The 107,326-nt window shown below is 34.3% G+C and overlaps 7 protein-coding genes across 12 annotated transcripts in view; 5 read left to right on the top strand and 2 right to left on the bottom strand.

Moving 5' to 3' along the window:
* The window catches only part of LOC101245225 (thioredoxin domain-containing protein PLP3B), a 4,976-nt gene extending 3,941 nt beyond the window's left edge, over positions 1–1,035 (top strand). For both annotated transcript variants that reach the window (XM_004233486.5, XM_069293360.1), the window contains exons 8-9: positions 258–355; positions 559–1,035. In XM_004233486.5, coding sequence (XP_004233534.1) covers positions 258–355; positions 559–662 — 202 coding nt within the window. In that variant the 3' untranslated portion in view covers positions 663–1,035. The remainder of the gene's footprint in view (positions 1–257; positions 356–558) is intronic.
* Positions 1,036–2,149: 1,114 nt separating this feature from the next.
* Positions 2,150–8,519, top strand: LOC138342152 (uncharacterized). The gene is made up of 4 exons (XM_069294347.1): positions 2,150–2,344; positions 5,282–5,510; positions 5,568–6,563; positions 6,914–8,519. Exons 1-4 carry the CDS (start codon positions 2,150–2,152, stop codon positions 6,946–6,948), a joined length of 1,455 nt encoding a protein of 484 aa, XP_069150448.1. The 3' UTR covers positions 6,949–8,519.
* Positions 8,520–14,038: 5,519 nt separating this feature from the next.
* On the top strand, positions 14,039–16,225 carry LOC101245723 (uncharacterized). Its single transcript, XM_004233488.5, has 2 exons — positions 14,039–14,281; positions 15,790–16,225. The coding sequence occupies exons 1-2, from the start codon at positions 14,114–14,116 to the stop codon at positions 16,027–16,029; spliced, it is 408 nt and encodes a 135-aa protein (XP_004233536.2). The 5' UTR covers positions 14,039–14,113; the 3' UTR covers positions 16,030–16,225.
* Positions 16,226–19,970: 3,745 nt separating this feature from the next.
* LOC101246017 (RNA pseudouridine synthase 5) lies at positions 19,971–31,469 on the top strand. Of its 5 annotated transcripts, XM_069293358.1 has the most exons (16): positions 20,078–20,164; positions 22,116–22,273; positions 22,349–22,406; positions 22,488–22,515; positions 22,611–22,657; positions 22,752–22,842; positions 23,346–23,520; positions 24,742–24,910; positions 25,372–25,456; positions 28,564–28,648; positions 28,758–28,833; positions 28,967–29,034; positions 29,145–29,214; positions 30,141–30,219; positions 30,572–30,665; positions 31,171–31,469. In XM_069293358.1, the coding sequence occupies exons 7-16, from the start codon at positions 23,368–23,370 to the stop codon at positions 31,249–31,251; spliced, it is 960 nt and encodes a 319-aa protein (XP_069149459.1). In that variant the 5' UTR covers positions 20,078–20,164; positions 22,116–22,273; positions 22,349–22,406; positions 22,488–22,515; positions 22,611–22,657; positions 22,752–22,842; positions 23,346–23,367; the 3' UTR covers positions 31,252–31,469. The 5 variants fall into 5 exon arrangements, 4 of the variants coding, with proteins under 4 accessions (XP_010317225.2, XP_010317227.2, XP_010317226.2 ...); XM_010318923.4 differs by lacking the exon at positions 23,346–23,520 and having other exon boundaries at positions 19,971–20,164; XR_011214601.1 differs by lacking the exon at positions 23,346–23,520 and having other exon boundaries at positions 20,024–20,164; positions 29,145–29,529.
* Positions 31,470–32,521: 1,052 nt separating this feature from the next.
* On the top strand, positions 32,522–34,843 carry LOC101246312 (peroxidase 72-like). Its single transcript, XM_004233490.5, has 4 exons — positions 32,522–32,824; positions 33,113–33,304; positions 33,976–34,141; positions 34,276–34,843. Exons 1-4 carry the CDS (start codon positions 32,600–32,602, stop codon positions 34,686–34,688), a joined length of 996 nt encoding a protein of 331 aa, XP_004233538.2. The 5' UTR covers positions 32,522–32,599; the 3' UTR covers positions 34,689–34,843.
* A 37,203-nt stretch (positions 34,844–72,046) lies between these two features.
* LOC104644281 (probable 2-oxoglutarate-dependent dioxygenase AOP1.2) lies at positions 72,047–75,711 on the bottom strand. Its single transcript, XM_004233491.5, is given in 4 exon segments — positions 72,047–72,352; positions 72,878–73,211; positions 75,346–75,618; positions 75,692–75,711. Coding segments are annotated over 4 exon segments (882 nt in total). The 3' UTR covers positions 72,047–72,097.
* Positions 75,712–86,602: 10,891 nt separating this feature from the next.
* LOC101246594 (probable 2-oxoglutarate-dependent dioxygenase AOP1) lies at positions 86,603–89,060 on the bottom strand. The gene is made up of 3 exons (XM_004233493.4): positions 88,391–89,060; positions 87,616–87,949; positions 86,603–87,107 (listed from the first exon to the last, which is right to left on the bottom strand). The coding sequence occupies exons 1-3, from the start codon at positions 88,765–88,767 to the stop codon at positions 86,853–86,855; spliced, it is 966 nt and encodes a 321-aa protein (XP_004233541.2). The 5' UTR covers positions 88,768–89,060; the 3' UTR covers positions 86,603–86,852.
* Positions 89,061–107,326: the final 18,266 nt, after the last annotated feature.

The following is a 107,326-nucleotide window of genomic DNA, read 5'->3' as shown; positions in this document are numbered from 1 at the left end:
GGAAGCTACCATGATCTTCACAAACATATACTCCATATAGTTACATGAGGACCTAATGATAACTGCCTGAACAAAACTGTGGTAAAGGGAAGGGAGTAGTCTTATTTATTATTCCAGACCTATCCTTCTAAAATTCGTACACATGCATGTGAATATTAGAATTAATGCATTCGTAGGGGTTTGGTTAGTTATACTAGCTCTTTCCCAAACGATGTCATTTTCTTTTAATCTACACTTAACAGAATTTTGCTCTTCAGGAATGGAATAGCTTCAGATAGGCTGGTTGGTTTTCAAGATTTGGGAGGAAAAGATGACTTCAGCACAAAGGCTTTGGAGGGTTTTCTGTTAAAGAAAGGTAATGCTTTTTAATTGGATGCATGATCGCTGATAGGCCAATGTATTATCTGTCATTTGATCCATATTAAATATTGGCGGTTTGGATTTTGTTATCCATTATTATCCAACCTATTTTTTATACCGACATCCTGCCTGCCCATGTGCCGGCACTGAATTTCTTATACATAGCTTATGGCAATCACTGAACCATCTCTGGTGCAGGAATAATCAAAGAGAACAAGAAAGAAGAAGAGGATGATGATTCATATGATGATAGAAATAGATCAGTGAGATCGTCAATCAATCCTGATTCTGATTCAGACTGATTGTTTCTTCTAATCAAACGAGTATTTATCAACATCTTCCATTTGCTGAATCTCACAGATCTTGGGATACCTCATATTATCTAATACAATGTATTTGCATTGTTGAGATGATAACTGCAAAAGATTGAATAGTCTGCTTGAGATAGTATGTTGTAGTAGTTTAACATTTCTATCAGTTGCTTCTTAGTCCAGTTATACGGAGAGAAGAAAACGAACTGTATTATTGCAAAGTGGTCTGAGTTCTTCCCATTTCTCCCAACGGGTTCTTGAAAATATGTAGTTGTATCTGAATTCTCTTACTCTATTATTGTTATGTTTTCGAGAAAATGAACGAAGAGACGGGATAGCTTTGCAGTTTTCACCTTTCTGAAAAGGTCTGATATTGTTACAAGTTAAGTGCAAGGAGCTGTCTATCATACAAATAAGTGCTGCATTAAGCACATTATCTAGTTTTTTGAATGAAATTTTCATCTACAATACATTAAATAGTGTTTGTTCAAAAATTGAGTGTCTATAAAATGAATATCCAGAATTATACACAATACCTCTCCCTTCTTCTCTTTTTCATCTTTTATATACTGTGAAACTCTGCTCTGATATGTATTCCTTTAAATTTTTTTGATATAAACCAAAGTTTTAAGGGCCCGTTTGGATGGGCTTAATAAAAGCAACTTTAAAAAAGTACTTTTAAAAGTGCTGAAACTTATTTTTAAAATAAGCAGTTATGCGTTTGGATAAAAGTGCTGAAGTTGTTATGTCAAACGTGAAAAGGGAAAAATGGAAGAAAGAAATGTTAGGGTTATATGGGTAATTTGGAGATTGTATAAAAATATCAAGAGCAAAAAGATAAAAATATGGTCAAGTTAAAACAGCTTATAAGCTAAAAAAAAAAAAACACCCCTACCCCAGCTTTAAACTTTTGGCTTAAAATAAGTTTTTTTTAACTTAAAATAAGTTATTTTGAGTATTGCCAAACAGCTAAATAAGTCAGTTTGACTAGCTTTTAAGCTGAGCCAAACAGGTTTTAAGTCTCTTTCTCTGTGTGAATGCATAGCTGTAGCCTGTATGTGGTTGTTGATGCATTATGTATTCAGTAATCAGTGAAGTTCTTCTGCCTGGTTTTATCGTAAACTCAACTCTTCATCGACGTACACACTTGGTTCAATCCTTCTCTGTTGCTTTCCTTTACTGGTTCTATGTGTTTTCATGAACATAAATTAAACTTCCTTATATAGTTCTTCAGTTGTAATTAGTTTTATTAGTATCTTTTTTCCTATATGTACTGGTTCTTCAAATGAGTTTCGAATACTGAATGATATATTGAAAGTTATGGCTTCTTCAAATGTACTGAAGATGAAAGAAAACGTAAAAGAATGATATCAAACAGCAGGAAGATGAAAAATGAAGAAACACAAGTATTTGGATGAGTTATTGGCTCAAATGAATCTACTCAAGGAGGAAAATAATCAAATGTGATTAACATAAATATGGTTAATCAGCTTTACTTAAACATGGAAGCAGAGAACTCTGTTGTCAAAGCTCAGATAGTTGAGTTGAGTCACAGGCTGCAGTGTGCTGAAGAAATCATTAACTGCAATAATGTTAATGGTGGAGATGATTTCTTGAAAACTTGGGATTTTGCTCCACGGGAATCAGAGCCGATAACAACAACAACATATCTAGTATAATTCATAAGCGATGTCCGGGGAGAATGACGTGTATATATCATGCTTGAATTATTTGCAAAAATAATTTTAAATATGATCGAGATATTAATATGAAACAATCTAGGCCTAATCTATGACTAAAGAAACACTAGATAATAATTTCAAACGTCACTGATCATTCATGTTATCTTCTACGGATGAACCTCTGTATTTTTCTCCATCTATTTTTACTTGTTCATTATATTTTTTAAAAAAAAATTATTTTATATGTTCAAATTAAAAAAACAAAAAGGCAATTTTATATTTTATATATTTATCAAGTACAAAGAAAGGGCAATTTTCAAATGTTGTGATACTATATAGTATATGTATACGCACGAAAATAATTTGCGATACCTCATCCATTAGATAGTGCCACGTAGAGTTTAGATCACCGAAATGTTAAAAAGTCGATACTTTAGATCTAAAAAGATAAAAAGGAAATTTAAATAACAAAAAGAAGAGTAGAGGTTTTGGTTTATTAAAACTTAAAAAGTATGACTTAGAAATCTTGCACGTCTTTAATATTTACTACTTTAATTTACTCGAAGGGTTTGTGACACGATAATCTTTTTAAAGATTCATAAAGTAAGTGGAACAATTTTATTTATATTTTGTTTAAAGTATTTGTAAACAAAATATGAATTGTTTCGCAATTGATTTTGTGAACAAACATGAAGTCAACCTAAACCCAACATATTGGAAAGTAACTTTTAAAAAATCATGAAGAAACTTTTGATTTTGTGCTTTGATAATATATTATGGAGGAGATATGAGCAAGAGTAGGTCCATGTCCTTTGAATTATTTTTTATGATTTATAACGACATTATAGTATACATCAATGAAAATTAATTCGGTGTGATTTATTTACGATTAGACTTGAATTTATGATTCTCTACTCAAACAACACAAGCAAATACTTGATTGAAAAGGTTCTTGGGAGTGTAGGTGTTGCAATCGATATTGATCTAATTAATGATAATTTTTTTATAACAATTAAATCGCTATATTTTGGGGGCACTTATAAACCTAAATATTATTTTAAAACAAAACACATTAACATTGATTAAGTATAATTTTATGAAAGAGACATGATTGCTGGCTAACAAGTGAACGTAAAATGCATAGTATAAAAGGTTGCAAATTCATTAACTCACCAAGTTCCTACAAATGCATTTGTTGTGAATACAAGATCTTTTAATTAGTGCATTTATTTGATGTTATTAAGACGTATATTTGATAGAGTGAGAGACCAAACTTCTCCATATAAGAACTACATAAATTAATTTAATGCAAGATGAGACGAGGTTTTGGGTTCGAGGCCTAAATATGGAGAAAATTCTATTGAAAACGCTACTCAAAACAATACACTTTTGTAGCTTTTTTTTTTTATAAAATATCTTAGTTGTGAAAATAAGGAATTCATTTATCTTGTGGTAATTCCTCATATATCAATCTCCTAAACAAATATTTTTGCTTAAACACACACTTATACTTTAAAGTCCCTAATTGTAACCAACAAGGAATGTGGTGGAGTGGTAAGTATTTCTTTATCCTTAATCAAGAGTTTTCATATTTGAATCTTTTAGGTACAAAATCGCCTTTATTATGATGCGCTTTACGATCCTAAACTTCGAATGCAAATTTGAATTTAATTAAACTCTAATATACATATCAAATAGTGAGTGTAAAACAAATTAAAGATTCCTATTCGTAGCCTACGTCTCTACTTTTTCAAGTAGGTAAAATATCCAAGTCACATTTAATCAATTAAATGATTAAATAAAACAACAATATCTTGTCAAAATGGCCCCAAATTAAAACTTATCCTCATTTTCCATTATGACTCATACCATTTTTCATCCATATATTTGTATATCTAATAATAATAATAATAATAATAATAATAATAATGTTATGAGATCTAAGTCATTTTGTCCTTGATCTCTTGCCTATAATACCAATACCACGCTACGTTAAAGACCAAAAAATGCTAGCTTTATCAATTGGGCGTCATAAATTAATTATACGCCGTTCTAAAATGAATCTTTGTTCATTTAGTTAGGTATATTATATAAAACAAAAAAGTTAAAAATATCAACAGTATTATTTGATCTATAATCATACTAGGTAGATCATTATTTTTATCAAGTTACTATTCATTATTTTTTCCCTTTCAATTTTTAATATGGCATAATTAAAACTTTGAGAGACAATTAATTTTTTTACTAAAACTCAATTAAATTACGTTTAAGTTATTAATTATTATGATTTGTAATATTTTTTACGTAATTTTTAAACATATGCATTTTATTATGAAAAACGTAAAGCTTTTATGATTGAGCTCGTGGACAAGTTTGAAATTTTAAATTTTGATATTTCAGTTGTGTCAAACAAATCGATTGAGAATAGAATAAGTAATTTTTACGAATTTACATATAATTACCTACCTTATACCATTAATGACTTTGATTCAATAATTATCTTTTACATCGATAATATATATTTTCTCCGTTGATTATTTTATTTTTGAATAGAATTAAAAAGAAACCATGAGAGTAAGTATGTTAAGATTAGTTATACTTAATTCAACTAATTATACCATTGTAAAGGAGTTAGTTAGTTAGTTAGATTTTGTTAGTTAGTTATATGAAGTTAGTTAGGAGTCCATTACATGTATAAATACTAGTCACATGGGTGAAGAACAAACAATTTGTATTTTCTCACAAACTCAACAGATTGCTCTCTAAATGCCTGCACTGTTCATCTCTCGTATGCATATTCTGCTCCATTAATGGAGTTCATGCACATCTTCATCTTCATATACAATTTCAACATGGTATCAGAGCCATAGGCATTGATCTCTTCTTCATCTTCTGCAGCATTCATCGATTTTTCACTTTCTTTCACAGAGCAATCTGTTCTTCATCTTCTTCATCTTCTCGTTTTTTTTCTCGATTTCTGCACTTGTATCACGAAAGTTCAGCTCAATTTTCCATCAGCCTTACAATCCCATGGATCAAAATGCAGTTGTTCCTCCAATTCCAAATCAGCAAGTCATCGATGCTAGTCAGCCATTGTATATGCATCCATCAGAAAGTGTTGGATCTGCTATAATTCCAGTGATTTTTGACGGAACTGGTTACAGATCATGGTGACGTGGAGTTCTTCGTGCATTATCTGTGAAAAACAAAGTAGGCTTTGTTAATGGCAAGGTGCAGAAACCAACTGAAACTTCACCTACATTTTCCCAATGGGAACGTTGTGATGATATGGTTACATCATGGATCCTCAATTCTCTATCAAAGGATTTAGCTGATAGTCTGCAATATGTTAATAATGCAAGGGAATTGTGGGAGGAACTACAGGATAGGTATGATCAGACGAATGGTGCGAAACTTTACCAACTTCAACAGGAAATTAATGATCTCGCCCAAGGAAATCTGGACATCACAGGGTACTATTCCATGCTTCGAAGACTCTGGGAAGAGCTTAATACTCTGGATCCTAATACTCAATGTACTTGTTTGTGCAATTGTGGTGGTAAGACCAAAATGCACAAGGCAGAGCAAGATCGAAAGCTTATCCAGTTTCTAATGGGGCTTAACGAGGTCTATACGATCGTCAGAGGGAGTATTCTTATGATGAACCCATTGCCAACTATGGCACAAGCCTTCTCCATTCTAGTCCAAGAAGAGAAGCAACGAGAAGTCAGGCCATCCACTCGCATGAACTTGGATGCTAGCTCTGGAGCTTCTACTTCACTAAGTGCTGTTTTTGGAAGAGGAAGTTTTAGAACAAATTACTCTCAAGATAAAAGCACAAATAGAAGCACACACAGAGACCATTCTCAGCATCAGCAGGACAATAGGACTTATCCCTTTCCTGATATTAACAAAGCAAATCTATTTTGCAATTACTGTAAGAAGACAGGACACATAGAAGAGAAATGCTACAGGTTGCATGGTTTTCCCAAAAACTTCAAATTCACTAAGGGAAGGAATTCTGGATCAGCAGCAATTGCTCACAACAATAGTGAAACACCACTGGAACATGCTCATGGAACTCAAAATTTAACCAAAGACCAATATGATCATCTGGTGAGATTGCTTGAAAATGTCCAGGTGCAAGGATCATCTCACAGCAGCAAAGACACTTTGGATAACATCATGGGTGGAGCTGCAAACTTTGCAGGTATCTTGGCATGTCATTCTTCCATCACTGATATTGGTAATCTTTCATGTAATTGTTTAAAACTAACTGCTGAATCTTGGATCATTGATTCTGGAGCCTCAAACCACATGACTTTCAATAAAAATTTACTTACCAACATCAGACCATTGCCTTACCCTTTCCTAATAACACTACCAAATGGCTATAGAGTTAAAGTGACAGAGATTGGGAATGCATGTTTAAACTCAATAGTGACTTTATACAATGTGTTGTTTATTCCTACTTTCAAATTTAACTTGATCTCAGTACATTGTTTGACCTCTGACCTTAGAAGTGCAATTATCTTCATTGATAAATCATGTTCTTTGCAGGGCCCTTCACTGAAGAGCCCTCTGGTGATTGGTAGATCAAGGAGTGGCCTTTACTTCTTCTGCTCAAGGTGTCCCAATTCTGTCTACTCTTTTTCACCATTATCTCATTGTTCTTCTTCACATGCTCAAAATGAACAAGGTTTACATCATGTTTCCTCATCTGTCATTCCAAGAAATAAAACAGCCTGTTGTAACATGAATTCATATGTTACTCCTATTAATTGCCCTGGCTCCACTAAATCTCCTTCATTATGTACATCTCATGAAAATACTGTAGACTACTTGTGGCACACTAGATTAGGACATGTTCCTTTTGTTAAGATGAAGGGTATCCACACTATACCTGTTAAATTCTCATCCAAACAACCTTTTACATGTACTGTCTGCCCCATGGCAAGACAAGCAAGAATGCCTTTCCCATCAGAATCAACACCTTCTTCTACAAAAATAATTGAACTTCTCCACATAGACTTATGGGGACCTTACCATACACCAACATATGACAATTACAAATATTTCATCACAATAGTTGATGATTATAGCAGGACAACATGGACTCAACTTATCAGTTGTAAAAGTAACACCCTCCAAGCCATAAAAGCCTTCACATCCTTGGTAGAAAATCAGTTCAATATCACCATAAAAACAATAAGGACTGATAATGGTATGGAATTTGTCAATAAAGAAACAACTGACTTTCTGCAAAACAAAGGTATCATACATCAAAGAACCTGTCCATACACACCACAGCAAAATGGTGTTGTAGAAAGAAAACATAAATACCTACTTGAGATTGCTAGAAGCTTATTGTATCAGTCCAAACTTCCCATGAATTATTGGGGAGAGTGCATTTTGGTTGCAACTTATCTGGTGAACAGATTACCATCCAAAGCTATTGAAAACAAAACTCCTTTTGAGGTACTATACCAAAAAGCACCTACATATTCACACCTAAGATCTTTTGGCTGTCTTTGTTATCCTACTACTCTTAAAACTCACAAAGATAAGTTCGAACCTAGATCAGTTCCTCACATTTTCATTGGATATCCATTCAACACAAAGGGTTACAAGGTCTTAAATGTGAGCTCCAAGAAAGTACATATTTTTAGAGATGTCTTGTTTCATGAAAGTATCTTTCCTTTTGCTCTTTCTTTTCCTGATTCAAGTTTTAATTCTGTATTGAAGTGTCTTGATGCTAACTCTGAATTGTGAAAGTGTACAAACAATCCTTTGCATAATGTTCATGATTTGAATGAAAACACCCTAATTACTGTCACTGATAACTCTGTTAAAGCCAACTTACCACACACTGAGACTTCATTTGATAATACTACTACTACTCCATCAACTAATCCAGAAATATCTCCACATATCACCATTTCTAATACCTCAGTCTCCAGTTCACAACAACCTATTACTACCACTTCCAATTCACAAAGATCAACCAATACACCTAGGAGAACCAGTAGGACACATTCTGTACCAAAATACCTAAATGAATACACATATAATCTTCCCAACTTACAACCTCAATCATCAATTTACCATCCTTCAAATGGCATCAACAACACCAATGATCAACAATTCTCTCTTACCAGTTTTAATACTGAAAGTCAGCAATTAGTTAAAAACATATTTCATGATAGTGAACCAAGTACATATGGAGAGGCTGCCATGATTCCTGCTTGGCAATCAACAATGACACTTGAATTTGAAGCTTTGCATGCTAACAATACCTGGAGTTTAGTTCATTTACCTGCAGGGAAGAAACCAATTGGATGCAAATGGGTCTACAAGATCAAACACAAGGCTGATGGAACTGTGGAAAGATTCAAAGCTAGGCTTGTAGTCAAGGGATACACTCAACAAGCTGGTATTGATTATAATGAGACATTCTCTCCAGTAGTAAAGATGACCACTGTGCGACTATTAATCAGTCTAGCTGTTAAGAAAGGTTGGGATCTATATCAGCTGGATGTGAATAATGCATTTCTGCATGGAGATTTGAATGAGGAAGTCTATATGGAACTTCCACAGGGGCTGCAGGTGAATAGAACAGGACTTGTCTGTAAACTTAACAAGTCTTTGTATGGGTTGAAACAAGCTAGTAGGCAATGGTATGAAAAACTAGCAAAGGGATTGTATTCAAGGGGATATTCACATTCTACCAGTGATTACTCATTGTTCTACAAGAAAGATAAATCAACTAAGGTGTTTGTAGCAGTGTATGTTGATGATATAATATTGACAGGAACTGATCTAGATGAGATTACATCTTTAAAGTCATTTTTACATGACCAGTTCAAAATTAAGGATCTAGGAAAACTTCACTATTTTCTGGGGTTGGAGATCCTCTACAGACAAGATGGAGTACTCATCACACAGAAGAAGTTCACCACAGACCTACTCAAAGAGTTTGATTGCTCACATTATAGTCCATCTACTTCTCCTCTCGATAGTGTGATCAAGTTGAAGTCTCATGAAGGAACTCTGTTAACTGATCCAACATACTACAGGAAGTTAGTGGGAAAGTTGAATTTTCTCACAAATACCAGATTGGACATTGCATTCAGTGTACAACACCTCAGTCAGTTCTTACAAACACCTAGAGAGCCTCACTTAAAGGCTGCTTTCCATGTATTGAGGTATCTGAAGAATAGCTATACTCTGGGAATCTATCTATCCAAAGATCCTAACTACACCATCACTGCATATTGCGATTCAGATTGGGCTGCATGCCCTGATTCCAGGAGATCAGTAAGTGGATACATAGTACTCATGGGGAATTGTCCTATAAGTTGGAAATCTAAGAAACAGACTACTGTTTCACTTTCTTCTGCAGAAGCAGAGTACAGGGCAATAAGAAAAGTGGTTGGAGAGTTGGTTTGGCTGGAACGTTTGTTTTGTGAATTAGGTGAAAAACCTTCTCGACCTATATCTGTTTTCTGTGACAGTCAAGCAGCCATTCATATTGCAAACAATCCTGTGTTTCATGAGAGAACGAAGCACATAGAGGTGGACTGTCATTTTGTTCGAGACAAACTACATGAAGGACTTGTGACTTTGCATCACATTCCTACTGATGAACAACTATCTGATATCTTAACCAAAAGCCTCACTGGACCAAAGCATTCAACTATTTTACGCAAGTTGTCTGGCAGCATATCCATTCCAACTTGAGGGGGGGTGTTAAGATTAGTTATACTTAATTCAACTAATTATACCATTGTAAAGGAGTTAGTTAGTTAGTTAGATTTTGTTAGTTAGTTATATGAAGTTAGTTAGGAGTCCATTACATGTATAAATACTAGTCACATGGGTGAAGAACACACAATTTGTATTTTCTCACAAACTCAACAGATTGCTCTCTAAATGCCTGCACTGTTCATCTCTCGTATGCATATTCTGCTCCATTAATGGAGTTCATGCACATCTTCATCTTCATATACAATTTCAACAAAGTAATTTGTCTTTGTAAAGTTGGTTAATTGTGATGCAGCCAAGTATTGCAGTTTGAGGAAAATGTCCCAAACTGTCGACAGAATCGTACTTTCCTCTGTCGGTATTATTTGTTATAATTTCTATTTTTAGAGTTAAACTATAAAAATTTTGATTAACATTTTTAAGATGTATCTTTTATCATATTAATATGCAAAAAGGTTGCAATATATAGTACTTTTCATATAATTTTATAATATCTAAAAAATTTTAAAAAAAAAAATTAAATTAATGTGATCTAATTTAACTTTGAAAATTAATCAAATTAACTTTTGAAAAGCGTAACATGACAAACGTTACCGGACGGAGGGAGTAACACCTGCTATATTTCTCGAACATGCTTCCACCTTCACTTTTTTTTCTCTACATAAATGGCTTAGTAATCTCTTTTTTTATCTCATCAATCCGTCGTTAAATATCGAAATCCTTCAAATCAGTTATATACATATTGTTTTAAAGTTAAGGGATAGAAATGGCACAACATGTTACTAACAAAGACCAAATGCAACAGCTAAGTGGTGAACATGGTACTCATGATAATGCTATGAAGAAAGAGCATGAGGGACAACAACAACTTCATCGTTCTGGTAGCTCCGTAAGTTTTTCTTTATCTACTCTCTCAATATATTTTAATCAGAAATAATTCGATTATGCATCGAGTTTAAAAAAGAAAGAGAGAACAAATTTTATAGTATTAGCATGAGCCTACGCATGGATGGTATTCATGTCGCGCGCCTCTATGTTTATGTATGATTGTGAGTGTATAATGTTATCTTGAAAATAAATAAATATATGTACTCTATGAATTACTATTCGTATTTTTAGTTTTTATATTTTATATGTGATACTTTCTTGATCTCTTCGAGAGCGTTCGAAAATACAAATTCTCTGTCTTATTTTATACGATACTTTTAGTTTTTTGAGAGTCAAACAATTTAACTTTGACTAGATATTTACGTATGGAATTTTCAAACTTTTTGAAATGAAATTTATATATTTTTAAATTACGTAAAGAGTACTATAAAATTATCATAATTGATAATTCAAAATGTTAAAAGAATCTATTAAAAAATTACTGTTAAAGATAAACTTGTTTGAATTTCGAAACGCGAAAAGTGCCATATGAAATGAAAATGAAGGAAGTTCTTATTTAATCAAAATTATTTAGATACAACGTAAATGCTCCTCGCTAGAGATTGTGAATTAGCAACTTTTCTTAATCTCAAGGAACATAAATTAGGTTGCTACATAAGTCCAATATAGTACAAACATTTGGCAATATATATGTACCAAAAATAAGCCGGTCAAACTAATATAATTATATTATACTACTTATTAATAGTAGGCCAAATACATAAACCACCCCTCAAATTTGTCCTAAAATAAATCACTCCACATTTTATCGTAATTTTGTTTTATTTTAATCCATCGATCCATTGTTTGTGTACCATTATTCAATATAAAGTGTTTAATGTGTTGATAAACATATTAAATGTATGAAATATTTAATTAAATAACATCATATGTTTTATTTTAAGTACTCATTTTTCTATACTTTTAATTCAGCTCTCATACTAGTAAAAATCGATCTTCAATTAAGAAAAAAACTCCTTTTGATTGCTGATAATAAATACAAAAAACGTCATACTTTTGCCAGGTATATTTCACGCAGAATTGCGTTAGAAACTATTAAAAAGAAATTCTTCTTATTTTAAAAAATTGGGCATTCATCTGTCAATTTTAATTTTTTGTACATGACTACGACCAAACATGGTCTAAAAGGATAGTTTGTTAATATATAGTTATATAATATCATATATTAGATCTACACATCAACTACTATATATTATTTAAAAAAAAAAATTGAAATCGAACCATTTGATTTTACATTTTTATAAATACATATTTAATTATTTGAGTGTATTTTACCAAAAATAAATATGGTTTAAACTCTTAAACATGATATATAATCAAAATTGGTTCATTTTTATAAAAATAAAAATTTTAAGGTAAAAGTTAAAACAAAAAATATACTAAAAGCAAAAAAGAAGAAGAAGAGAAAATAGAGTTATTTAAGATTTTCACGATTAAACACTTCAAAGTGAATACAAGTTGTGCATCAGTTGGTTCGGTTTTGAAGTTTATCGGTTTCACTAACTGATTATCGGTTTGAAGAGATGTAAAACCGTTATAAAACCATTAAGATATTGACTTATCAGTTATTGATCATTATCGGTTCGATTATCGATTTAACCGTTAAGATTTGACACAAAAATATTGAAAATCACTTAATAACAAGGTGACAAACCAAATGAACCATACACATGAGTTCACAAGTTACATCTTTCTTTAAAGCAAACACTTTTACATTGTAGAATAACTAAGAGTTCGGGACAACCAGAAATAAAAATTAGAAAACAAAACTCTAAGTCAAATACTTTATATATAAAATTGTATAAATATAATTATTTAATTTAATATCGATTTATCGATTAATCCATTAAAAAAAATCTAAAACCATTAAGAATCAATAACCCGATAGCAAAAAAAAAATAAAAAAATCAACCATTAGGACTAACAAATAACTTTTTTCGATTTGAATTATCGATTTTGATTTGATTCTGAACTCGCGGCAGAATTCGTCCTTTATACTCTCAACTGAAATTTGGGAAATGTGGTCACACATAAATGAGGGTAAAATTGTCATTAAACGTCATCATTTTAGGGCTTATGAACTGGGATTAAAACTCGCACGATGAATACATGCATTTCACGTGTTTTGCCAGGTTGTACTCGCGTGTTTATTTATTGAAAGGTAGGATAGTTAAAGTGCATATTTGTGCATTATGAAAGTTGGAGGTCAAATTTAAAATTTGAAGCCAAGTTATGGTCCAATATATGTATTATGCCTAATTTTTTACGTGAACACCAAAATATTGATGAAATATTCAGTGAATATTAAATGATGATATGGTTGTTGATGAAAATGATGAACAATCGGCTCAGGGTAAACAAAGTCATGTTCTTTGTCAACTTTACGATGTATAGAATTATGCTTGTTGCACTCACTCCAAACTATGACATTGCTCTAGTATCATGGACATTATTTGTTATTGTTGCAACAAAGATCCAATTGACTTGTAGTACAAACTTATGGTTAGTTTTGATAGTTTTTAAAACTTATGGAGATAAATCTCTAAAAAAAATGAAATATATTTCCTATATACTATGACCAAACACATGGTGAAATTTCACCCAAATATATTTGCCAAAAATATTTGAAAATCTATGACCAAACGCTAGCTAAGTCAAGTACTTTATATACGAAATGATATAAATATAATTATTTAATTTACTATCAGATTATCGATTAACTCATTAAAAAAGAAAACCTAAAATCATTAAGAACCGATAACTCGATAACCAAAAACAAATCAAGACCATTATTAGGACCCCTAAATCAATAACTTATTAGGACTAAGCAAATAACTTTTTTTCGATTCAAATTATTGATTTCGATTCGATTCGATTCTAAACTCGTCCTTAATACTCTCAACTAAGATTTGGGGAATGTGGTAACACATAAATGAGGGTAAAACTGTCATTAAACGTCATCATTTTTAGGGCTTATGAACTGGGATTAAAACTCGGTTCTGTAACAGCAAAAGGGTTTACGCCATAGCCAAAGAGATTGAAGGAAGGATGTTTGCAACAGCGATAAGGTTGGTAGGGAGGAAACCAAAACCAAAGATGAAACCAATTAAGCTTAAAACTCCACCCGAGCAGACACAAACCATCACCAGAACCATTTTCGATATCGTCAAGGAGCATGGACCTCTCAATATTGCCGAAACCTGGGATCGTGTAAAGGTTATTATTCCCTTCTCTAATTCCAATTCACTTTTCTACAAAAAAAATTGAATCGTAGAGTGAATACATTTGAATTATTCATATACTTAGCTTGAGATTTTGTTGATTTGTTGCCGAACTGGTAATCCTAGATTCTGGAACTGCTGGTTGCTGAATAAGAAATGGACTTCGGTACAGTGGTGAATGAATTGAAATAAATGATCTATTTTTCCTTTTTTACCCTTTTCTCTAATACATCTAAGTTGGTGTTTGGGAGATTTGTTGAGATATTAACAAATTTACAGATTTTGCAAAAACTTGATTGCCTCTGGTTAGATTTGAAATGAATGGTCAATTGTTAATCAGTATAATAGTTCAAATAGTATCCTTCCAATGCCTCTTTTCAAAGGGTTGATGCTAGGATTTTTGTTAGAGGATTGTATTGAAAACTATAGTGATATGGCATCAATAAGTTGATTGTGTGATCCAGTTCTTAGTTTGTAACAGTTGATTTATGTTTAAGCAACCTAAACAGGTTCATGTATCAGCTCGAACTTTTTCATCTGAAATCGACGCACACAAAGTTGTGCTTGAAAGAACCGTCAATATTCTTCTTTTTTTGTTCGAGTTTGTAAAGTTGGGAAAAACAAACTACCTCCGTTTAAAAAAGAATGACCTTATTTCCTTTTTAGTGTGATTAAAAAAGAATGAACCCTTTCCTTTATTTGGCAACAATTTAACTTTAACTTTCCACGTGACATGTTTAAGACCACAAAATTAAAGGGCATTTTGATACATTTGATATAACTTTAATTTAAAACCATAAGATTAGAAAGTCTTCTTTCTTTTGTTAAACTCCGTTCCAAGTCAAACTAGGTCATCCTTTTTGAAACGGAAGGAGTATAAATTAAGTTTTCTTCCATGGTGCTTCTATGCGCTGATGTTTGACTTTAGTTCAACATCATTCTCTTATCTTTGATACTTTGAGCGGTGACTTTGTAGCTAATAGGTATAGACTGCACAAACTTTCATGCTCTTGATCTCTTAAGCAACACCATATCTTAGCAGCTTCACAGGTTCCCTAGGAGGCTTCATGAGCAGCTCATCTTGTCATCTGTTACCCTTATTTTCTTTAAGATCCATTCTTCTCTAAGCATCTCCAGCCTTGTATTTTATCATCCTTTGTGTTTGTGAAATGAACTTGACAAATTGCCGGCTGTTGCAAACTCTTCTAGGTGTTGGAAATATATGATGCACGCAAAGAAAACTTGACCGTTAATTTTAAGTAATATCTCTAGCATCTAATTCACCATATCAAGAACAATTAGTTGCTATATAACAAATAACAGGTGTTTTTTTCTCCATTCTGTTTGTGGTGGAAGTTTAGGGGTTTTGAGTCTTCCTTTTTCAGCTACTGTACGTCTTCCGAGCACAGAGTATGCCATTTTTTCTATTTCTGAACCCTTGGTACTTAACTCTGAGAACTCTAGGCTGTTCTTTGCTAACTGTTTTTCCCTGTAAAACTCCAGGATGTTGGCTTGAGAGGCTTGACAAGCAAAGGGCACATGAAGATTGTTTTAAGATGGATGAGGGAAAGACAAAAGCTTAAGCTTATATGCAATCACGTAGGACCCCAGAAGAAATTTCTGTATACGACATGGTTCACAAATCCAAATACAATGCATACAAAGCCGGGATCTGATACTTCCTCACCAAATACAAAGCAGATATTTTCAGGAAGTAATATTACCCGGCCAAAGTCATCATAAACCCTATAACGCGGTGTCTGATTATGAACCAAGGACTTAACGGAGCTTTCTATCATTGAGTAGTTTATTGTATTTCAAGTATTGCACTATTTTGCTGCGGTTATTGTTCTTTCTTGTAGACTTTTACATTGCTTTTCTTATTAACTGCTATGCTTTACTTTGGCTTGATACACTTCAGCCAAGAGTCTTCCAGAAACAGCCTCTCTACAAAACAAATAGTGATTTGAGTAGAGCTGAAACAAAGCAACATTGATCTTGAAATAAGCTCTCAAAACTAGAATATCATTGACAATTTTGAGGCTTCTGGTGATTTGTTACTTCTTTTTAATTTCCTATGCAAGTTGAGAACATACTTCTGGTATGTTGTTGATATCAAATAGACAATTAATGTTTATCACATCCCTTCTTGTCAATGTTCAGCCAATTTGAAAAGCAATTTCTTGGGTTCCAAATGGCATGTTATCCCTGTTGGGTTATGGGCCTTTTTCCCTTCCTATGTGGATAATTAAAAACCCAATTTGAACCAACCCATTTTTGCCCATAGGCCCATTGTTAAGAGGCAAATATAAGTCTATTTAGGTCTTATTTTCATATACACAGAGAGTTTTTTCAGCAGCCAAAAAGAGAAAGAGAGCAGTTTTCGCAGTCAAAATTCAGCCCTAACAGCCAACTTCAAATTGCGATTTCCGTTTCGTTTCTTGTCCGATTGAGCTGATTTATGGACAACATATTATCTTCATCTCAATCTTTGATTAGGAACTGACAGAGTTGGATTTGGTGGCCTGCAGCTTCAGTTTTGCTGTTGTGAACAGTAGCAGCGAAACTGGTGATTTTGCTCCTTTAATTTTCTAGATTTGGTGCAATCTTATTTTGTTGTTGCTCGTTGTTTGGCACTTGTTTTGTGGCCAATTTTGGAGAACAATATTGTAACTCTTGGTGATTATAGTGGAGCTTTTGGTCCCGTGATTTTTTACTCTTCACATCGAAGGGTTTTCCACGTAAATCGTGGTGTCTTGTGTGATTGGTTTATTATTGCCTTGTTATATTTGTTTGGTTGAATTACTTGTTGCCTTACTATTATATTGCTTGTGGTTGTTTGTCTTCTCTTGGTTCAAATCGAGAAGGGAAAGTATAGACTTGGATATTCTTCCGCTGTTATCCTATTAGACATTCTTTGTTAGTGCCTTGTCTTTCCCAACAAAGCTCATTCATTCCAGAGCTTAGAATTCATAAATTTGCTTGAACAACTCGTTCCACATTGCCAGCTTTGCTGCAATATGTTGCAAAATGACAGTTGGTTAATAATGAGAAAATAGAGAAACAATTTTCTTCAACCACATTGTCATTGTTCTAGTAAAGAATATATTGGGCATAAACATGATTCTATTGATCTTTGACATGAATGGAGTAGAAAAGCTTGTTTGTGGAGAATATATTCAATATAAACAGAGAGCAGGTGCTTTGCTCCAACATTGACATTTTGACTACTTTTTATATTTCATAAATCTACATCATTTCATCCCAAGGCAAATGGATGTGTTGTTAACCAAATCATGCATGCCATTCTATCACAAATTAGTGTTATAACATTATATTATTCACGTTATTTTTACTTCAATTATACAAAGAATTACTTAATTTGTCTTTATTTTTTTTTAATGAAGAAATAATTTTATTATGAAGAGCTTGTTTCGAGCAGCTAAAAACTGTTTATTTTAAGAAATATTTTTATTAAGATAAACTTTTAATCATTTTATTTCCCGATATCCTTGATCAACTTCACAAAGGTTTAAAACTTACAACTAATTAAGCTATTAGTAAAGGCAAGAAGTTATAATCAATCATTTGTAATGCATTGAGCATGATTTAAAATCTTATAAAGTTGAATGTCAATTCTCAATTTCCAACCAAATCAATCATCATATTGTACTTGTAACGAACATATCTCTGCTTCACTTGGTTAAAAAAACTAGTACTAACTTCATAACTAATAAGCTACCAACTCCATTTGTTAACAAACACTCCATTCATTGAACACTATATATAGTCCTCCTTATTTACATTGCTTTTATAATCACATTCTCAAATAATCACTATCAACAAAATAGGCATTTCTGATAGACAACTTCTATCACTAATAATCCACAACAACTCATTGCTAATACTATTTAAATACAGATTAAAATCATATTAGATATGAGCTATTTGATGACAAATCAATAGAACAAATTTCATAGTTGATTTATTTTTTTTAATAGTGGAAACAAGGATGCCATACATGTGATTTATATAATTTTTTAGCCACCTTTGCCACGACTTCCCCTCTAGTGTGAGGATCCAACATTATATACATTGATATTGAAAAAAGTTGAGTGTTTATTTAATTACACGCTATATTTTCGACCAAGAGAATTCAACTGAACCTTTCAAAATCAGGTATACTAAAAAGAAGAAGCTGAATTTGCATATTATTTGAAGGATAGAGGCGAGCGAGACTGGGAGAGAGAGGGGGAAAAGAGTGGAGAAAGGTGAATTGTATATGTATATTGATTAGATAATTGTATATTATACATATGTAATTGTATATATGGCAAGGGAGATTGGGAGAGAGAGGAGAGAGGCGAGCGAGAGAGGTCAGAGAGTGGGAGAGAGATGAATTGTATATGTATATAATAGTATATAACAGCATATTGTACATATACATTTGTATAAATGACAAGCGAGATTGGGAGAGGGAGAAGAGAGGCAAGCGAGATTGAGAGAGGAGGAGAGAGGCGAGCGAGAAAGGGCAGAGAGTCGGAGAGAGGTGAATTCTATATGTATATAGGCTAAATTTTTTTATATTATACATATTTATTTATATATCCTGGCGAATTATACATATACAAACATGATTAATTATACAAACTCGAAGTCAGTCCACGTAATTAATATATAATGTTAGTCGCGAGTTGTAATTATGACAAACTATATAATGAGTAAGTTCGCTTATCCGTGTAATTTTCCCTTCTATAATCCACAAAATTATACTATTAAATATGGGGTTACATTAGGCTCCGATCCGTTAATGTTTATAAAATTTGCTGGCTCCTAACCTCTATTATTATTATTATTATTATTATTATTATTATTATTATTATTATTATTATTATTATTATTATTATTATTATTTTTAAATAACGCAGGAAATAGATAACTTTTTTTCTTTTTTTGCCCTTTTAAATCGTTTTCACTATCTTTTTGGAAAAAAAGATAAAAATTGCCCTTATACTATAATAAAAATATCTTCCATTTATAGTGTGACTCAAAAATAACCTTGTCGTCAATACTTTGGTTCAAAGATACTTTTACAGTCAATACTTTGATTCAGAAATGCCCTTATAGTTAATAAATGAGTCAAAAATGCCCATTTCCGAATAAATATTTTATTTCTTCTCTTTTTCAACACAATCTTCTTCTTTTTAATTAAAATATTATTAATTTCTTTTGTCTTTTTTTAAAATCACTTTATTTTTTTTCTTCTTAATCTCATTTTATCAATTAAAATAGAATAACTTCATGTACCATTTCGATGAATAATATTTGTTTTATATATAGGAGATCATTGTATATCCATTATTAATTTTTATTTATATGACGATAAAAAATAATTATAATAAAATAAGATTTTTTTTTTAATTGAAGTAGGATACATATTTGCAAATTTGAAAAAAAACACGAAAATAAATAATAGATTTATTTGGAAAATGATCATTTTTGACACATTAAATTTAAATAACAATAAGAACATTTTTGAATCAAATTATTAGCAACAAGGACAATTTTGGACGAAATCATAGACGAGAACATTTTTGTTCATCTAACAAAGTTTAAGAGTATTTTTGGACTAAAACATTAACGACAAGAGCATTTTTAGATCAAATCGTTAATGTAAGATATTCTAGTTTATTTCACCCACTATTCTAAGACATTTTTGACATTTTACCAAAATGCCCTTTTTACTAGTAGTCCACTATACTCGGTTGCTCTGATTTCTTCTCAAGGTTGTGTTGAAATTTGTAGAATTTGAATTTGAGTTTAATATTTTGGCCAGAAATTTGTTGATTTCTTCAAGTTTTGGATTTAATCTGCTGATGTAAGGTCTTTTTCTTTATGAATCGTTAATTTTGCTCTTCAAATTGTAATTTATATTTTCTTTCGATTTGTATGTGGGTTTTGAATTTATTTTCTCCGCTCATTTGTGTTTTTTTTTTCTCTAGCGATCCTGATTTCTTTTGTATGTATGTGGCTAAGATTAGTTTTTTTTTGGTATATTGATGGATTTTGAGAATAGTTTTGAATTGTGTTCTATAATCTCAATTTTCTCAGCTATCTGAATTGTAATTTTGAACTGTGGTTATTCTGGTTCCCGAATTTCTTGTTCGACTCTGATAAGCCGTCGTCTTGGGCTAGGGAGTTGTGATGATAGAAAATGGAGGATAAAAAGAGTGAGTGAAAATTTTGAATGTTGAAAATGGAGTAGGGAAAACAAATTGTTGAGTCTTATTTTCTAGATATTTTTCAGATTTTCAGCTCTATTGGTTGTTAAATGCTATTGAACCAGTTGTTACTTGATTCTCTTTTCTGTTTCCCATTTATGAACTTAACATTTTGTCTCTTATTCAGTTGTATGGTGGTTCATATACTCGAGAAGAGATAAATGCAATCACGATTAAAATCATGCCTAAAACATTACACAAATAAACCTAGTTGTTGAGGAGAAAGATGATCAAGAAATTCAACATAACACAATTCTCTATTTATGCCTAAATCACTTACTGTTATTGATAACAAATAAATGTCTTTGAATAGAGATAATGGTTAGGCCTTGTTCAATCATTTAATCATGTATGGTTATTGCTAATCTACCATTCCAATCTTATCTTAGATACTCTGAAATAGGCATATTTCAGAAAGTTGTTTCATTTATTGCTCTAAATAAATGAATGACATAGTGCCATATACCTGGAGAGCATCAATAAAGTCAGAGTCAACATCTGTGACAGTCCACTGATCAGAAGGTGGTGTTGTTGTCTTTGCCATGGGTGCTGGTCCTTTAGGATTAGGCTCCGAGATTTCACTGATCACCAAACCAATGCCACCTCTGGAAGGAGGAAGGGTGTAAATAACATCCTCAAAGCCATCGTCTTTCCAATAAACTTTAGGCTTATAAGAAGTGACGTGTGCATTAGGTATTGTAGCTTCACTGAACTTCCATTTCAAACAGTCAGCTCAACTATCCCTGCATCTGAAAATTTGATACCTTTAAGATCAAATTTCTCTTCAAGAATATCAGGAACAAAAGTTATACTGCTGCCTGAAGCTTTCATTACATAAAGCTTAGGAAGAACAAGAGATAAAAGAGCTGCAGCAGCCAACTAAAAGTAACTTCTGTAGATTTGATAAAACTAATTTAGAAGTCAATAAACAAAATCCTCATGCATTCAGCCAACCCTATGTTGCTCAGACTCTCCAAAAATGATGCCACACTCGTGCCAAATACTCCAAATATAGACTACTTTTTGAGGATCCAACACCCACAATTTTGAAGAGTCCAAGCAACATAGGCCAAAACCCAGAACAAATACAAGGAAAAAGGAAATTTCAAGTATCACAAAGGGACTGTTACACCACAGATTCATAACAACCACTGCTGTCACTTTCCCTCATTCCCTTTGATTAGGAGCTAGAACATACAGAAGGAGCCTGAAGAACAAAGAAACATAAGTAACTGTGTTATAGTTTGGCCATCTAAGTCCCTTTGGTTGGAAATGTTAACCTATTAACTGTCATTTTCTACTACTCTCCCTTTTGAAGTTGATTTTAAAATGAAGAAAGTCGTGTGCGGAAGGTGATGTGGGGACACTTAGATAAATTTAAATCAAACAAGAAAATTTGAAACAATATTATTTACTTTTATTATATAGACAATGTTTTCCTTTTAGGACGTATTTCTATAACAATATTCATCAATTAGTTTTTAACCTTTGGTTTGTATATAAGTTCGAGGATACGGTATTAGAATATGATAATTTTGTTGACAATAGTGTTTCAGGAAGTTGCTTCTGGCGATATTTTCCCTACTCCGAGTTACAAATGTCAGAAAAAGCAGAGCTTGCAGCGGTGAGGGCGTACTTTGGAGTGCCGTGGCCGCAACTTAATGAGGGATTATCCTACCATGACATCGTCCGACCCACCGATGCTGGTATGTGTTTACATAAATAAACTCATTTTTCGGATAAACTTTTTTTTAATTGTAGACTTCTTGCAAAATTAATAGGTCTTACATTGATCGAGTTCTACTTTAGAAAGTACAAAAATTCAGCTCCTTTACAAGGGTAAGCTTCAAATCCTTTGTGCAAAACTTTTTATTTTTTTGCTTGTGTTATTGAAGATTCAGATATTAAACTGTTGAACAGTTGGTTGCAGAGAATTCAAAATAAACAGGTTAGTTTGTCAAGGAAATGGTCAAACATGGTGTTCAATGCACATGGAGTATCTTGGGATTATGAATGAAGCTTGGTCATGTTTAATTATTGCAGATAACAATTGATGGTAAAGTTGTTATCTTACCAGATACTGAACTCAGGTCACATCTGTATAATGATTTTTTTTTTTGGGCAAGATTTAGCCTGCATATGTTGGGTGAAGTAATATCTGAAGTGTAGTTTTTGGATGTGCAGAGCAGGTGCTGAATTAGTATATCATCGCCTTCCTTGGAGAGAACCTGATGCACCTTACTTGCTAGAAGTACTATTTGAAGATGACTACTTGGTAATTAAATTTGAGGTTATTTTTGTTATCAATGTTTATACTTTATTTATGCGATAGAGGAAAACTGGGAATTTCATGAGGAAAGATCAATGACCACATCTTAGTGATGTCCTGACACTTAAGAGAGATGAAACTAGACTTGAGTACTCAGGTGATCAATTAAAAAGTTAAAGACATCTAGATGCATATAGGGCTTGAGCAATTCAAATGCCTACATGAAGGAGAAATCATGACATTTCCTTCCAGTCATAAACAACCTTAAAGTAAAAGACTGAAATCTTGTACTAGCTCCACCCTTCCCAAAATAAATAATAACAAAAATATATGAATAAGATAAGATAAAACCAGTTTCCTTGTATTTGTGATAAAACACCTGTTGGCTACCCATCTTGTCAAGAGGTTTTCTAAGAGAACTTGGCTTGATAAGCAAAACTTAAAGAAACCACATTGGTAGATTCTGTGGTTCTCAAACTTTGTTGCTTTTCTTTTTATCTTTTTGCAAGATCTTGTCTTCGTCAGTGTTGTATGAAAACCAACACCAGGGGGTCCACAGCCTCTCGGCGTCTCGCGACCATAAGTTACAAAACTATACCGGCAGAAAGCCTTCCTCCTGACTTGTGCTGCCACGCTTGTCTAAAGCAGCCTTCTCCAGCGAGATCTACACCACACATCGCACTCGTGAGTCTCTTTTCAACCATTTTTTCGAAAAGTATCGCTATGCATCATTCCATCAAAATCAGCACTCACTGTGCAAATTCGGTTACTACTCACAACTATCTCTATTTCTGTTGGTAATGTGCAAAATCCAACACTACCACAAGGTCTAGTAACTCCGGTGACCAAAGCCCAACCAGTGTCAGCGGTCGCGGATCCCTCATGCGCCCATATGCGCTGGTGCATGAGCCTGTTTCGACCAGTTTTCGGCAACTTTCATACTCAATGTCGAGTAATCTCTTTATTCTGAGGAGATCCATATATTTAATACCAGATTTCAAGCACTTTTCGGCCACTGCACTGCATTTTATCCGGTAGATATGAGATTTTCAATAGTGTTTTTTCTCTATTTCAGATTCAGTTTTGCCAAAAAAGGTATACTCAAATATTTGGGCTGGTTTACAGGGATACTTTCTCACCCATGGCTAAATAGCATCTATCCGCCTTTTTCTACTATGGTTGTCTTTCACCATAGGCCTTTTAATCAGTTGGACATTAAGAATGTTTTACTTCACGGTGATCTTGAAAAAGAAGTCTATATGGAGCAACCATTTCATTTTGGAATAAAGGTTTAATTGTTGTTGTTATACTTGCATTATAACTGGTGTTTGCCAGAAGTCATTTTGGTTTGGTTAGAGATTTGCATGTCCTGTAGGGATAAATGCGATTATCTGTATGCAAATTCCAGTATAAGAATAAACCCAAATGAATGGATTGGATATAAAGAATCTATATAGTAACCCAACTTGTTTGAAATTGAGGCATAGTCGTTCTGAACTCAGAGATCTTTTTCTACAGGCCCAATTCTGATCTTGAATGAAAATTTTAAATTGGGACTGGTTAAAGTAAAGAAGCCTTGTGGTTGGAAGTCTTATGAGTGGATGTGTAAAGAAAATGGAGTGTTTATATGTAGGCATGTAATAATGTATGTGTGTATATATATATAAGAAAGAGCACAATGTAGCATAGCTGGTAGAGAAGTACAGAGCTACTGGCTTTCTAATACCTATACCAGGAATCCGAGCCTAGCTCTTCTGGTTGAAGGTCTGATGAACCGGGTATTCCCCTCCTATATATATATATATATATATATAAAGAGCATAATGTAGCATTGCTGGTAGAGAATTTTCACAGTATCCCTTATGGGCCAAACGTATATTCATGGTATGTATTCTCAATTTTCAGATTGTTGTAAATAAACCTTCTGGTTTGCAAGTTCTTCCTGGAGGTTTATACCAGCAGCGGACCGTCTTGACACAACTCCAGTGGCATGCATGTAAGCCGACAACCACTTCGTCAGGTTGTCAAAAAACACATCCAGTCCCAGTTCATCGCTTAGGAAGAGGTACATCAGGTGAGTTATCTAAGTACATCTGTACATGAATTTCTGCTCCAAGTACACTGATAGAACAAAGAATGAATTTGTGCTCCGAGTATAATTTGTAAGACGGGTAATCTTTCATTTAATGTCATGTCCCTTTATTTAAAAAGAACAGAATTACATTAACCTGTCGTAAATGGTAGTAGAGAATTTTTAATTTGAATTATTAAACAAAATTACTAGATACAAATATAATAAGATATTTAAATTGTAGCCATCTTTTACCTCCTTTCTGCAAAGGAAACCGAAACATAACCAATTCTGGAAAAAATAGAATACGAAATCGAGTCATCATGCAGAATAGGGTTTTACTAGAACTATTGGCACTATCTAATATTATAAACATTTCATGTAACAGTTTATAATTCCTTTTTTTTGTTCTTCTGAAGTCAAGTAAGAAAGAACATTGTTGATTCTTTTATGGAATGTTCCAGGAATACTGCTCTGTGCAAAAACAAAGCTTTGTAAATCTCGCCTTGCAGCATATTTTGCTGAGGGGACGTCAGTTGTTGAAGACAAGTATGTTGAATTTGCTTCACCACTTAGACATGCCATATTTTTCCGTACATACTTATGCTGCTGTTGTTAATATTAGTAAGATGCTAAGAGCATCAATATGATAATACAATATTGACAGCTTACTGTCTATGCTCGAGTGTCAGACACTGATTCTCAAGTTGTCTTATTAATGTTATTATTGCTCTTGAAAACATTTGTTAATTTGGCATGCAAACTTCTCTCTTGATTAAAGTCGGATATGCCACCACATTGCTAAACATCAGATTGTCCAAATTCTTCGGTTTTTCATCATGCTTGTTTAAAGGCCTATAGCAGCTCGGAAATTGTCCCCCCCTAATTGGAGTTCTAGAGAGAAAACTCAGCTTACTTTATACTTGTACAAGGTTCAATTGTTTAGTGATTTCAAGTGTTCAAGTATTTTGGTGTTTTAGTTCTAGCATTCACTTTTTTCTAGAAGTACCATTCACTTATTAACCTCATACTTCCATTAATTGTTTCCAACATACTCAGGTTAATTAGTTTCTTTATTTTCTTTTATTTGGACAGTATTCTGTAGGCAAAGATGTTTTTTGCTTTAAATTTTAGTTTGACCATTCTAACAATGTGTACAGAAAACTTTTATAACTTTTGCATTGAAAGTTTGTGTTATGAAGGTAAAGAACACAATGAGAACTACAAAAACATACCCAGTGTGATCCCACAAATGGGTTCTGAGGAGGGTAGAGTGTACGCAGATGTTACTCCTACCTTCCTTACCTTGTGATGTAGAGAAACTATTTCCAATAGACCCTTGGCTCAACAAAAACATTTCAAAATACGGCTAACAAATACAAGGTGAAAGAAGCTCGGATGGAAATACTAAGAAAATATTTATAGTAAAAATTGAAAGATAACCAAAGCAAATAAACGAAATAGTGATAAAGTTGACGAATAAGAAATAATAAAATAATAATGATAATATCGAAAAGGAGAAGAGGGAGCAAATAAGATACTCAAAGCCTAAACCATGCTCCTCCACAACTATCTGCTTAACTTCTACCATTATCCTCAACCTCCATGTCTTCTATCTTGGGTCATGTCCTTGGTGAGTTGAAGATGTGTCATGCCTTGTCTAATCACCTTGCCCGATTCTTGTTTAGTCTACCTCTACTCTCCTTATGCTGTTCCATTTCTCTTTTTTTTTTTTTTTTCTTTTGGGGATGTTTAGCTCGATATTTCCTAGTTAAGAAGGTAACTCAGGTTTTTGAGAGCTGTTATAATGCTGAAGTAAGAAAAGACAGATACCAATTGCTACTATTAATTAGAAAGTTGCCTCGTTGAAGCGAGATTACTCTATTCCTTCCCGATGCAGATTACAAAGTGCTCTTTATTTATTTGGCACCCTTATTTTGAGATAAGGGTAACTTTGTATTCACAAAAGATTCATCATCCAAGAGATGCTGAATTGGAAACTTACATCCCATAGTGTGATGCACATCTCCATGATGGTAATCAGATTACAAGTTCCCTAAGAAATTCAACTAATTCTACCCCATTCCCCACCAAGTCTTGTGTACACCAAAAAAATAGAAGACTAGTACAGTTTGTTTTAGTCCTCTGAAAATTGATTTTCTGTCCTTCAAAGCACCTAGCATTCCTTTCCTTCCATATAGACCACCAGATACATGCTGGGATGAGCTTCCACCATTCTTCCTTCTTGCCTCTACTTCCAACTCCTGGAACCCCTATTAGCTTCATTCATCCATAGTTCCATACATCCTTCCATATGTAAAATTTAAATAAGAAGCTGGTAATTCAACATCCAAACTTTTACATTAATATACTCCAGACTTGGTTCTCACAAGCAGCACATATGCTACCCACTCAATCAGTTCCAGTCACACCAATGATTGGAGAACACTCATCTCAAAGTCAGTTAAGCTCTTCAGTTTGTTCTGTTTTCAACAATATATCCGTTCTCTGAAACTTTAACTTCTTTAGTAGACTTGATTTGTTGTCAGGTGAGAACAAGTGTCTTTCAACCTTCAGCAGACTTTGTAGAGGTGATAAAAACAAATTTGGGTTTAATCGAATCTTCAACTCTTACCTTTTGACTAAGTATTCTCTAAATTATCTTAGTAACTCTCTTGCCCATCAACACCACTTCATAGAACTCACTGTTGAGGTCATCAGAGAAGTCTCTGATAAGTATGAATCAGTTGGTCAATGCATAGGATATTGTATGTCATTTGGTCCCCTTAAATATCTAACTCTCTATTTTGGTTTTCTAGGAACTTCCTAGAATACAATCAAGTTGGGCACAAAATTAGCAAATATCACGACGAAAGTTGGGTGCAAATTTAGTTTGATTTATGTCCTTTTACAAGCTACATGGTATCCACTTATAGAAGCTTGAATTACTGAAGTCGAATCCAGTACATCTAAAAATTAAGTTCTATGATTACAGAGTTTTCTGTAGGGGTAAGGTCTGCATATACCCCATCCTCCCCGTTCCCAGACCCCACTTGTGGGAACACACTGGGTATGTTAATGTTGATTACACACTTTTCCATCTTCACAAAATCATGCCCACTCCATTTATAAACCCCCCAAAGGAGAGAAAACCAAGTTCTTACAGATTAAAGAGCAGCGAGACCAGTATGAAGGACTTTATTTATTTTACCAACGTAGAAAGACTTCATTTTCCCTATATCTCACTTGTAGTTCACCTTTACTTCTGCATGCTTATTGACTTGTCGTGTTATATAATGAAGATAGCTGTTGGTTAGTAAGTAAGGAACTAAAAGTTTGGTGTTAGGTCCAATTGTTTCTGTTGCATTCTTCCTTGAGATTAGCTTTGTAACTTTTGATGTTTTGATCTTCTGAAGAAATGCGGTTATTAAAGAAAAACGAAATCCTAATCTGAAGAGGGTGACTTTATTTAACTCTTTTTTGGAATGGCACTTGTGGACCACCTACTAAAGCGCAAAGAAAATTTAGAAACATCATTTACTTCATGAAAGTTGTGCCCCTTGCTGTACTTTTCTGCCATAATTAGCGCATATTTTGTCTTGTAAAAAAGTTATGTGGATCATTTTGACACGGATGGTTAAACTTTACTTGTATAGATGCACCAACTCAGAGTGCAATACAATGAGGAAGATTTGCAAGATATATCGGGCGCTAGTAAGTGGTGTGATGGATATGGATGAGGTAATAGCATAATATTATTCTCCCGGTTTCAATTTTTCTGTTTGAGTGTCTATTCTACGGCAGTTAATCCATCAGGTTACTTAAATTTAAAATTAATTTGGACTGATAGGTTGTCATCAAGCAACCAATTGGTACAATTAAATATCCTGGAGTTGCTAAAGGGTTGTATGTTGCTTCTCCTTCAGGTTTTCAAATTTATTTATTTTAGGCAAACATTTCCTTGATTAACTTTTTATAAAAGATTCATTCAGTTATCATTCATGTGGTGCTTCAGAGGACACTAGTGTTGGCTTAATCTGTTCTGATCTTTTTTTCTAGGGAAGCCAGCTTTGAGCAGTGTTCGCGTTCTTGAAAGAGATTCAGAGAGTAACTGCACATTGGTTCAGGTATTAGAAGTCAAGACATAAGAAATTTAATATTATTGCCACCTTCCTTACCCTTGAGCAGGAGAAGGAACCTTATATTTTCTTTCCTTAACGTTGAACATTATTAACAGGTTGAAATTCAATCTGGAAGGCCACACCAAATCCGCATCCACCTCTCTTTCATAGGATATCCACTAATTGGTAAATCTGAAATTTTTTACGCTATCCTCCCCTATCATAAAAGAATTAAATATAAGCATAGAGGTGGAAGTATCAGTTTGTCTTCTAAAAGAAACATGCACAAAAGAAAAGAGAAACATGAAGTTCACCAACTTCAGCCATGTATTGACTAGTACTCGACATTGGATGGTGCATTGCAAACATTTGTTGTTCTTAGTTGTATGAAAGCATATCAGTAAGTATCTACTTAATTGCACGAGCAAGGAAAAAAGGTGATGGAAGAACTTAAGTCTATACATTGGGTTACAAGAAGAGAATGAGTCCTGAACTATGCCTGTGAGTATGCATCTACTTCGTTACAGAAATGTCAATGACCTCTCTGATGATGTCGACATGAGGCCCTCTACAACGTTAATAATAAATATGTTATTGGAACTATGTTTCATTGGAGTGTGTTTCTTCCTCTAGATTATAGCCAAGCAAAAATGATTTGCTTATCTAAATGCAGGTTTAGATACTTGTTCCGTTGACAAACACTTGCTAACTTAAAAAAGAGCAGTTAGTAATTCCTACTGTATCATTCATTATGTAATTTCTCATCAAACATCTCGTGTTCAGATTTTATTATCAACTATGTTCTCTTGTTTACCAAGGCTAAGAATTGTTATCCCTGAGTTAATTTTAACTGTGTGCAAGCTGAACTTCTAGGCAACAGTACTGAGTTCATAGACCCTAGGGTGTCTGTTTAAAGAGATTGGTTATGGAAAATATAATTTGTATACCTCATCAAACTAACCAATGTCAATTGATTAATCTGTGTATAATTAGGAGTGCTTTTGTAACATAACTGTAGCATGCTACGACAGCTTTTCTTTTCATGTAAGTACTATTACAAAAAAACTTGTTTTGCTCCTTCTATGATTTATTAATAATTGTTATCTTACCAGGTGATCCTCTTTATGTATCTGGTGGGCAACCAAAGTGCTTTCATCCTGAATTATTGGATGAAAGTTTTGAGAAAGATGGGTATGAAATTGGACTTTATTTGTCGGTATTCATTTTAATTAGATAGTCCTAGTAGTAAACTCTAACTGAATTTGCTATCTGGATTACCCTTCTTCCACATCCTTGGTTATCCTGTTGTTCTTATCAACAATGACCTTTATCATGGCAGTTACAATAGTTTATACATAATGCCTATTTTGGACCAAACACAGCTTTATGGTTCATGTTAATTGCGAAGATAGTCAAATTACTTGAAATTGAAACAGAAAGTAGCTAAATGTTTATTCTATCTAATCACCTTAGAACAAAAACAATCGCTTTGTCTACTGCTAATATCATGATCAGATTTTAATTGGCTTTACTTTCTTATTAGTGGCTATCAAAGACCTGAGAATCCTGTTCCTGGAGACTGTGGATATAACCTGCATGCCCATCAAATAGGTCTTATTCACCCAATAACAAATGAGGTTAGTTGTTTTTCTTAGTATTGTTTTAGAAACAGTAATTTAGATGTTACCGATCTAACAAAGTTCAATAGTTTCAATGTGACATTTGCATATTTACATCCCTAGCAATTCTATTATTAGCCATTTGCAGTTTGACATAAATGAATCAGAGGAGTATTCATCTGAAATGCTTGTTTCGATGAAACAGTGTTGCTGACAGTTTAAACTGTTAGATTACTTTATCGCTGTTATCACTCTATACCTTTATCAGGTAGCAGCACTGACTATCAAATGCGACCTTAAGCATGTACTCATCAATTTTTTAGTCTAACTATGAAACTATATTGATTCAATGTTCCCAAGCTTTCATGCTTTAGATTTGGGCTGGAACAAGTTCTGTTTTGGTTAATACACAAAGAGGATCATGTTTGACAATTGAATTTGTTTTTATGAAACATTTAAACAAGGCTACCTTGCTAGATATCTCAATTCAAAGTAAACTTTTTGACAGTACTTCATCTTGCAGCTTATCAAAATTACAGCACCTCTTCCAGCTATCCTTCAAACACGAGAAGAACGCGAGGCAAGCCAGCCAAACTCCAGCTAGTATGAGATGATTTATAGACACAGAAAGATAGACAAAGTTGCCAGTATTGAGCATTACCTGTTGTTTCGCTCATTAGTTTCACTTTACTGTTTTTAAACATCTCCATTTCTGTTTTTCCCATGAATATTTTCTGTTGTTCCTTTTTCCCCTTTTATCGATACGTACATTTCTCATTTGATGCATTTTTAATGATAAACTGAATCTTCATTATATTATTATATTAGATCTCTTTGGAGTAATCATTAGGGGTGTGCAAAAATCAAATCAATTGATAAATCGAATCGAAAAATGTTATTGGGTTATTGGGTTTTTAGTGGGTTTATAAAAATTTATTTGGTTATTGGTTCGGTAACGATTTTTAATATTGGGTTATCGGGTACATTGATAACCTAATAAGACGGTAATAATTTATTATTTTACCCTTCCTAATTATTAAATATTAATAATATTAATATATAATTAGACACTATAACTACATCAATTTATTAGTACTCTATCAATTTCACGCTAAGCCCCTTAACTAGTTTATACTATTTACTCAAAGCCTAAAGATTTTAGTAAGGGTTCACAATTCTAGCTATTTAATTTGTAATTGTAGGTTGTAACATTTGCAAGTTTGTAACGGTTCGTAATTTGATTGTAATTATAGCCTTCGTACTATATTTTTTTCTTATTGATGCAATTTCTCATTATTTTTCTTGTTTTAGTATATCAAAGCATTTAGAGAAGTAAGAAGGCATATAATATTTTACGGACACTTTCTTATTGGGTAAACTGAAAGCTGAACCGATAATGATAAAAAATCGATAAATCGAAAACCGATAATGAATATCTTATTGATTTGTTATTAAGTTAGCACATTTAAAAAATGAAAATCGATAAATCGAACCGATAATACATAAAATCAAACTGAACCGACCGATGCATAATCGTTGCATTTTCAAAGAAAAAGAAATCAACTTGGACAAAGGTTTAAAAATATAGCTAACTAAGCTTTCTTAAGTGAAGAATTTATAATCAATAATTTATAGTGCATTGACATTGAGAATGATTTATAATCTTGAAAATTCTTAAAAAGTTGAATTTCAATTCTTAATTGCCAACCAAATCAATCATGATAGTGTACTTGGTAAAGAACATGTCTCTACTTCACTTTGTGAAAAAACTAATACTATTTTCATAACTACTAAGCTACCAACTCCATTTGTTAACAAACACTCCATTCATTGAACACTATATATATATATGGATCAATTTCATCAACACAAGCCATAACTTTTATAATCACATTCTCAAATTAATCCCTAGTATACTAATTAATTAAGCCCTCAACTAAATACTTTTCATTATGGCTCAATCAATGAGCTTCTTCATGGTTATTGTTCTCCTTGCTTTTGCACCAATTTGTTTGTCTTCTAAGACTTATGGTGGTTATCTATTCCCACAATTTTACGACAGGTCATGTCCCCAAGCTAAAGAAATAGTCAAGTCTATTGTTGCCAAGGCCATAGCCAAAGAGACTCGAATGGCTGCTTCTTTGCTGAGGCTGCATTTCCACGATTGCTTTGTCAAGGTAACGTTCTAATGTTATTATATGCAATGTCACACCCTACTTTACGTACTCCCTCCAATACCAATTGCCGTGACACAACTATCTAAGGTTAGTTTTAGACGAGAAATTTCTAAAGTATGTCTTTCTTTCTTAAATTTTGTATCAAATCAAACAGTATCACATAAATTAAGATAGATGAAATAATATTTATATAACAAATGTAAGAATGTCACAATTCTACCAAGGGGGATTCAAAAAAAGAAAAGGAAAGTGATGACTAATTATTATTTTTTCAATCTTTCAATGTAGGGGTGTGATGCATCTCTGCTTCTTGACAACAGTGGAACCATAATTAGTGAGAAAAGATCAAATCCCAACAGGAATTCAGTTCGTGGATTTGAAGTCATCGATGAAATTAAAAAGACATTGGAGAAGGAGTGCCCTCAAACTGTATCATGTGCAGACATATTGGCACTAGCTGCAAGAGATTCAACAGTTCTAGTAAGTTGAATAGCTATCATGTAAAAGTACTTTTTTTTTTTTTTAACTCCTCTCCTATTAGCTCCCACCTTTGCTCCCTTGCTGATTCGAATTCATGTTGGAAGTATTGCATGGTGCTAAACAATGTTTTAAAAGATGGGGGTGTGACTCGTGAGGCGAGGCGTTTTATATAGTACATGGCGAGATGTAAATATCCAGACACAGGGCGTAAAATCTTATGGATCTACGAGGCGTAGTTTTACGTATATCCAATTTATAGTTTTATTACTAGTACAATAAGCAAAAGTAAATCTTTCAATGATTTGTGATTTTTATTTGAAATAAGTATTAATAATCAATAATGAAGAAAAAAAAGTATGATAATTACTATTTGTGAAATATCATTACACCAATAATAAAAATATGATATAAAGCAAAAAAAGTTTAAAAATAAAAACAACCGGGTGTACGTTTTTATGTCCAGGACTTGCGTTTTTATGCTAGGGGCTTACGCCTTATGGATCTACTTCTTTAATTTAAGCCCCAAAGCGTTTTTGGTACGCCCCACCCCTAGACTCGCCTCAAAAATGTTTTGAAGAACACCGATGCTAACCATCTGAGCAACTTTCTCTTGTCGTAAAAGTACATTTTACGATTAACAAAATCGACATTTTTCATTTTTGTATATACAGGTTGGTGGACCAAACTGGGAGGTACCATTAGGAAGAAGAGACTCCAGAGGTGCTAGTTTAAGTGGCTCCAACTATAATATCCCTGCTCCAAACAACACATTCAATACCATTCTAACTAAATTCAAGTTGAAGGGACTTGATATTGTTGATCTTGTAGCTTTATCTGGTAATAAAACTCTCTCTCTCTTTCGCTTTCCTAGAGGACATAGATGTTAACGAATTCAACTTATATGCACTGACAATACAATACGTAAGGTGATGTTATCACGCAAACTAATGTCTTAACTTTTTGTTGTATAGGGAGCCACACAATTGGAAATGCAAGATGCACCAGCTTTAGGCAGAGACTTTACAATCAGTCAGGAAACAGTTTACCAGACTATACATTGGAACAATCATATGCTGCGCAATTGCGCACTACGTGTCCAAGATCTGGTGGTGATCAAAACTTATTTTTCTTGGATTTCGTGTCCCCGATGAAATTTGACAATAGCTACTTTAAGAACTTGCTGGCTTCAAAGGGACTGTTGAACTCAGATCAAGTTCTTGTGACTAAGAATCAACAGTCGCTAGCACTTGTGAAACAGTATGCAGAGAACAATGAGCTTTTCTTCGAGCATTTCGCAAAGTCTATGGTTAAGATGGGAAATATTTCACCTTTAACGGGTTTCAAGGGAGAAATCAGGAAGAATTGCAGGAAGATCAATAATTAAAGGGGCATGGAAGAAATGAAAAATCGCGGCTCTATATGTTTTCTTGGCTCACTTTCCTTTTTAATCTATTGTAAAAAGTTCATTTTTCTAAATTTAAAGTAATTCATGTTTAACGAGATAATTTATAGTCACAGCAATGCTAAACTTACTATCAATCATGTTGTGGGTTCTCTGTTTATGATATTCAAAAGAAAAAAGGATCTGATATATCCCTCAATTTTGTTATTTGGAACTGATATACCCCTCGTTATGAAAGTGGTTCATATATGTCATTACCGTTATACAAACGGCTCACATACACCTCTGCCCCGTTACAAAGTGAGCTCACATATAATCTTCATTTAACGGAAGTTAAAAAATTAGTTTTAAATTTATATTTTTTACTTTTAATTTTTTTAAAAAAAATTATTTAGGGGTATATATGATTCTTCTATCAAAGTTTAAGGTATATTTTAATTTTTTTCATACATAAATTATTTTTTTGACTTTTTTTATTATAATTATTTGAGTTTCTTATTCTTATTTTATTTTATCTTTCATTCCTTAGTTTAAAGAAAAAAATTTAAACTATTTTTTTTGTCTATATTGTAACTTGATTTTTGTATTCGAAGAAAAAAATTTGGTCATCTACAATAAGTTTTACAAGAATATAAATGAAACATAAATAAATTTAATTATCTAAATAATGATTCTAAATTAGTCATTGAAATAAAAAAAAGTCAAAAAAAATATGCTTGACGAGGATTAAATTTATTCATATGAGATTATATTTTTAAAAAAAATAATAAAAAATTAGATTTTTTTTTTCATTTCGGTTTGAGGAAAAGGGTATATGTGAGTCATTTGTTTATAAATAGAGTATATATGAACCACTTTCATAACAAGAAGTATATCAACTCTAAATAACAAAGTAGAGGGGTATATCAACTTTCCCTATTCAAAATTGAATCACTTCAATTTTTCTTGCAAAATACTGGTTCTTGATTATAAAAGTTTTGGATCAGAACCAGGATTGTATAATGGGGTTCTTGAGTTCCCTATAAGTCCTCTGCCCATGTAACCCATGGGAGTCACATGGATACTACCTAGTGTATCGGGGGCAGGAGGTAGGTGTATATACTTGGTACATATAACTCATATTTATATGCATTGTCTATCATTATTAGAAGAATTAATTGTTGTATGCACCTGTCTGTATATAAGGGTCGATTGGGTTATGTTTGTTGTTGTGTCTTATTAAGGCTCAGTTAGGTCATTGTTTGATTATGTGTGTGTTGTTTGTGATAGTATCACTGGTCTGGCATGTACTCTCGGGACCTCCGAGTACGACAAAGTGAAAGGAGACAAGACTCACCTCCCCCTACTTTGGTAAACAAGGATCGGTTTTTTAGCAAGGTACAGAATGTATCAGTCAAATATTCAATATGATTCCACAAGATCTTGTTTTCTTATATTTGATACTTTTAGATCGAATTGAATTGGACAAACCTATTGACTTTTATGATGTTCTGTGGTGGATATGGTTAGTATATCTCCGATTAGTTGACTTCTGTAGTAGAATATATTGTTGTAATTAGACTTTTGGGCTGGTGCCTCCAGGTACGTTTCTTTGTCAGTGGTGTAAAAGAAACGATTTATTCGAAGGAAAAAGAAAGACAATGATTCATTAAAAAGAATTTATGTTATAATTCTTGTACTAAGCTCCAATCACGTGCAACTAAAAGTCTAAACCCGCTCTCTGTGTTGATCAACTTATTTTATAAACAATTAGTTAATTCAATGTCTCTATATAATTATGAAAACGATGGCCCTTTCGCTAACTTTTTTGTTTTGATCTCTTTTTTTTTAATGAAAACATAAATATAATTATAAAATTATGTATATAATTTATTGATTTAATTTGGATATATTTTAACCAAATCAAATAAAAATTGATTTTTTTTAATCAATTTGATTTAGTTTTACGATTAAGATTGATTTTTATCAAATCATGGACATCCCTAGTGATAATGAGTTATCTTTGAAGTGTTTCAAACATTTTGAAACGTGAAAAAAAGGATATGTTAGTGTCATGAAATAGATTTGTGATGATTTATACCCTTGCATTATTGATCCAAGTTATTAATGATTTAATAATTCGTTAATTCATATCACAAATGTTTACAAAGTCTCAAAAGAAAACTAATTAACACTAAATAATTTTTTGGCGCTGTTTAATAAAATGTCTTATAGTCTGTTCAACATATGCACTATGCAGGTTGAAAATTATTTCTCTTAACTACTAAATGGACTAGATTATGAAAAATAAAGTTGGCTTTTTTAAGGTACAACAAAAACATAAGATATTTAGTGAAACTTTCTAAATTTTTGTAAGGTGATATGTTTAAATTTTTGTACTTGGAAAAAGTTAAATCTTTTTTTAAAGTATTAGATATTTGAGGGCTACATTTGTAGAAAAAAATAAAATATTTTAAGTTTGTGAACAAACCAATAAAACCTATTAATCCAGTTCAAGAAATTTTTTTCTCACAACTAAGTGATCCTTTGCATAAAATTAGAATTATTAATTCTTTCTGTAATTTTGTGAAAAATTTGCCATTTGGATGATCATTGAGAAGTAGGATAATCTACGCACATAAAAAAAGTACACAGTGACAAACTAGAACATAAAGGTGATGTATATTATTTATATCTTCAAATTAAAAACATTTTATCACTTCGTCCTACACCTTTTTGAGGACTGTTATTTGGGCAAAAGATGATTTAATCCAAGGAGCAAACTAGAATGTCCTTTAAATAATTCTTTCACTCTCACCAACAAAATTAATTCTGCGAGAAATATCAAATGTCTATAAATAAAAATAGAAATTAAAAAGAATCATGACAATATGCAAGTTGTAGTAGCAAACTTTTTTCTAAAGTTATTCATAACAAGGAACATGATTTTTCTTTTTTCTTTTTTTTTTTAAAAAAACTAAAAATAAAAATAAAAATCCCAAGTATAAGGATGAACTCAAGAGAGAAGGTTAAAATGCAATTAGGGTGTGTTTGGTATCAGTTTTCTCATATTTGGTTGTCTTGAAAAATGTTTTTCAAATTAACTAATTTTTCTCAAAATTAAGGAAAATAATTTCCCGAAAACATTTTCCAAAACTATCCTCCAACTTCAAATTACATTTTATTTTGGCCAAAACAACATTAAAATATTGTCATTTTCAAAATTTTATTTTCACCCAATCCCTAACCCCCCCACCACTCACCCCACCCACCCCCACCAGCCAGTCCCCCCCCCCCCCCCCCAAAAAAAAAAATTTAAGTTGTTTTTAAGAATATTTTTATTTTAAAACTCCTACCTCTCTCCCCCAGCCCCCCCCCCCCCCCCCCTTACCCATCCCCTACCAGCCCCCAACTCCAAAAAAATTTAAGTTTATTTTCAAAAAATATTTTCAACTTAAAAAAAAATTATTTTTTCACCTACCCCTGCCCCCGTAGCCCCCCCCCCCCCCCCCAACCCCCAAGAAATAATTTTATTTTTAAAAAATATTTTCAACTTCAAATTTTTATTTTTTCACCTACCCCTGCACTCCCTACAAACACTCTTCCACCTCCCACCCCAACCAGCAAAAAAATATAAAAATAAAATTTATTTCTAAAAGATATTTTCAATTTCATAAATTATTTTCTACTCTATTAAAATAAAAGATGTTTCTCAAAAAACATTTTTCATTCATAAATCAAACACAAAATCATTTTCAAAAAATATTTTCCACTCGCTAACCAAACATAAAAAAATAAATCCAAATCTACCTATTTTTCGGGAAAACATTTTTCATGGAAAACATTTTCCTTCATACCAAACACACCCTTAAGGAATAATTTTTTCGAGAGAACGAAAATACGCTAATCAATAGTTTTTCATGTAGTACTATAGAAATCTTCTATTGTGGTTAAAATCGGTCTTGCGGATGATAGTCTTTGTTATGGATGGTCTTTGGCTTAAGTGGATTTGAACCCTAGTCTAGAGGGTAATATCTATAGCTTCTACCAATAGCACCAGGACATTTCTATATTTTTTACGGGTGCACTGTTAACTATATTTTAATTTCTATTAATTCTTTTTTTTTGAAATATATAGATCTATATATATATATGATTTTTTTCAAAAGTTAGCAAGTGCACATACACCCCTTCCATATAGGGTGAGTCCGCCCTTGTCCACAAGCTAAACAAATAATCAACATGTTGTAAAAAAGATACACCTTGGTTATATTTCATCTCTATGGTCAACAGAATACATAACGAAAATGAAAAGTACTTTATGTTTTATACGAAAACATTTCAAGACTATGTGGGATATTTAGATTTTGAAATTATACTCTAATTTTTGGGAAGAGGAATTAGATTACATTATATTACATTTAAATTAAATATTTATTACTTTTCGCTTTTGTCTTTTAGTTATTCTCAAATTGTTTCGATAAGACAAAATTATATTGACCCCTCAAGGTTGTTGTGGCTGGCGTTTAGTTCAGAGCCATTGGCACCGGACCTACATCCTCTGATTAATTATTATGGTTAGTGTTCCATGTAATGTTGGAAAAGATATTTTTATCAAAAGGCTTAGAGAAGTTGGGGAGAATAGTCTTTTTTTTTTTTTTTGTTAGATGGAAAATAATACTTCTTTGTGAGTATGTCTTGGTGTATGGGGATTAAAAGCATACATGCACCAATACAACAAAGATTGTAATGACCCTCCAAGTTATTTTTTTTGTTTTTCAATATTTTCGGTGTTTAAAGTTTTCCCTATACCACCACCAAGTTATTTATGATTTACTAGGACCGACACTTTATCACTTAGATTGTTCATTTGAGTTTTATGCAAGTTTTTCTATTTTGGATTTTTTAAAGTTTAGATATTTAACTTCAGTCAAAACTTCAGGCAAATGGCCTCATAATGCAATTTTGATCGTTTAATTCGCTTGCTCCGGAACACAAAGTTTGGTGTAGAATGGTTTGGATCCCGAGTCTTCCGGGTTCATATCGAGCAGGGGCGGACCCACACTATACCGTGGGGTGCACATGCACCCGATAACTTTCGAAAAAATCATATGTATATATGTATATTTATTTTGAAAAACTGGTAGAAATCAAGATATAGTTAATAGTGCACCCATAAAAATATAGAAGTGCTCTTGTGCAATTGGTAGAAGGTAGAGATACCACCTTCTAGGCCAAGGTTTGAATCTCACTCAAGCTTATTTTTAATTTAAGTTCAGCTTAGACCTTATATTTAAGCTATGTATATATTGGTGCAACCAAAACTTTCAAATACTGAGTTCGCCTCTGAGTCAAGCCACCTTACGGCTTATGGGCAAAATAGATCCTTGGGTAGTGTTTGGACCTCCTTTTTATGGAGACAACATCCGTTGAAAGTTTTGACATCTCTTTAAATATTAATAGATGTTTTTCCAATTATGAATATTAGGATTTGTCGAAGAATACGATTAAAGAGAAAGTATACAACTATATATGTGGGATAAATAGAGAAATAATTTTTTCTTACCCAAAAGAATGAGAGCAAGTAGAGGAACTGAGACTTCATTGAGAAATTTTAAAATTGTTAAAAGGCTTTGGATATGTGGATAGAAAGAAAATAGAAAATATTATTTATTTATAGGCACAATACCAGTATAAATAAAATTACTCTATCCGTTCAGTATTTTTTGTCATAGTTTTTATTTTTAGAGTCAAACTATAAATTGTAATTTATAGTATTTTTCATATAATTTTAGAATATCTATTTTTTAAAATTTAAAATATCAAATTAATATGATTTAATTTACCTTTAAAGATTAATTAAATTAATTTTTGATAAGCGTAATATGATAAACATTTTCGGACGGAGAGAGTAAATTTTGGTGATGTTCACATGAATGTTGCATCTGACATAGTAGTTATGAAATATATGCTTGGTCATGAATTTTAATCACCCTTTTTTTGTATTTTTCTGTAAGGATTAGATTTTATTAAACTAGTGTAAAATATTTACTTTCTCTATTTCAATTTTTATATGAGTTAGTTTGACTTTGTAATGAATTTAAGAAAGAAAGAAAGATTGATTTTTGAAACTTATGATAAAAGATAAGTGAAAAAAAGTCAAAAGCTTGTGCGGCTATAAATCATTTTCTCATAAAATAAAAATATCTTTTCCTTAAAACAAAATAGATATTTTAAAATTAAATTATTAATTAATATAGAGAAATGTTATTTTTTTTAAAAATTATTAAAAAGGAAAGTACATCATATAAACTAAAATTTAGAGAGTATATTATCCTATATAAAAAGTAGGAAAGGTGATGAAGTAGATACCACTTTATTGAATACCTAGGGGTTCACGAATCAATTTGAATTAATTATTGATTAAAATTAACATCAAATTAATAATATATTGCAAATATATGATGATAAACACATGTATATGATTTGTTGATTCGGTTCAATTATTTCTTTGATTTTCTTAACAATATTAAAATAACTATTATCGATTTAAAATATAAAATCATATAAAATTGATATATTTAATAAAAATATAATTCAATTTTTCTAGTAAATTTAATTTTTTCCAAATAATAAACACGCGTGGACATGCGTGCTAGCATCAAGGTTATGTCACACGTGCACCACAAGCTTGAAAGTAATGGAGAATTGAAGATTTAACTTTATGCTTTGAAATTTAGCAAAGATGATTCTTGACATATAAATTTATCAAGATTAGGAGCTTCATTTGAGATGTGAGTGAGTTTTTGGGTCGAAGATAAACATAATATAGTATGAGTGTCTACAAACTCGCGTGCTTACAGATATTGCAAAATTGGTAGATTAGGAACGTTCTAATGCTTTGCGGAAAGGGAAGGAAAAATCTTGAAGATTTCGTGGCACGTGTCCGGCATTCGAGGTATGTTAAGACTTTTAGACTTCGTTGAGAAATGTTTTCTAATAAAAGATTAAAATGGAATAGACAATGGGTAAAAACGAAAGATAGGGTCTTATACCAATGGTGTGACGGGCATGGTACGAGTACCAATGTTATAAAAGGGAAAATCTATTACAATAATATGGTATATTATATTTTGAGAATGCCAAAACATATGAGCATTAGCTGAAGTATTTAGTGACATGATTTCTTGTGTGTGGCTGTCTTTTACTGAACTAGTATAATTGTAATGATTGAAGTGATTATATGAAATAGCGACATTTGATTTGTTGAGATCTTGTATCATCCCCTTTGATTGAGATCATATTGTGCACATGCATTGACATGAGATTGAGCATGAGCAAAGGTCTAACACGTGGAGATCGTTCGTGTTGAGATCGAATTATGATTATAATTTTGGCACGTGGATATCGTCCGTGCGAGTGATTGGTTATGATTATAAGTTGAGCGCGTGGAGATCGTCTGTGCTGGGGATTGTTTGATTTTATGATTGTGCTTTGAGATCGTCCGCACAGACACGTGGAGATCGTCCGTGTCAGTATATAGACCTCGCGAGTCCCCCATGGGTCATGAACTCTCGATGTATTTCCGAGGAGTATCATGTATATACGGTTAAGAGAGTACTGGATTTCTGAGGCATATCAGTTCATGGTGTCACATTGCATTGCATCTCATTGCATCCTTCATTCTGGTTGATTATGGGCTTTTATATGGTGGTTTGACATTACGTGACATTTGATTATCCCTATTGATGAAAAGTTGGTTGATAAGTATAGTTTGGACTTATAAAATTAAAGGAATATTTTTCTTATATAAACTCTTGTCACTACTTCTTCGTTGTCGGTCAATGAAATAAACTGGGTACACGTGGTTTCATACTCATACTATACTTGTTGCATTTTTTTGTGGTGCAGATTTAATTTCATATTTGAGCATGTTCTTGGAGCTTGAATATGAGTTTGGATTATCTTGGAGTTGTGGTGCGTTGCTTGGAATATTCTGCGGCTCACACCTTCAATCTACCTCTATTATTAGGTTATTTTGGTATTCTAATAGGATATTTCTTATGTTTAGATTTTCATATTAGTTTGGACTTGTATTCTATTGTAGAAGCTCTAGTACTTATGACAGTAAATTTTGTGGTGGTATTTTTATTTTTTCGCATTATTTTTTAAGACTAGTATGTTAGATATTAGTTTGCTACTTACCTTTTCACGTTAAGTTGAATTGGTAAACTTATTGGATTGGCTTACCTATCGGTTGGAAACATAGGTGCCATCACGACTTGTGATTTTGGATCGTGACATGTGGATTCACTTAAATTATTATTCCACATCATTAATTTTAGGAGAAATTAGGTGGATAAATAAATTTTGCTAGTTAATTAGTTAATATAGCAATAATTTTAATGAAATTATCATTCACCATTTACTTACAGACATAATTACGTGGACCATCATAATTACGTGGATCACATTTATAATTTATATAATTCAACTCCTAATGATATAAATTCATGAATATAGAGGTATAGACAACAACACAATTACAACAGTCAGTCTCCACAATGTCACCATCTCTACCTACTCAAAAGTCCAACTACTGTTATTGTGGAAGGAGATGGTGGTGGCACCACCTAAACTCTATAGATCTCAATTTTCAATCTACCATTAAAATCCCTAATTATCAGTTCATTAGGTTTTGTTAAAGTAGAAAATATAATCAACTTATTTTTTGCTTGGGAAAATTGAGCAGACACATAAAATTAGCACATAAATGTTACTATAAAATTTTTTTAACTTGGTTGTGGAGGTTAATAACCCTGCAAATTATACCAAAATTGTAGGGGTTAATCAAACCTTCGTATTTTGATACAATTCTTGGGGTTTTAAGTTGATGCTATCATAAAACCTCCATAATTTATGTATTCTTTTGTAGTGTCAGAATTTTCCAATTGCATAAATCTAGAATATATTTATGCTTACTTGTCACAATTCAAGCCGTTGTGATTGACACCCATACTAATCCTCGGTGGAAAAATCACTAATATTAATCAACTAACAAAAAAATAGATATTTAAAGATACAGAAGCAAGTTTAAATGCGGAGTCATATAGAGTCCATATAAACTCCATAAGTTTAACTAAAATTAATCAAACTAAAGCGAAAGAAAACGTAACCCCAAGAACATGAAAGTTAATGTCACGATTCAAAAATAGACGTGATGACACTCGTCTTACCCTACCAAGACAAGTTAGTCTATAACTCATTTATTACAATAAAATGCGGAAAATTTACCATCAACTTAAGTTATACCCCTAAAACTTGGCTGTCACGTGTACAAACCTCTAAAATATTACAATTAAATCAAAAGGAAATATAAGTCTCATATGACATTGTTTCTAGAGTAAAACAAGATCATAAATAGGAGTAAGAAGATTTGCAAAGATGACAAATAACAACCTCACAAATCTCCAAAAAGCCTCAGAAAATAAGAGAATATATCACAAAAGTCCAGGCTAGTGACCTACAAAAAATTGTGGAAGCAAGGGGTGAGTATCAAACCACACGGTACTCAGCAAGTAAACCTCTAAACACAAGCTAAGTGGATGAAATACGAGTACTCCTACCACCCCAACCGAACCTCCATAGCTACAACCTGCATAAAACTCAGTCCAACCTAACAACTCACAATTTACAACACACGTAGTTCAACAACACTTAGACAAATTACATATCCTTAACAACAACACTTTTACGATTACATATCTTCCACCAAGTTTAACAGAAAGACATTCACAAGATCAGCAGCACACAAAATCAAGTTCGCCAATAACAAAGAAGTGCAATGCATGAAATGCAATGTCAAGTATAGTGATGCATGTCTGACCTAATGATACACACTCGTTGTCTCTCAGTTCGGGACCCATGAGGGACATATCTGTCCATGCATCCATCGCGGCATACAATACGATCCTCGATAATAGTAACCATTGTGACGTGTGATACGTCCCTCGATATATAGTATTTATCGTGACATGCGATATGTCCTTGAAAATATAGTATTCATCGCAGCGCGCGATATGATCCTTGAAATGGTACATCCTCTTTAATTTCTCATTCTTTCTCAATGCACATAATACTTGTCAAAACTATGTCTCATAATGCAAATGACACATTCACAAAAATATCGAGGCGATTACCATTTTCATAACATTGCACAATTCAAAACAACATTATCAATGATTCAACAAAACTTTCAAATCATTCTCCATTGTCAACACATCACATACACAATCAATTATTCAGATTGCCTTTTATTACCTTTTATTTTCATCATTATATTTAATCAATGTGGATAAGTCAACCCATCACCAAGTCCCATTAATCTCAAACATATACCACAAGGAAATAATACATTCGAGTCAAGGTTGAGGTCCTTGAGTATCTCTTTCAATTATTTGATCTTTCATAATTTCCTTCATTTCGTGAGTAGTGACGATCTTATTATGATGCTAATATTAAGTATGTTGGTATATTATTGTGCTTGAGGCCTTCGTTGAAGATCAACTGAATTTCAGGTTGGTATTCTATACTTTAGAAGTAAGGCGTTATCTGGTTTTGTATATTAGGTTGTTTACATTGGGACTAGGCATGTATATATAGGTTTCTCGAGTGATCCTCTATTATTCCCTCTATCCGGGTGACCTACTGAACATAAGGTGGGAGTCATATGGATCCTACCTGGCGTGTTGAGTGCAAGAGGTAGGTGTATATACTTGGTACGTGGATCTTGACACTTGGCACTACTATTTTTTTTAAACATAACTCACAATTATATGCATCATCTATCACTAGTATAATTGGTTGTTGTTTGTACCTACCAATCATATTTGGGGTGATTAAGTTATGCTTGTTGTTGTGTACAATCTGAAATTGTGAGGGCTCAGTTAGGTTATTATTTGATTATGATTGTGTTGTTTATGACAACATAATGGATAATTTATATGATAAGGTTAGATTCTCTCTTGATTCCTTATATATGATACTTTTAGACTGAGTTGGAGTGGATTGACCTATATGATTTTATTATATTTTTTGGTGGTTATAATAGGTTACTACACTTCCAAATACACACTTATAATTATGTGCACTTTTACTACTACTGACTTATAATATCACATACCACACTATCTTTCGGGCGTCATTGCCATCTAAGCACTCTAAATCATACTTTTTTCATAAAAGGTATCACCTGAACAAGTTTTAGAGAAAGGATCGGTGAGGACATCTTTCTTTTAGCTTGAACACAATCCATATGAATAAAGGTGTATTCTTTCAATTCAATACACTTAAAGCACACTAATGAGTTTCTCTCAATCCCTTTCAAAAGAATCCGTGAGGACATCTTTCTTTTAGCTTGAACAAACGATCCATGTGAATAAGGGTGCATCTTTCAATTCAATACCAATTAAAGCACACTAATGAGTTTCTCTCAATACCTTTTATAGTCTCTTGACTTTCTAAAGACTTTATTTAAGAGGGCTTATTTATAGGAATAAGAACTTTACTATTTCTAGTACTTAGAAGATGAGGCATAGTCGGAGGAATTAGTGAAACACATGAATCTGCATTAGTTTCTTATGGAACAACTCTATTGCATGATCTAGATTATGAAAAAAAAAAACTTTTCTTTAATGTCTATAGTCCCTTATTTGTAGAAGTGGGTCCCTCACAATCATGATCAAGATCCTACTTGAAGGAATATTAATTGTATTATTGTGTTAAGGGAATACATGGGAGATATATATAGGAGATATAGGAAGGAGTACTAATCCTAATAGGACTAGGATTAAGGAGTACTAATCCTAATAGGACTAGGATTAGTACACAGTAAATACTAATATTATTTTATACTATTTATTTAATACTATCTGTTATTATCCCCCCTCAAGCTGAGCTGAGCGGAAGCGAACGGAAGCTTGGAACTGAGGTAATCGTGTTGTCGGCTCGGGAGAGGCTTGGTGAGAATATCAGCCGGTTGTTCTTCAGTGGGTACATACTGCACAGTCATGGTGCCGGCCTGAACTTCATCGCGAACAAAGAGATAATCGGTATCAACATGCTTCATTCTTGTGTGTAGGACGGAATTCTTGGCCACACAGATGGTTGATTTATCGTCACAATAGAGAGCAGGAACAGTGTGAGTGGCGTGGAGTTCGCGAAGAATATATGTGACCCACGTGGTCTCAGCAGCAAGAAAAGCAAGGGCACGGTATTCAGCTTCAGTCGAGGACCGAGAGACCTTGGGTTGTTTTTTTGTACACCAGGAGATCAGGTTCGGCCCCAAAAAAATGAGAAACTCCGATGTAGATTTTCTGTCATTTTTATCATTCGCCCAATCTGAATCTGAGAAACCTCGAAGCTCCAAGTCCCCGGGTCGAATGAGTAAACCACGATCAAGAGTGCCAAAAATGTACCTGAGAATGCGTTTTAGACAATGGTAATCATGTTCACTTGGTTGATGCATGCGCTGAGCAACTCGGTTGACAGCAAACTGGATGTTAGGACGGGTAATGGCCAGATACTGTAGAGTCCCAATGAGGCTGCGGAAGTGGGTGATATTGGCAAAGGGGGTGTCGGCTCCATTCGTAGACGAAGAGACTGCCATCGGTGTTGGTTGACTGGTGCATTTTTCCAGTCCAGCTTTCTGCAACGGATCTCGAGCATATTTTGACTGATGAAGAAACAAGCCGCTGCGTGTCCGAGAAACCTCCATTCCCAGAAAATAATGTAACGGGCCAAGGTCCTTCATTTTGAAGGTAGTATGCATAGCTCGAGTGACATCCTGAATGAGAGTTGCAGTAGAGCCTGTAATAATGATATCATCTACATAGACAAGAAGAATGACTGTGCCATGTGCTGAATGTCGAGTAAACAGACTCGTGTCGTGTACGCAACACGTGAAGCCGAGTCCCTGGAGGAACATTTTCAGACATGTGTACCAAGCACGGGGGGCTTGCTTGAGCCCATACAGAGACTTCTGGAATTTGCAAACATGTTGAGGGAAGCGGGGATCAACATAGCCTGGTGGTTGTGTCATGTAGATAGTTTCATCAAGCATGCCATGAAGAAAATCATTGGAAACATCCAACTGATTGATGAGCCAATTGTTGCGCACGGCGAGTGACAGTACCAAGCGAATGGTTTCCTGCCAAATAACAGGATTGAGTGTCTCGAAGTAATCAAGCCCATACTCCTGATTGTAGCCTTTAGCAACCAAACGATCCTTGTACCTGGAAATACTGCCATCTGCATTATGTTTAATTTTGTACACTCATTTACAGCCCACTGGGTGCCACCCATGGGGCTTAGGTACAAGAACCCAAGTTTTCTGATCAGTCAAAGCCTTAAAATCGTCATCCATAGCATGACGCCAATAAGCATTTTTTGAGGCAACAGAGTAGGTTGTTGGTTCACTATCGAGAAGGGGTGTATTTGGTAGTATGGTAGCCTGAAAGGTTTTAGGTTTAATGATACTGACTTTGCCACGGGTTAACATGGGATGAGTATTGGGGGGTGGCACGGGCGGTGGTGATTCGAGGGTGGCCGGGAAGGACCCAAAATGGATCGGGCTGGAGATGTTGTGGGTATGGGGTGGTTGGGGTTGGTTGTGAGTGTGGGTGGTGGTTGCGGATGTATTGTAGGTGACGGTCGAAGGGGTGATGAGAGGTGGTTGGGTAGTGGGTGGAGGTGTGGGGGAAGGTGGTGAGGGACCCTGTGAGTATGTTGGAAAAAGGGGAAGGATGTCAATGAATGATGTATTTGTGGAGGAGGAAATAGACTCGTAGGGAAACTCATTTTCGACAAATTTGATATGACGAGATATGTAGACTTTATGAGTTTGTGGGTCAAGACAGCGATAACCCTTGGAGGTAGGATGATAGCCCAAAAAAATACAAGGACGGGATCGGGGTTGTAATTTGTGAGTAATATGAGGGCGTAGCCAAGGGTAGGCAAGACACCCAAAGATGCGGAGGTTGGTATAATTGGAAAGTTCTTAGTAAAGGAGTTGATAGGGTGATTTGTTGGAGATGGTGTGACTGGGCATTCTGTTAATGAGGTAGTTTGCGGTGGCTAGAGCTTCTACCCAAAAGGAGACTGGGAGATGAGATTGATGTTGAAGAGTAACCACCGTTTCAATGAGATGGCGATGCTTACGCTCAGCCACCCCATTTATGTTCGGGAGTGTATGAACAGGAGGTTTGATGTATAATTCCCAGGGATTGCAGAAACTGGCCAAAGATGTTATTTACATATTCCTTTCCATTGTCACTTCGAAAAAGTTTAACATGAGAATTGAATTGTGTTTTGACCATTTTTTCAAAAGTAATAAAGGTGGTGTAGGCCTGTGATTTGTGTTTTAGTGGGTACAACCAAGTGTATTTTGTAAAATCGTCCACAAAACAAATATAATAGCGAAAACCAGCAAATGAAGGAACAGCAGTAGGACCCCATAAGTCAGAATGAATAAGTTGAAAAGGTGCAGTTGTACGCAATTGAATAGAAGTCACAATTGTTTATATGAATGGAAGAAAAACCTAATTGAGACATTAAAGAATTTATTATTTTAGTAGACGGGTGACCCAGACGACTGTGCCACCAACAGACTGTGGCTATCAGCCGAAAGAGCCACAGGAACGCTTTCTGAAACTGGGTGGGCAGACGAACTTGTGCCAGGAAGAACGTATAGACCATACCACAGGGGCCCTGAAAAATCACCCTCTTGGTAGTATTTTCTAGGATCTGAAAATCATTAGAGGTGAACAAGAGTGAGCAATTATTGTCTTTTGTGAATTGGTGAACTGAAAGGAGATTGATTTTAATAGAAGGGACGTGGGTAAGGTTACCTAGGTGAAAGATAACGGTGGGGGTTTTAATGGTACCCGTGCCAGTGTGAAAAATATAAAGGGACTCACCGTTGCCAACAGTAATACCATTGGAGCCATGATATGGATTTGGAGCGTTAAGCTTGGATAGATCATATGTAATGTGCATGTTGGCCCTAGTATCCAACAGCCATTCAGAGGAAGGGCCGGCTTGAGATGCATAACTGGCACGGTTATCACTATTTTGGCTCTCCTCATACCGAAACCAGCAACGAACAGCGGTGTGTCCTATTTTCTGATAGATTTGACAAGTTGGACGATCCCGCTCGTAAGTGCGCTGCCCGCCGCTGGAAGATGACTGCCTGCCGCTGCCGAAGGAGTGCACGCTGTTGTTGCTGACGTGTTGCTGACCGTCGTACAGCGGACGACTGCCCTGCTGACCGCCGCGCCCGCGGCCTTCGCTGTTTCTGCCGTAGCTGCCACGGATCCCCTGCCGGCCGCCACCACGCCCCCCGCGATAGTTCTGGCTTGCGGTGAGGGCGGTGGCCGGCTCCATAACAGCGGCTTCTTGGAGAAGAAGTTTGCTCTCTAGATCCACATTGATTTCTTCACTTTTTAGCCACGAGGAGAGAGTAGTCAGGTCAACGGGCGTTGGACTGATGCAAACCACCTGTTTAATGGAGGAGTAAGCTGGTGGGAGCCCCTTAACGACACACATGACGAGATCTTTTTCGGGAATGATTTCGTTCACGGTGTCGAGGGCTGTGATGATGGTGGAGACCTCGTCTAAATACTCCGCCATAGTTTTCGTGCCTTTGGTAATTGTGTGGAGACGATCACGCAATTGAAAAATATGAGAGTGGAAAATTGATGCATAGCGTGTTGCGAGGGCCGTCCATAGGGCTGAAGCAGTTGTGTAGGATCGGACGTGTTTCTGAACCGTGGGAGAGATGACCGCAATCAAACATGATCGGATCTGGCCATCCACGACTTTCCAGGCGGCATAGGCCGGATTGGTTTTTCTGATTTGTCCGTGGCGGTGATGACTGCCGACGGCGGTTCTGTGCTTCCATCGACGTATTTGAGAAGGTAATTGGCCTCAAGGGCTGTAAGAACGGTGATTTTCCATGTAGGGTAATTTATGTCTGATAATTTTTCGAGAATCAGGGCATGAAGATGCCTGAGAAGGAGTTTAACGCCAGAAGGAAGTGAATCGAGAAGATCCACTTCCGTTGTCATGGCTGCCGCCGCCCAAAAGAAGAGAGGGAACGATCGGTTCCCTAAAGAGAGAAAAAAAACCTAGAGAAAAGAAGATCTAGGTTTTTTGGCTCTTGATACGATGAAGGAATATTGATTGTATTATTGTGTTAAGGGAATATATAGGAGATATATATAGGAGATATAGGAAGGAGTACTAATCCTAATAGGACTAGGATTAATGAGTACTAATCCTAATAGGACTAGGATTAGTACACAGTAAATACTAATATTATTTTATACTATTTATTTTATACTATCTGTTATTACTACTGACCCGGCTTCATGGACTTCTTAGGACACTTGAACTTTGTGCTTTGATAGAAAGTTTTGTCACGACTCAAGCATACACCCTAGACATGACAGGTGCTGGGGAATCGTTGTTAGTCCCTAAACGAACCCTTGTCCTGACTGGCTACTAAGTGAAAGACTAATTCAAGCATACACAGGTATCAAAGTTGAAGAATTATTTAAAACAATTTACAGAATCTCAAAACTATATGAAAATAGTGAGCATGAAACATAAAGTCTTCAATAAAACATTTGAAACGGAATATTGAAAGACAGACCAAGACAGTGTATCTACTACTACTACTAAATCATAAAATTTAAGTCTTTTGAAAGTAAGGAGGCCCCACTAAAAGCTGACGAGGAAATTGTGTGGTCTCAAAGGAACTCATATAGATTATCCTAACTACCTAGATGCACATCATAAGATAATGCAGGCCGAATGACATCGATACATTGAATTTACAAATAAAATAAATAACTGAACTAACAGACTTGAACCAACTCAACAAAATCAACACATGAATATGAAGTTAAAACCATTTAATCTTTACAATAAGATATGCAATAAAAATCAATATGAAAGTAATTTACTTTACTTTGTTGGAGAATTTCTCTAGACGACAATCATCATTATGAATCTAGGGATGATACAACATTTCATTCATATTTTCAGTGTTATCCTGTACTTTGTCGGGGAATAGCATACTAACTATAATTATGAATCCATCCAATATGCCTTACAAAGAGGAGGTGAGGAGTCCGCAGGAAGTCGATACGATCTTATCCAACTCTGTCTATGTAATTTATGGGGCTTTGAGTTAAAAATAGACTCTTATCCAATTCGATGCTCACTACTACTTTCAAAATAATCAATACAAATATGTTCTTTAGTCCTTTGCCGAAACTTTACCTTTTTTTATACTTTTCTTTACTGAAATACTTTTTAGAAATCAATTATGCTCAATCACCCTTTTTCAGGGAAGGAACCATGTAGCACCTTGGAAATCGAAAGTTGAGGTAGGGTTAAAAGGTTCAAAAAAATTACAAAAGGTATGGTGCTACAACTTGACCTACAAATCATCGAGAGTTCTACGGGTCGTAGGAATGATTTCGTAGGACCTTGTTTGGATTTTTGAAAAATGTCAAATCTCTAATGATGATTTACTATTTAATAGGACGAGTCATCGAATAAACTACGGCCCATAAGTGGTTCCCGTGGAGTTGGTTATGCACTTATTTATTTTTGGAGGACAAGTGTTTGACGGGTGTGAACTACGAGTCATAATTAGTTCTACAGACAGTAGAGTGGAAATTCTTAAAAGATAGTTGGACTTCAGTAATATTGGGGCCTTAATATTCAGATGTGTATTATATTTAGATTCAACCCTCTTAGTTTTAATAGAAATAAATGGGGTCTTAGTCATTTATAATAAACTCGAAAAAATCAAGATAAATTCAATTCAAGGGTTCTATTTCTATTTCTATTTGAAATATGTTATTTTACTAAATTCACATAGCAATACTATATATATTTCACCCCAAATGTATTACTTAAGTATTACATTCACTTCATAAAAATAAACAAATATAAGATTTATTCTAAGTCGCTAGATATGAAAGGAAATAACATCTACAATTTTAAAGAAAACATCATAGATAGAGAAATGACCATATGCATTGCCTCTCAATAGCTTCATGTTGCAAAAACATAGCAACAACAAGATTTACTATAAAAAATAATAATTAAAATAAATGCCCATCCTTTATGAAAAAAAAGACAACTTACCTTTTGAGATTTGTAGAAAAAACAATTTCAGCAAATATATCAAAATGAATTAAATTAAAGATTACGTAAAAAAAATTATTTTCTTTCAATTCATTTTTTTTCCTTCCTTTGACTTTTCATCTTTTGAGAAATAAAGAGTAAAAAGAATACTGAAGAAACTGAAATTGTTTCTCTAAATGATGATAATTGGGAATATGACATAGAAGGATATTTTGACAATCACTAACTAAGTTGTTCAATTTTGCAGAATGGCAGGAGGAGATGAGCCTCCATGGTCACATATTCGCGGCCGAGGAGGAAAAAACAACCGAGGTAGAGGAAGATCATCCTCTTCACAGTCCAAAAGATCATTATATGATTCTTCCTTCCCTGTAATACATTTAGGAGGAAGAACTTTAATCAACTCAAAGATAGGAGAAGCTTCTTCATCAGCTTCATCCTCTGTAAATTTAAAGGATATTCCCAAAGATAGTTCATTATATGAACAAATACAAGCATATTTGCAAAAAAGAGAGCAAAGTAATACATATGCCTCTTTAGCCAAAGAGCCTGATACGGAAAAGGTTTCAGATGAAGCACCCAAAAAAGAAATTATATTTTTTATAGAAAATCCAGATATCCAAAGGAGTAATGAACCTTGGAAAATACTCCAGAGGTATTTGACAAAGGGATTATATTTCCCTGGAGAATCATACAAGACTCGGTCATACTATGAGTCCATTTTAAGTAATACAGGAAGTGCAGAATTCCAGCACTTTACTTCAGATTATAATGAGAATGTTTATAACTTCTCAAAAATGACTATTAAACAGATTATATCTATGGAAGATTGGGGAATATCCACAATGCAGGAAAAGATTGTTTCCGTCAATAAAGTAAACATGAATTATACTTATTGAGATTATATCCAAGCATTTCATAAGGTTTTTTATTATAACAATGAAAAACTCAAGCACACATGGTTTTTAAAAATATGTGCAAAAGTTTTCTCCCAGAACCTGCCCAATTGGTTTATAAACTGGTGGGCTCTTCATGGTCCTACCAAGAAGATTTTACCTAACAATTTTCTAAGTTTATATAAACAATGGGTGAAGATTTCCCCTTTCTTGATGAACCTATATGTACAAGATCATGTTCCAAATATAGAACATATAGATCAAATGTACTTCTTTATTGAATTCTCTGTACCTTGGATCCATAAATGGGTTCCGGAAGTGGGATATACCCCGGAAGAAAATATCCCTTGCCTATATCGTAAATATTTTAATAATTTTTGGAATAAGCTAAACAGGACTGATCCTTCAACTGGTCAGTTATACGGCCAAGAACTGATAGATCAAATCAAAAATACTATTCAAGCATATGAGGATGCTCCAAAGAAAGGATTAAATGCGGGAAGCTCCATCAAGCATATTGCAAGAAGGATTTCCATCCAAGATGGAAATAAACAAGAGATGATTAATGAATATCTAGAAGACGTTAAACGAAACTTAATGGAAAGCATTTCAGACTTTGAAAAATCTGATACATCAATGAAGAGTGGACATAGTAATAATACCACAGATGCGCAATCAATAAACCAAGATGATGCTGAATTGACTGAAAGCCAATTAAACAAAATGGAAGATTTCCTAGCCTCCATCAAAGACCAGGAGAAGACAATAGTAAAAAAGTTAAAAGGAAAAGATAAGATCTGATAAGATTTAAAATCTGATTTGATCTTATCAAAAATAGTTTAAAGCTCTGTAGGACCCACTTGGTCCATTATTAATGTAGGACCCACTTTTGGGGTCGATTTTCCTTCCCTCTTGTCTATATAAGAAAGACTAACTCTTAGGTGAGAGGCAGGTCTTTCCAAGTTTTAGTTTTAAGTTTTCATCTTTCTCTCCCTATTGTAAAAATATTCTAGTGTGATATAATAAAAGCTTTGGTTTAAAGATCTCTGTTCAAGGTATTATTTTATTTCTTATTATTATCTTTCCTTGTTTGCCGCCTCCATGGCCGGCTAAGTTAATTTCATATCTATGCTAACTTCTTAAGATCTGTATGATGTTCTTATTCACTATCTGGATCTAACTAAGTTATAATGCATTCATATTATAGTTCTTTATTCTTTTATCACAAGTTTTGACTTGGTTTCAAGGTGGTGGAAAATATTAAATATTAATGATAGCGAGCATGTGGTATTTGTAAGTCCCCGTTTGAAGTTAGGGGCAACCTAAAACCCTTGTTAAAACTGCTATCAATTAATGTTTAAGATGATCTCCCATGCTTGAGTAAAAGGTTACCATACAGCCGAAACTTAGGATAGAACTTTAAAAATAACTATAATACGTTGCATATTATAACCTGGTGTACAAAGCTAGATCTGGATGGCAGTGCGGACTACCGCCAGCTTCTTCTAGATCCTGATATGGTATCAGAGCCAGATATTTTTTAAGAACATGTAATAGATCTAATGATGGTGAGCATAGATATGAAATTTTATTGCATTCATGAATATTGAAGATAATCTTATTAAAAGTTCAAGGCTTGAAGAGGTAGATATACCTCAAAATCTTGATTTGTTAAACAAATGGACTATCCCTAAAGTGGATACAAGACTTATTTATGATTATGGCTGGTTTGATAAATTATCTACTAAGCAGGTGGTTAAAACCACAGAACAATCTCTGGCATTAAACTCTGATGAACAAACTATTCAATTATTAAATAAGAGGGATATTGACCTCTACAAATCCAGATATAACTGGATGCATATTGGTATGGTACAAATTGCCTTCAAACCTTTAACTCTTAAAGGGTTACCTGAAACGTTTTTAGCAGCTCTAAGAGATGCTAGAAATTTAGATTTCAGACAATCGCTTATGGGTTCTATTGAATCTACTGTTGCTTACGGGCCAGTTTATTTCAATACTCAACCTAATTTGCAATTGTCTCTATCTGACAGAAATATTCTTGATTCTCTTACATTAAATGTAAAAACCCATGGATATAACTATGCGGTTGGATCTGAGCTTATATGCCTTTCTTATAGAATTTATTATAAGTTATTAACTACTCTGAATCCTAGATGTAAGTTATACGATTCATCTAGTGAAACTATCCTTGTCGAAACTAATTTTGTTAAATAAAAAATTACGACAAGAAGGCCTATTAAATGGGATGAAATTAATTTTCCTGATAAATGGATTTTAAATAATGTTGTGTCTCAAAGACAGGTTGCTGAAGAAGTCACTAATAATGACTATTCTCATATTTCTCAGAATCCTGATGGTAAGGTTTGTATTGAGTTTACTGACAACTCTGTTTATAACTCTCCAATTTACAATAGGAGATCCTTTTCTGGTTACAGAAGGGTACCAGAAATTCAACATATTTCTCCAATAAATCATGAAAGTCCTAGTTATGGAACAGCTAGACGAAAACCTCTATCTCTCCACACTTTGAGTGATACTGCAAGTCAAGGGTTGGTTGAAAGGGTAAGGATAGACCCTAGAACAAATATTGTTCAAGCAACTGATAAGTTATTTGATATAGATCCGACTCAGTCAGAAATGGACTTCAGTGTTGATAAATCAACTGACCTTAATGATATTTGATTATGTCTAAACAACTTATTGATTTTAGTCCAGGATCTCTGGCAAGAAAACATATTCAAAAAGAATTTTATAATAAAAAATGGAACCAATTTAGAATTTGGTTTTTTGAAACTTATAGTGAAAATGATTTAAAAAATATTTCTGAAGATTTTTATGATATGTGTAGATTACATAACAAAATTATTTATTTTATTCCTTGGTTTATAACTACTTATTTACCTTTATATATAAATGTTATTGAAAGGACTTATAAAGAGAGTGGTGGTGCTATTACTAAAGCTATTTATCCTCCTCAAGCTCCTTTCATTTTACCAAATAATACTGGGATAACTTTTTCAGCTTTTCAAAAATTTATTGATACTGATGTTGCCCAGATTACAGTTCAAGAGGTTAATAACCTTATTTCTCAAAATAATTATTTGAGTCTTTATGTTAAAGTTCTTGGTGAGCATATCAGCTCTTTAGACAAAAAATTAGATGATTTGATTAAATTGGTCAAAGATTTACAGAAAACCCCTAAAGAAGATATAGCTTCTACTTCAAAAACTGTTTTAAATGTACCTACTCATCTTCAAAGACCTGTTGATACAACTGGTTTTAAAGTTAAATCCTCTTATAAAGAAGTTGAAGATCTTCTTGACAAAAATTTGTCTGGTTTAGGTTCAAAACCTATTTCTAATGATTTTTCTAAAAAAGATTATTTTGATCAACTCTCTGCTATCCAATATCCGGATCAAGAAGTTTTGGAAATTCATTCCAGAAGATTTAAGTCTGGTTATAACCAAAAACAAAAGGTTATAGGAAAAGGAGGTTATGCAACTCTCCCGTCAATGATGACTTATTATTATCCTCGACCTACTCCTCAAGATGTGCTAGTTGAAGAAAGGGATTGGAACCAAACTAACACATCATACAGTGGAAATGAGGTTTATGAATGGAATATTGATGCCCTAACTGAAAGACAGGTATCTATTGTAGTACATCGTATGTTGATGTACTCATCAATTTGTCGTCATACAAATAACAATAATGATCATGCTATCTGTAAAATGATTATAGCAGGTTTTACAGGTCAGTTAAGAGGATGGTGGGATAATTTCCTAACACCCGAAGAAAGATATGCAATTATGAATGCATACAAGGAAGAAATTATAAGAGAATCCAGTACTGATGAGAAGGGTCAACCAGCGGAAAGGACTTCAGTTAAAAAAGTTGAAGATGCTGTTTATGGTTCTAACTATTTTGGAACATTTTAATGGAAGATTTTCCAATCAGAATGAAACTATTAGAACTCTTCTAAATGGACTTAAGTGAAAACATTTGGGTCATTTTCGATGGTATAAAGATACTTTCATGAGTAGAGTAATGGAACTACCTGAAAGTAAATATGAATATTGGAAGAATAAATTCATTGATGGTCTTCCCCCTTTATTTGCCGAAAGGGTAAAAAAGGTCTTAAGAGAGGATAATTTAGAAATCCCTTATGATACATTAACTTATGGAAAATTAATAGGGACTTGTACCCAAGAAGGATTAAATCTTTGCAATGAGCTTAAACTTGCTCAACAGATAAAAAATACCCAAAAGTCTGAGAGATCTCAATTAGGAGATTTCTGTACTCAGTTTGGTATTGAAGGACCATCCAGTTCAAAACAAAGAATAAACAGACCTGAAGAAAGACCTCATAAAGGACGTCATCGTTCAAAACGATATAAAGAGAAAAAAGAAGAAAAGAAATCTCATAGAAAAGCAACAAGGTTTGCTAAAAACTTCTCTACAAGGGATTTAAAAAACATTAAATGTTACAAATGTGGACGATTTGGTCATCTTGCAAATAATTGCAAAGCTAAGAAGTTTAAGGCTTTGGAGTTGGATGAATCAACTCAGGACAAACTCTATGAGTTACTTTATGAATCAGATTCAGATTCTAGTTCTTCTGATAAATCAGAAAATTCTTCAGGTTATATCTCAGATAACAATATTGAGATTACTAACAATTGTGCCAATTGTCCAGATGGTAATTGCACTTGTGGTCATGATGAATTTTATAGATTACAGTCTCAGATAGGAGATTCTTATATTGATAAATTACATCAAAGTTTTGAAGATTTACATTTTAAAATGATTTCTTCAGAGAATTTTATTGAGCTTTTAAAAGATGTTTCAGATGAAAATCTTCGAAACAAAATTTTAAATATGGCTTTTTCAAAACCATCTTCTTCATCGAATTTTGAAAAACCAAAGAAGGAAGAAAAATCTTTTGAAAACTTTAATACTAGTCCTTATTCTATTCAAGAAGTTTTTACTAGACTTGAAAAGAAAAGACCAAGTATTATAAGAGATACTTCTTTGGATGATTTAAAACAGGAGGTTGAAAACCTTAAAAGGGAGATTAAATCTTTAAAACAAAATCAATTGATTACTGATCATCGTATTTCTCAATTCGAAAATAATATTTCTGATGAAAATAAAAATGATACTACCTCTGAAAAAGAGGAAGATGATATTTCTGAGCCAAGTGTTAAATTTCTTGGAATGCTTCAAATTGTTACTGCTCATCGTTGGTATATAAATTGTATCATTCTTATTGATAATGATTTTAAAATTTCCAGTATTGCTATGATTGATAGTGGTGCTGATGTTAGTTGCATTCAAGAAGGATTAATTCCTTCAAGATATTTTGAAAAAACTACGCATATTGTTAAATCTGCATCTAATCATGCTTTAGATATCAAGTATAAATTATCTCATACTTGTATTTGTCAAAGTAAAGTTTGTATTCCTCACTTCTTCTTTTTGGTTAAAAATCAGTTAAATCCGCCAATTATACTTGGCACTCCTTTTATAAATGCCATTTATCCTTTTTCAAAATTAAATGCAAAAGGTTTTACAGCAAATTATAATGGTAATACCATTAATTTTGATTTCATAACTGAACCAGTTACTAGAGATATTAACTCTCTGATTCATTTAAAGCAGAAACATATTGAATCTTTACAAATGGAGATTTACAGTTTGAATATTTCAGAGTCTTTACAATCTCCTAAAGTCCAGGAAAAAATTAAATTAATTTCTGGCAAAATGACTTCTAATATTTGTGCAGAACATCCAAATGCTTTTTGGGACAGGAAAAAGCATATTGTAACTCTGCCTTATGAAGATTCTTTCAATGAAGCAGATATTCCTACAAAATCTCGTCCCTGTCAAATGAATTCTGAACTTGTCAATTTCTGCAAAAAAGAAATTGATAATTTATTATCAAAGGGACTTATAAAACCCTCTAAATCACCATGGTCTTGTACTGCATTTTATGTTAATAAAGCTGCAGAACAAGAAAGAGGTGTTCCCAGGTTGGTAATAAATTACAAACCTTTAAACAAAGTCTTAAAATGGATTAGGTATCCTATTCCCAATAAAAAGGATCTTCTTTCTAGATTATATGATGCCAATATATTTTCAAAATTTGATTTAAAATCAGGGTATTGGCAGATACAAATTTTTAAAGTTCTATCCTAAGTTTCGGCTGTATGGTAACCTTTTACTCAAGCATGGGAGATCATCTTAAACATTAATTGATAGCAGTTTTAACAAGGGTTTTAGGCTGCTCCTAACTTCAAACGGGGACTTACAAATACCACATGCTCGCTATCATTAATATTACCATTTATTATATATTTTTATATTATATTATAATTATATATTTTATTTAATTATATTATATTATATTAAAAGCAAATATTTTTGTACATTGAAGGGTTATGAACTTTGGAATTATAACTATTTCAAACAGTTATGGTTTAATTATTATTGGTCATGTGGACATCAACTCTTATTTTGATTAAAAAATAAGGACATAATTAGCCATAGGTACTTAGTGTGATGGAAATGCAGTAGAGGAGATAAACTTTTAACGGACGATATAAATGAATTTTTTATAAGGTTTGATGGTATATTTGAGTGTTTTCACTTTAAAAATGTTAAAATTAATGACATTTTGAAAAAATTATTACCGATATATTAAAAGTAGTTTTGCAAAATGTATCTGTTTCTAACTAACAGATAATGACATAAATGAATTTTCTTTCAAACTAATAGGTCATGGAAATAAAACAAATTTTTAATTGATAACATAAATTAATTTTTTCATAAAATTTGATGATATATATAAATTTTTCCTTAAAATTAATAATCTAAAAATTATTATCCCAAATAGATAGTGAATTTTCTTTCAAACCATTAGGTCAAGGAAATAAAACAAATTTTTAATGGATAACATAAATTAGTCTTCTCATAAAATTTGATGATATATGTAAATTTTTCCTTAAAATTAATAATCTAAAAACTATTATCCCAAATAGATAGTGACCAAAAAACTATAACACCATTTCTGGAATAATATGTAATGATGTTAATTGTACTCCTCTGCAATTCTGATTAATCTGATTGAATATTATTTTTTGACATTTTTGAAGAGTAAAGTGCTTTCAAATAAAAATGATTTTATATTTATAATTTCTCGAACTTTAGTAATGAAAAAATAATCACCTCTCAATCACAACTCTTATTGAGACAGTTGACAATGAATTCCTTCGAAATTGTTTTCTTGGATCATAAGAGTTACTTTAAATTATATTAAATTATTTATAATAACGGCTAACATGTTGAATTATAATTTTTTAAAAGGCGAAAAAATATAAATATATTCTTTAATTTATATTTTAGAAATAATATATATTCACCATTTAACAAATTTTCTGTTTTTAATAAGAGAATAACTTTGAGGAACTTATGGTAGTTTTAGGGATATTTCTATAATTACAATAGATTAGTTAATTTTTTTTCCTTTTTATTTCACCTCTTATTACTTTTACTTTTTCTCATATAATTTATTTAAAAATTAACTCAGAAAAAGAAAATACGGAAAAAGGTCTAAAATATCCTTAGAGTATTAGAAAAGGTATAAAATTGTCATTCGTCCACCTATTTGCTCTAAAATACATTTCTCATTCATATATTGACTCCAAAATATCCTTGTCATACACCTTTAGGTTCAAAATTTAAAACCGTTAAATAAGTGATCAATTTTGAACCAAAAGATGGATGACAAGGGTATTTTGGAGCCAATAGGTGGATGAGAAGGACATTTTTGAGCAAATAGGTGGATGGATGATAGTTTTGTACCATTTTCAATACTTCGAGAATATTTTAAACTCTTTATTTTTAAGAGAACAACTTGAGGAGCTTATAGTAGTACTTGGAGTATTTATGTAATTACAATAAATTAGTTAATTTTCCTTGTATTTCATTTCTCATTATTTTTACTTTTTGTTATATAACTTAGGAATAATAGTATGAAGAATACCTTATTTTGATCAAATTTGTTGTTGCATACTAAACTTTCATGAGGACCTATTATCTCCCTAGACTATTTAATATCGTACTTTTAAACATATCTATTTGCCCGCATGAATATAAAAAATAATGCAAATTATAGATAGTAAATGTGTCCACGTGGGCATTTATATAGTTCAAGAGGTAAAAAAATACACTATTAATAGTATAGAAAGGTAATAGATCCTCATAAAAGTTTAATATCGTAACAGCAAATTCGATCAAAATTGAGATATTTTCAGACTCTTATCCCTATAACTTACTTTAAAGTTTTGACTTATTTTATATTAGAATTTCTCTTTGAAGGTTGACGAGCTTAGGGTCAATTGGTCAATTGATCGATTTGTCGTTCTCCTTCGACCTTTATTTACCTTTATAATATTATTCATATTTAATTTATTTTTTTATTTTTATTTCATATTAAAAAATATCACTGAAAAAATTTAAAATATTTAACATTTGGTTAACTCTCAAAATTCCACCGTGTTGTATAATTCAGATTAAAAGAAAATTAAAAGTGTTATAAATCAATAACTTAAAATATTTAAAAAATATATTAAGATGTGGTTAACTATCAAGATTTTACATGTACCATATAAATTGGGATAAAGAGAATAACATATATTATTCAAAAATTACATTAGGCATACGATAAATCACAACTTAAAGTATTTTAAAACATATTAAAATTTGGATTAACTCAAATAATTTACATGTACCACAAAATTGGGTCACGAGAAATAACATATAATATTTTAAAATTGTATTAATTATTAAAAGAAATATAAGTCATAATAATTTAAAATATTTATAAAAAAACATAGTAAAATTGATTAACTCTCAAAATATTTTGAAATATTAAAAAAATTATTCAGAAATTGATTAACTTTTAAAATATCACATGTGGCACAAATATAATTGAAAAGTAATGAATATGTAAAGATGTCATAATCCAATACAAATTGCATTTATATCATAATTTTAATATAATCATTCATATGAGATTTTTTTCAACCAAATAATACTGAAAGATTGTGTTGAATCATTTCCACTAAAGAGTAAAATCAACAATTTTAAATTCATTATTTGCCCAAAAAAAAAAAGAAACAAATTAAAAATGAATTCTCAACACCAACAATCCAAACGTAAGATGCACACTACTTTTTAAAAAACACAAATTTCCAATGAAACCCAATGCGAATATTTTCTCAAAAAAAAAAAAAACACAAACAAATTAAACATGAATTGCCAACTACAACAATTCAAACATAAAATGCATAATAATTAAAACAACACGAATTTCAGACGAAACTCATTAGAAAAGTTGGTTGTTTGTCACGACCCAAATCCGGGCCGCGACTGGCACCCGCACTTACCCTCCTATGTGAGCGAACCAACCAATCTAAACCTTAACATTTCAATATAATATAAACAGAAAGTAATGCGGAAGACTTAAACTCATAAGTAAAAATAAATAATCAACTTCTATAACTCAAAAACTTATCATTATCCCCAGAATCTGGAAGTCATCATCACAAGAACATCTACTTTAAACTACTAATTCTAAGAGTTTCTAAGAAGCTAAAAATACATAAGAAGCTAGTCCATGCCGGAAGTTCAAGGCATCAAGACATGAAGGAGAAGATCCAGTCCAAGCTAGAAGCGTTAGCTCACCCTGAAGATCCGGTGTGACGAAGACTGGCTTGAGTTACTGTTGAGTCGAAGATGACGGTACGTTTGCTGCACTCCACAAATAACAAGAAGAAAAACATAAAAGTAGGGGTCAGTACAAAACACGGGTACTGAGTAGATATCATCGGCCCACTCAAAATAGGGAACAGTATATATCAAATATTATCGTAAATCAACTATAAAACTCAACATGTAGCAACAACAAGTATTATAATCATCAATAAGTACCATCAAGTTCATCCATGAGGGCTCAAGCCTCAACACCATACTCATTTGGGAATTAAGTATATTAAGTTGAGTATATTATCATCTTTCAAGATTCATTATCTTTCCTCTTCTTGTGTCGGTACGTGACACTCCGATCCCCTACTACTATGTGTCGATACGTGACACTCCGATCCCCTAATTCTATGTGTCGGAACGTGACACTCCGATCCCCTAATTCTATGTGTCGGAACGTGACACTCCGATCCACTAATACTATGTGTCGGAACGTGACACTCCGATCCACTAATACTATGTGTCGGAACGTGACACTCCGATCCACTAATATCATTCTGTAAATCATCAAGCCTTCTCTATACCAAGGCATCATCAATCCCATTACTTTAATTCATCAAGCCTTCTTCTATACCAAGGCATCATCATTAATAATGTATATTAAAGTTTCTTTTCAAGATTTGGGATTCAATATTTTCATCATGCTTATCTTATCACAATCACATAATCATATTCATGCAAACATACCATTAAGCATATAGTAGGATTTACAATACTACCAATACATATCATTCACTATTGAGAGTTTACTTATGAAAGCATGAAAACCATAACCTACCTCCACCGAAGAATTGAATCAAGCAAGAATTTTCCCAAAGCTTTGTTGTTTTCCTCTTCTTCTCGATCGTTTCTCTCTCTCCCTTCTTGTTCTTTCTATTTTCTTATTCAAACCCTCTTTCTTTTACCCTAATTAGTATATAATTAAGAATAAGAGATGACAATAATACCCCACTAATTAACTTAGGGTTACCTCTTTTAACCCCCAAGAATTTGAGTTATTAATATAAACCTACAAAATCTATAATTAAGGAAGGAATAGTCCAAAAACGTCCCTTAAAACGTGTAAGGAAATCCGATTCTGCCTGGGATTTGCGCAACCTGTGACGGGCCGTCGTGCCTGCGACGGTCCGTCCTGCAGGTCGTCGCAAGAGTCAGAGAGTCAATTTCCACTGAACAATCTATGACGGTCCGTCACGCCTGTGACGGTCCGTCCTGCCATTCCGTCACGAAGTTCAGAGAGTCGATTTTCAGTACCCAATTTCAGATTTTTTAAGTGTTTTGAAACGAGACCCTGCGACGGTCCGTCGTGCCCATGACGGATCGTCGTTTGGTCCGTCGCCTCAGCCTGTTTTTCCAGAATTGAAGTTTGTTGCTCAAAACGACTAAACAGGTCGTTACAATAGATACCAATTTACCCATCGTTCGTCCCCGAACGATCAAAAGAAGGAAAACAAGGGCGAAAAGGAGTACCTGAATCTGTAAACAGATGTGGGTATTTTTCTCGCATATCCGCCTCCTTCTCCCAAGTGGCTTCTTCAACGGGTCGATTCTTCCATTGCACCTTGATGGATACAATCTCTCTTGACCTCAACTTGCGAACTTCTCTATCTAAAATAGCAACAGGCTCCTCCTCATAAGACAAGTTCTCATCAAGCAACACTGAATCCCAACGGATAATGTAATTTCCATCCCCATGATATCTTTTCAACATAGACACATGGAATACCGGATGCACTCCGGACAGCCCTGGAGGCAAGGCTAACTCATAAGCCACCTCCCCTACTCGCTTAAGTACTTCGAATGGACCAATATACCTTGGGATAAGTTTACCCCTTTTACCAAACCGCATCACCCCTTTCATTGGTGAAACTTTCAACAAGACTTGTTCACCCTCCATGAACTCTAAGTCTCTAACCTTTCGATCTGCATATTCTTTTTGTCTACTTTGCGCCGCTAGAAGCTTTTCTTGAATAGACTTCACTTTTTCCATCGAATCCCTCAAGAGATCAGTGCCCCAAGGTCTAACCTCAAATGCATCAAACCAACCAATGGGAGACCTACATATCCTACCATACAATGCTTCAAATGGAGCCATATCAATGCTTGAGTGATAGCTATTATTGTATGAAAACTCCGCTAAGGGTAAGAAGCTATCCCAATGACCACCAAACTCTATCACACATGCATGAAGCATATCCTCCAACACTTGAATCGTTCGCTCAGACTAACCATCGGTCTGAGGATGGAACGCAGTACTAAGGTCCAACCTAGTACCCAATTCCGCATGCAATGTTTTCCAAAACTTAGAAGTAAACTGCGTACCTCTATCTGATATGATGGATAGTGGAACCCCATGCAATCGAACGATTTCTGAGATATAGATCTTGGCTAACTTCTCGGCATTGTAAGTCACCTTAACCGGAATAAAATGAGCAGATTTAGTTAACCCATCAACAATCACCCAAATAGAATCAAACTTTCCCAATGTCTTGGGAAGACCAACCACAAAGTCCATTGCAATTCTCTCCCACTTCCATTCAGGAATGGGCATTCTCTGAAGTGTTCCTCCGGGACTCTGGTGTTCATACTTTACTTGTTGACAGTTTGGACACTTGGCAATAAAGTCAACAATATCACGCTTCATTCTACTCCACCAAAAGTGTTGCTTTAGGTCACGATACATCTTGGTTGCACCCGGATGTATAGAATACCTTGAACTATGAGCCTCTGTCAGAATAGTGTTGATCAAATCATCGACGCGGGGTACACATACCCTTCCCTTGATTCTCAAAACACCTTCCTCATCGATTTGTGCTTCCTTAGCCTCTCCTCACAATACTTTATCTTGAATTCTGCGCAGTTTCTCATCATCAGACTGTCTTCCCTTAATCTTGTCAAGAAAGGAAGATCTTGCCTCCATAGAAGCCAACAATCCTCCCCTCTCATTTACTTCTAATCTCATCAAGTCATTAGCTAGAGTTTGAACCTCTCTAGCCAATGGGCGTCTAGAAGCTTGCAAGTGAGCTAGACTTCCCATGCTTCCCGCCTTCCTACTTAAAGCATCCGCTACAACATTCGCCTTCCCCGGATGATACAAGATAGTGATATCGTAGTCCTTTAGTAACTCTATCCATCTCCTCTGTCTTAAGTTCAAATCTTTCTGAGTAAAGACATACTGAAGGCTACGATGATCCGTATAGATCTCACACTTAACCCCATATAAATAGTGTCTCCATTGTTTTAATGCAAACACTACCGCGGTCAATTCCAAATCACGAGTGGGATAGTTACGTTCATGCACTTTTAATTGTCTTGAAGCATAAGCAGTCACACTCTTCTCTTGCATTAGTACTGCACCCAAACTAGAATAGGATGCATCACAATAAACAATGAAGTTCTTACCCTCTACTGGCAAGGTAAGGATAGGTGCGGTAGTCAACAAAGTCTTGAGCTTCTGAAAGCTTTCCTCACATTCATCCGACCATACAAATGGGACATTCTGCTTAGTCAAGTTCGTCAATTGGGAAGCGATAGAAGAGAATCCCTTGACGAATCGGCGGTAGTAGCTAGCTAACCCAACAAAGCTCCTTATTTCTGACACATTAGTAGGTCTTACCCATATCTTCACTGTCTCAATCTTAGAAGGATCCACCATCACTCCATCCTTAGAAACCACGTGTCCCAAGAAGGACACTGCATCTAGCCAAAACTCACACTTAGAGAACTTGGCATAAAGCTTTTTCTCCCTCAACATTTCCAATACCATTCTCAAATGCTCTTCATATTCCTTCGTGCTCTTTGAGTATACCAATATATCATCAATAAATACGATCACGAAGAGGTCCAAATATGGCTTAAAAATCCCGTTCATCAAGCTCATGAAGGCAGCAGGGGCATTCGTAAGACCAAAGGACATCACTACAAATTCGTAATGCCCATACCTCGTTCGAAAAGCAGTCTTTGGCACATCCGTTGCCCGTATTTTCAATTGATGATAACCGGATCTCAAGTCAATCTTAGAGAAGACACAAGCACCTTGTAACTGATCGAACAAGTCGTCAATGCGGGGAAGAGGATACCTGTTCTTTATGGTTACCTTGTTTAGTTGTCTGTAGTCTATACACATTCGATAACTCCCATCCTTCTTCTTTACAAACAAAACCGGAGCACCCCAAGGGGATGCACTTGGTCTAATGAAGCCTTTGTTCAATAACTCTTGAAGTTGTGCCTTTAACTCTCTTAACTCCGCGGGAGCCATTCTATAAGGGGGTATAGAAATGGGGCGAGTACCGGGTTCAAGATCAATACAGAAGTCAATATCCCTATCCGGTGGCATACCAGGAAGATCTGCAGTGAACACATCCAGAAACTCACGAACTACTGAAACCGACTCAATCGAAGGTACTTGGGTAGTGTCATCCTTGACATGTGCCAAGAAAGCTAAACACTCTTTACTAATCATTTTCTTAGCACGAAGAAAGGAGACGATGCGGACCGGATTGGAAGTGTAGTCACCCTCCCACACTAACGGGTCTATCCCAGGCTTGGCTAACGTCACCATTTTAGCATTACAATCCAAGATTGCAAATTGCGGAGAAAGCCAAGTCATACCCAGAATCACATCAAAATCATCCATTGCCAAGATAACCAAATCTACATAAGTGTTGCTCCCTACAAAGTTTACCACACAAGACCTATATACCTTTTCAACTACCACAGACTCACCCACCGGAGTAGAAACACGAATAGGCATATCAAGAAATTCACAATGTAAATTTAGACCATTAGCAAATGAGGAAGATACATAAGAAAACGTGGATCCAGGATCAAACAATACAGAAGCCATGCAATCACAAACCAGAAGATTACCTGTGATGACAGCATCAGATGCCTCCGCTTCAGACCGCCCAGGGAAAGCGTAACAATGGGCCCTATCGTTCGTCTGTCCGTTGCCCCTACCATGTTGTGATGTAGTGGCCCCAGTTTGCCCATTACCTCTGCCGTTTTGGTGACCACCATTACCTCGACCACCACGTCCTCCAGAATAACGGCCTCTACCATGACCACCTCTACCTCTAGCTATTGGGGGTCTATAACTTTGTCTGGGACAATTTTTCCTAATATGTCCAATCTCCCCACATCCATAACATTCTCTGGAGTCAATCATAGGCCCCTCGGAGAAGTGTTGACCGGTCTGAGGTGGTCCCCCAACTACAGTCTGTAGTGAAGACTGAATTGGTCGGACTGAGTAACTTCCCGAACCCTGTCCTCTAGTGTAAGAACCATTAAACTCACCTCCCTTTCGAAGCCTTTTTGATGTCGATGTTGTGGTGAAGTCGTCTGGCTTCACTCCTTCCACTTCTATCACAAAGTCTACCACTTCTTGGAAGGATTTTGCCGTTGCCGCTACCTGTAAGGCCGAAATCCGCAATTCTGACCTCAACACCTTCACAAACCGGCGAATCCGCTCTAGAGGACTGAAACAGAGTTGAGTGGCATATCTGGATAGTGCACGGAACTTAGCCTCATAAGCATTAACCGACATCCTACCTTGCTCTAGGCTCAGGAACTCATCCCTTTTCCTATCCCTCAAAGTCCGGGGGATATACTTCTCCATAAACAAGCTAGAGAACGAGGCCCAAGTCATAGTTGGTGCCTCTATTGGTTGACACTCAATATGTGACCGCCACCACATTTTGGCGTTCCCTTGAAACTGATAAGTCACAAACTCCACACCAAACCGTTCTACTATACCCATCTTGTGTAGTAGCTCGTGACAGTCAACCAGAAAATCATAAGCATCCTCCGATTCAGCACCCTTGAAGACCGGAGGTTTCAATTTCAAGAACTTACTGAAAAGTTCATGCTGATCACTTGTCATTACAGGCCCTGTAGTCAGACGAGGAAATGTGCCTATTTCCAATGGAACATCCATGCGGGGAGCCATAGTAGCCGCATGTTGTACCTCCGGAGCCTGAGGTGCTGGTGCAGAAAACACTGGGGGTGTCTGGCCCTGATCAGATAACCCGCTAAGATAAGCCAGAACCTGATTGATCATCTCTGGGGTAGGTTGGGGTGGCAATCCCTCATTCTGCACTTGTTCAGTTTCCCCATCCTCCCCTTCTCTTATTACTTCCTCAGTCGGTGGAGGAGTCACTGCCCTAGTATCAGATGGGCTAGGTGCTCGTCCTCTTCCCCTAGAGGACGTCCTCCCACGACCTCTACCACGGCTTCTTGCCGCTGCTCTTCCTCGAGCTGCAGCCCCAGTGGCTGGCTCAGACGCACCCTGTCCCGCCGGTGCTGGTGTTGGTGTTGGCGTAGTCGTTGCTCTAGTTCTAACCATCTGCGAAAGAGAGTGAAGATGGTAAGATACCAATTTGTATCGCCTAGATACCAATTGGACTCAAGTAGTAGCACGAAAGAAAGAATGAAAGAGTGAAATTTTCCTAAAGTCTTATAGCCTCTCAAGGAAAAGTAAAGGCGTCCCCCTACCATTCCTTAAGACTCTACTAGACCTGTTCTTGTGTGATGAGACCAACGAACCTAATGCTCTGATACCAAGTTTGTCACGACCCAAATTCGGGCCGCGACTGGCACCCACACTTACCCTCCTATGTGAGCGAACCAACCAATCTAAACCTTAACATTTCAATATAATATAAACAGAAAGTAATGCGGAAGACTTAAACTCATAAGTAAAAATAAATAATCAACTTCTATAACTCAAAAACTTATCATTATCCCCAGAATCTGGAAGTCATCATCACAAGAACATCTACTTTAAACTACTAATTCTAAGAGTTTCTAAGAAACTAAAAATACATAAGAAGCTAGTCCATGCCGGAAGTTCAAGGCATCAAGACATGAAGGAGAAGATCCAGTCCAAGCTAGAAGCGTTAGCTCACCCTGAAGATCCGGTGTGACGAAGACTGGCTTGAGTTACTGTTGAGTCGAAGATGACGGCACGTTTGCTGCACTCCACAAATAACAAGAAGAAAAACATAAAAGTAGGGGTCAGTACAAAACACGGGTACTGAGTAGATATCATCGGCTCACTCAAAATAGGGAACAGTATATATCAAATATTATCGTAAATCAACTATAAAACTCAACATGTAGCAACAACAAGTATTATAATCATCAATAAGTACCATCAAGTTCATCCATGAGGGCTCAAGCCTCAACACCATACTCATTTGGGAATTAAGTATATTAAGTTGAGTATATTATCATCTTTCAAGATTCATTATCTTTCCTCTTCTTGTGTCGGTACGTGACACTCCGATCCCCTACTACTATGTGTCGGTACGTTACACTCCGATCCCCTAATTCTATGTGTCGGAACGTGACACTCCGATCCCCTAATTCTATGTGTCGGAACGTGACACTCCGATCCACTAATACTATGTGTCGGAACGTGACACTCCGATCCACTAATACTATGTGTCGGAACGTGACACTCCGATCCACTAATACTATGTGTCGGAACGTGACACTCCGATCCACTAATATCATTCTGTAAATCATCAAGCCTTCTCTATACCAAGGCATCATCAATCCCATTACTTTAATTCATCAAGCCTTCTTCTATACCAAGGCATCATCATTAATAATGTATATTAAAGTTTCTTTTCAAGATTTGGGATTCAATATTTTCATCATGCTTATCTTATCACAATCACATAATCATATTCATGCAAACATACCATTAAGCATATAGTAGGATTTACAATACTACCAATACATATCATTCACTATTGAGAGTTTACTTATGAAAGCATGAAAACCATAACCTACCTCCACCGAAGAATTGAATCAAGCAAGAATTTTCCCAAAGCTTTGTTGTTTTCCTCTTCTTCTCGATCGTTTCTCTCTCTCCCTTCTTGTTCTTTCTATTTTCTTATTCAAACCCTCTTTCTTTTACCCTAATTAGTATATAATTAAGAATAAGAGATGACAATAATACCCCACTAATTAACTTAGGGTTACCTCTTTTAACCCCCAAGAATTTGAGTTATTAATATAAACCTACAAAATCTATAATTAAGGAAGGAATAGTCCAAAAACGTCCCTTAAAACGTGTAAGGAAATCTGATTCTGCCTGGGATTTGCGCAACCTGTGACGGGCCGTCGTGCCTGCGACGGTCCGTCCTGCAGGTCGTCGCAAGAGTCAGAGAGTCAATTTCCACTGAACAATCTATGACGGTCCGTCACGCCTGTGACGGTCCGTCCTGCCATTCCGTCACGAAGTTCAGAGAGTCGATTTTCAGTACCCAATTTCAGATTTTTTAAGTGTTTTGAAACGAGACCCTGCGACGGTCCGTCGTGCCCATGACGGATCGTCGTTTGGTCCGTCGCCTCAGCCTGTTTTTCCAGAATTGAAATTTGTTGCTCAAAACGACTAAACAGGTCGTTACATTGTTGAAGCGGAAATTCGCAATTAGCATATCAAACACTGCAATAACTCTTGAGAAGATCACTTGGAGGAGCTGTATAGCCAGCTTCTGTGGTACCATACTCAAATAATCCAATAATTTCAAATGGCTTGAAGAGTAAAGGGTGTTCTTCATCCACTAGTTTTTTTGGTGCCTAGATGAAGTGACCTGGTTTTGATAATGAAAATAATTGAATGGAGAGTCTATCATTTTCTCCGGACATTGTTACTCTGTGGAGAGGAGAATGCAATCGACCATTTGTCCAAACCTGTATAAATACAAAGATAGACGCGATCGATAATATTTTTGGAGAGTAAAACAATACAAATAGGGTCAATACTACCAAAATTCATTTTCCGTTTTGCATGAAAATATTGAGCATATCATTAATATATCAGATTCTTCAAAAATATACATTTCAGAAAATAATACATTCAACACTAGCGGAACAACATTTTCAGAGATTCGAGAAACATAAGATCCAACAAATATCTTGAGCCTCTGAAAACTATGGTTTTTTGATAAATCCTATAAGGTGTAACAATATTGGCCACAAATTTTGATTAGAATGATAAAATAACATAATTCACACTATGTTTAAAGTATTTTTACCCTTTTAATTTCAATATCTTTTAATTAAAAATGAATTCTTTTTTATCAATTTATTTACCTTAAAACAAAAAAAATATTATTGACTTTAAAAATTTGTGACCATTTAGCATTTTTTCTGTTAAAAATCAAACAAAACAGTTCCCAACAAGATAATAACAATAGTTCAAAACTTAACACTTACTTTGAAGGAATAACCAGCCAAAACAACATAAGAATTTGGTGAAATATTCACATCAATCCATTCTCCATTTTTGTTGATTTGCAATCCATTGACTTGATTTTGCGATATAAAAGTCAAGAAGTTACCATCTGTGTGGCCACCCAATCCAGCAACTTTGTTATTCTCATCTCCACCAGTAATTGATGATCCCTTGTAATGTGTAAATCTAAATAGGAAATAATTGGCATTCAACAATTCATTAATGTGATTTTTTAATCTCAAATTCTCCGAAATCATCCTTTTCAAAATCTCATCCAATTCCACAAGTGGATTAGAATAAGACTTTACCAAATTGCTGCAAAAAAAATAATACACATATAATGTTTATAAACGTATAAAGAAGGTTGAACATATTTAGAAACATTTCAAGTTGATACCATTCTTTCACTTAGGCCTTATTTGTTTCTATTAAGATCAAAACTCTAAATCTGAATATACATCTAAATATTAAAATATGCATTAAGATCTAGATATGTAAATCTGAATAAACATTTTAATATTAAGGTATTTTCTCTGAATATGAAAACTGGATTATTGAGATAATTTGTTTTTAATATTTGAATGTACATATGAAATTAAACGATGTATCAATAAAAAATTATAAAAACCTCATTTTAGTAAAATAATTTTTTATATGGAAAATAAATTTTTGGACATTCTTATCATGAATAGGTCATATGATTTATCTATTAAGAATTTAACATTAAGTTACATCACTAATATATGACTATTCTTTTTTGCACTCAAAAACTTTGATAATCTAATATAATGCAATGTAAAATAGTTTATATAGAGTAGTAATATAATGTTTATGAAAGCATTTTATTTTATAATGCAGATTTGTTATTGTTATCGATCAACTAATCAATACTTTCTTGTTTTCTAGAATCGTGCTAAATATTATATCATGAAGTGTTTATCAATTCAAATATATTGATTAATTTATGAAAGTAAAGGACGTATATTAAGTTAGTAAAATAAAGGAAATTATAACGGGTAAGATGTAATTAACATTAATTTAATAAGAAAAAAACTTTTATGAGTTTTTGTGATGTAGTTGAATTAAGATAGGAATTACTTTTGAGTCTGAATGGTCTTAAGAGTGTATTACAGATCTGATTAACTCAGATGTATTCAGACTCGTTAAGAGACTTCTAAGAAAATAAAACAAACAAACTTAATGAATTAAATCTAAATAATTAAGATTCAGTCATAAAAAAACAAACATACTGAATGAGGCGAATCTGATTGATTAAGATTTAGACCCCCAATTAAATACAAACAAATGAGGCCATAGATACGTTAACTAAGTCTTATATTTTATTTTATTTTTAAAACTAGGATAGTGAAAACAAAAATGGGAAAGCGGAACTGACTGACGAGTTAGATTCATACTAGGATTAGACGCAGTGCTACTTATTTACTTATTGTACTAGTTGAAGTCGATTAGAATTATATTACGACTAGGATTTGCATTATTATTATTATTATAATAGTAATATGTATTGTAATAGTATTTTATTATAGTTAACTTAGAACTCTACAATTCTCTCCATATAAAAACCTTGTAACTTAACATTATTTTTCATCAATATAATCTTTGATTTCTCAAATCGTATTTATATCTCGATTTCTACGATTATTAGACCGTGACACATACCAAATATTCTGATGTTGTTGTTGATAATTTTCATTTTATTTAAACAATGTGATAAAAGAAATAAATTCGAAATTGATTCGAGAAAGATACTGTCTATTGTCTTCTATTAATTTATTTGTTTTTATTGAGTAGATCGAGACTCCATACCAAATATTTTAATGTTATCGGCACTTTTGTTTGTTTAGGGGTGTGATAATGAATAGATTCGAGAAGGAAACTTCCATTTATAATCTCCTATTTTGTTTTTCTCAAAGAAAAAATTAACTTATTCAATAAAACTATTGAATGGTCAAATAGTTAATCAATTTACTGGGAATCTCTAATGTTATACTTTTTGAACACTTTCATTAGGCCAAAATTTAAAGGAAAAAAGACAAATATTTTTTCAAACGATCGTAAATAGTATGCACATATTTTTCGTCATATTTTTCCTCCGTCATACTTTTGGGACATTGATGTCCCTGACATTTAAAAAGTCGAAAATTTCTGCCCTTCACTCTAACGAATGGTTAAATTAGGAAACTTGACACAATCTTATCCATCGATCCAATGTTGGGGCGGTAGATAAGATTATGACACGTCTATATCCATTAGTATAAAATGGTATATATGCTTTAATTTTTGAACGGTAAAAATATATGTCCCAAAAATATGATGGAGAATATCTGCATACCATTTATATTTAAGGATATATTTATCGTTTTTTCTTAAATTTAAAGATAATGATAGTAAGAAAATAAAAAAGATGAAAACAGTGAAATAGACATACCAGAAATGTTGATTACCCTGAGGCCAAAAGATATTAGCAAAATTTTGAAGACTTTGAGGATTAAGCAAATCAGGAATACACAAACTCTCATACAATGGCAATTGTGGAATCATTCCCATATATCCATGCATTGGTTTTTCTGAAATATTTTTCACTTTAGTCTCTAAAGGAAATTCAAATATTTCTTTTGACATATCAAATGTTTCCTCTCTAATTTCCTTTGAAACTTTATAATATTTAGAGAAAATGCACAAGTACCCCCCAAGACTATGACTGAAATCCCAAAGACACACCTTACTAAGGTCGTATTACCCTCCTGAACTTTTTTTTTTGTAATTTTGTGTACCTCTTTGACTTACGTGGCATCCAAATATCTCTGTCGCGCCTCAATTGCGTGGAGTTACATAGAGTATCACATAAGACAAAAGGCGTATAAAATTACAAAGAAAAAAAAAGTTCAGAGGGTAATAGGACCTTATTTTAATTAAAGTGTGTCTCTGAGATTTTGGTCATAGTGTAGGGGTACTTGTGCATTTTCCTTAATACTTATTAATTTCTTTGTCAACAAAAAGTATAAATATCTAAATAGAAATATTAACCTAATTGTTTTGATTTTGGACTCTCTTTATTTTTAAATTTTAATATTATATTATATTTTTAATTAATTTTTATTGGCCCACGTGCCGGCCCTACCAATATTTCTCAAGCCCCCCAAGTGAGCAGACTTATTCAGGCCGGGCTAAAAAACCCTTTTTCTAAATGGGCTACAAAAATCTTAGCCCAACCCTATTAAATCCCGGATAAGGCCAGGCCGGCCCACCGGGCCTAGCCCATATTGACAGCTCTACAATTAAGAATGTGGTTGTGCATATTTTTAAGATACAAATAAAATTTAAGGATGCGGTGAAGCAATTTGAAAAATAAATAATTAACTATCACTGATTTAACATAAGACTTTTAGATAATGTTAATAAGTGTGATACAAAGAAGACACTTATGTCTCTAAACATCAATATCAAGAATGCAAATACGCATCTAGGTTGTTGAGACCAAATAAAAGTTCAACAAATAAAATAAATATGAGCAAATCATGGTCTGAGATAATATATACAAAAGAATAGTGATAATAGAAAATTAAGTCAAGTATTAGTCAATAAAGTGATCGTGCTAAAACTACGAGACTCGTGAGATGCCTAATTCTTTCCTCGGTCAACATAATTTCTTACTCAAATTTCTAGTTTGCAGATTAAAAAAATAATGAGTCATTTCTTTTGGTTAGGGATTAACAAAGAGGTGATTTGAAACACCATAACTCAATTTCAAGTGATGACTAAAAATATTCTAATTAATACCATCACTTAAATTTAAAAAACCCTTCCGCCTGTTACGCGAAAATGAGTGTGACATATACTTTAACTTTTATTTAAAAAAAAATGAAAAAACATTATCTTCTTTTGCACTACACCATCCTTTAATTACGTCTGGTACTCTTTCTCTAACCCTTTTAATTTATTCTTTCTTTTTCATTTTTCTAAAGTTATTAATATATATATATATATATATATATATATATATATATATATATATATATATATATATATATTTAAATCTCAAATATTCTAGCAACATCTCTTTTTTTTTATAAAACTAATATAAATTGACTATTTTTTTTCAGCTGGAGTCCTATTCTTTATTAGATAATTATGATAGTAAGTTATTATAAATCTAAAATGGCAAAAAGCTTTGAATTGACAACAAATTTTGATAAAGAAGAAGAAAAGGGGCTGGATCAGTGTGGGTTGATTGAAAATAATTTTTTTAAAAATTTAATTGTCATCTATTATTATTTTATTAAGTTATCTGCTATGTATTAGTATTTGAAACACAGACTTATATTTTTCATCAGATTATTATTTTGTGTTTAATAAGCATAAATTTGTTAAAATTAAAATATTCAATAGATACTGACCTAAGTTAAAATTAGAAAATGTATAACTTAAATATTCACATAACTTTAAAGGACCATATATGACTTAAGTTCAATTTAATATACTCAATTTAATATAAAATGTTCATATGATATACTTTTCCAAAACCAAATAATACTAAAAGATTACGGTGAATCCTTTTAAAGAGTATAATTGTAACGACCTATTTAGTCGTTTTGAGCAACAAACTTCAATTCTGGAAAAACAGGCTGAGGCGACGGACCAAACGACGATCCGTCATGGGCACGACGGACCGTCGCAGGGTCTCGTTTCAAAACACTTAGAAAATCTGAAATTGGGTACTAAAAATCGACTCTCTGAACTTTGTGACGGAATGGCAGGACGGACCGTCACAGGTGTGACGGACAGTCACAGACCCTTGGTGGAAATTTGGGTCTCTGAACTCTGCGACGACCTGCAGGACGGACCGTCGCAGGCACGACGGCCCGTCACAGGTTGCGCAAATCCCAGGCAGAATCAGATTTCCTTACACGTTTTAAGGGACGTTTTTGGACTATTCCTTCCTTAATTATAGATTTTGTGGGTTTATATTAATAACTCAAATTCTTGCGGGTTAAAAGAGGTAACCCAAAGTTAATTAGTGGGGTATTATTGCCATCTTTTACACTTAATTATATGTTAACTAGGATAAAAGAAAGAGGGTTTGAATAAAGAAAATAGAGAGAACAAGGAGAGAGAGAAATTGATCGATCAAGAGGCAGAGGGAATATAAGAGCTTGGGAAATTTCTTGCTTGATTCAATTCTTCGGTGGAGGTAGGTTATGGTTTTCATGCTTCATAAGTAAACTCTTAATAGTGAATGATATGTATTGGTAGTATTGTAAACCCTACTATATGCTTAATGGTATGTTTGCATGAATATGATTATGTGATTGTGATAAGATAAGCATGATGAAAATATTGAATCCCAAATCTTAAAAAGAAACTTTAATATACATTATTAATGATGATGCCTTGGTATAGAAGAAGGCTTGATGAATTAAAGTAATGGGATTGATGATGCCTTGGAATAGAGAAGGCTTGATGATTTACAGAATGATATTAGTGGATCGGAGTGTCACGTTTCGACACATAGTATTAGTGGATCGGAGTGTCACGTTCCGACACATAGTATTAGTGGATCGGAGTGTCACGTTCCGACACATAGAATTAGGGGATAGGAGTGTCACGTACCGACACATGTAGGGGATCGGAGTGTCACGTTCCGACACATGTAGGGGATCGGAGTGTCACGTTCCGACACATGTAGGGGATCGGAGTGTCACGTACCGACACATGTAGGGGATCGGAGTGTCACGTTCCGACACATGTAGGGGATCGGAGTGTCACGTTCCGACACATAGAATTAGGGGATCGGAGTGTCACGTTCCGACACATAGAATTAGGGGATCGGAGTGTCACGTTCCGACACATAGAATTAGGGGATCGGAGTGTCACGTACTGACACAAGAAGAGGAAAGATAATGAATCTTGAAAGATGATAATATACTCAACTTAATATACTTAATTCCCAAATGAGTATGGTGTTGAGGCTTTAGCCCTCATGGATGAACTTGATGGTACTTATTGATGATTATAATACTTGTTGTTGCTACATGTTGAGTTTTATAGTTCATTTACGATAATATTGATATATACTGTTCCCTATTTTGAGTTGGCCGATGATATCTACTCAGTACCCGTGTTTTGTACTGACCCCTACTTTTATGTTTTTCTTCTTGTTATTTGTGGAGTGCAGCAAACGTGCCGTCATCTTCGACTCAACAGTAACTCAAGCCAGTCTTCGTCACACCGGATCTTCAGGGTGAGCTAACGCTTCTAGTTTGGACTGGATCTTCTCCTTCATGTCTTGATGCCTTGAACTTCCGGCATGGACTAGCTTCTTATGTATTTTTAGCTTCTTAGAAACTCTTAGAATTAGTAGTTTAAAGTAGATGTTCTTGTGATGATGACTTCCAAGTTTTCGGAATAATAGATGTTGAATATTGATAGTTATTGAATTGGTTTTTATTAATGAGTTTAAGTCTTCCGCATTACTTTCTGTTTATATTATATTGAAATGTTAAAGTTTAGATTGGTTGGTTCGCTCACATAGGAGGGTAAGTGTGGGTGCCAGTCGTGGCCCGGATTTGGGCCGTGACAAACTTGGTATCAGAGCATTAGGTTCGTTGGTCTCATCACACAAGAACAGGTCTAGTAGAGTCTTAAGGAACGGCAGGGGGACGCCTTTACTTTTCCTTGAGAGGCTATAAGACTTTAGAAAAAATTTCACTCTTTCATTCTTTCTTTCGTGCTACTACTTGAGTCCAATTGGTATCTAGGCGATACGAATTGGTATCTGACCATCTTCACTCTCTTTCGCAGATGGTTAGAACTAGAGCAACGACTACGTCAACACCAACACCGGCCAGACAAGAAACAACTGAGCCAGCCACTGGGGCTGTGGCTCGAGGAAGAACAGCGGCAAGGGGCCGTGGTAGAGGTCGTGGGAGGACGTCCTCTAGGGGAAGAGGACGAGCACCTAGCCCATCTGATACTAGGGCAGTGACTCCTCCACCGACTGAGGAAGTAATAAGAGAAGGGGAGGATGGGGAAACTGAACAAGTGCAGAATGAGGGATTGCCACCCCAACCTACCCCAGAGATGATCAATCAGGTTTTGGCTTATCTTAGCGGGTTATCTGATCAGGGCCAGACACCCAAAGTGTTTTCTGCACCAGCACCTCAGGCTCCGGAGGTACAACATGCGGCTACTATGGCTCCCCGCATGGATGTTCCATTGGAAATAGGCACATTTCCTCGTCTGACTACAGGGCCTGTAATGACAAGTGATCAGCATGAACTTTTCAGTAAGTTCTTGAAATTGAAACCTCCGGTCTTCAAGGGTGCTGAATCGGAGGATCCTTATGATTTTCTGGTTGACTGTCACGAGCTACTACACAAGATGGGTATAGTAGAACGGTTTGGTGTGGAGTTTGTGACTTATCAGTTTCAAGGGAACGCCAAAATGTGGTGGCGGTCACATATTGAGTGTCAACCAATAGAGGCACCAACTATGACTTGGGCCTCGTTCTCTAGCTTGTTTATGGAGAAGTATATCCCCCGGACTTTGAGGGATAGGAAAAGGGATGAGTTCCTGAGCCTAGAGCAAGGTAGGATATCGGTTAATGCTTATGAGGCTAAGTTCCGTTCACTATCCAGATATGCCACTCAACTCTGTTTCAGTCCTCAAGAGCGGATTTCGGCCTTACAGGTAGCGGCAACGGCAAAATCCTTCCAAGAAGTGGTAGACTTTGTGATAGAAGTGGAAGGAGTGAAGCTAGACGACTTCACCACAACATCGACATCAAAAAGGCTTCGAAAGAGAGGTGAGTTTAATGGTTCTTACACTAGAGGACAAGGTTCGGGAAGTTACTCAGTCCGACCAATTCAGTCTTCACTACAGACTGTAGTTGGGGGACTACCTCAGACCGGTCAACACTTCTCCGAGGGGCCTATGATTGACTCCAGAGAATGTTATGGATGTGGGGAGATTGGACATGTTAGGAAAAATTGTCCCAGACAAAGTTATAGACCCCCAATAGCTAGAGGTAGATGTGGTCATGGTAGAGGCCGTTATTTTGGAGGACGTGGTGGTCGAGGTAATGGTGGTCACCAAAACGGCAGAGGTAATGGGCAAACTGGGGCCACTACATCACAACATGGTAGGGGCAACGGACAGACGAACGATAGGGCCCATTGTTACGCTTTCCCTGGGCGGTCTTAAGCGGAGGCATCTGATGCTGTCATCACAGGTAATCTTCTGGTTTGTGATTGCATGGCTTCTGTATTGTTTGATCCTGGATCCACGTTTTCTTATGTATCTTCCTCATTTGCTAATGGTCTAAATTTACATTGTGAATTTCTTGATATGCCTATTCGTGTTTCTACTCCGGTGGGTGAGTCTGTGGTAGTTGAAAAGGTATATAGGTCTTGTGTGGTAAACTTTGTGGGGAGCAACACTTATGTAGATTTGGTTATCTTGGCAATGGATGATTTTGATGTGATTCTGGGTATGACTTGGATTTCTCCGCAATTTGCAATCTTGGATTGTAATGCTAAAACGGTGAGTTAGCCAAGCCTGGGATAGACCCGTTAGTGTGGGAGGGTGACTACACTTCCAATCCGGTCCGCATCGTCTCCTTTCTTCGTGCTAAGAAAATGATTAGTAAAGGGTGTTTAGCTTTCTTGGCACATCTCAAGGATGACACTACCCAAGTACCTTCGATTGAGTCGGTTTCAGTAGTTCGTGAGTTTCTGGACGTGTTCCCTGCAGATCTTCCTGGTATGCCACCGGATAGGGATATTGACTTCTGTATTGATCTTGAACCCGGTACTCTCCCCAATTCTATACCCCCTTATAGAATGGCTCCCGCGGAGTTAAGAGAGTTAAAAGCACAACTTCAAGAGTTATTGAACAAAGGCTTCATTAGACCAAGTGCATCTCCTTGGGGTGCTCCGATTTTGTTTGTAAATAAAAGGATGGCAGTTTTTGAATGTGCATAGACTACAGACAACTGAATAAGGTAACCATAAAGAACAAGTACCCTCTTCCTCGCATTGATGACTTGTTCGATCAGTTACAAGGTGCTTGTGTCTTCTCTAAGATTGACTTGAGATCCGGTTATCATCAATTGAAAATACGGGTAACGGATGTGCCAAAGACTGCTTTTCGAACGAGGTATGGGCATTACGAATTTGTAGTGATGTCCTTTGGTCTTACGAATGCCCCTGCTGTGTTCATGAGCTTGATGAACGGGATTTTTAAGCCATATTTGGACCTCTTCGTGATCGTATTTATTGATGATATATTGGTATACTCAAAGAGCAAGAAGGAACATGAAGAGCATTTGAGAATGGTATTGGAAATGTTAAGGGATAAAAAGCTTTATGCCAAGTTCTCTAAGTGTGAGTTTTGGCTAGATGCAGTGTCCTTCTTGGGACACGTGGTTTCTAAGGATGGAGTGATGGTGGATCCTGTTAAGATTGAGACAGTGAAGAATTGGGTAAGACCTACTAATGTGTCAGAAATAAGGAGCTTTGTTGGGTTAGCTAGCTACTACCGCCGATTTGTCAAGGGATTCTCTTCTATTGCTTCCCAATTGACTAACTTGACTAAGCAGAATGTTCCATTTGTATGGTCGGACGAATGTGAGGAAAGCTTTCAGAAGCTCAAGACTTTGTTGACTACCGCACCTATCCTTACCTTGCCAGTAGAGGGTAAGAACTTCATTGTTTATTGTGATGCATCCTATTCTGGGTTGGGTGCAGTACTAATGCAAGAGAAGAGTGTGATTGCTTATGCTTCAAGACAATTAAAAGTGCATGAACGTAACTATCCAACTCATGATTTAGAATTGGCTGCGGTAGTGTTTGCATTAAAGCAATGGAGACACTATTTATATGGGGTTAAGTGTGAGGTCTACACGAATCATCGTAGCCTTCAGTATGTCTTTACTCAGAAAGATTTGAACTTAAGACAGAGGAGATGGATGGAACTACTGAAGGACTACGACATCACTATTTTATATCATTCGGGGAAGGCGAATGTTGTAGCGGATGCTTTAAGTAGAAAGGCGGGAAGCATGGGAAGTCTAGCTCACTTGCAAGCTTCTAGACGCCCACTGGCTAGAGAGGTTCAAACTCTAGCTAATGACTTGATGAGATTAGAAGTAAATGAGAGGGGAGGATTGTTGGCTTCTATGGAGGCAAGATCTTCCTTTCTTGACAAAATTAAGGGAAGACAGTCTGATGATGAGAAACTGCGCAGAATTCAAGATAAAGTATTGCGAGGAGAGGCTAAGGAAGCACAAATCGATGAGGAAGGTGTTTTGAGAATCAAGGGAAGGGTATGTGTACCCCGCGTCGATGATTTGATCAACACTATTCTGACAGAGGCTCATAGTTCAAGGTATTCTATACATCCGGGTGCAACCAAGATGTATCGTGACCTAAAGCAACACTTTTGGTGGAGTAGAATGAAGCGTGATATTGTTGACTTTATTGCCAAGTGTCCAAACTGTCAACAAGTAAAGTGTGAACACCAAAGGCCCGGAGGAACACTTCAGAGAATGCCCATTCCGGAATGGAAGTGGCAAAGAATTGCAATGGATTTTGTGGTTGGTCTTCCGAAAACAATGGGTAAGTATGACTCCATTTGGGTGATTGTTGATAGGTTAACTAAATCTGCTCATTTCATTCCGGTCAAGGTGACTTACAATGCAGAAAAGTTAGCCAAACTTTACATCTCGGAAGTGGTGCGATTGCATGGGGTTTCACTATCCATCATATCAGATAGAGGTACGCAGTTTACTTCTAAGTTTTGGAAAACATTGCATGCAGAATTGGGTACTAGGTTGGACCTTAGTACTGCGTTCCATCCCCAGACCGATGGTCAGTCTGAGCGAACGATTCAAGTGTTGGAGGATATGCTTCGTGCGTGTGTGATAGAATTTGGTGGCCATTGGGATAGCTTCTTACCCTTAGCGGAGTTTTCATACAATAATAGCTATCACTCAAGCATTGATATGGCTCCATTTGAAGCATTGTATGGTAGGAGATGTAGGTCTCCCATTGGTTGGTTTGATGCGTTCGAGGTTAGACCTTGGGGTACTGATCTCTTGAGGGATTCGATGGAAAAAGTGAAGTCTATTCAAGAAAAGCTTCTAGCGGCGCAAAGTAGACAAAAAGAATATGCAGATCGAAAGGTTAGAGACTTAGAGTTCATGGAGGGTGAACAAGTCTTGTTGAAAGTTTCACCCATGAAAGGGGTGATGCGGTTTGGTAAAAGGGGTAAACTAAGTCCAAGGTACATTGGACCATTTGAAGTACTTAAGCGAGTAGGGGAGGTGGCTTATGAGTTAGCCTTGCCTCCAGGGCTGTCCGGAGTACACCCGGTATTCCATGTGTCGATGTTGAAAAGATACCATGGGGATGGGAACTACATTATCCGTTGGGATTCAGTTTTGCTTGATAAGAACTTGTCTTATGAGGAGGAGCCTGTTGCTATTTTAGATAGAGAAGTTCGCAAGTTGAGGTCAAGAGAGATTGCATCCATCAAGGTGCAATGGAAGAATCGACCCGTTGAAGAAGCCACTTGGGAGAAGGAGGCGGATATGCGAGAAAAATACCCACATCTGTTTACAGATTCAGGTACTCCTTTTCGCCCTTGTTTTCCTTCTTTTGATCGTTCGGGGACGAACGATGGGTAAATTGGTATCTATTGTAACGACCTGTTTAGTCGTTTTGAGCAACAAACTTCAATTCTGGAAAAACAGGCTGAGGCGACGGACCAAACGATGATCCGTCATGGGCACGACGGACCGTCGCAGGGTCTCGTTTCAAAACACTTAGAAAATCTGAAATTGGGTACTAAAAATCGACTCTCTGAACTTTGTGACGGAATGACAGGACGGACCGTCACAGGTGTGACGGACCGTCACAGACCCTTGGTGGAAATTTGGGTCTCTGAACTCTGCGACGACCTGCAGGACGGACCGTCGCAGGCACGACGGCCCGTCACAGGTTGCGCAAATCCCAGGCAGAATCGGATTTCCTTACACGTTTTAAGGGACGTTTTTGGACTATTCCTTCCTTAATTATAGATTTTGTTGGTTTATATTAATAACTCAAATTCTTGGGGGTTAAAAGAGGTAACCCAAAGTTAATTAGTGGGGTATTATTGTCATCTTTTACACTTAATTATATGTTAACTAGGGTAAAAGAAAGAGGGTTTGAATAAAGAAAATAGAGAGAACAAGGAGAGAGAGAAATTGATCGATCAAGAGGCAGAGGGAATATCAAAGCTTGGGAAATTTCTTGCTTGATTCAATTCTTCGGTGGAGGTAGGTTATGGTTTTCATGCTTCATAAGTAAACTCTTAATAGTGAATGATATGTATTGGTAGTATTGTAAACCCTACTATATGCTTAATGGTATGTTTGCATGAATATGATTATGTGATTGTGATAAGATAAGCATGATGAAAATATTGAATCCCAAATCTTAAAAAGAAATTTTAATATACATTATTAATGATGATGCCTTGGTATAGAAGAAGGCTTGATGAATTAAAGTAATGGGATTGATGATGCCTTGGAATAGAGAAGGCTTGATGATTTACAGAATGATATTAGTGGATCGGAGTGTCACGTTCCGACACATAATATTAGTGGATCGGAGTGTCACGTTCCGACACATAGTATTAGTGGATCGGAGTGTCACGTTCCGACACATAGAATTAGGGGATCGGAGTGTCACGTACCGACACATGTAGGGGATCGGAGTGTCACGTTCCGACACATGTAGGGGATCGGAGTGTCACGTTCCGACACATGTAGGGGATCGGAGTGTCACGTACCTACACATGTAGGGGATCGAAGTGTCACGTTCCGACACATGTAGGGGATCGGAGTGTCACGTTCCGACACATAGAATTAGGGGATCGGAGTGTCACGTTCCGACACATAGAATTAGGGGATCGGAGTGTCACGTACCGACACAAGAAGAGGAAAGATAATGAATCTTGAAAGATGATAATATACTCAACTTAATATACTTAATTCCCAAATGAGTATGGTGTTGAGGCTTGAGCCCTCATGGATGAACTTGATGGTACTTATTGATGATTATAATACTTGTTGTTGCTACATGTTGAGTTTTATAGTTGATTTACGATAATATTGATATATACTGTTCCCTATTTTGAGTTGGCCAATGATATCTACTCAGTACCCGTGTTTTGTACTGACCCCTACTTTTATGTTTTCCTTCTTGTTATTTGTGGAGTGCAGCAAACGTGCCGTCATCTTCGACTCAACAGTAACTCAAGCCAGTCTTCGTCACACCGGATCTTCAGGGTGAGCTAACGCTTCTAGCTTGGACTGGATCTTCTCCTTCATGTCTTGATGCCTTGAACTTCCGGCATGGACTAGCTTCTTATGTATTTTTAGCTTCTTAGAAACTCTTAGAATTAGTAGTTTAAAGTAGATGTTCTTGTGATGATGACTTCCAGGTTTTGGGAATAATAGATGTTGAATATTGATAGTTATTGAATTGGTTTTTATTAATGAGTTTAAGTCTTCCGCATTACTTTCTGTTTATATTATATTGAAATGTTAAGGTTTAGATTGGTTGGTTCGCTCAATATGAGGGTAAGTGTGGGTGCCAGTCGCGGACCGGATTTGGATCGTGACAATAATCATCCTCTTTAAAACACAAACAAATTAAACATTAGCGCTCAACATCAACAATCCAAAAATAAGATGTACACTACTTAAAAAAAAACAAGACGAATTTCCAACGAAACCCATTGGAAATATTTTCTCAAAAAAACAAAAACAAATTAAACATGAATTGCCAACTGCAACAATTTAAACATAAAATGCATACTACTTAAAAAAACAAGATGAAACTCATTGGAAAAGTTGCTTGTTGAAGCGGAAATTCAACAATTAGCATATCAAATACCACAATAAATCTTGAAAAGATCACTTGGAGGAGCTGTATAGCCAGCTTCTGTGGTACCATACTTGAATAATTCAAGAATTTCAAATGGCTTGAAGAGTAATGGGTGTTCTTCATCTACTAGTTCTTTTGGTGCCTGGATGAAGTGACCTGGCTTTGATAATGAAAACAATTGAATGGAGAGTCTATCATTTTGTCCGGACATTGTTACTCTGTGGAGAGGTGAATGCAATCGACCATTTGTCCATGCCTGTATAAATACAAAGATAGATGCGATCGATAATATTTTTGGAGAGTAAAACAATACAAATACGGTCAATAATACCAAAATTCATTTTCAGTTTTGCATGAAAATATTGAGCATATATCAAATCATTCAAAAATATGCATTTCAGAAAATAATATAAACACTAGTGGAATAACATTTTCATAGATTCGAGAAATATAAGATCAAAACAAAATATCTCGGAGCCCTCTGAAACCCCTATGCTATAAGGTGTGACCAGAAATTTTGATTAGAATGATAATAAAATAATATATTTCACACTAAATTATTTTGGCTTTTTAAGCATTTTACTACCCTCTTTTAACTTCATTCTCTTTTAATTAAAAATGAAATTTTTAAATCAATTTATTTAACCTTAAAACAAAAAAGATATTATAATTTTTTTGATCATTTAATATTTTTTCTTTTAAAAATCAAACAAAACAGTTCCCAACAAGATAAGTAACACTAGTTCAAAACTTAAAATACTTACTTTGAAGGAATCACCGGCCAAAACAACATAAGAATTTGGTGAAATAATCACATCAATCCATTCTCCATTTTTGTTGATTTGCAATCCATTAACTTGATTTTGCGATATAAAAGTCAAGAAGTTACCATCCGTGTGGCCACCCAATCCAGCAGCTTTATTATTTTCATCTCCACTAGCAATTGATGATCCCTTATAATGTGTAAATCTAAATAGGAAGTAATTGGCATTCAATAATTCATCAATGTGATTTTTCAATCCCAAATTCTCCGAAATCATCCTTTTCAACATCCCATCCAATTCCACAAGTGGATTAGAATAAGATTTTATCAAATTGCTGCAAAAATTAACGCTCATATAATATTAGTATAAACATATGAAGAAGGTTGAACATATTTCAATTTTTTCACTTGAGACAACTCTTGTGTTTCTATTTATTTTATAAAAAATGAGAAGGCCAACGAACTGTCACTTATTGGATAGTGATTTCATGTACCAAATACTTTAATGTTGTTGTCTATATTTCTGTTGAATAAATCGTGTCTTCCTACCAAATATTTTGATGTTGTTGTCTATATTTTATTTAGTTTAAACGGTGCAATAAAAAATAGATGCGAGACACAGACTTCTGTCTCTTTTTATTTTACTTCCCTGATCAATCAACTAAGCTAATAAAAATTATTATTTCTAAAGATAGTAGCTTTTGAACAGTTCCACTAGAACAAAATTTAAAGATAATAAGAAAACAAAAATGAAAAAGAAATAAAAGTAAACATACCAGAAATGTTGATTACCCTGAGGCCAAAAGATATTAGAAAATTTTTCAAGACTTTGAGGATTAAGCAAATCAGGAATACACAAACTCTCATACAATGGCAATTGTGGAATCATCCCCATATAGCCATGCATTGGTTTTTCTGAGATATTTTTCACTTTAGTCTCTAAAGGAAATTCAAATATTTCTTTTGACATATCAAATGTTTCCTCTCTAATTTCCTTTGAAACTTTATCATATATTGCTTCAAAACAACCATATTCTTGTAAAGCTTCAAAAACTTGAATTTTTGTGGATTCCCATAGTGGAGTGTTTGGTTTTAGCTCTTGATAATTGGAAAAATCTATAGTAGGAACTTTTACTGATTTGATAGATGCCATTGATGAAATATTTTTAGAATATGAGCAAAGAGAAAAAAACAAAAGAAAGAAGAAAACACTAGAAAGTTTTTTACTTTAGAGGTGAGGAAATAAGTAGCCTATATATAATGGGAAATAGATGAACCATTTCATAGGAACCAACGTGATTACTTGTACTCCACTGTGTTTTGATAAGAATTGGTTCATTATATTTCAACAGATTGAGTATCAATTATAGTCAATTTTTTTTTTTTTTAAAATGTTATATTTATTAAAATTATTTTTTTATTTATAATTTTTTTTTAAAAATAATATTAAACGGTGGGAATACTAATTTACGTGTCATAACGGACACTATTTCTAGTCAATAACTTAAGCGTGTTATATACTCTGATTCATTGTACCTGACGTTGCTTTGTCCGGTGGATTTTCCATTTTTACAATGTAAAATCACTCTGTAAATTTCTGTTGTAATAAAGTTAAAGTCTTACATATTTTAAATAGCAAATTATAGGTATACGTTACTATCATCGTGACTTCATTAATTTGGCACGATTATTTTTTATTTCTTTAAGTACAAATAAGATTTTTTAATTTTTTTTTTATATTTCTGTGATTATTTATATGAAAAAACTATGAGCCTGTTTGGCTCAGCTTAAAAGCTGGTCAAACTGACTTAAAAATTGATTTTTGACTTATTTAACTGTTTGGCAATACTCAAAATAACTTATTTTAAGTTAAAAAAAACTTATTTTAAGCCAAAAGTTAAAAGCTGGGGTAGAAGTGCTTTTTTTTTAGCTTATTAGCTGTTTTAAGTAAACCACATTTTTATCTTTTTACCCTTAATATTTTTATACAATCTCCAAATTACCCATATAACCCTAACATTTCTTTCTTCCATTTTTCCCTTTTCACGTTTGGCATAACAACTTCAGCACTTTTATCCAAACGCATAACTACTTATTTTAAAAATAAGTTTCAGCACTTTCAAAAGTACTTTTTTAAAACTGCTTTTATTAAGCCCATCCAAACGGGCCCTATATCTACTCCTACACAACTACCACATATATATATATTTTATTTATCTTTATTTTAAAAATATTTCACAAGTACTTTTTAAAAAATATAACGTATTTATATAAAATTAAATCAGATATAAAATTTCTTTAAATATGATATGGACTAATTATCTTAAAATTACATTTCCTCAATTAGTTGGCACTAATTTTATTTTATTTTTTTCAGTTTTTTCCCTTTTCAATCCCAAAATAGATGTATTTCACCGTTGCCTCTTTTTCTTCTTCTTTATTAAACTTTTCCTTCCTCTATCACAATATTGTATCTCATTCTCACTCCCACACGTATTCTTTCTTCATTAACCATTTTTATTTTCTTTTGTATGCGCTAAATTTATATCAAACTCTACATAATTAGCATTAGTTAAAGTGACAAAATAAAATTATCTTTAATTTTTTCTATTGTATATTTGTTTTTAATCATATCATGTATTTGATTCGATGACTTAGATTTTTTCTAGCCAATTTATTGTAGGTTTTTTTATATTGTTTGCTCCATTTTAATGTCTCATAATTTAGAAAATAGTATGAATATTGTTATGTATCGAGAACACATGCTTTTGAATGTAATGTATGAAATTGATACTTGATGCATCAAATTAACAATAGATACATGAAATTAAAATTAGATCTATAAATAGATACATGAAATTAATATTATCATATAAATAGATACATGAAATTAATACTAGACACGCATAACAAATACACAAAATTAATATTAGATACTTTTATGGTACATATGAATCTACTTGTATGATACGTGTCTAAGTATTTTGTTTGTTGGATACACCATATATTGATAATAGATACATCAAATTAATGAATTTTATTATTTTAAAAAAGTAATAAAATGATATTAATCAAATTACATGACCAAAATATACATGTTTTTGTCTTTATAAATGATATTAACGAATTTATTATTTCAAATAATAATAGAATGAAAATAATTAAAATATATACGCTCCTTAATTTCTGCCTTATATTAAGGAATTTGATTATAATAAATTAATTCAAACAATTAAAATACGTATCTCAATTTTAAAATTCGGCAGATACATGTATCTCACGGATTCAAGCTCATATATCCTAAGTATGAAATATGGTAGAGAAAGTAATATTTAAAACTATTGAGAATCTAAGTAATTAGAACCTAAACTAATGAAATTTATGTAGTTTACCCTTTCTTTAATATATCCAATATGTCGAGATATATTTATTAAAAAATATCATGATACATTATATAACAAAAAAATATTATTGTGTAATATGTTAAAAAGGTATCGTACATATATCAGAAAGGTATCATTATGTAATGTTTGTAGCGAAATTATCATAAAAATCATTCTTTCAATTAAAATATAATGGCACTCGACGACCTGCTGAGACAACGACCATATAGCCAGGCATTGTTTTTTCTGAGAATTTTAAATCTAGTCTCTAAAGGAAATTCAAATATTTCTTTTGAAATACCAAATATGCCCTCTCTAATTTCATTTGGAACTTTTTCATACATTGGCACTCACACTAACCATTCGGTGGGAGAATCACTATCACAACCTGACCAAGAACTTTAAGAAACTAAACCATTTAAAGATGCGCAAGCATGTTTAGATGAAGAATTAAATAAGGAGTTTTCATAACCTCCAAACTTTAACCAACAACTAGGCATAAACCTCGCGAAAATTCAACCCCTAGATCTGAAAGTCATTGTACCAAAAGTTTACTAATCATCAAGTCTAAGAGAAAGGGGGTGCAACCCCCAAAAGCTAAAAATAAGTAAAATGTTTAAACAACTAATTTGAGTTTGAAAAGAATGGACAAAAACAAAGATGGATTCATTGCAGCCTGAAAGAACTGGCTCACCCTCGAATCTGATCTCCGTCGATGGTCTCTTAGCTGAGGTTTGTCAGTAGCCACCAGCAAATATGTTTTATTCAACAAAGAAAGAGCAAATGCAGTATCAGTACATGAAACTACGACGTACTGGTAGGATTACACAATTGTTAAATCCTTAGCGTTGATTTTGATAAATGACATTTAAATATTCACTCATAATCTTCGCAGGCAAACACATCAACAAGAAAAGAAACCAAACCATAAAGCATGAAGAAGAAATGAAGATATATCATGAGCTATAGAATGAATCAGAGATTCTAGTTTAAAGATATGTTTTGATCTCTAGAATCAATCAAGCAGATCATGATCAATTAGATATATTCCAAAATCGATCAAGCAGATCATGATCAATTAGAAATTCCAGAAATCAATCAAGTATATTCAAGATTGCGGAATATATTTAAGATTGTAAAACAAATCAACCAAGGAAGGAAAAATATAACATTCATCTATCAAAAGGATAACTTTAAAAACAACAAGACCAGTTAACATCCAAGACTACAAGGAAGAAATCAAAATCAAAGGATGCATTCAAGTTAACGAGATTAACCAAAGTTTCAAGACCAGAACAAGATCATCTTACAAAAGAATAAATTGATTTGCTCATGCACATATCTGATATGGACATAATTCATCAAATCAATCAGAATAAAATCAAGGACTTAATCACAGATGCTGATTCAAACTCCCTTGGATTTCCAGAGCAAAGTCCTTTAAAGCTATATAAACCTCTCATACTCATACTTGAACTTATATTGTAATCTTCTTTTATCTTTCATAAAACTTTGTACACCCTTGAGTGAACAATTGTAAAGAAAAGAGAATGAAAGATCTGAGTGTTGTTTATAGAGGTAAAAGTTGGGTCGAAGAAGAATATATTATTTGCATATCAGACTGGACTCTATCGTAACATTCTGTAACACCCAAGGTCTCAACAAGCTCTTAAGGAAACCCTTGTAACCCAAGGGGACTAGATTAGGTACCACATCGGTGATCCAAATCAATATAAAAATATTGTGTGTTATTTACTTACAATAACTTATTATTTTTGTTTATCTATTTTACTAACGTGCAGGTGAGTGGACTGACCAGAATAGGAAGTCGACTGAAGGGAATTTTAATTCACCACCCCCTATCTCTTGACTTTCAACAACTACTCCAATCAGTGAAATATAGGCAAGTAATTACAACGCAGTAAACACACATATACATAATGCAATATTCAATTATTATTTCAGGAGTAAGACACATTTTTTCAATATCAATGATAGGTAGATAAGAATGTAATAATCACAAATTGTCTTCTCATGGAACTCATACTCAAACTGTTAGTGTGTCAGAACCTGATACCCGATCCAATATACATATATTGAGATGTGACACCAATTCAATATGTGTGTATAATGGTGACATATGGTCCAATATATGTGTGAAAATATGACATTCGGTCCATTCAGCACAACCACAATCATAATCACATCCATAATGAACAGTGTATATAGTCATATATTCAAGTAATATGTTCCTGAAATGTAATTATTCCCACATAATCATTTCATTAGATTCGATTCATGTTACCCTATTCACATACATGCATGCATACAATGAAGCAATTAAAAAGCATATATAACATAATAGGAAGTCGAACAATCACCTATCTCAAAATCATGTTTGAAAAAGCTTGAAAGGACTCCTTAGATTAATAGTTAACTAACGATGAAGGATTACCATAACTTCTACATTATAAAGCCAACGAAAATCTGAGAAGAAAGCTTTAAGAATCCACCTCCATAGCTTGTTCTTGAGCATGATCTTCAATGGAGGTTTTGGGAGAGTTCGATTTGAGACGGATAGATTTGTTTTTGAAGAATGAGTTCTAATTTAGGTTAAAGTCTATATACTAACTTAAATTACCTAAATTAAGCTCCTATAGTTTAATTAGGACGTGGGGTAAATTTCTCATTCACCCATTTCATGGACAGCGTGCAGGCAGTGATGTTACAGGTCCAATCGACGATGCAGTTTGACGGACCGTCGTTGGAACGACGGTGCCATACTGCACAACCCTTGATGGTGACTGAGACTTGCATTATGGGGGATGAGCTCACACATCTTAGTATTGAACAACTCCCTCATCGATGGGGCATCGTTTCACCCACGAGACGTCGATGCAGTTGTCGATTGCACACTGCCTAGGCAATCTTTGGCCATCTTTTGGGTCCTCCTCAAGGACCCTTGGAGCGGTCTTTGGGGAGTCGTGCCTATACTTTTCAAGCTTAAATACATTCATATACTAGTTAGGATCCTCCCCTATAAATTTAGACCCCAAACAACACATAAGACATACCAAGAAATACTAGAACACACTAACACGTGTAAGGTCTAACTTTCGAACGTCTTGGACGTTCTTGGATGTTTGACCTCCAAATCAATTCAAATCACTCATACAAGCTCTAAAACACTTAATAACATGTTAATAACATTTTTAGTCATATGTGAGGCTCTAGACACGTTAGTTCAGTTTTAGGGTCCTTGCACTAATGCAAGAGTAGAGTAGTCACTAAATTGTCGAATAACTGAGGATACTTATTTTTTATGTGACTGTGTTCCTGTATTGAACTCGTATATTTGTGATAGTAGAGGTGTTATATATCATACCAATATTTGATTGATTGAGATGCATCATTATCCATTTCTATTGAAATCATATTGTGCACATACATTGACATGACATTGGAGTATAAGTTGGACATGTGGAGATCGTCCTTATTGAAAATTATGAGATGTTATGATTATAAGTTGGGCATGTGGAGATACTCCATGCTGGAGAATATTTTTTTTATGATAGTATGTTGCGATCGTCCGCACAGACACTTGGAGATCGTCTATGTCGATATATGGATCTCGGGATTCTCCATGGGTCATGAACTCTTGATGTATTTCTAAGGAATATCATGTATATACAATTGAGAGGGTACTTGACACTTGAGGCATATCATTTCATAGTGTCGCATTGCCTTGCATCTCATTATATCCTTCGTTCTTGTTTGATTATGTATTTTATTGGTGTTGGACATTAGGTGACATTATATTTGATTATTTCTATTGATGAAAACTTGGTTGATAAGTATAATGTAGTCTTGTAAAATTAAATATATACTCTTGTCACTGTTTTTTCATTGTTGGTATATGAGATGCACGGGTACACGTGATTTCGTACTCATACAACACTTGCTGCACTCTTTTGTGGTGCAGATTGAAGTTGAATTCAAGCGCATTTTGTGAAGTTTTCAAAATTGAGTTTGAGTTATAATGGAGCTTTGGTGAACTGTCTGACTTTTCCGTGGCATACACCTCCCTCTATATTTTTAGTTATTATTTTATATTAGTATTTATACAGGATATTTCTTACATCTAGGTTGTCATTTAGTTTCAGACTTCTATCGTAGTTTAGAAGCTCTTGTACTTATGATACTAAATCTTGGGGTGATATTTTAGTTTCTCCGCATTTTATTTGCTTGCTTCTTACTTTTCCACAATTAAGTTGAATTGCTTAACTTATTGAGTTGACTTTTCTATCGGTTGAAAACATAAATATTATCACGACTTGTAATTTTGGCCATGACACGCTCATTGGCTCACTGCTATTAAAATAGTGAAAAGAAGTCATATTTTTTTTTGCGAGGTGCGTTATCGAAAAAATAAAGGTAACTAGATATTAAAAAGTTAGTTGTTCCACCATCCGATAACCGTTCGATAATTGTTAATCCATTATTGTAACAAGTGATATTTTTTAGATTGGCTAACACATAAGTAAATTAAAAAATTAATATACGTAAATGAAAATATTAAGCAAAACTATTCCCCCGATAAATCATTCTAATTGAAGTTGATTGTCTGAAAAAAATAGAAAACTCTATATTTAGAAAATAAAAATAGATGATAAAGTTAGAAGAAAGTAGTATACTAGAATATATTAAATAATATAGTTTTAAAAAATATTTTATATTATTAGAAAATTACACATACTAAAGATCTAATTCGGAGTCTCATATGAAAAAAAATAATATATTAATTATAAAATAACATAAATACTAATATAATATTCAAGTGAAATAATTTTGTAGTAAACCAAGAATATACGAACGAATCGACAGCCTCTTCAAAAGATTGTGTGACTGTTCTTTACTTTAGTTCAAACAAATCGACAGAATCTTCAAAAGATTGTGGGTTGTTCTTTACTTTACTTAGTTCCAAAGAAAATATCAGTGTTATGATTAAAAAAATAATTTTATATTTTTATTTTACGTTATCGTTTAATAATTTATGTTTATATAAATATATAAAAAATTAAACTACAAATTTTAATTTTCTTTAAAAAATATATATCAAATCAAATAATATTGCAATGACTATAAGCAAATAGTACTTTTTCATCTTCTCACCAAAATAAAACGTGATGTACCTCTTAGTGGGAATATTAGGTGAATATATAATGGGAATGAATAAGTATTTTATGTGGTGTATAAGGCCCCTTAGTACCATTTTACTATTTTTAAGAGAATGACCGAATATTTTTCACACCACAAATTTCATGCTTATGTTTTAAATTATAATATCATATTATTTATTATAAAATGAGATGGATTAAATATGAACTAATAGTATTTTTTCATCTTTCACAAAAAACATATAGTATGACTTTTCTATTTATTTGTTCATACTTGATTTGACATATATATTAAAAAAATATTAATTGATATTTTAACTAATTGATAAAAATTTTAAAATTAATTTATTCATAAAAGAATTAAATTTTTTCAAAAATATTAACTCTCTAAATAAATTAAGCACGTAATAGGTAGAAGATATTATTTTCTTGATTTATTAAAATTAAAAAACAAAAATAAATGAGTAAAAGGTGAAAAATAATTTAAATAAAAAGGGACAGAAGAGTACCTTTACGACCATCTAAGAAAAGAAGATTTTTTTTACATTTCAAATTTATATTTTTAAAAATATAATATTATATATAAAATGTGTTGGAGTAAGTATGAATAAATAATACTTTTTAGTATTGGGTTATCAAATAAATGATTAAGGAACGTGTTAAAATTTTAAAATTAACGATTGATCGGTGTGGCCCATGTGGGGTGGATTATTCAATTTTGTATTTGGTAAACTGTGACACCGTTAAGAGTTACCATACTTACACCTTTATTCTAGGTATATTACCTTCTTTTAATACTCGCCAAAGTAATCGGTGACCTTCTAAATTGGAATTAAATTTCACTTAGACTCGTCAACTGGATAATGTTTATTTTAGACCCCTCAATGTAGTGTTTTGTCGTATCATTTCAACACTTTTTGCTGACATGTCAAAGTGAGTATGATATACTCAACAATAGAGCGTGAAATGCTCAATTTAACTATTTTTATTTTATTTTCTCTTCTTCTTCTCCATTTTTCAAACCACCACCTCACACCATTTTTTGAAGCTTAAACTCCTTCAATGGAGGTCGAATTTTTTATTCATATCCTTTTTCAAGTTATTTTTATTCTTCGTCTTCTTCTTTATTTTATTATTTTTCTAATTCTACAATCAGCGCATCTCCACCTTTTTCGTCGGAAAAATGGATACCAACACTCATATTTCATATTTTTCTTTCTTGCTTTCCCTCCTTCCTCCTCTATTTTTCTCTTAAAACAACACCAAAATAAAAAGAAAAAAAGAAGATCCGAAACAATCTAAACAAATAAAAAAAATTGTTAGATATAGTAGAGAGACAACTGCCATCGGGGCATAGGGGCGTTAAATTGATTTTTTTTAGAATAGTATTTTTTATTTTATTTACTAAATATATTTTAAAATTTTTTGAACTTACAATGATACATGTAATCATTTAATTGGTTGTTTGTCATATCATCAACGTGTGTATTACATTCTCTTTTAGTTTTTTGCTTGTTGTCAAACGAAGTGTCAAAATGACATAAAAAGAACTTACATGAGGTGTCTATTATGAATATCGTCTGATTGAATTGTTTAAGTGAAATTTGATGTCAACTTTAGGAGGTTGTCGATAACTTTTGCCTTTAGTATGTTATATACCATAGTATATAAGAGTATGTATATATTTTTCCTACTATAGAGTATGTATATATTTTTCCTACTATATTTCTATCACTGCTCACCGGCTCACTACCGTTAAAATAGTGAAAAATAGTATCTTTTTTGTTATGTGTGTTCATCGAAAAAATAAAGGTAATATAGAGATTGAAAGTTAGTTGTTCCACCTTTCAATAACTGCCTGATAATTGTTAATTTATCACTGTACCAATCGATATCTTATAGGTTGACTAACATATTAGTAAATTCAAAAATCAATATCCAATGAATCAAAATATTAAGCGAAATTTTTAGCCCGATCTGTCTAATAAGTCGCCTTAGTTTGAGTTGATTATCTGAAAAATTAATTTTTTTTATATATAAATGGTAAAATATGAAGGAATATTGATTGTATTGAAGTGTTAACCTCATAAGGGAATACGTGGGAGATATATATAGGAGATATAGGAAAGAGTACTAATCCTAATAGGACTAGGATTAAGAAGTACTAATCCTAATAGGACTAGGATTAGTACACAGTAAATACTAATATTATTTAATACTATTTATTTAATACTATATGTTATTATCCCCCCTCAAGCTGAGCTGAGCGGAAGCGAACGGAAGCTTGGAACTGAGGTAATCGTGTTGTCGGCTCGGGAGAGGCTTGGTGAGAATATCAGCTGGTTGTTCTTCAGTGGGTACATAATGTACAGTCATGGTGCCGGCCTGAACTTCATCGCGAACAAAGAGACAATCGGTATCAACATGCTTCATTCTGGTGTGTAGGACGGAATTCTTGGCCACACAGATGGTTGATTTGTTGTCACAATAGAGAGCAAGAACAGTGTGAGTGGCGCGGAGTTCGCGAAGAATATATGTGACCCACATGGTCTCAGCAGCAAGAAGAGCAAGGGCGCGGTATTCAGCTTCAGTCGAGGACCGAGAGACCTTGGGTTGTTTTTTTTTGTACACCAGGAGATCAGGTTCGGCCCCAAAAAACGAGAAACCCCGATGTAGATTTTCTGTCATTTTTATCATTCGCCCAATCTGAATCTGAGAAACCCCGAAGCTCCAAGTTCCCGGGTCGAATGAGTAAACCACGACCAAGAGTGCCAAAAATGTACCTGAGAATGCGTTTTAGACAATGGTAATCATGTTCACTTGGTTGATGCATAGCGTGTTGTGAGGGCCGTCCACAGGGCTGAAGCAGTTGTGTAGGATCGGACGTGTTTCTGAACCGTGCCTGTCCGAGAAACCTCCATTCTCAGAAAATAATGTAACGGGCCAAGGTCCTTCATTTTGAAGGTAGTGTGCATAGCTCGAGTGACATCCTGAATGAGAGCTGCAGTAGAGCCTGTAATAATGATATCATCTACATAGACAAGAAGAATGACTGTACCGTGTGCTGAATGTCGAGTAAATAGACTCATGTCGTGTACGCAACACGTGAAGTCGAGTCCCTAGAGGAATGTTTTCAGACGTGTGTACCAAGCACGGGGGGCTTGCTTGAGCCCATACAGAGACTTCTGGAGTTTGCAAACATGTTGAGGGAAGCGGGGATCAACATAGCCCGGTGGTTGCGTCATGTAGATAGTTTCATCAAGCATGCCATGAAGAAAAGCATTGTAATAATGATATCATCTACATAGACAAGAAGAATGACTGTACCGTGTGCTGAATGTCGAGTAAACAGACTCGTGTCGTGTATGCAACACGTGAAGTCGAGTCCCTGGAGGAACGTTTTCAGACGTGTGTACCAAGCACGGGGGGCTTGCTTGAGCCCATACAGAGACTTCTGGAGTTCGCAAACATGTTGAGGGAAGCGGGGATCAACATAGCCCGGTGGTTGCGTCATGTAGATAGTTTCATCAAACATGCCATGAAGAAAAGCATTGGAAACATCCAACTGATTGATGAGCCAATTGTTACGCACGGCGAGTGACAGTACCAGGCGAATGGTTTCCTGCCGAATAACAGGACTGAATGTCTCGGAGTAATCAAGCCCATACTCCTGATTGTAGCCTTTAGCAACCAAACGAGCCTTGTACCTAGAAATACTGCCATCTGCATTGTGTTTAATTTTGTACACCCATTTACAGCCCACTGGGTGCCGCCCATGGGGCTGAGGTACAAGAACCCAAGTTTTCTGATCAGTCAAAGCCTTAAACTCGTCATCCATAGCATGACGCCATAAGCATTTTTTGAGGCAATAGAGTAGGTTGTTGGTTCACTATCGGAAAGGGGGGGTATTTGGTAGTATGGTAGCCTGAAAGGTTTTGGGTTTAAAGATACCGGCTTTGCCACGGGTTAACATGGGATGAGTATTGGGGGGTGGTACGGGTGGTGGTGATTCGGGGGTGGCCGGGAAGGACCCAAAACGGATCGGGCTGGAGATGTTGTGGGTATGGGGTGGTTCGGGTTGGTTGTGAGTGTGGGTGGTGGTTGCGAGTGTATTGTGAGTGACGGTCGAAGGGGTGATGAAGGGTGGTTAGGTAGTGGGTGGAGGTGTGGGGAAAGGTGGTGAGGGACCCTGTGAGTATGTTGGAAAAAGGGGAAGAACGCCAATGAATGATGTATTTGTGGAGGGGGAAATAGACTCGTAGGGTAACTCATTTTCGATAAATATGACATGACGAGATATGTAGACTTTATGAGTTTGTGGGTCAAGACAGCGATAACCCTTGGAGGTAGGATGATAGCCCAAAAAAATACAAGGACGGGATCGGGGTTGTAATTTGTGAGTAATATGAGGGCGTAGCCAAGGGTAGGCAAGACACCCAAAGACGCGGAGGTTGGTATAATTGGGAAGTTCTTGGTAAAAGAGTTGATAGGGTGATTTGTTGGAGAGAGTGTGACTGGGCATTCTGTTAATGAGGTAGTTTGCGGTGGCTAGAGCTTCTACCCAAAAGGAGACAGGGATGAGATTGATGTAGAAGAGTAACCACCGGTTCAATGAGATGGTGATGCTTCCGCTCAGCCACCCCATTCTGTTCGGGAGTGTATGGACAGGAGGTTTGATGTATAATTCCCAGGGATTGCAGAAACTGGCCAAAGATGTTATTGACATATTCCTTTCCATTGTCACTTCGAAAAAGTTTAACATGAGAATTGAATTGTGTTTTGAACATTTTTTCAAAAGTGACAAAGGTGGTGTATGCCTGTGATTTGTGTTTTAGTGGGTACAACCAAGTGTATTTTGTAAAATCATCCACAAAACAAATATAATAGCGAAAACCAGCAAATGAAGGAACAGCAGTAGGACCCCATGGGTCAGAATGAATAAGTTGAAAAGGTGCAGTTGTACGCATCTCAGATAAAGTAAAAGGTAATTTATGAGATTTAGCAATTGAACAGGAGTCACAATTGTTTACATGAATGGAAGAAAAACCTAATTGAGACATTAAAGAAATTATTATTTGAGTAGACGGGTGACCCAGACGACTGTGCCACAATAGACTGTGGCCATCAGCCGAAAGAGCCACCGGAGCCACAGGAACGCTTTCTGAAACTGGGTGGGCAGACGAACTTGTGCCAGGAAGAACGTACAGACCATGCTCACAGGGGCCCTGAAAAATCACCCTCTTGGTAGTATTGTCTAGGATCTGAAAATCATTAGAGGTGAACAAGAGTGAGCAATTATTGTCTTTTGTGAATTGGTGAACTGAAAGGAGATTGGTTTTAATAGAAGGGACGTGGGTAAGGTTACCTAGGTGAAAGATAGCGGTGGGGTTTTAATGGTACCCGTGCCAGTGTGAGAAATATTAAGGGACTCACCGTTGCCAACAGTAATACCATTGGAGCCATGATATGAATTTGGAGCGTTAAGCTTAGATAGATCAGAAGTAACGTGCATGTTGGCCCCAGTATCCAACAGCCATTCAGAGGAAGGGCCGGCTTGAGATGCATAATTGGCACGGTTATCACTATTTCAGCTCTCCTCATACCGAAACCAGCAACGAACAGCGGTGTCCTGTTTTCTGACAGATTTGACAAGTTGGACGATCCCGCTCGTAAGTGCCCTACCCGCTGGAAGATGACTGCCCGCCGCTGCTGAAGGAGTGCAGGCTGTTGTTGTTGCCGTGCTGCTGACCGTCGTACGGCGGACGACTGCCCTGCCGACCGCCGCGCCCGCGGCCTCCGCTGTTTCTGCCGTAGCCGCCGCGGCTCCCCTGCCGGCCGCCACCACGCCTCCCGTGATAGTTCTGGCTTGCGGTGAGGACGGTGGCCGGCTCCATAACAGCGGCTTCTCGGAAAAGAAGTTTGCTCTCCAGATCCACGTTGATTTCTTCACTTTTTAGCCACGAGGAGAGAGTAGCCAGGTCAACGGGCGTTGAACTGATGCGAACCGCCTGTTTAATGGAGGAGTAAGCTGATGGGAGCCCCCGAACGACGCACATGACGAGATCTTTTTCGGGAATGATTTCGTTCACAGTGTCAAGGGCTGTGATGATGGTGGAGACCTCGTCTAAATACTCCACCATAGTTTTCGTGCCTTTGGTAATTGTGTGGAGACGATCACGTAATTGAAAAATATGAGAGTGGGAAATTGATGCATAGCGTGTTGAGAGGGCCGTCCACAGGGCTGAAGCAGTTTTGTAGGATCGGACGTGTTTCTGAACCGTGGGAGAGATGACCGCAATCAAACATGATCGGATCTGGCCATCCACGGCTTTCCAGGCGGCATGGGCCAGATTGTTTTTTTCTGATTTGTCCGTGGCGGTGATGACTGCCGGCGGCGGTTCTGTGCTTCCATCAACGTATTTGAGAAGGTTATTGGCCTCAAGGGCTGTAAGAATGGTGATTTTCCATGTAGGGTAATTTATGTCTGATAATTTTTCGGGAATCAGGGCATGAAGATGCCTTAGAAGGAGTTTAACGCCAAAAGGAAGTGAATCGAGAGGATCCACCTCGATTGTCATGGCTGCCGCCGCCCAAGAGAAGAGAGGGAACAATCGGTGCCCTAAAGAGAGAGAAAAAAAACCTAGAGAAAAGAAGATCTAGTTTTTCTGGCTCTTGATACCATGAAGGAATATTGATTGTATTGAAGTGGTAACCTCATAAGGGAATACATGGGAGATATATATAGGGGATATAGGAAGGAGTACTAATCCTAATAGGACTAGGATTAAGAAGTACTAATCCTAATAGGACTAGGATTAGTACACAGTAAATATTAATATTATTTAATACTATTTATTTAATATTATATGTTATTAAAATAGAAGCTAGACTTAGGAATAAAAATAGTATACTTTAAATAATATATTTTTAAAATATTTTATTATATTTTAAAAATTACATATGACAAATATCAAATATTTAATTAATAGTTTCATATTGTAAAAAATATATAATTACAAAATAATATAAATACTAATATAATATTCACACTATGAAATAACTTATTGTAAAAAGAATATACGAACAAATTAGCAGCCCCTTTTTAAAAGATTGCGTGTTTGGTTCCCTTTACTCTGAATTCATTCCAAAAGATCACAATATTATAATTAAATACTCAATAATAATATATTATTCAAAATATGAAACAATTTATGATACCAAGAATGTACCAACAAACAAATCGACAACCTTTTTAAAAGATCGCGGGGGGCTGTCCTTTACTTTTCAGTTCATTCCAAAATAAAATTTCACATTGTTATACATATCATCAAATTAATATAATATTCAAAATATTAAATAATTTATAGTATAAAAAATATACGAACAAATCAACAACCACTTTAAAAGATAGTGCGTGGGGGGCGGGGGCTGACGGACGGTCCTTTACTTTGGTTCATTCCAAATAAAATATCACAACATAATAATTAAAAATATTTTAATTTTATATTTATCTTTTACTTTTAATTTAATAATGAAAATTCATATAAAAATTGAAGATTTTTTAGCTCAAAAATTTTATGTTTAATTTTTTGAAATGTAATATTAAATTAAATAATGTCATATAAAATGAAATGAAGTAAGTATAAGGGTGTGTTTGATATGAATGAAAATACTTTTCAGAATTTTTTTTCAATTTTTTTATATTTGGTTGGATCAAATGTTTTCTAAATCAATTTATTTTCCTCAAATTTAAGAAAAATGACATCCCCTCGAAACTTAAAGAAAGCATTTTTCAAAACTGTCTCCAACCTCCCCAACCCACCCCATCCTACTAGCCCCCTCCCTACCCCTAAAAAAATTTTAAGGTTATTTTTTTAAAAAATATTTTCAACTTTAAAATTTTATTTTTTTCACCCCTATGCTCGGCTCCTACCCATACCACCACCACCACCACCCCCAAAAGAAAAATAAATCTAAGTCTAAAAATTATTTTCTACTCTAGTAAAATAAAAGATATTTCTCAAAAATATTTTTTTCTTCAAAAACCAAACACTAATATTTTCTAAACCAACCAAATATAAGAAATAAGTCAAATATGTACTTATTTTTTAGAAAAATATTTTCCTTCGTACCAAACACACCCTAAGTAAATACTCAGCACCTTTTCATCTTTCGACAAAAAACAAAATGTGTAGTACGGGTAAGTTGGAATATACTCCTTTCGTCCGAAATTGTTTGTCATGTTGCGCTTATCGAAAGTCGATTTAATTAATTTTTAAAGATAAATTAGATCATATTAAATGGTTATTTTAAACAAAAAAAATTAGATATTCTAAAACTATATAAAAAATAAATTACAATTTTTTGCATATTAATATACTGAAAAAATATATCTTAAAATGTTAATTAAAATTTTATAGTTTAATTCTAAAATTAGAAATAATGACAAATAATATTAGACGGATTGAATATTAGGTTAGGTAAATATTGAAAAAAAAACTATGTATCCAACAGTACGTGTTGTGTGAGCGGCATATAAAAGATGAAGTAACTTATCAATGGAGCAACAACTTTAGCCACCAAATTTTATGTGGTGCGACAAGGCCCTTAGTACTAATTTTTTTAATTTTAAGAAAATGATTTACGATCACATAAAAATTTAATAATTTTTTAGATCACAAATTTTAAATTTATATTTTAAAAATATAATATTAAATTAAATAATGTCATATAAAATAAGATGGAGTATAATAGTGTGTTTTCATCTTTCACAAATTCGTGTAGTATGACTTTACTTTTTGCTTCTTTTGCCTCTATTTATTTGTTTATTTTTTAGGCCTAAGTCATCTCCAGCCATTCGAAGTTGTCCGCATAATTCATTTAGACACCTCAACTAATCCTTGTGCCAATTGAACACTTTATTTGTTCAAAAGTCATTCCTATTAGACACAAAATGCTGACATGGCAAAAACGTGTAATTCACTTTCCTTGAGCGCGTGAATTTATTAAAAATAATATTTTTCTTTTTTTTCTTAATTTATACCCTTTATACCCCTAAGTTAATTTTTTTAAAAAAAAAATTAACAAAAAAGAAGAATAGTTCTTCTTCTTCCCTATTCCTATCAACCCCAACCCAACCCCCATACCCATACACCAATGTTTATCTTCTTCCCCCACCATTCTAATGATTTCAAAATTCTTAGTCTTAGTGTTTATCTTCTTCCCCCACCGTTCTAATGGTTTTAAAATTCTTAACATTTTGTTTCATTTATAAATTTTTTCGGAGAGATTTTTTTGCCCATCTTTCTCTACCTAAAAAACGAGATGAAGTAAAAAGTTATAATTAATAAAAAAGCTGATGAAAAAAAAAATTGTTGGGTTAAAGATGGAACTGTACAAGGATGGGAGGGGAGGGTCACCATTAATGGAGTTAGAGGAAATGTATTTTTTGTTCCGGTTGAAGGGGCAGGGAAGTGGTGTTTAAGTTTTGTTTTTTTTTCATTTTTTTTACTTTAAAATAATTTCTTAAATTTTTTTACTTTATAATATAATGTTTAAATAATTTTTTGGATTAAAAAATAACACATGTCATTATTTAATTGATCAATTGACATGTCAGCGCGAGTGTATTTCACACACCCTCTTTTTTTGTTTATTCTCGAAAAAATTTTCAAATGGTTCAAATTCAGAATGGTTGAAGTGTTCAATAGGTAGTACGTCTAGTTGAGGTGTCTAAATGAATAATCGGGACAAGTTTGAGTGACCGCATATGACTTTGGCCTATTTTTTATTTGACACACCTATTAAGGAAATAATATTTGATTTAGTGAGTTTACTAAATCACCACTATTAATTGATAGTATTTCAAAATCAAATTACTCATCAAAAATCTTTTATAAAAAATGTTAGCTTTCTAAATAAATTGAGGATATAATATAGGGGTGTCAAAAAATGAATCCAAACATAGGTAACTCACTCAACTCGCCTAGAATTTTAAGGATTGAGCTCAAGATGATTTGAATTGGGTTCAATCTCAACCTATTCAAGCGTAACCAATTTGAAGAGAATCCTTAATTGAGTCCAATGCAATCTGCAATTTCAACCGGTTTAAAACTTTTTATTAAGATATGTTCCTATATTTATAGTATGAATTATTCTCTATTTAACATATTTTAGGGTTTATCTATTTATTTTTACTTTTTAAAAAAATAATTCTGGAGCTAAAATTCAAATTGTGATTATAAAAGTTAAATATCAATATGTTAAATTATTGAGATTAATCGGATCAAATTGGGAGAGTCAAGACCCAACCAATTTTTTAGCCCATTTGAGCCCAAAGTAAATTTGGGCAGGTCAAGACCCAACCAGACTTCTATTTCAACCCATTTTGATATTCTCAATTTCAACCCAACCGCCCTATTTGACACCCCTAAATATATTATTTTTTATTGACTTATTAAAAATGACAAATGAAAAGTTAAAATTGGACAAATAAAATGGAACATAAGAGTGTCTTACACTACAACAAAAATAACCATTAGCGACATTTAATTCTTAATTGCCGCTAAAAATGTACTTTTAGCGGCAATTGTCACTCTTTGTATATGTCCCTAAAATCTTTAGTAACATTGGTTCTAATGGTACTTAACTAATGCTGGTAAAGACTTTAGCACTTTTTATTAGTGTCAATATTTAGTGACGCTAAAAGTTGTTTTTGTTGTAGTGTTAGTTGATAATTTAACATGTGGATATGATTCAATAACGCGTTACAACTTACACGTGTGTATGATATTGCCTAATTTTGTGCTCCGCCTGAATTTTTCGATCCGCTCGATAAGTCACCCTAGTTGGAGTTGATTGTTTGAAAAAAAATATAAATTTTATATTTAGAGAGTAAAATAGATGATAGATTTCGTCTAAAAGTAGTACACATTGAATAATATATTTTTATAAATATTTTATTATATTTAAAAAAATTATAAATACTAGAGATTTTAATTAATAGACTCATATGAAAAATAATATGTTAATTACAAATTAATATAAATAATAATATAATATTTAAAAATAAAATAATATAATATTTAATTAAAGGATGTCATATAAAAGGGGATAAGACACAAGTACCTCTAATTATGACCGGTATCTAGAG

This window comes from Solanum lycopersicum, chromosome 2 (assembly GCF_036512215.1).
Source record: "Solanum lycopersicum chromosome 2, SLM_r2.1".
Taxonomy (NCBI): Eukaryota; Viridiplantae; Streptophyta; class Magnoliopsida; order Solanales; family Solanaceae; genus Solanum; species Solanum lycopersicum.
The sequence above is the reverse complement of the archived record's forward strand: the minus strand, read 5'-3'. Positions and strand labels throughout refer to the sequence as shown.

Excerpts from the sequence above, each read along its gene's own strand:
- LOC138342152 (XM_069294347.1), top strand. The coding sequence starts at position 2,150 with ATGGTTAATCAGCTTTACTTAAACATGGAAGCAGAGAACTCTGTTGTC. Across the intron at positions 5,511-5,567 it reads AGTGATTTTTGACGGAACTG|GCTTTGTTAATGGCAAGGTG; the intron begins GTTACAGATCAT and ends AAAACAAAGTAG. Across the intron at positions 6,564-6,913 it reads TGGAGCTGCAAACTTTGCAG|GGCCCTTCACTGAAGAGCCC; the intron begins GTATCTTGGCAT and ends TGTTCTTTGCAG.
- LOC101245723 (XM_004233488.5), top strand. The coding sequence starts at position 14,114 with ATGTTTGCAACAGCGATAAGGTTGGTAGGGAGGAAACCAAAACCAAAG. Across the intron at positions 14,282-15,789 it reads AAACCTGGGATCGTGTAAAG|GATGTTGGCTTGAGAGGCTT; the intron begins GTTATTATTCCC and ends GTAAAACTCCAG.
- LOC101246017 (XM_010318923.4), top strand. The coding sequence starts at position 22,165 with ATGTCAGAAAAAGCAGAGCTTGCAGCGGTGAGGGCGTACTTTGGAGTG. Across the intron at positions 22,407-22,487 it reads AATTCAGCTCCTTTACAAGG|TTGGTTGCAGAGAATTCAAA; the intron begins GTAAGCTTCAAA and ends ACTGTTGAACAG. Across the intron at positions 30,220-30,571 it reads GAAAGTTTTGAGAAAGATGG|TGGCTATCAAAGACCTGAGA; the intron begins GTATGAAATTGG and ends CTTTCTTATTAG.
- LOC101246312 (XM_004233490.5), top strand. The coding sequence starts at position 32,600 with ATGGCTCAATCAATGAGCTTCTTCATGGTTATTGTTCTCCTTGCTTTT. Across the intron at positions 32,825-33,112 it reads TCCACGATTGCTTTGTCAAG|GGGTGTGATGCATCTCTGCT; the intron begins GTAACGTTCTAA and ends CTTTCAATGTAG. Across the intron at positions 33,305-33,975 it reads CAAGAGATTCAACAGTTCTA|GTTGGTGGACCAAACTGGGA; the intron begins GTAAGTTGAATA and ends TTGTATATACAG.
- LOC101246594 (XM_004233493.4), bottom strand. The coding sequence starts at position 88,767 with ATGGCATCTATCAAATCAGTAAAAGTTCCTACTATAGATTTTTCCAAT. Across the intron at positions 87,950-88,390 it reads CAGGGTAATCAACATTTCTG|CAATTTGATAAAATCTTATT; the intron begins GTATGTTTACTT and ends TAATTTTTGCAG. Across the intron at positions 87,108-87,615 it reads TGGCCGGTGATTCCTTCAAA|GCATGGACAAATGGTCGATT; the intron begins GTAAGTATTTTA and ends GTATTTATACAG.